The 143,077-nt window shown below is 37.6% G+C and overlaps 11 protein-coding genes, 3 long non-coding RNA genes and 1 other non-coding gene across 19 annotated transcripts; 6 read left to right on the top strand and 9 right to left on the bottom strand.

The window, feature by feature from the left end:
- The first annotated feature begins 50,457 nt into the window (after positions 1-50,457).
- Positions 50,458-51,215, top strand: LOC116416381 (cell wall integrity and stress response component 1-like). The gene is made up of 2 exons (XM_031924624.1): positions 50,458-50,894; positions 50,973-51,215. Exons 1-2 carry the CDS (start codon positions 50,609-50,611, stop codon positions 51,101-51,103), a joined length of 417 nt encoding a protein of 138 aa, XP_031780484.1. The 5' UTR covers positions 50,458-50,608; the 3' UTR covers positions 51,104-51,215.
- Positions 51,216-77,392: 26,177 nt separating this feature from the next.
- Positions 77,393-80,414, top strand: LOC116416377. Its single transcript, XR_004226825.1, has 2 exons — positions 77,393-78,690; positions 79,990-80,414. It is a non-coding gene; the product is annotated as an uncharacterized LOC116416377 (long non-coding RNA).
- A 6,259-nt stretch (positions 80,415-86,673) lies between these two features.
- On the top strand, positions 86,674-101,017 carry LOC116416329 (uncharacterized protein DDB_G0271670-like). The gene is made up of 3 exons (XM_031924208.1): positions 86,674-86,928; positions 99,946-100,954; positions 101,007-101,017. The coding sequence occupies exons 1-3, from the start codon at positions 86,674-86,676 to the stop codon at positions 101,015-101,017; spliced, it is 1,275 nt and encodes a 424-aa protein (XP_031780068.1).
- Positions 96,322-96,394, bottom strand: TRNAK-CUU. The gene has a single exon. It is a non-coding gene; the product is annotated as a tRNA-Lys (tRNA).
- On the top strand, positions 100,848-104,402 carry LOC116416372 (trichohyalin-like). The gene is made up of 2 exons (XM_031924495.2): positions 100,848-102,994; positions 103,313-104,402. Exons 1-2 carry the CDS (start codon positions 101,061-101,063, stop codon positions 103,314-103,316), a joined length of 1,938 nt encoding a protein of 645 aa, XP_031780355.1. The 5' UTR covers positions 100,848-101,060; the 3' UTR covers positions 103,317-104,402.
- Positions 104,403-116,037: 11,635 nt separating this feature from the next.
- LOC103317547 lies at positions 116,038-117,373 on the top strand. Its single transcript, XR_004226780.2, has 3 exons — positions 116,038-116,588; positions 116,675-116,886; positions 116,959-117,373. It is a non-coding gene; the product is annotated as an uncharacterized LOC103317547 (long non-coding RNA).
- Positions 117,178-118,956, bottom strand: LOC100680329. Its single transcript, XM_008215869.2, has 4 exons — positions 118,871-118,956; positions 118,677-118,783; positions 118,419-118,603; positions 117,178-118,153 (listed from the first exon to the last, which is right to left on the bottom strand). The coding sequence occupies exons 1-4, from the start codon at positions 118,891-118,893 to the stop codon at positions 117,977-117,979; spliced, it is 492 nt and encodes a 163-aa protein (XP_008214091.1). The 5' UTR covers positions 118,894-118,956; the 3' UTR covers positions 117,178-117,976.
- A 124-nt stretch (positions 118,957-119,080) lies between these two features.
- Positions 119,081-119,999, bottom strand: LOC103317554. Its single transcript, XM_031924271.1, has 4 exons — positions 119,779-119,999; positions 119,515-119,614; positions 119,325-119,448; positions 119,081-119,242 (listed from the first exon to the last, which is right to left on the bottom strand). The coding sequence occupies exons 1-4, from the start codon at positions 119,897-119,899 to the stop codon at positions 119,177-119,179; spliced, it is 411 nt and encodes a 136-aa protein (XP_031780131.1). The 5' UTR covers positions 119,900-119,999; the 3' UTR covers positions 119,081-119,176.
- A 101-nt stretch (positions 120,000-120,100) lies between these two features.
- On the bottom strand, positions 120,101-124,593 carry LOC100117661 (calcium uptake protein 1 homolog, mitochondrial). 2 transcript variants are annotated; one of them, XM_001601781.6, is made up of 12 exons: positions 124,296-124,593; positions 123,677-123,929; positions 123,436-123,589; positions 123,032-123,191; positions 121,773-121,810; positions 121,585-121,699; positions 121,344-121,504; positions 121,158-121,274; positions 120,962-121,086; positions 120,758-120,885; positions 120,561-120,650; positions 120,101-120,488 (listed from the first exon to the last, which is right to left on the bottom strand). In XM_001601781.6, the coding sequence occupies exons 2-12, from the start codon at positions 123,916-123,918 to the stop codon at positions 120,346-120,348; spliced, it is 1,473 nt and encodes a 490-aa protein (XP_001601831.2). In that variant the 5' UTR covers positions 123,919-123,929; positions 124,296-124,593; the 3' UTR covers positions 120,101-120,345. The 2 variants fall into 2 exon arrangements, with proteins under 2 accessions (XP_001601831.2, XP_003427978.1); XM_003427930.5 differs by lacking the exon at positions 123,032-123,191 and adding an exon at positions 122,208-122,373.
- Positions 124,594-124,924: 331 nt separating this feature from the next.
- On the bottom strand, positions 124,925-126,119 carry LOC100116653 (nuclear nucleic acid-binding protein C1D). The gene is made up of 3 exons (XM_001599945.6): positions 125,827-126,119; positions 125,404-125,624; positions 124,925-125,312 (listed from the first exon to the last, which is right to left on the bottom strand). Exons 2-3 carry the CDS (start codon positions 125,615-125,617, stop codon positions 125,083-125,085), a joined length of 444 nt encoding a protein of 147 aa, XP_001599995.1. The 5' UTR covers positions 125,618-125,624; positions 125,827-126,119; the 3' UTR covers positions 124,925-125,082.
- Positions 126,015-129,529, top strand: Vps45 (vacuolar protein sorting 45 homolog). 2 transcript variants are annotated; one of them, NM_001159886.1, is made up of 8 exons: positions 126,015-126,300; positions 126,616-126,814; positions 126,889-127,038; positions 127,161-127,540; positions 127,628-127,900; positions 127,982-128,146; positions 128,251-128,480; positions 128,557-129,529. In NM_001159886.1, the coding sequence occupies exons 1-8, from the start codon at positions 126,208-126,210 to the stop codon at positions 128,780-128,782; spliced, it is 1,716 nt and encodes a 571-aa protein (NP_001153358.1). In that variant the 5' UTR covers positions 126,015-126,207; the 3' UTR covers positions 128,783-129,529. The 2 variants fall into 2 exon arrangements, with proteins under 2 accessions (NP_001153358.1, XP_031779936.1); XM_031924076.2 differs by having other exon boundaries at positions 126,056-126,300; positions 126,621-126,814.
- Positions 128,780-131,185, bottom strand: LOC100117580 (metaxin-1). Of its 3 annotated transcripts, XR_004226779.2 has the most exons (7): positions 130,954-131,185; positions 130,437-130,687; positions 130,131-130,293; positions 129,669-130,055; positions 129,359-129,419; positions 129,168-129,243; positions 128,780-129,076 (listed from the first exon to the last, which is right to left on the bottom strand). XR_004226779.2 is itself a non-coding variant. In XM_031924265.2 (6 exons), the coding sequence occupies exons 1-6, from the start codon at positions 131,038-131,040 to the stop codon at positions 129,063-129,065; spliced, it is 963 nt and encodes a 320-aa protein (XP_031780125.1). In that variant the 5' UTR covers positions 131,041-131,185; the 3' UTR covers positions 128,780-129,062. The 3 variants fall into 3 exon arrangements, 2 of the variants coding, with proteins under 2 accessions (XP_031780125.1, XP_001601774.2); XM_031924265.2 differs by lacking the exon at positions 129,168-129,243; XM_001601724.6 differs by lacking the exons at positions 129,168-129,243; positions 129,359-129,419.
- Positions 131,186-131,856: 671 nt separating this feature from the next.
- LOC103317553 (nucleolar protein 58-like) lies at positions 131,857-133,644 on the bottom strand. The gene is made up of 5 exons (XM_031924209.1): positions 133,634-133,644; positions 133,440-133,506; positions 133,021-133,068; positions 132,778-132,908; positions 131,857-132,634 (listed from the first exon to the last, which is right to left on the bottom strand). The coding sequence occupies exons 1-5, from the start codon at positions 133,642-133,644 to the stop codon at positions 131,857-131,859; spliced, it is 1,035 nt and encodes a 344-aa protein (XP_031780069.1).
- Positions 133,645-134,369: 725 nt separating this feature from the next.
- LOC116416364 lies at positions 134,370-135,341 on the bottom strand. Its single transcript, XR_004226810.1, has 2 exons — positions 135,284-135,341; positions 134,370-134,892 (listed from the first exon to the last, which is right to left on the bottom strand). It is a non-coding gene; the product is annotated as an uncharacterized LOC116416364 (long non-coding RNA).
- A 5,715-nt stretch (positions 135,342-141,056) lies between these two features.
- On the bottom strand, positions 141,057-142,141 carry LOC100117458. The gene is made up of 2 exons (XM_001601641.5): positions 141,899-142,141; positions 141,057-141,569 (listed from the first exon to the last, which is right to left on the bottom strand). The coding sequence occupies exons 1-2, from the start codon at positions 142,124-142,126 to the stop codon at positions 141,132-141,134; spliced, it is 666 nt and encodes a 221-aa protein (XP_001601691.5). The 5' UTR covers positions 142,127-142,141; the 3' UTR covers positions 141,057-141,131.
- Positions 142,142-143,077: the final 936 nt, after the last annotated feature.

Genomic DNA, 143,077 nt, shown 5'->3' with positions numbered 1-143,077 from the left:
CGTCGCGGCAAAAAGCCGCTGTTTATTTTTATTACAAGCGGAGATAGCGTGCTCACTAATTTACCTTGCTTTTCTCGGGCTTCTTATGGCTGGTGCAATTTTTGTATTCAATGAAAAACTTCTTAAAAATGTCTACCGTAATAATAAGCGCGATACTTTTGTGTCGAGCACGAATAGTTTGCCCTGATTCAGATGTAGACTACCTCGTAAATTCTGTAACATATCCCAAATTTGAAGAATATAGTATACAACAACAATTATTCGACCGAGTCGATACTTGTCTTATTAATATTCTTGTAAAATACCCCGAATTTTTACAATAACTTACAGCAACGATTATTCGGCTGAATCGATACTCTCCCAGTTATTTTATCATCGAATCTCCGACTAGGACGCACGGCATCACCAATGTCGAGACCGACAAAGGGCAATACCCCGCGACTTTATGATTAAGCTCAGTGACGCTCTTAGTTCGCATTCTCGATAAAATTACAAATGCGCTCAGTCCGCATTTATTTACTTTTCGAGCACTCAGTCTGCTAATCAATTATTTCTGTAAACTAAAGATTTTGTTTAGATCAGAATAAATTTAACTTCTGTGTCAAATAGGAATCATTTACTCGAGCATCTCTCCTAATTAACCTGACGCAATCCCAACTTATTTTCGATCGTCGTCATCGGAACTCTGTGTGAGTTTACCACAAGGAATCTACAAACCACCATCCACGACAGTCTACGAATAAAAAAAGTTTTCTAAAAGTAAGTTAATATTATTACATTATTCTCATTCTACTCTCTCACTTTCTTTTGCATCCACCACTATGTGGACTAGAATCATTTTCTAACCGCTAAAAAGTGGAGCCAAGTGTCGGTTGGCTAACAAACTAATTCTCATTCCTAGTGTTGCGAAGTAAAAATAAAACTATAGTATCTGTAATTCGCACTGCCAATCAGGAAAAATCCTGTTTATCACAGTGCTGGATACAGACACTCAAAATCGCGATTCGTGTTTTCGATCCCTTTTCAAATAAAAACAAAACTTGCCTTGACAGTGATTGTTCAGGACTTGCTCCTGTTTAGCAATCTGCTCCAAGGTTAAGAAAAATTTTAGTAAATAAAACCAAATCACTCCCTTTATTTAAGTTACTTTCCTTCTTGAATATAAATTGGCCTAATAAATTTAGCTATCATTCTTTTTCTGTATTAAAAATTTTCCCCGAATAACGGTTACTCGCGACAAGTTCATCCTTACCTATTTGCGGCAACGCAAGGGTAAAAAGGAGCGACATACATTCTAGAGATTTTCTACCGAGAGAATTTCTAGAATTAAAACGAACGGATTTGGTTCGAAAGGACTGAATCTGATGTAACAGAAAACACACAGTATTTTTCAGGGGCATAATTGCCAAACTCCGCGACACTGGACACATAATGGCCATAAATGCATATGACAAAGATGTAAAAATAGAAATACCAGAGCAGCATTTTGACGCGACCAATTGTTATTTACTAAAAGCATTCATTAGTAATAGCTAACTCGTCACAATCCAATAAAAGAATTAGCGATCCTGAAAAAATATCGATTCTATGACTCCTCTTATGAATATCCCAGACGTTTACAATATCCTATGAATAACGTATATTCGGTAGCCGTGCCTTCTGCGGGCAATAAAGCTCTCACGAAATCTCCAACTATTACCATTGATAAATTCGCCGATCTGAAAATCAGTAAAGCCATCGTTCCCAGCTTTAAAAGCACTTCGCGGAAAATTGACCCGGCGAGAGAAAAAACAAGAGGCTGCCGTCGGCCATCAGTTCTCCCTTTCGAGAAAATAATTAGAGACCGAAAACACCTGTTCAACGATTTATGACAGGTGCGCCGCGCGCTTCGCGCTGAAAGTGGATTTGAAAATCCGGCAGCGCGTTTGTGGCTGTAAACGCGATTGCGAGCAGCCAACTGATTTATAGAGCAGAGAGCTTGCGCGGATTTTACCGCTGGAAAATCGAGCGCGCGCCGATGGAACTTTGCTGCAGAGAACTCTGCGGGTATTTTTTTCCAAGATGCTTTTTCCATCGAATACCATTTTCGGATGAAGTTTCGAAGAACGACTAGCACTGATGAAAGTGAGTTTCCATTGCATCGCGAGTGCCCCGCGCACGGTCCATTCGTATCGGTTTTGAAATACGGCACTAAAACTTCGAGTTAACAAGGTATTAAAAAAAAAAGAGAGAGAGGGAAGCTGAGACCAATGAGCAAAAAAGCGTATAAAAAGGTCAGATCCAAATTTTCCTTGCCCCCATCCCACCCCCTCTAGCTCTTAATCCCAGGAAGTTATTAAACTATAAAATCATCCAGCCACTTTACTGCCGGCGTACTCCCGAACTAAAAGTCTGGAACAAAGTCCCCCCCTTCCCTTCCACTTCTCTCGCCGCAGAGAAATCACTCATAAATCCTCGGGAACGAGGCTGAAATAAAGAGCAGGGCAGCACCGCATGTTATAAAAAAAAATAAAGGAAACCCGGCGGACAAATCCGACTCCGTCGACAATATACGCCGCAGCTAAAAAACGTCTGCAGATGAAACGCGCACGTCGTCGCGTCTCGTTACTCAGTATACGCGGAGCTTTCTCGTAAAACTGCGCCGTGGACTCTGCTCTTCAGAGGCAACAAATTGCCACCGATACAAGCTGCAGCGTGAATCCAAGCCTTTCCCCTGTAGCGAAGCCAGCGTCGTTTCGGCCGATATCGATTTCGGGCAGAAATTGCAAGAGCTACGTGCGTGTATAGCTCCAGCAACGTTGGCTGTGTGCATGCACGTATACGTAAAGTAGAGTAGATTCGAGCCAGAGGATGTATATACAGCGAAAGTGCATCGAACTCAGATTTTGGAGAGAACACAGGGAGTGGTTTTTTCTCGGGATGCAGAGAGAGTGATTTCGACAGCGGCGGAGATTTGATAAGCTTTGGGATTATTGAAAAGGGGGATGTTGGTTTTACAGCGAAACCCCTACGGAATGTTGAACAGTTCGAGCTGTGTGTGCTCTATTGTTTTGGGTCGGGAAATCCAAATTTCAAATTGAAACTTCAACAGTATACTGCTTGTGATTATTCTTTTTGGTTCTTATCAAACAAATTGACTTTATGTCTCAACAGATCGCACTACATCAATTGCGATAGACAATCTTTTCTCTCAAAGTGTCACGTGCAATCGGAGTATTTTCATAATGTTGTGACACGATGTCGATCACTTGATTGACAATACGCTAGGACATTAACACAAATAAGGCGGATAAGTTATCCGTCATATTTTTCTTCCACACAAAGAATGAAAGAATTAAACACGTTGCGTGATTAAAAAATATAAACCTGAGATATTCTACGACGCTTGTATTTCATTAATTTTGAATTCGTTATATAGTCTATGCATTATTAAATATCCGTTAAAAACACAAGGGTGTAGCCATAAAGTGTTATACGCTGTGAGAGTTAAAACGAATGAAACTTAGTTATCGATACAAAAATAAAAAAGATAGTCATCACAGACGCTCACCCAAATTCAATCATAATTTCCAGGCGTAAAAAAACTCTCGAAGTATACTAATACACAAGAATAGTCCTTCCCTAACCCACTACTTGCTCCAACAAAGCAACCCATGGCTATCAAGACCTCGGACGAAGTGTCAAGTTCTCCCGAAACACTTGGTGCTTTCAGAATCGAGGGGGTCCCTCTTTTGCACACAGAAGCACGCACGCATACACACACACACAGAGAAATGATAAGAGATGAGCAACGAACACAGAATCGCGCGAGTTAATAGCCCGTACTTCTCCCAACCATAACTCGAAGCGTGCGCTCTAGATATGCCCAGCACCCACGATCTTTATGAAAGCTCAGATTTACACTCGGCGCGGAGGACCATTTCGAATTTCGCGCCACAAATATTTTCGTCTCATTAGCTGTTAATTACCAGCTGTTGTGAATTTCGAACTAATGCCAGGACCGTTATATTTTGAAAATGTCGCGGCCGAATGGTTCGCGGCGAGTATCTGATTGAATTTTAATGAAGCGACAGAGGACGCTGGTGTGTGACTGTAGGAAAGTGTGCTTCGATGTCGAGTTTCTAAATCTCCCGATGTCCTATTATTCGTATTTATTCAACTGGCAAATTGACGAATTTATGTTTGGACGTGATGTTTAATTAGCACGGACGGCTATTTAGTCAACGTGTATACTTTAAAATACAGTCGACTAAATTGAACAAATATTTATGCAACTTCGAACAATTTCATATTACACGATTAATTAATTAAACGCCAGGCCAACGAAACGAAATGTAATTAGTTAATTTCCATTAGAGACTATCTTACATAAATATTTAATTTGATAATCAGTCAATAGGAGGAAGTGCGCGCGCCGTGTTGCCGCGTACATCAAACAAGTCGAGTCTCGAACAACAAGCTTGAAAAATCAAGTTTGCCCGTCCAGAGCAGAGCAATTAATATGCATTAAAGTCGCGGAACAAGCAAGCATCAATTAAGACGTACAACGGGAAATAAGTGGGTTAGAGAACACCGAAGAGAAAACACTGCGGTCGATAACGGCGTAAAGCTCGCCAACTTCCTTCTTCATTTCCGAGCTCATTTTTCAGCGTATGTACCTTTTCCCGTTGACCGGAAACGAGAGGTAATCGCCGGAGAAGAACGACGTTTTCCCGCCTGCGTATAGCTGTACTACGTGTGTGAGTGCATGTGTGTACGGACAAGCTGAAAGTCTTTTAAGCATTTCCTTCGAAGCAAAAGTTTCGTAAAAATCGCGACCGATCGACCAACTAGCTCGAACGTCGGTCAAACTTTCGCTGCGGTCCGATCAGCGGTCAACGATAAATTGCTAATTTGAGAAAACTTTCGCGTGCGGTTGTAGTTTTCATGAGTTCGTATCTGAACATAAATTTTTTTCGATACTTTTTTAATGACTACTTGACGCATTTTTTTTTAGACGGTGACGTCGGTCAATAACGAAGTCTGATTCTCAGATACAGCGCGTCTCATCAACACTATTGGTACACATCTGCGTAAAGTCAATAAGCCCTAAACAGGCAAACAGCGCAGCGTTTGTCGTGAAACCAGATATAGTCAAACAGTACCTGGTAATACACGCTATCAAATATCGCTTATCCCTGGTATCCCTCCTCACTAAACGCATCGATTATCGAGGCCGCATATCTAGTATCTCGTAAAAAAGGCCTCTCCCATATCCAAATTCCGCCGATAAATCGCGTGTCGGCAGGCACCTGCCCTCAGCAGCAGCAGTAGTATTAGTAGAGCAACGACACATCCTCTCGAAAAATGCAAATCGTCCGTTATTCTGCAGACTCGCTCTCGCTTCTTCTTGCTCGTCTCGCGGCGGTGGCAAGAAGCATCGTCTCGGAGATTTTCCGACTTTTGCCGATAAAAAAGAAATCAGGCTCGCGAAGCGAGCTCAGAGAACACCGCGGAAGTGTATAATAAGAAAAAAGACGCGGACAAAACTTTGGCGTACAAGGTAGAGCGTTACTTCGTTACCACGCGGTAGCAGCCTCTGCCGAGCCTTCATTGTGGTCCATAACTTTTTGAAATAGATTTATGCTAATGACTGGTTCTTTAACTAGCCCGCCTTTGCCACTATTCCGAGCTACGTGCTTCTTTTGTTTATTTTCTTTCTTTGCTCTTCAAGTTTTCCCCCCCTTTCTGTGCTTCTCGATCATATCCAGTGGAACTCGGTCGGCTGAGGCTGCATAGTCACGATGCGAGGCTATTTCAGTAAAGTGTACATTAATAACGGCGGTCTTGTATGCAGGCTGATGCTCAACTATGCATGTCAGAGTGAGCTTTTAGTTACTCTAGCCAGAATTCGTGTTTTCGACCAAAAAGCGCCGCATAGAAAACAAATACCGCAGCTCTGATACTCGATGGATGAAAAAAGTCCTATAATTCGACTCAGTAAATTTTATGTTACTGTTTTATTGTTTTTGTCTTGAGTTCAGATTATGAGTTAGGTCTTCAAGCGTCTGTTTCGGAACTCGGATAGGATGAGGAACGATAACGTCGTTGAAGGTCTATATACTCCGGTTGATCTGCATACAGATTCTATGATTAGGCGTGGTTTTACATTTGAAGAGGTTATCTTCTGACATAAAGCTATAGGCTCTCCTGTAATTTCTCTTTTAATAAGCTGTGCAATTTTAATTGCATTATCTAAAGTTGTTTATATCCATTATTTTGCTTCCTCCTAGAGGAAGTTTATTGCACAGCTTTCAAACCCCTATGGTTCGTAAGTTATCAAGGTTTCAATTTTTTTTTGAAAATTTTTTGATTTCTTATATCTCTGAAACAATGTAGTCAAATGCTTCCAAATTTTATTTGGTGATTCACTATAAAAAAGCTATCTGCTGTTAAAATTTTAAACGATTCCATCAAGCGGTTTTCAACTAAAGAGCTAAAATGTAAAAATCGTTTTCTTGAAAATTGCGCGAGCGACCTATCTAATGAATAACCTGCTGTTTTGATGGTTAGGTTGGTTAGGAACACATGTAAACATGCGTGAATTTCTGTGAAAAAAAATTGACGACAGTGTTTGTATTCTATAATAAGAAAACAGAGGGGTCTGCAAACTTTTGGACAATGAACTATCCAAAACAATATTAAATTGTGTATCAAAAACCGCCTCATACATTAGTAAGCAGATATATAGATATATTAAAATAATATTTTATTTATTGGACTTATAAATTTAGTTGGAGGAAGCTACGTGCCAATGAATTGGCAGCGGTTTTTTTAATTCTGCTATAATACTCCATTACTGTTTCTTGGCATCGCGTTCTCCATCAACATCAAATAAAGCAGAAGAGCTGCGATATATCCTTTTAACTAACATCATCCAACGCGCTGCGCACGACTTCCGTTGAAACTTCTCACACGCATCTACAGATTCAGCCGGATCCACGCTCAACAATTTCTTCGCCCGGCAGCTTCTCTCCTCTGGAACAACACCGCCGGAAATTTCCTGCAAATTTAACGCGAGTCCGCGATGCACAACTCGCGCGCATATTTTTGTTTCCACCCTCTCTCTCTCTATCCCTCTCCAGCACTCGTATGCATACGAAAGCAGAGAGACGTTATTTGTCTGTCAAATTTGACGGTAATTCGTTCCGGCAATCGAATGTCGTAATTGCCGGCGCCAGAGTGAGAGAAGAGAGAGAGAGAGAGAGAGAGAGAGAGGGGGAGTGAGAGAGAGAGAGAGAGACAGACAGTCACACCGCAAGCGTACCGGAAACTTTCGGTGCCCGTGCGAAACCGGCATTGTGCAGTCACCTTCCCCTCCCCATTTCTCTCATGCATACATACTCTTGACGCGTATGTATGCACGTATAAACCCTCTCCGCAGTGTGAGAGCAGAAGAAGTAGCCTTTTCTGCTTTACATTCAAGCGACACTCTTGAGACTGTTCGTTGGCCAGGTGGCACAGGGGGACAGACACACAATGCCTGAATTTTAAAGAACGTAGCCGGGATTATTTTCCATATCAGACGTGACGTTTCAAGTCACGTATGTGTGTAGCCACTAGGCTAATATCGAGTTTGCAAGACGAAAGCGCGACATTCGCCTTCTCTCTGTTCGACGCTATCTGTATTTCCGGACCATGTGCCGCTGGGCGCCCAATCGATTTTCCAAATGTGCGCCGTTTAGTCTATCTCTCGTTTTCGTACCTACTCCTTTTCCTCTTATTCCTCCTTACTATCCTTACTTTGCTTTCGCGAATGTGCGGCGTACGGAATCCCAAAGTGACACGACATGCCTTGTATGTGTATATGCCCCCAAAATTTTAAACATTTTATTATATAGCAACATTTATTCGACGGAGTCGATACTCCCTTAACACCAAATTACTATGCTACTACCGAAACTTTGACTAAGCCAACAGTATCACTGGTGCCAAACCCGACAAAGATCGATACGGCTTGATTTTACGATCAGACGATTTTACGAAAGAACATAGATCCTATTAGTACGTTTTATTTTTTGAAACCTGTATAGGATACTTAATCACAAACCCTGGCCCTCCTATAAGCCTCAGCACGCTACAATAGATTATCCGTAGATACTGGAAGGAGCAATTGTGGGGAAACTAAACAATTAATTTGAGACTGATATGCAAGAAGAATCGCGCGTTTCGCGAATGCGAATACAAACGTAAAAGGCAGTTTTAACAAGTGAAGGTGTAATTGTTCCCGGAAATGATTGTGGTGTGCGATTCGACTGCGGGTAATGATCCTTTTCATATATAGAAGAAAATAGGGGGCAATTTTGATCCAGCGAGAATTCTAGGAGTAAGCGAATCAAGGTCTGTAAAAAGCTTAGAATCAAAAAACCAACATCACGGAGCAAACGAGGCGGATCATGAAACATTCTTAAGTTGCCCTAGAATACTTTTTTTTAATCAAAGGCTAACGAAAATTTAAATATTTATAACCAGGAGTTAACGACGTTAACCTTGTAGGGATGGCTGTTTCATTAACATTTCAAAGGTTTTTATTTACGTTATAGCTTGTTAACTGTCGGCTACACCACGCAAATTTTACGAGTAACAGAGTCCTCGGTTATTTTGGTCATACCCACGCTGCTTGCTCCGTAAAGTCTAGCGAATATTCAATCGCAAATTATATTACGACGTCACACGTTTAAACATTAACCAGTTCATATTCAAACTTCGAGATTCTACGACACCCGCAAATCAAAGTTTAATGGTCAAACTACGTTTACGATCAGGCTAAACGCTGAGGTTTCAAGGGCTTGCGAACTTCACCCAACGCGTCGTAAAATATTTTTGAAATTCCACCTCCGCCTATAATTTTAACTTAATTCTCGCCAAGTCTTTATCTCAGTGACCAAATAGTTATATTATCTCTATGGAAATTCACGATCTTGTGCAAAAATTCAATCAGACCTTTTATAAACAAGTCCAAATCCGCGGCATAATCCTGATCCCCATTGAAAGCCATATCTCTCGCGCTTTAGAAACTGGAATCCAACTCCCCGCTGGAAATACTTGCAGCAGTTGCTCAGTGTCGACGGGCCTCTAGCTCTCCGTCTTCTACCCCCCGGATCTATTAGGATAATGTTCGCGAGAACGCGGCTGAAGGAGATACCGTCGATTATTACCTCTCCTCTCTCCCGCCCCCCCCCCTCTCTCTCCATACCCGGACAAGCTGCAAACGCCTGTTCTCGCAAATCAGTAACTAGATTAATGCCTTGTACACATAGTACGCCATTCCGTAACGGTCCTTCTAACGACTTACTCCGACGTTGTACACTCGAGGGGGTCTCTTCGCTAAGCTGACGTGAACAGCTGCGTTCTGTGTTCGACGATGGTCGCTTGTAGAGGTATTTTTTCCGCGTACGCCCGCAGGCGTGGATCAAAAAATTTCACGCGGCTATGAATGAATTATCGAAATGGCCCGGGCGACGCTGCACTCTCAGTCGAGATTCGCTTTACGATGCACTCCGCTGCCACGCGCTTTTTTGTCAGGGATTTGTAGGTGTGGGTGTCGTAAGCTTTTTTATACACCGGCTCGAGCAGGCACTGCTCTTATTTTTAATGCAACAATTTGCATGTTTTAGTTGATGAAAGAACGTTGCAAATGTTGTAACTAGCGATGATGGAACCACGATTTTTTATTTCATAGCTGGTTGTTTCTCAGCGAGATAAGAACATTATTTTAAAATGTCTAATTAAACTCTGACGCGCTCATTTTTATCCCTCGCTTAACTCAAAAGAATTTTTTGTTCAAATACCTTCTAGCAGGTTTTGATGCATCGGCCGGTCTACACATGATTTCAAGCTAGAGACTTTTTTACTACCGTATTCAATTAAAGAACGATAAAATAGTTCATAAGGAAAGTTCGTCTGGTTATTTAGGTAAAACTTTCCTTTGGGATCAAACTTGAGAATTCAAAACAATGAAAGTTCGCGAGGATCTTCCTTGAACAATCAAGAATGACTCCTTGCAAGAAGACGCTTTCCCGAGTCTGAAGTCGACCGAACCTTCTTTATCAACTAACACTTGTTGAACTTTACTAACGCCTCTACGAATACTTTCGAAAGCTAGGAAGCTTACTGGAAGTAAACGCGCTTCAATAAATGACCTTGCAAAAAAGCTAAACCCCTCTAATGCGTATTGTAACTGTTATTTTACACTTGGCTCTCACGAATATTAATTCGCTTGATATAAAAATTATTTCCAATTGATGAGAATGTCATCGTCGTCTTTGTAGCGGCAAACAGTGTGCTTCAAGGAGTAATCGCTTACCGGATTTAGGTCTTACGTCGTACTTTTTAAATAAGCCGGATTTTCAAGCAACGGTGTTTACACTAAGAACGAGCTTAACATGGCGCCAGGTCTCAGAAACTGGACCTATCTAAAGTCCAGCACGCGTAGAAGTGCCAGGACTGCCTCCGGTAAATCAACCCGAGATGATAGTGTGACGGTCTAGCGATTAATTATTAAGCAATTTAACGAAATAATAATAAGCACATAATAATAAGGGAATAAAAGAAAATTTGGCAAGAATTATTAAAATATTCCGCGCGGATAACGTCAAAAATAATTCCAACTTCGAGAACAGTATTTTTAATTTTTTTTTCTTTTTTTTTTCTAATAAAAATTGTAAATCAGAACACGGGATGAGTCTTTTTAATATTGTTATGTCTGATTAAGTCCCGACATAACAATATCAAAAAGTGCAGCCTAATTTGACAGTTAACTGACATCTATCTTCCGACTAAATAATAGTATATTGTGTACCAAGGGCGTAAAGTGGGCTTTTTTAGGCCGAGTGTGGATTTTGCAGTACGAGCCGCAGACGAGTACTGCAAAATCCACGAGGCCAAAAAGCCCACTTAGCCCTTAGTGCACACCATATTTTATGTAACGCGCGGACGTATTTTCGCGTTTTTTCGTACGTGTTAAGAGGGACTGATGTGACTATTTAATATGTGACATTATATAAAAGTCAAATTCATTTTTTTTTTTTTTTTTGTAAATAAATAATTGATTTTAACAGTACCGAATTTATAATGAGAAAATTGGAAAAAAATGAAATAAAGTATTATGTAAAGGGTTTTAATGAAAAAAATAAGAAATTTCGACAATGTTAATTTATATTTAGTTATAAATTATATATTGTTCAAGAACATAACAGTTTGTACATTTTTTATTTAATAATAAATAATGCAAATTTATCAAAATCAACTTTTTTTTTTAAATTACAAAAAAAAATTTTGCGGGCAATAAAGACTTTTTAGCAGGCAATAAAAGCCATTATTGCCCGCAAACAGCGGGCAATAAAGACCATTATTGCCCGCTAAAATAACTTTTTTGCCCGCCGGTCAAAAAAGAGTCACTTTAGTCCCTATTAATAGGTACGAAAAACGCGAAAATCGTTCGCGTGTTACATAAAAGTATTTGCACTTTCATTTAACTACGGCTCCACATAGAATCTGTTCGTGAAAATAGCCTAAATCTACTTATTGCCTCCCCGAATCGCAATTTAACCGATGTTCACCCCCATCTGAAATTGCTTCTTTTGTTAACACATGGAAGTATTCGAGTAGATATCTGACAGGCGGCGAGAAAAAGACCTAAACTTTGAAATGTAAATTCAACGATGCTTCATTTATTTAGTACAATGCGGCCCATCGCTTTTACTTACTCTCCCGCTTGCTGTCACGCATATCACGAGCAATACAGCGCAAATGTCTTAAGCGCGCATCTCACCGCGCGCGGGCTCGCGTTAGCGTAACTGTTGTTGTCGAGTATCGTCCTGATGTGCTAGACGTCTTTGCATTTCTAAAGAGAAGCTACTGTTGCTGTTGCACAAGCCGAGCTATTGTGAGATTGGAGAACCGGATATCCTCAGCAGAGTGCGGATCATCGCGTTTCTAGACGTTTGTAATTTACGCCGAAGCACACCGTTGATTTTGGACAGGAAGGGATAAGGCAATCGGTATTGGATACGACTATTAAATGTATATTTTTTACAGTTTTTTTCATAATAAACTTATTATTGCAATAACTGCATCGTGTGAATTAAAATTTTCGTTAAACATCATTCTAAAGTAACAGAATTTTCATTAAAAATACGAAACTGACAGTAATGACATAATTTCTTTGTCTTCTTTCAATCTTCATTTAAATTATGAATGCACTAAGACTTGCCTTTGCCATAATCAGAGAGCGATCTAAAATCACGATTGACAAAAAATATGAAATAATTTCATTTAAGGAGATTTAGACGAGATACGGTTTAAAAATAATCACCAAACTAAAAAAACTTACTATGTTACAAGCTACATGTAAAAGCACGTTACGCAAATAAAAAGCTTATGAAAAGAGTACTTTAATGACTAATTTTTGTAAAAAAAATGATTTTGCCGTATAATGTTAAGGGTCACAACTTATCATTCGATAATTTCAAACATTAATATTTGAAGGTAAAACGCGGGCTTCAAAGATAGTCATAAAGTTTAATATACTATCAGTTTGATTGGTGCAAGTAAGGTTTGCCAAGTATTCTTCCCAAAAATCATAACGTTCAGCGCATGGAGAAAAGACGCAAATTATCTTCGCAGATGTAGCTGCTGCCACTTGAATTCAAAGCTGCGTTTCCACTTCGGCGCATCCAATTTGCGTCAAAGTTTTCGAAGCAAAAGCGAGCATTCCGTGGAAATAAGAAGAGAAAGAAGCGAATTTTATATTGTAGGATTACGAGTGCTGCACTTTGTCATCAAATAATGAATGAAGATGGAGATTTAACCTACATCTCGAAAACTGCTTAAAACAATACTTTTTCTAACTATGCAAATCTAATATAAATATTACCTTTTATAAAATTTATAACTTCATTATTAAAATCTATTATGAATCTAACTTTATTTTGCATGATCATATTTTTCTCATTAGCCAATAGTATTAAACTAAATTGTAAACAAACACATTTGAAACAATCTTGTATAAATATTCACTTTATCATTGTAAATGGCACGAGATCGCCATCTGTCTCGGGGACGGAGAACCTATCTTGGCCTCTCTCCCGGAAAATTTAGTTAAAGTAGGGGGGTCTCCGGACCCAAGTGTAGGAGGAGCCCTCGAGAAAACTCGGAAGCAATTTAAAATTTTACGCGCTTAGTCCGCTTTTTCAAATACTTTACAAATTTTCAAAATCGCTCAGTCCGCAACACATATAAACGCGCTCAGTCCGCATTTTCATATATTTATACCTACGCGCTTAGTCCGCATTTTTTTCTTTCTCAATTAGTATAAACGCGTTCAGTCCGTAATTGTCTATTTGTGTATTAGTGTTAAGTGACGAAGTTTCTGGATGAATATTCAGAATTATTATATAGAATCAAACAAAGCCAACGGAAAAATCCAGAAACTTCGACGCTTAACGCTTACACGAAGAAACCAAAACCAAAACAATTTCTCCTCCTTCAGCTGAAGCGCGCGTGCATAGCGCACTGCAGTTTAGCCGTTGGCTGTAGTACAGGCCCATAAAGCCCATAATGAGTAAGAGAGAGAGAGAGCGCGGCTAAGCTGAAGTGTGGAGGGAGGAGAAGTAAAGACCCTGTTTGGGAGAAAGCTGTGACGCTTTCTTCAAGCTTACCTCCCCCGATTAATTCATTCCAGTGTGTGCGATCCAAGAGTAAGGACCCATTTTATTCTGAGTCATATATTGAGAGTTTAGTTTAGAGTTTCCTTTGAGTTGAGTAGAGAATATATTGCCAAGTTTAGTCTATTTTGATTCCTAGATTGATGAAAATAAAATTGATTCCACGAAAGGCTTATTTCACCGAGTTTTGATTCTTTTAATATCTGATTTGTCCGAATATTTTGACGAGAAGAAAGCCCAAACAAGTTTTGAGAGGTCATATCAATTTTTGAACATCATTTTGATCCAGATTAATTTTCCAAATCTCCAAGGCCCACCGAAGAAGGTAAGTGTGTTTAAATAAACATTTTAATGCAAATTATTCTGATCATTAACTAAACAGAGAGTCACGCAACTACAGTTAGTAAATCTAAGATTATTAACTATCAAATACACGTTAAGTTATAAACAAATAAACACTGAAATGTTAAAACGTAAGAACTGCCAATATATCAAGAAAATATCCAACACTTCCAAAGATTTAGAAGTTTTACTATTATAATTAAAAAATTAAGTTAATTTCAACTATTTGTTATAGTTATTATTGTACATTTTTTCTAAGTTAAAAAATAAGTTGCGTATAACGGACTGAGCATTTCAAGAGGTTTTTAACCGTGCTTATTAATACTGTTTTAAACAATTTGTCTTTTACAAAGAAGGGAAAGGGCGGATAAAACGGAGCATAGGCAAACGCGATTTTCCTTTAAACCATAAACAATACATAAAAATTCACAATTAGGAACCTTATGATAATTTAAACCATACTTACACAAAGATTGTTCTAAATACATTGTCCTAACAATCAAAAATAAATAAATATTCTATTTACAATACTTATTACTCAAAGTTATATTTGAACTCAACTATTTCCGCTTAATTCAAATACTAGTCAAAACATTCTATCTAATAATATTAAACAAATCTATGCACAATTACATTTGAAACAATCTTGTATAAATATTCACTTTATCATTGTAAATGGCACAAGCGTCGCCATCTGTCTCGGGGACGGGCAACCTATCTTGGCCTCTCTCCCGGAAAATTTAGTTAGAGTAGGGGAGTCTCCAGACCCAAGCGTAGGAGGAGCCCTCGAGGAAACTCTCTTTCCATTGGAAAATCCTCCGAAAATCTCTCGAGGAGGGAAATCGAGGGATGGGCCAAAGGTTATGAGTATCCTCGAGTTGCAATTCAAAAATCACTTCGGTCCCGACTCTCAGTTAGTTCGGAAGCAACAATCGCGCTTAGTCCGCATTTCTTTTTTATTTTACAAAATTCTCAAACGCGTTTAGTCCGCATCTACATTTTTTATTTACGCGCTTAGTCCGCAACATTATTACTTACAAATTTTACTGCGCTTAGTCCGCATTTCTTTTTTTATTTTACAAAATTCTCAAACGCGCTTAGTCCGCATCTACATTTTTTTTATTACGCGCTTAGTCCGCAAGTTTATAACTTACAAATTTTACTGCGCTTAGTCCGCTTCTCAAATTGTTACACGTTTACGCGTTTAGTCCGCTTATTGAATATATTACATTTTTTTCAAACGCGCTCAGTCCGCACCTTGAATTTATATAAGTTTGTACGCGCACCGTTCGCTCATTTATTTTTATAATATATACCTCTGACATTTGAACTACGTGTTTCTTTTATTACTAAAAATCCGACACCTTATTCGTATCAAAGGAAAATTTCATTCCTACTTTTATTCGAGAAAGTTCGACGAGTGCAAAACTCACAGCCCAAACAGCGGGTCAATAACAACAAAAAAAAAGTAAGTAAAGATTATTTCATTTATTTTACTCTGTACTATCTTTTCCTTTGTTAAGTGACGAACTTCCTGGATAAATTATTTAGAAACATTATATAAAAATTACACAAAGCCAGTAAAAAGAAGATCCAGAAACTTCGACGCTTAACTAAGCCTCGAAGGAATGTACCCGAAACCAAAACAAACTTCTCCTCCCTCGGCTGAAGCGCGCGTGCACAGCCGACGCTGCAGTTTAGCCGTTGACCATAGTATTAGGCCCATAAGGCCTAATGAGTAAGACAAAGAGCGCGGCTAGGCTGAAGTAAGAAGAGAGGAGAAGTAAGTACCCCGCGTGGGAGAAAGCTTCGACTCTCTCTCAAGCATCACCTCCCCCGAAACGACACTCCAGGGTGTGCGCTCCTAGAGAAAAGACGCTAATTTTCAGAGTTTAGATTTTGAGTAATTTGCCTTTGAGAAATTCAATAAGTTTTGTTTCATTTGAGTGTCTGATTTAATTTGTGTTTTGATAAGTTGATAATAAACATCACTGCAATCCATGTGTTGAGTTTTGGAAAATAAGTCATTCAGAATACAACCAATTTTGAGCCATCCTCCGTTTTGCTAAAACATCTTGCCAAAAGGGAGATCTAAACCCCACAATCTTTTCCGAGCAGTAATCCCAGTTTTTCTGAGCATCCTTTCGGGTGTCACGTCGTGCGATTTTTCCAATTTTTTCAAAATCTTAAAATTTTATTTTTTTAAATGCGTACGTGACGCATTTTCAAAATAGATTTGAAAATGCGGGCCTGAAGAGAGAAAGCGAGGGACAGATATCCCTATCGTAAATCTCTTGAGCTGCGCGCATCCACGCGAGGCATCAGCGGATGCATTAGAATAGCGATAGTAAAGTTTTTCTGCGCATTAGTCGGCAGGAGAAAATTTTCGGCGCGTCGGACCGAGCGCAATTTTATGACGAGCAGCTGCGTTTGCTCAAGCTATCGGCAGCGTCTAGAGCGACCGTAATTAAGACAGCCTACGAGGCTCGGACCTTTTTTTTTTATTGCAGGGACAGTTTCGGAAAGTACGCACGCTTGCAGCTGTGTACTGATCCCGGAATTTTCCGCTTTTTGTCAAAGTATGAAAACTTATTTTGTTAAAATTCGAAATATTTATTTAGAATTATTTTACATCAGGCTATTGTATAAACTATGCATTTTTTTGAATTGCATACGTTCGCTTTTAGCAACAGATTTGGTGGGATAGTTCTACATAAATATATATATATATATATATATATGCATAGTTTGTTTGCAGCTTGTAGTATAATTATAATTTTTCAAACAACAAACTGATAACGCGATCTATTTATTTATTATTTGGCACTAAACTGTATATTTTTCGATTTATACAGTTCGCTTCTTGTGCATAATTTATGAATGGATCAAATGTCTATTTGTTTATTTCTGTCTTATATTTTATTGTAATAGTCGGTCGGTGTGAAGCTACGATTGTTACAGTAAGGTATATTATTTGGCAGAGTTATAATAGTCGGTCGGTGTGAAGCTACGATTGTTATAATGATGCATTGCAAATTTATTAAACTCTAAGAATAATAAAGTAGTTAAATTAAATATTGAGGCTGCGGACAGATAAAATGTATAATTTTCATTAGTAAATTCAATAATAAATTCATTTATTTATAATTTTTCTTAAGAATAATGCGCATAAAGGCTTTACTTTTAAGTTTAAGTATAGTTATTTGGTATCGGTTTGTAGAGAATTTTACAAGCACTAACATTTTAACATTGATTATTTCACACAGGTTGTAGAGGAGAGGGCGTAGGCGGACCGAAGGGCCTGACCTACGATATGTAGGAGGAGAGATGCGGAAAATCGGCGTAAGTGAGGGAAAGCTGAAATATAACGGCTTCTCTCACTCGCTAATTTTCGGCATCTAGGCGGAACGAGACCCCAACAACATCGAGGAGGGAGGATTTTAGGCCCTTCGTGCTGCCGAACTTCAGTATTCAAGATCACTTCGGTCCCGGCTCTCAGTCAGCACGGTTAGATTCGTGCTAGTACGCGAATAGTTAGATTCACGCGCTTGTACGCGTAGCATTAGATTTGCGCTAAGTCGCGTATATATAAATTTTTGTTTGTATTTGCGCTAAGCCGCATAAATTTTATTAAAATATAACTCAAATCGAATAGAATTTGCGTGTGTTCGGTGTTTTTATTTGTCGAACCCAACATCTTTCAACGAGGTCCAGTCAATAGCAAATAAAAGTAAGTAATTATTAGTTATCTATCCTAACCTTCTCTACCCCTGCCTAAAACTATCGCTTGGGTAAATGAACCGATAACACCGGGTCATTTATCCCTCTCTCACTCATCTAGAACTTAAATCCGAGTAAGTCCGGGTTATTTTCTAGAAGATTTCTTTTCATTTCTATCCTTTTTAAACAAGCATTCAAAGCACCCAGCTATTGCGCGAAAGTGCAGGCTAAAGGTGTGTAATTTATATTAAATAAGCGCTGTAGCATCGTTGGATGTTACACGGGTTAAATTATTTCTCAAAATATAGCTTCTGTCAGCATTAAATACAATACCCATTTCAGGTGCTTTTCAGATGCAAACGAATTGTAATAATTTCACCTCGAAGATTAATCAATTCACCATCTTGATCTACTAGACGTAGTTGTAAATGATCGATCACTTTCACAGATATCGGTAAGTATATTATCTGTCTAGGAACTTCAATGATTTTGTAGCCAGGTGGGACTGCTGGGAAAAATTCATGTATTGTATGAACTTTTTGTTGATTTATGTATGCTCCCGTCGTAATATTACACTCGACTCGTAGAGCGTTCACTTTGAGAATAGCTACTGGTAAATCAGAGTCATGACTTATATAGGGTTTCAAGACTCTTGGAGTAAATCCAAGTAGACGAGCAATCGAGTCACTTGGACGAAAATCGATTTCATGACTGCATTCAATAATACTACGCAATGTATTATTATTTGGCTTGATACTAACTTTTATGCCTCGCGTATCGAGGATGCCTTGCAGAGTTCGTTCAATATCCTCAATCTCATAACTGCCTGTAGGAAGTTCAATTATTTCTTGTCCAACGTAAAACTTATTGAATTTTACATCGACGTTTGGTATGGAATTGAAAGTTAGCAGCTCAACAAGTCCAACACTATACTGTTTATCTGGATCCAGCTCTATGGGTGGAAAATAGTGCGTCTCGAGGTTTGACGAGGTGCCAGAAAGGCTAAGAGTCATCGACTTAACAACCATCTTGAGTAGACTAATTCAAATGACTCGTGTAGATTTCTTTTTATATAGACAGAACTGCTCCTTTCGATTGAGCTGATTGCAGAGAAATTTGAGGCAGAGATGGCCACAGATGAAAGTTGAGAATTCCTGATACCTCTGATAATTGTACTTGACTTGAGATACTTTCCAGTAGTTCATAAGATCTCGAGGTGGTTGTAAATCACCGAAACTATCAAAGTAAATAACTTCGTTACCATTTTTACGATAAGCTACCCAATGCGTGCCAGATCCGCTCGCATCATCCAGATTTATGATTGCTGATTCTTTAGCTCGACAACCATTTGTAGGTAGGGCATTTCGCATAAAAACTCCACGAAAATTTGTTATTTTCATTAATTTTGCATACTTGAGTAAGATCATAGTCGGTGAGTGCACGTTTTGGCAATCTTATTTCATCGAAGTTTTTTTTTTCCACATTGCTTCTTTTTTGTGTTTTGTTTGAGAAAGATACCGAAGCCTTTGTGATGAGGTTTTAACAACAGTCCCTTACCGAGTGTCAGCATTTCCATTTTTTCATTGTGTCTTTTTTGCTCTTCCATTTGCTTCTTAGCAGTATTTGCCTTATTTATTGCTTTGGCGATTCCTGCAGCTCCTCCTGCAAGTGAGCCGACTGCACTAAGACCAGCAAAAAGTGGAATAAGTGCTGGAAGAAAGCCACCTACTTTGCTGGGAACAGGCAATATGCGTGGAACAATAACTTTACTTTTTCCACCGATTTTTTTCACATGCTCACGAGCAGTCTTTAGCGCTGGCTTAATCATAGAGCGAGAGTCATTGCCGGGAATGATAGATTTTTCTGTTGACTTGATCAATCTTTTTAGCGTAATCTTTTTCTTAGGTTTGACAGATCTACCTCTTCCTCCTCCAACACCCATACCGAGCTTCGATTTTAGCTTCATAGTATTTGCTATGGCAAAAGCTGTCGCCCTTTCTTTCAAACCGGCGTCTCTAGATTTTACTCTTTTCCACGCCTTTTCTGCTAAAACCTTATCAGCTGCGTTTCTCTCTTGAATGTTGTCAGGATTCTTCGAGTAGGCAATGTCGTGTTCCTTTCAAGCAGCGTCCAGAGGATTGATTCCTGGATCTCCACGAGCTAGGCGTTTAGCAAGTTTAGTACCTGGACCACAGTACTGATAACCAGGCACATAAAGTTCAATGGGTAACTTGTTGATCAATGTATTCACTAAGCCCGAACCTCTTTTTTTCTGCATGATGCTAGCTCTTAGCGAGCTCATACTAGACTAACTGAGAAAAAGTATAAATGCTCACATTTATAGTAGCTCGAGTCAGTCGTCATATGAAATAGAAGCATGATGGATCTTAAGAAGCAGTCAGCAAAATTGCCAGTGATTAATTTTGATCTTTTGACGCAGCAGAAAAAACAGCAAAATCGTCATGGAAAATTATTACCCAGCAGTATAAGAGCAGTATTTTGCGGTCCATCCAATTGCGGCAAAACGAACGCTCTCTTATCTCTAATCATTCATCCTAATGGTCTGACATTTGAAAATATTTACGTATACTCGAAATCTCTAAATCAACCAAAATATAAATTTTTGGAGCAACTTGTCGAGCCTTTAGAGGGAATCAAGTATTTACCCTTCGGTGAACATGATCTTGTCATATCACCTGATGAAGCTCAACCAAATTCAATTTTTGTCTTTGATGATATTGCTTGTGAAAAGCAGGATAATGTCAAAGTTTTTTACTGCATGGGTAGACACAAAAGTGTAGATTGTTTTTATTTGTGTCAGTCGTATGCACAAGTACCGAAACATTTAGTGCGAGATAATGTCAATTTGTTGGTAATTTTTCGTCATGATGATATGAATTTGAAACATGTGTACAACGATCACGTTAATACAGATATGACATATCAACGTTTCAAAGATATTTGTTCAATGTGCTGGAATGATGGCAATCATAGTTTTCTTGTCATAGACAAAGATCGTCATATTAATGATGGTCGCTATAGAAAAGGTTTTGATCAGTTTGTAATAAATATATAGAATACGGGAGAAATTTATCATTCAGTAGTGAGACTCTAAACTATCAAGATGTCTGATTTTAATTAACAAACTGCAGTCCTACGTGAAGTTGAGAAAGCTCGAAACGCTGTGAAAAGAAAGTATGATTTATTAAAATTACACAAATTAAAAGTAGAGAAGAATTTAAATGATTCGTTCAAGCCAATCGTGAAACCTCTAGAAAAGCTCATCAATGTAAGTGAAAGAAATTCATCTCCAGCAGCAGCAGCATCAGTTAAAAAAGAAAAAAGGAAGAAGAGAAAATTGGAGTGGATTAACAAAAAAGACGAAGACGATGACAATGGTGGTGATGATGATGACGATGTTGGCGACAGTGATAATGGTGACGATAATATGGGTGAATCAGCTTTTGAATCAGCTGTAGACTATTCAGATATTTCAGATCATGAAGAAACCATCACTAAAGCTGATGATTTGGATGATGAAAAAACTGATGATAGTGTTGATAAAAACGTACAATTGTTGCGTAATGGACAAGTACAAACCTTGGATACAGTATATGGGGTGCGAAAAATGCAGAATGGTTCTCTCATGATTGGAAATAGCTCTATAAGTTTTGGAAATAAAATAGTCATAGGTGATAAAGAGTATGAAAAAACTTCAGGTCTAGTTGAGTTATTGTTTAAGAAACATCCCGATAATACTTTAATCACTGATAATGACAAGAAAAATTATGCTAAAATTTTAAAAGATACAAATGCACACAGAAAATACTATAATGCAGAGGAAGATATTCGTGAAAATATGAGTAAGAAATATACTGATTTTGTAAGTAAAATTCTCAAGATTGGTAAAAGCGGACGGGGAATTACGTCATATAAGATTGCTCGTGCAAACACTCATACTGATTACATTTATTGGGATGATCCAAACGAGCTTGTCGATCGTTTAAGACTACTTTTAGCTGAAACATCCGCTGGCAATAACAATCATATTAATGAAATACAATCAATCATTGAGGAGCTTCGTGAAGCTGGAATAATTGTGTAATAATAATTCAGTATGAAAATGAGCATCGATGTGTTTGGACGTCGATTGGTCCACGCAGAAGCAGCTCGTGGACCGCGAGGACTAGGATTCAAGCTGACTAGTAATGGAGATTTTGATTTAGAGAATCGAAAACTGTGTAATGTAGCTAATGCTATAGAGCAATATGATGCTGTAAATCTAGAGTCTGTGAAAAAGTTGATAAAACAAAGAGCTGACAAAATTGTCGAAGATTCCCAGACTACTAAGAGTGTGTTAAATAATAAAGTTACGAAAATTGAGTCTGAATTGGCTATTATTAATAATACGCTATCAGATTTGCAAGATAAATTACGATTTTTGGATTCTAAAGTAAATAAACTTATAAATCAGCATGAAAGCAGGAGTAGTGGAGGAACTTCATACACCTGCCAGGCGTAATTATCCACGTCGTTCTTTTCTCGTTAAAGATATTGACGAAACTTGGCAAGCAGATCTTGTTGAAATGATTCCATATGCTGAGCAAAACAAAGGTTTCAAGTACCTGCTCACTGTCATTGACGTATTTTCAAAGTATGCTTGGACTGTTCCGGTAAAACAAAAAACTGGAAAATGTGTAGCTCAAGCTATGAAATCAATACTAGTGCAAAAAAGAGTACCTAAGAATTTGCAAACAGATCGTGGAAAAGAATTTTACAATAAAGATTTTGATAAACTAATGAAAAGTTATAAAATTCATCTTTATTCTACTTATATTAATCTTAAAGCATCAATTTGTGAGCGTTTCAATCGCACTCTGAAAGGCAAGATGTGGAAGTTATTTAGCCTACGTGGTACCTACAAATGGTTAGACATTTTACAAAATTTAACTTTACAGTATAATAATAGTCGACATCGAACAATAGGAATGAAACCTGCAGAAGTGAATCGAGACAAAGTTAATCATATACTTGATCGAATTAGAAAGCCAAACATTAATCTGTTTAAAGGAGCTAAATTTAAAGTTGGAGATAAAGTACGCGTAAGCAGAAACAAGGAGGTTTTCGATAAAGGCTATACGCCCAATTGGTCAACTGAAGTCTTTACAATAACGCGAGTTTCACCTACAAAGCCCTACACTTATCATCTCAAGGATTATCAAGACAAGCCAATAGCCGGAGGATTCTACAAGGAAGAACTTCTCAAGACGAAATATCCAGATGTCTATTTGATTGAGAAAGTTTTCGTTCAAAATTCGTTCAAAATTACACATTGTGCATACTGAGAAATAGGAAAAAATTGCTCTAAGTCCACACGATGATAAAAGATTCTTATTGCCTCATAGTACTGACACTTTGCCTTGGGGACATTACAGAATTATGGAAGAACAGATGGCGCAAGCTGCAATGCAAGTAGAGGGAGATGCGGTGGAGGGGATTGTAGTGGAGGAGAGGGGCAACAATGGCGAAGGACGAAAAAGAGAGGGAGAAAGTGAGTGGGGGCATGAAGCAACCAATGAGAATGCTTCGCGGGTGGGGATGACACTTTATGCTGATGGAGGGGAACCAATCAGGATTGAATATGATGTTTTAGAGGAGTTTATGCACGAGTGGGATCCATCATTGGATAGGTTAGGAACTGAACAAGAAGAGAGAAGTGATATATTACTAGAGGCTATGGAAGGGGTAGAAATTGTGGTGGGAAACGGGCTATATGAACGGACGCAGCACGATGAACAGCACATTCGAGAAATCGAAGCGAACAACCAACCTTGTGCAAAGAGACCAAGACTCACCTAACTCTAAAATAAGTAAGTTCTATTTCTTAGTTCTCTCTCTCTCTCTCTCTCTCTCTCTCTCTCTCTCTCTCTCTCTCTCTCAATTCTCACCTATGAGACATTTTACACTAACATATATTTTTATTTTTACTTTTCAGAATGGATCTATCTGCACTCAACAAGATTGCCGAGCGCGAGTTCTTGCCTAAGAAGTAAGTCACGGACTTAGAAAAAGATCATGACTACATGGTGACTGCACTCAAGGAGGTGAAGACGAGATTCGTCACGAAGATCGTGGGCGAAATCGATGACAGCTTTCAAATATTTCTGCCGGGGAAGATCTCATCAGCAGTCAAAGATCAAGAACTGTTCAACAATCTCTCTAACACAGCAAATAAACTCAGTTTATTTGTAACATATCAGGGTGGAACTTCATTTAAGTTCAGTACTTGCTAAAAATAAATAAAATAAAATACAGATTGATTATTTTTTCAAACTATTTATTGGTTCGAAACTTGTACATAATATACATGAATAAATGCAGTATTAAACTTAATTTACAATTGTTTTCTTATTTATATATCCTAGATAATTCATACAACCTCATTTTTATCTATCCAACTATTGTGCTCGTCACTAAATCCTAACCATTTAACATATATGCGTTTACCACTTTGCTTTAAAACTTTTTCTACTAGATAAATTTCAGGATACAAAGTTTTGTGAATTTCCGTTTCATAAAAGCCGCCAGAGACGGGTTTATCATGATAATCTTTGAGGTGGTAAGTTACTGGATCTGTTTTTACAACTCGCGTTATTGTGAAAATTTCCGTAGACCAGTTAGGCGTGTAACCTTTATCAAAAACATTTTTTATCCTACTTATTCGTACTTTATCTCCTACTTTGAATTTCGGTTTTTTCACTGGTGACTTTTCAGTAGGAAAACGTCTCTTGACTTCTCGCTCATTTGCCTGTGTAACATTTTCAGGCTCGATTCCTGTCGTCCGATGTTTTCTCGAATTGTATGCTTTGAGCAAGTTAGGTAAAATATCCATCCATTTATAGCTTCCTTGTTTGATGAATTCTAACCACATTGCATTTTTTAACGTTCTATTGAATCGTTCGCATATGCTTGCATGAAGATTACTATGTGAAGAGTATAAGTGTATATTGTGCTTCTTCATAAGTTTTTGAAAAATTGAATTGTAAAATTCTTTTCCTTGGTCAGTTTGTAGATTCTTCGGTACTCGACCTTCTTTCAGTATTGACTTCATAGCTGCAGTAACATCCTGACCACTCTTCGACTTGACTGGCACGGCCCACGCGTACTTTGAAAATACGTCTATGACAGTGAGTAAGTAGCGGAAATCTTTGTTCTCGCTAGCGTAAGGAATCATTTCCACAAGATCACCTTGCCAAGTCTCATCTATTCCGCGTATATCATATTTTCTTCGCTTGTACCTGCGGCGTGCAGCTTTATGCAGCTCTTCAGCTACTTTTTGCTTTTCCATCTTCTTTGATTATAAAATTATTCAATTGACCAATAATATATTCAACGCTTGCGAAATTACGTTGAGAAATATCATTAAGATCACAAATCTCAGAAACAGCCGAAAGGCAATGGACTGCTTGATAAAGTGATCAATAACTTACCTGTTGAAATGCATCTTCCTGGATATCAATACTGCGGTCCCGGAACCAAATTTAAAAAGCGAATGAAAAGAGGAGATCCTGGTATTAATCCGCTTGATCAGGCATGTAAAAAACATGACATAGCTTACTCTGATAAAAACGGGGATCGTAAAGCTGCTGACAAGAAACTTGCTGAGGAAGCTATGCAACGTGTCAGAGCCAAGGATGCGAGTCTTGGTGAAAAAGCGTTTGCTTTTGCTGTTAGCAATGCTATGAAATTAAAAGGAAAAACTGGAATGGGACTGAAATTTAATAAGTTAGTGACTGTAGCTAAAAAATCAATGACAGCAAGTAAACATTCTCGCAAGGTTATTCAATCAGCGTTGAAGGGTGCACGTCAGGCTGTTAAAAGTGTAGGTGGAAAGAAAAAAGTTATCATTCCACGTGTTCTGCCGCTTCCAGCAAAAATTGGTGGAGTTCTTCCTTTTCTCATTCCATTGTTCGCAGGACTAAGTGCCACCGGTGCTCTAGCAGGAGGTGCTGCTGGAATAGCTAAAGCAGTAAATGATGCCAAGGCGGCACAGAAAAATCTTGAAGAAAGTAAGAGGCATAATAAGACCATGGAAGCTATTGCTTTAGGGAAAGGTCTCTATCTCAAACCATATAAAACTGGAATGGGATTATTCATGAAACCTCATGTTGGGAGTGGTCAAGTTATTAGAAAAAAAAAAACTTCGATTTAACTTTGCCAAATCGTCCATTGACTGACTATGATCTCATGAAATACGCTCGTATGCTGCAAATCCCATATTTCCGTGGTGTTTTTATGAGGAATAATCTGCCCTCTGATGGTCCGTGGTGTAATGAATCCGCTATTGTCAACTTGGATGATTTTCAGAATAGAGGCACTCACTGGGTATGTTTTCAAAAACGAGGCAACGCAGTCATTTATTTTGATAGTTTCGGTGATCTGAAACCTCCCATAGATCTCATGATATATTTTAACGTGAAAGAAGTGAAATATAACTATACAAGATATCAGTCTTTCGACTCATTCATTTGTGGGCATCTTTGTCTACAATTCTTGGCTGGATCACTATAAAACAGGAGCTCACCAGACAAACAAATCATTCTCTTCCAATCAGTTATGGAAGACAGTTTCACGCTGAGTCTAACGGGAAAATCTTCTGTTCTAGAAGCACAATATTTCCCTTCAATCGAACTACCAGAGCATAAAAATTTTGTTTTGGGCTTAGTTGAACTTTTAACATTCAACTCTATTCCAAACGTTGACTCATCAAACAATAAAGTTCATTTGAATGGTGAATTTATTACTATTCCAACTGGCAGTTACGAGATTGATGCTCTTGATCAATTTTTACAAGCAGCTTTGAAAGCTAAAGGAATTAATTTTTCCTTGAAAGCTAACAACAATACTCTCAGAAGTGAAATTACTTGCAGTCATCCCTTAGATTTCAGACCACACGATTCAATAGGTCGTCTCCTTGGCTTCACTCCTCGTATTCTCAAAGTTAAAGATCTTCACAGCTCTGATTTACCTGTGAAAATATTGAAAATCAACGCATTGCGAGTAGAGTGCAACATCACTGCAGGTGCTTACATCAATGACAAAAGAGTTCACACAATCCATGAGTTCTTTCCCCGCGTGCCTCCAGGATATAAAATCATAGAAGTTCCGTCTCATGTCATATATCTACCGCTCAGCGTCAAGTGCATAGATCATCTACAAATTCGAATCGTCGATCAGGATGGAAATTTGGTGAATTTACGAGGAGAGGAAATCACTATTAGACTCCACATCAAATCTGTATAATGGGTATCGTTTTCAATTCTGGATCATATATAAGTCAGCCATCATGTCAACCAGTCATCAGTCGACCGAAGAAACTCAAACCCTTAACACGCAAGAGCATTCAGTTTCTGAAAAGCCTAGGACTAAAAGTTCGTGGAAAAAATTCACGTGTGTAATTCTTTGCTGCTTCCAGAAAAATGGACGAAATTCTAAGCATTCAATCAGGTGTCGTATTCGATGAGTCTATTGTTCATTACGAGGTACACGCCCATCAACCATACTCATCATTAAGCTTTGATAATAGTGATGAAATTCGTATTTCTATACAACATCAAGATCTATGTCTCCTGCCATCACGTAGTTCTATCCATGTATGTGGAAAATTGAAACTCAAAACTGGTTCAACAGCTCCAGCTAAAACTACATTCGTGAACAATGGCATTTGTCATCTGTTTGATGAAATTCGTTATGAAATTAATGCTGTGGAGATAGATAAAAGTAAAAATGTTGGTTTGAGCAGTCTTATGAAAGGATGGACTTCATTTAATTCGAATCAGAATAATATGCTAGAAAATGCAGGCTGGCTTGGCAATGAAGAAAACGTCAAATCGTTTGTCGATGAAAAGGGAAACTTTGACGTTGCGATTCCGCTGAGTATGATCATGGGCTTTGCAGAAGACTATAAAAAAATTATAGTTAACATGAAGCATGAGCTCATTCTTACAAGATCGAGAAGTGACTTGAATGCAATAATCCAGGAAGGTACTACGACATCTGGTGTAACTGCTTATGAAGATTGTGAAGTAAAAATATCGAAGATAGAATGGTTAATGCCATATGTCATTGCATCTGATAAACAAAAAATTCAGCTATTGAATTTCATTGGTAAAGATAATCCCATCTCTATGTGTTTTCGTTCTTGGGAGATATTTGAATATCCTCTTCTCCCAAGCACGAATAAACACGTCTGGACAGTGAAAACATCAAATCAACTGGAGAAACCTCGTTTTGTAATTCTCGGACTACAAACAAAGAGAAAAGCTGTAAGAACTGCAAATGCGAGTAGATTTGATCATTGCGAGATAAGTAATGTGAAACTTTTCTTAAATTCACAATATTATCCATACAACAATATGAATCTCGACATATATAACAATCAGTATGCGATTCTCTATGATATGTTTGCTAATTTTCAAAAATCATACTATGGAAGAGATCACAGCCGATGCTGACAAAATCTATGTTCATCAAGAATGAACCGCTAATAGTTATTGACTGTTCACGACAAAACGAATCTCTCAAGAACGCTCCTGTTGATGTACGTCTGGAGTTTGAGGCTAAAAAAGATTTTCCTGCTAACACTTCAGCCTACTGTCTGATCTTACACGATCGCATCGTTCAGTACAATCCTATTAGTGGAGATGTCAAGAAGCTTGTCTAAGCTGCATCGGAAAAAATGGAGTATGCAGTAGACATGACTGGTTTCAAGCAAACCGAAGAAGATTATATTCTAAAGGAATTAGCAATTATACCTCTCAAGGAAAATAGTGCAGATCCTATTGTTCTAATATTTAAAAATCCCTTCCCCTGGAAAAAACTCTCAGACAAAATGCAAAGGGAAAACAACTGGCTTAAACATAATCATCATGGCATGAACTGGAAAACCGATGGACATGACTACTCTCAAATTGGAAACTTGCTTCGTGACGCTTTACACGATGCATCAAAAATTTTTGTCATCGGTGCATTAAAACAGAAATGGCTTCAACGATTCAAATTTCCCGTCTACAACATTCAACAATATGGCTATCCATCAAAACCATCTTTCAAGTGCGTCACAGTATGCACCAACCATAATCCAATCTACAAGACTGCCTGCGCACTTCACACTGTCAAACTTATAAAATTATTCTATCAGTCATGCAAACATTTGTAAGAAAAAAATAAAAAAATAAATAAATAAAAAAAATAGTAGAGAACACTATAGGCATACTGGCTCATTTACGGTTTCTGGCTCACTTTGAGAAAGGGGGTGAGCCAGAATTCGTACGCATTCTGACTCACATTGAGAGAGGAGGGGGTGAGCCAGAATCCGCATGAGCCAGTATGCCTATAGCCTATCTACTAATAATAAAAAAAATACTGACCTATAGTTATTAATTAACAATAAAATTTAGTACAAAAGAAATGTCATCGCACTATTTCAACACATTACTATGTACAGTCAATAAATCCTAATTATTTAGTTAAATAAGATTTAATGTTAGAATTAGTTTATTTACACATATGCATATGAACATATAGAAGAAACTAACCAAAGCCTACCCTACGGAAGTTATACCGGATTATCAATTATTAAACATACATTAAATTATAAATAAATAATATCAATTGTTAAATGCAGAAAAATCAAAACACTGAAAATTCATCCAAACGCTACAAAATTCTAGTAATTAATATGATTATTATTATATGTAAAATTAATCGCAACTATTTGTTATAATTTTTATTGTAAGCTATTTCTAAGTTAGAAGATAAGTTGCGTATAACGGACTGAGCATTGCAATAGATTTTTACCCGTGTTCATTAACGATTATTCAACAATTCATTTTGTACAAAGAAGGGGAGGTGCGGGTAAAACGGCGAATAGTTGAACGTGATTTTCCTGTAAAAATTATCTACAACACATAAACATTTATAATAGGGAATATTATGACTAATACTTATACAAGATTGTTTAAACAGTATTTTCTAAAGAGTAATTATTAAACAAATAATCAAATTACAAAATTTATAATTATTTATTTAAAAATCTATACTTGAAAATAAAAATTTTAGCGAATCAAGATAATAGTCAAATATCTTTACTAACAATAATAAAAATAATCCATGAATACTATATTTTAAACAATCTTTTATAAATATTCATTTTTGCATCTGTAAATGGCACAAGCGTCGCCATCTGTCTCGGGGACAGAGAATCTATTTTGGTCTCTCCCCCGGAAAATTTGGTTAGAGTAGGGGGTCTCCAGACCCAAGCGTAGGAGGAGCCCTCGAGGAAACTCTCTTTCCATTGGAAAATCCTCCGAAAATCTCTCGAGGAGGGAAATCGAGGGATAGGCCAAAGGTTATGAGTATCCTCGAGTTGCAATTCAAAAATCACTTCGGTCCCGGCTCTCAGTTAGTTCGGAAGCAACAATCGCGCTTAGTCCGCATTTCTTTTTTATTTTACAAAATTCTCAAACGCGCTTAGTCCGCATCTACATTTTTTATTTACGCGCTTAGTCCGCAACTTTATAACTTATAAATTTTACTGCGCTTAGTCCGCATTTCTTTTTTTATTTTACAACATTCTCAAACGCGCTTAGTCCGCATCTACATTTTTTGTATTACGCGCTTAGTCCGCAACTTTATAACTTACAAATTTTACTGCGCTTAGTCCGCTTCTCAAATTGGTACAAGTTTACGCGTTTAGTCCGCTTATTGAATATGTTACATTTTTTTCAAACGCGCTCAGTCCGCACTTTGAATTTATATAAGTTTGTACGCGCACCGTTCGCTCATTTATTTTTATAATATATACCTCTGACATTTGAACTACGTGTTTCTTTTATTACTAAAAATCCGACACCTTATTCGTATCAAAGGAAAATTTCATTCCTACTTTTACTCGAGAAAGTTCGACGAGTGCAAAACTCACAGCCCAAGCAGCGGGTCAACAACAACAAAAAAAAAAGTAAGTAAAGATTATTTCATTTATTTTACTCTGTACTATCTTTTCCTTTAACCATCACTGTGTAGTTTGGAGTCATTTCTTTTCCGCTATGAAGTAGAGTCAAGTGCCGGTTGACTATAAAGTTCTTATATCTAGTGTCGCTAAATCTAAAAGGTTTTGAATAAGGTATTTGTAATTCAAACTGCCGATCAGGATATCCATCCTGTTAATCACAGTATTTGAATACACAATACTAAAATCGCGAATTTTTCTCCTTTTTCATAAAATTATACTAACTTTGCAAGTGGCTGTTCAGGATTTGTGCCTGTTTAGCAGTTGCTCCAAAGTTAGTCAAATTTCTAAAACAAAATCATCCATTAAGATCCCTTGTTTAGATTTGTTTGCATAATTTTTATAAAAATAAATTTAGCACTCTATCCGCTCCAATAACTACTCCCGAATCACACCACACGCGACAGCTCATTCCTACCTATTTGCGGAAACGCAAGGGTAAAAAGGAGCGACACCCTTCTTGGAAGTTTTCTACCGAGAATATTTCCAAGATTAAAACGAACGGATTTGGTTCGAAAGGACTAAAACCGACGTGACACATAGGTGAATGCGATTTTTCTTTGAAAACTATCTACGACACATAAACATTCGTAATTAGGAATATTATAACCAATATTTATACAAGATTGTTTTAGCAGCATTTCCTTAAAAAGCAAATATTAAATAAATATTCTATATTTAATATTTATAATTTCCTCTACTAGAGTCTGCACTTGAATTTAATTATTTCGGTTAATCAAGATAATAGTCGAAACATCTTTGCTAATAATACTAAACTGATCTATGAACAACTATATTTTAAACAATCTTTATTAAATATTCTTTTTTTTTATTTGTAAATGGCACAAGCGTCGCCATTTGTCGCAGGGACGGAGAGTCTATCTTGGCCTCTCCCCCGGAAAATGTAGTTAGAGTAGGGGGCCTCCGGACCCAAGCGTAGGAGGAGCCTTCAAGGAAACTCTCTTCCCATTGGAAAATCCTCCTAAAATCTCTCGAGGAGGGAAATCGGTCCCGGCTCTCAGTCAGCTCGGAAGCAACATATACGCGCCTAGTCCGCATTACTAAAAATTTTACAAATTCTCTAACGCGCTCAGTCCACATCTACACATTTATAACTACGCGCTTAGTCCGCATTACAAAATATTTTACAAATTCTCAAACGCGCTCAGTCCGCAATCTACTACTCGTGTATTTAGAAACAAAAATTGTTTTTCATTTATATAAAAATTTTATAAACTCTACAAAACGTCTCAAATTAATTATTCATTTCTATACCTCTCGAACCTATCGGTCCCAACGACATACAAAATTCGAGATACTTCTACAACTCTGTGTGAGATTACTACAAAGTTTTACTTCAGCAGTCCGCGGTCAAAGGATACAAAAAAGTAAGTAACTATTTATACCTACCTCTATCTATACTAAACAAAAATCTCTTTTCTTGTATTCACCACTGTGTGAATTAAAAGCATTTCTTTTCCGCTACAAAGTAGAGTCAAGTGCAAAAGTGAAAAAGTTCCTTTTGTTATTTATGCAGATTTTGATTGTTTGTTAAAGTCTACTTAAAATGAAAATGCTTTTCAGCTTCATGAAGCATATAGCATAGGCTATTATATGAAGTGCAGCTTTGATGACAGTTTATCTGTTTATAAATCATACAGACAAGAAAATGAAGATGAAGAGACACCGGTAAAATGGTTTGTCTGAGAACTGAAAGGAATTAGTGAAAAGATTGATCTAATCTACAAAAATCCAAAACCGGAAGGAATTTGCAATCATACCTTTTAAGGAAAATAGTGCAGATCCTGTTGTTCTAACATTCAAAAATCCCTTCTCATGGAAAAAAACTCTCAGACAAAATGCAAAGGGAAAACAAATGGCTCAAACATAATTATCACGGCATGAGGTGGAAAACGGATGGACATGACTACTCTCAAATCGGAAACTTGCTTCGTGACGCTTTACATGACGCATCAAAAATTTGTGTCATGGTGCATTAAAACAGAAATGGCTTCAACGATTCAAATTTCCTGTTCACAACATTGAACAGTATGTCTATCCGTCAAAACCATATTTTAAGTGCGTCACAGTATGCACAAATCATAATCCAAGCTATAAGACGACCTGTGCATTGCACAACGTCAAACTCATAAAATTGTTCTATCAGCATAAACTGTAAAGTAAAATAAAAAAATTTTAAAAAGTAGAGAATATTATAGGCATTCCAAAACATAATAGAGAGAGGAAAAATTATCCCACTCTCTCATCGGGTGCTAAAATACTCTGAGAGGAGAGAGGGTATTTTAGTATCTTGGAGCGAGAGGGGATCCCTCCTCTTCCATCGGGTACCAAAACACTCTGAGAGGAGACGGGGTGTTTTAGTATGCCTATGTTTTGGTATGCCTATAGCCTATCTACTACTTGCTTTGCAAGTGACTACTTAGGAGTTGCGCCTGTTTAGTAGTTGCTCCAAAGTCAAGTCAAAAGTAAACTAAACTCAAGCCCCATATTCATTACAACTTAATATTTAGATTTGGCTTATTGTAAAATAAAAGTTTCTTTCTTTTGGTTACTAAACATTTTCTCGGCGAACACTTTTCTTTACGCGCGACAAGCTCAACCTTACCTATTTGCGGCAACGCAAGGGTAGAAAGGAGCGACACACTTTTACGATTTTCTCAGTAGAGAAAGCGTAAACTAAAACTGAGGAATTGGTTGCACTAATTCCGACGTAGCAACAGACTGCATGGATAACAAAGATAAACGTAATCGGGTTCTCTCACAAAATCTTCAGAATATTATCAAAGCGTCTTCTACATCTTGCCCGAAAGACGAAAAGTCCCTCGAGAAGTTCCAGCTTCAGAGCGTGTCGAGAATTCCTCGAGGGCCAGATCAGCTCGGCTTTTTTATCAGCGCGACGCTCGAGAGTGAAAAAATTCCGCCGGCGAGCAAGTTAGCTGCTGCAGGCAAAGATTTTAATCGTCCTTGTGAAACGGTCAAGAGCCACACATTATCTCGCTCAAAAATTCGCCAACGTCGCCGGTGCGCGATCAAAGCGCATTAACTCTCGCGCCTTCCTCTCCTGGATATCGAGGAGAGCTGCGCTCGTTCGCCCTTTTTTCAGCCCTTACGCTTCCCTGGCCAGCGCTCGCTTTTCTGCCTCTTTTTGTCGCTATCTTTCGAAGGATTTTCCCTTCGGCTTTTTTTCGCATTTACTATTTCGTCCGCCCTCTTTAACCGTCTCTTCGCAAATTTTTTCGGCTCTTTTTGCGTCGTTGCGAATATAGCTCTCGTTTTTCAGCCATAATCCTCCAATTTCGCCCACTCTGTTCTTCTTTCTTTTGTCCGAGGTCCGCTGTTTCATTCCTCTTTCCTTTCGGACCTTCACCATCGATCGTCGCGATTTTCTAAAATGTCCTCTTTTAAATTATCAATATTCGAATTAATAGGTTCTCTTCGAAGTAAAACCGTTGCTCTTGGCAAAAAGAGAATTCGCTTCACGGTCAAGATAAGAACAAGCGATGAGCTTCTGTGTAAGGGTCCTATAAGCAAGACGCTCGTTATGCATAATGCCAGGCTAGTTAAGTAGTTTTAATACGAGAATCCGGCCGAGTGTTACCGCGCGAGCCCGCGATAAGATTACGTACACTACTGCAGTATTATTTAAATAGTTAATACGAATTTCTCGCTGAACCCTAGCTGCTCCCCTGATAATTTTCCTCCCGACTATCAAACTCGCTTGTTACGGCTAAATTATCATTCAACTGCGCATCCCGCTGAAATATTCAAAAACTAGCCCGGCTCCTGGGCAAAAAAGCCGGGATTGCGCAAAAAGCCAAACGCCCGTATAATTCCTCGCATGGCGCGGCGAAATAAAAACAGGAAGGTATAACTCTTGCCGGCCCGAAATCACAAAAGAATTCACCGCGAAATCTCACGGTCCCCCGCCCGGCCCTAAATACGTCGGTGCCTCCCTATATTTCGTTACAAGCCTCGCTCCCACTGCCGGTCCTCCAGTGTGCCTGGCCGACTGCCAGGTAAGCTTTTATTGGAACGAGAGCCCCGCGAACGAGTAACTTCTTCGCGTTCGCTCTGCCCAAGGAGCAGAAGATCGGGGAAAGCACTACTCGGGCTCGATAAAACGCCGCGTGTCCGAGCGATTGCAACTCGCTCGTGCGGATGGTTAACCGGCCGCAACGCGGCCTGCTTTTTTTCTCTCCCTTTCTCTCTCGCTCGCGCTGATGTCTGCGCGATGGAAATTCGACGCACGTATGCATCCGGCCGCAGCTTTTGTCTGTCCGGTTCCAATTACGCGCTGCGACAGTCGATTAACCTTGCTCAAGGCGAGTGCACACACTCGCACGCATGGCTTGGCTCGGCAAAACATTGATTTTCAGCTGCACACAGAGAGCCGGCGGACGCGTCGCAAAACAAGGGCTTGGATTAGCGCGCGCGAGCGCGGATCTCGATCCATTTGCATGTTGCTGCTATACCACTGCAGAGCGTATACGTATGCGTATGTATGCAGTTTGTATCGGGACGATGGGGGTGTATCTGCGCGTGCAGCGTTGGCTCGTAAGATACGCAATGAATCGCGGATGCGGACGGACGAGGATGCGTGCACGCAATGACGTTCTCATAGAGGGATGCGCGGCGATATAGGCGTATTTAGCAGTGATTTATCATCGATTCGATGAGATTTAGAGACGACGCTGTACGACAAAGGTGTGCAGCGTGCCGGACATCGATCGTTAATATTTGATGCTCCATTTGTTGTAAATTTTAAATGTTAAAATTACACACGTACTCGATAAAACTGTGTCGCTTGTAAACGTTTCAGACGTCTTCAATAGATGTTATTTAAATTGAACCGCATTATAAACAAGGTCTTGACCGAATGTTTCTCCGTATTCCCGAAAAGCTTTAAAATTCCACCGCAAGCTCGACCATCATAGAGGTAAGTCCGCGTGCGAGCGAAGCATAAACCAAAAGCGTTTGCAAATATTTTCCCAGCACGTAAGAGCGATTTCAATTATCCTAAATTAACCGCAGAGCTGTGCACGGTCAGTCGTACACAGCAGCAGCTTCCTCAAGCCTGCAGCAAAACAAAGCCGAAGCTCGTCCCCTTTCCCAGCTCCGAAGCAATCGAATGTGAGTCCGTGCCGTGCGAGAACCTTCCATTAAACGATAAACCCACACACGCCCAGCTCGACGGCGAATAAACGCATCCACGCACGCACACGCTCGCGCGCAAGAAATGAGCGAGCGAGAGAATCGAAATCAATTCGAAGCTCGCGCTTGCGGTCCTCCTCGATTTTACGACGGTAAACCGTGCGCTCCGCGCGATTTCCTATACAATGGAAATCGCTTTGCGAAAATCTCCGGGATTCCTCTCTCTCTCTCTCTCGCTCTCCCTCGTGCACAGCTCTGCTTTAAACGCCCGCGATACAGCATCATCTCTTCTGGCTGGGACCGACTTCCCCTCCGGCCAGTTTCAGACGTTAAATATTCATGATACGATACCGCATATCTGGACCATTGTTCTCCGTGCTGCTACTGGGGCGCGCGCACGTGGAAATACCGTTGTAGCGCAGCTACTCTCCGCCTCTGCAGCGCGTGTACGTACACATTTCCGATGTATATAAATATATATACTCTTTTCTCGCTCCTTCTTGCTCTCGCTTTCTGCAGCTGCAGTGACGGTGAATTTCTTTGCTCGTGCATTTCTCCAGCTGTATCCGCTGCTGCGCAGCACTGGATGAAAAGAGCCAGCTCCTTGGGTCGAACGGTATCTTTCGCGAGTGTAGCGTGCTCCAGCGCGGTATATCTTTATCGGCGGTTCGCTGAGGTCGCGAATGATATTGACAGTTGGTTTGGAGATTTACGAAGGGATTGAAGCCTGGATTTCAAGTGGCTGAGATTCGAGGTTCAAGCGATTTTCGGATTGGGGTAATTATGGGTGTGGACGTAGGCTGCTCATCTGTGAAACTGGCGATTGCGATTTCGTTAGTGTGGACTTGGATCGTTTCTGCTTTGGAATTAGTGTCAGCACACGTGTATTGTACGATTAGTTACTATAAGAAGATTCTTGTGGTTAAAATAAGAAAGGGTAAAAAGTTGCTTGCTTCAAAACATTGAGTTATCACGGATGTTTTATGGCTTGGACTATTAAATTTTTAAGAAAATTTTGCATGGTTAGAATGAAACTCAATTTATATAGGAACCAAATATGGTACAGTAATATTTTATCATCTACAAGCAATCATCATTAATGTTATTTTATCGCTTTTGTATTCGCCGGTGCAACATAACTTACCTTATATGAAGATGATAATTCGTAATCATTTTGCGGCCAGCCAAAAAGAAGATGGCAACAGCTAAAATAATTACGATCAAAACATACGTAGAAAGTTCTGAATCGATACTTATATCGAAGAGGATTGTTTTACCCTGTATCAACTTGGTTATAATTTATGGAAAACTGCATTCGAAGAACCAGGAAACACATCGCGCCCCTCTGTACGAGAAAGATACTCCATATTTCAGAAGCCCCAAGTACCTCTGTCTCATGAACATCCTTTCCAGGATTCTAGTAACAGTTTTTTTTATGCACGCAAGAGCTCCATATTCCAGAAGATGGTGTCACTGCTTTCGACTCCTAGAAAGGCGTCCCCTAACACCGAGTGAGCAGCGCGAGTGAACTCATGGAACGTTGGAGAATGTGTTATATAAACAGTTTATTCGCAAAGTTGAACAGCAAAAACCCTCATACCTTACCATCACTTCTTGAGTAACGGTATTTTTGTCAACATTTTGTTTTTCTTTATAATTTTCCTCGATCGCTTTTGAAATCAAAAGAAAATTATTTTACACATATAGATACAGACTCTTTTTTATCTACCAACTTTTTTTTATCTACCAACAATATTTTGTATTGCTATTGAAACCTTACTTTCTGGTCAGGCGTTAAACAATCACTTAAAAATTATGTAAATGATATATTTTTTTGTAATTTATTTGTTTATTCTACTACTTAATAACTTTCACCAATAAAGTGATAAAATATCATTAACAACGTTTGCTTTAATGAAAGTTCTATTTGTGACCATTTAAAATATGCATCAAAAATAAATTTTAACGGAGTAGCGTCTCATCATACCTAAGCATGCAAACATCTTCCTCAAAATTACATAGACCGTAGAAGCCGTCAAGAGTTTTAGTTCAACAGTTAAAAATAATTTGAATTTGTTTGTTCAAGCATGGTCAAACCTTTGAAAAAAAATAGCTTCTTATAGTAATTTCGTACAGTACATGAGCCGGCACGAATTTCAAAACAAGAACAATCCAGAACTTTAGATTAAAACGAGCAAAAAGCGGCAGCTCGCTAAACACTGTCCATCAGGCCAAAACAAAGAATAAACTAATTACTTAATCGAATCTAAAACTCCTTATACCCTCCCCGTTCATCCCTCACTGTTTTCCTCGTCGTTCTTTTCAAGCTCTCGCATCGTCGTCGACAAGCCAACTACGTACACACTCGTACCTCTCTCTCTCTCTCTCTCTCTCTCTCTCCGCACGTCGCTCCGAGAATAACATTACGCTTATCAGAGCTTGTATGATTGATTACACGGGCCGTTTATCTTTATATAAGCTCGTCTAAGCGCGTCGCCCCTACTCCCTCACTCTCTCTCGCGCTCTCTCTCTCTCTCTCTCTCTCTCTCTCTCTCTCTCTCTCTCTCTCTCTCTCTCTCTCTCTCGCTTCGTGATCTGGGCGCCCATTTTCGAGCGCGCGAAGCCGAACTAGGTTGAACCACTCGCTCCAGGCCTTTCGTGTATAGTATGCACGCTCTATACAGCTATATATCCGTCGCTTACATATACGCGCGAGGAATAGCCGAGAGTCAGAGAGAGCGTCAAACGGGGAAAACGGGCCATAGAGAAGCGCACGTGAATTCACGGAGTATCTTTGGACGAGCTTCGAGGATGGGATGGTTCCAGAGGTAATTCGAGAAGAACGTCGCGTCGTTGTTTTGAAATAGAGACTGAAGAGGAGCGTGTACTGAGTATTCAGTGAGGCTTCGGTATTGTTAGCAGAACACGAAGCTCGAATGACTCGAGCTTTTTCACGGCTGTGCAAAGCAGCTTTTTGCTAATTATTCTTTAGATCTTGAGGAATTATCGCTGAAAAAATAAAGATTCTTGAGATGACATGAAAAACGTTGGAAAATACGAGTTGTGCGAGGAATTTCTCGACTTGTAAGTCGGATTTGAGGATGAATATTTAGTTTTACGAAAATTGATACAATACTGTTGGGTTACGAGCAATCAAAAGTAATATAGGTGCGGAATAACTTCAATCCTATCAATTTACATCGTGAACACTTTATAGCTGTTTCGCGCAACTTCAACAAATTTTCAATTTCACCCCAAAGTCAACGTCTTAACTCTCCGCTTAATACTCCCATAAAAGCAAGCAAAAAACACGGCATTCCCAGCCTAATCCCATAAATCAAGCGCAACCCGGCATCACCTCGCGCGCCGCCATAAATAACGATAACAACATCATCGAGAAACTTTCCTCCCCCTTCGCAAAAATTTGCATATACATAATGTTTTTTAATAGCGCTCGTATAAAGGTGCGCTCGTACAGCACACGCGAAAATGACTCCTCATCGTGCTTCTCTCTCTCTCTCTCTCTCTCTCTCTCTCTCTCTCTCTCTCTCTCTCTCTCTCTCTCTCTCTCTCTGAGAGGATTACTGGTTGGGCTGAACAGAATAAGCTAAAACTTAATGTTGCTAAAACTAAAGCAATTGTCCTGGGCTCTCCCTACTACATAAACGCATTACCCTCAACAGCTAACACTTTCATTAACATAGGGGGTGCCCAGGTCAGCTTTGAATCTTCCGTGCGTAATCTGGGATTGGTGCTCGACTCTAAGCTTACGTGGAGGGAGCATATTACACAAGTGTGTAAGCGTGCTCACACACTAATGTACAGGCTTTACTTCTTCAGGAAAAGCACCAATCTCAGGTTGCGCAAGCACTTAGTGCAGGCCCTCCTGTTTCCTCTTATAGACTACTGTTCCCTCGTATACTGTGACCTGACGCAGGAACTCGACCTAAAACTTCAGAGGCTCGTGAATACAGGAATTCGGTACATCTATGGTGTAAGAAGAGATGAGCACATTTCCCCATACAGGCGGGAGTTGCAGTAGCTAACCACTGCCGGACGCAGGAAGTATTTCACTGTTTGTTTCCTAAGAAAAATGTTTAACACAGCCGTACCATCATACGTACTGGCATACTTTGACTTCCGCGTGACACTTCGGCCTGTTAGGGGGGAGGTGATACCTCTGGATATTCCGACATTCGCGACGGAGACGCTGAGGAACTCGTTTCATATCAGCGCCTCATACCTATGGAACAACCTGCCACCTCACATTCGTAACACTGCATCTGTCTCAGGTTTCAAGAGACTAGCTAAAGAGCACTTTCTTGAGCTTGAAAACACAAACACTTGAATTCGCTTGTACACATTCACTCAAACGCACACGCCTGTACACACTCACGCAAACGCACACTTTTGCTGTACTACTATTGCTGCTGTATACAATTTATCGTACAACATATTGTACGTCAAATAAATCTAATCTAATCTAATCTAATCTAATCTCTCTCTCTCTCTGTATTCTTTTTATAATATACTATAATTGTATATGTACAACACAATGTACAACAATAAAAAAACAATTAAATCTAAAATCTAAATCTCTCTCTCTCTCTCTAACTCTCGCGGCTGTGCGGAGGAAACGTGGTTATTGTCTTTATGCCGTTAACAAGAGTTGAAGAGAGAGAGAGAGGGAGAGAGAGAGAGAGAGAGAGAGAGAGAGAGAGAGAGAAAGAGAGAGAGAGAGAGTTTGCTCTGTGCGATCTAGTAGGATCTTATCGCGAGAGGAGCGCTAAGTACATATGCTTGAATCAAACGTAATGCGAGCGATAGCATCTTAATGGGCCGAGTCTGCCCCGTCGTAAAAAGCACCCGCGTCGACAAGGCCATCAATGCCTGACCGTAGCGCGACTTTTTCACTTAAGGCGACTTCCGAGCTCTACTGTCGGGGAAGTTTGTGTATGTGTGTACGGCCGGCTTCGTTGATTCTTTTTTAAGAACACGCGACGACGGTCTCGAGATGCGAGTTTCTTTAGCTTTGCACTGGCGGGAAAATTAGGTGTTTGGTTAGGCGAGTTGCTTACAAATGAGGTGACTTTTCGCTTTTTTTATTGCTGGCGCGCCTGAATGTTTTAGTGCTGCGCTTGTATTTTTAAGTGGCCTATGTTTGATTAGCATCTTTACGGTAGAGCGAGTTGCTTGTGTGCACAATCTTGAAGATTTTAAGATAGTTAATTAAAACAGAAAATTAATTTCTCGTTCACGTCCCTGCAGCTTCGATTATCAGAATCGTGATGCAGTAAGAAAAGTCGTTTGAAATGGCCGTTGCCTGAGTCTAAGGACAACGTTTATAGTCAAAGAAAATAATTCAAACTTACAATCAACAAATTGTATGAAAATACAAACGTACGAAGCATTGACGGGATTCCCGCTAAAAAATGAACTTTTAAAATCACTGGACCGGCCGAAAAAATAAAGCTCTGCTCTCGCACAACTTCCCATAACTCTCCTCTCCCCGTACTGTCTCCGACTGGGAGTCGAAAGTATGTGTATGGGTGAGCTCGCTATACATCGCCTATAGTACGTTATACGTGTGCAGAGAGTTGCCGGCGCCGGCCGGTCTCCTAAGTCTCACGACGCTATTAAGTCACTTAAGCTGTCTATCTTTCATCTGTCGCACGCTGCAGCGACAGCCGTCCAGAGATTTCCGCTGAAAACAAAGCTTTCCTCTCCTCAGTTCGTTAATTGGATCTTGGTAATTGAAAAGGAGCTTAATACTCTATTAAGCTATACGCAGTGGACTTAGATAGACAAGCCTGTATGAGATTTAATTCGTCTCTGACGATCGTATGACAGAGCGTTATTGGAAAAAAGAAGCTTCTGAGTCATTGTTAGTTTTACGGGGTATCGATGAAATTTTTCCGGTCAAACGGGCGTCGATTTTTTTTTCTCCACATCATTGACTTACAGACTGCAACAACTCCGCAGCCTCTTTATATTTTTCCACTTCGACCATACCTTGCGTGCGAGCGTTTTTTCTCGCCGTTCGTCAGCACACTTTCGGGCTATACACGCTAACCCGCTGAAAGCGCCGCGAGTTTCGGATAGGTAATTCCGCGGGAGTTTTTCTCTTCAGGGGCAGAGCGAGAAAGCGCAAAATTATGCTTTAACACACTTGCGCGAGTTAGCCACGGCTTTATCCAGAGACTCCGACAGCGAGCGAGAAAGAGAGAGAGAGAGAGAGAAGGGTATAGCAAGGGATTAAGTGAAATACGATCTCAATTAATGTTTCGCTCGTAAAGTTGCGCAGTTTCAGAAACTGCTGCCGGTGCTTCTTTTAATGCCTTAAATTGTTTTGAATTCGCCGCGCTGCGGGGAGTGTAGTCTGGCTTATTATACGAACAAGTTCTGGTATTTGTGCGCGATGTGCTTTACTGCCTGCCGACGAGTGGATATACATAGAACTTTAATGCCGGGGATATGATTGCGTATTAAATTTGTTCGAACGAGATTTCCCGCGATGCCGCCGCATGAAGTGGCTATAATATAACTCTAGATTATTCTCTCCGTATTTCCAGCCATTAATCGAACGCGATATATCGCTAATGGCAATGAGTAATTGTGTCTGGAATTTATAATTTTTCAAGTGGACTGATGACCCCAGCGCGCAGCTCATTTGATTATCGCATACTTTGATTTGTTCAAATACCATGAATAATTTCGAGCGAGCAGTGAACAAAGAAAAAAAAATTATCACCGTCGCAGCGTGAAACAGCGCCTTTTACCCCGCACAGCTACCATATATCCATATATCTCCGAAATTAGTTGGCCGGATTTAGCGGCGGCAACCTCACAGTGGCAACACTCGCTAGTTCAACAGCAAAGCTGTAGTATTCTCTCTCTCTCTCTCTCTCTCACTTCTACACCCGCTAAACGGAAGTCTCCTTAGTCGCGGATTCCTCGAATCTCTCGCTCCGGTGTATCCGATAATTAAGGTGCTGAGCGCTAACCGACGATATCTGGATTTACGATAGTCCGACGAAAAGCCATTACAGCGGCCGCAGCTAAAATCGCGCCTCCTCCTCTCTATCCCTATTCTTGTTGAGAAACTCGCGCTCAGGCCATTAATCATGGAGCGAATTATCTTTGATACGCTCGATATCGGATTTGTAGCTCAGTCATTCTCTGGTGGTGGATGTGCATCAGCCGTGCGATGCGCCGTCGAACGATGAAAGAATGGGAGAAACGGAGGATTGCTCGCGGTGTTTGGTGCACTTTGCCGGATGTGCCGAATAAAAAGAGCGTGAGTGATTGGCTTCTTGCAGGTATACGTACAGGCGAAGACATTTGCGGGAAAGCTTGATGGCTACGGTTGATCGTGTGTGTAAAACTGAAATTTTGCAACTGATTTATTGAGGCAGCAGATTTTTCTTTGGAATACATGTGAGTATCACGTTCGGTGATCGCGATAGTAATGGTTAACTTATGTTTATTAAGTTTGCAGTCTCGTGAGATGTAATTACAAATCACAGGACTACATCCGTCCAAGATGTAGTCGATCGAATAAGATATTTTATCAATTTATCATGCGTATCGCGGAGTGGTAAGTTTATGTTTTTAAAATTGTTGGTACTGTTTAGTGTACATCCTATTACTATAAAAATTAAACAAAATTTTTCGTAATATTCTTAGCTTAATGGGTTAGTATTTTTCATAATAATTTAAATGTTTACTAATTTCAATATTGGCGTACAGTTAACTAGGGTTAGGATTTGATTATAATAATTAATGCTATAAATATTGTTAAATGTCACATTTGTTCGTCTTCTGTCGTTGTTTTTGCTTTCTCCTCAACTTTGGTTAAATGTTCGAATGTTACCTATTTATTGATTTGACAGAGGTCAATGCTAGACATGTAGTTATCTCGCCGTATTGGTCGTGATGGTGAAGCGATCAAATACACAGTTATGTAATCTGGTTCAGGATTTGTCTTGGTTTTTGCTTTGTTTCCTTTCTTAGATGGCAGGGCTATGGGCCGTTCATATGAGTCGGCGTTGTCATAGCTCTGCATGATTAATAGATTTACTTTTAAGTGACGAAGTTTCTGGATGAATATTCAGAATTATTATATAGAAGCAAACAAAGCCAACAGAAAAATCCAGAAACTTCGACGCTTAACGAATACACGAAAAAACCCAAAACCAAAACAATTTCTCTTCCTTCGGCTGAAGCGCGCGTGCATAGCCAACACTACAGTTTAACCGTTGACTGTAGTACAGGCCCATAAGGCCTAATGAGTAAGAGGGAGAGAGAGAGAGAGAGAGAAAGAGAGAGAGAAAGAGAGAGAGAGAGAGAGCGGCTAAGCTGAAGTGCGGAGGGAGGAGAAGTAAAGACGCTTTCTTCAAGCTTGCCTCCCCCGACTTTTTCATTTCAGTATGCACGCTCCTCAAAGAAGGACGCATTTGTTCATTTTGAGTACCGCATCGAGTTCAATTTAGAGTTTGATACAGAGTTTTAGTCAAAGTTTCGATTAGAGTTTTGTAGTCAAAGTTGTACGTGGAGTATTGTGTATTAGAAGTTTTTCAACCTACTAAATAAAGTCATAGAAAAGGAATTCAGCCCATTGAGTTTTAATTGATTTGACGTCTTATCTAATTGTTTTGAAGGAAGGAAGCCCAACTGATTTTTAGAGAGAGTCATTCTAATTTTGCAAATATTTTGGTGTCGTTTCGGATCAAGTCAACAATTACCTTCGTCTACAAGAATCAAGTAAGTTGTCTCAATTATATTTTCCGAATGTAATCAATTCTATAAAATCAAACAGTTCTGCTGCGATAGTCGGTTGTACTGATCTCCCCCATATAGAAAAGTAAGCCAGCACCCGTGTTTCTTTTTTGCAACATCATTTCGAGCGATTGCGTTTTTTATACATAATAGCCAATAGTACTAAACGTAAATTTAAACAAATACATTTTTAAACGATTCCTTATGAATATTTAAATTTTCTTCGACAACTGTACCAACGTGGCCATCTACCTCAGGGACGTTGAATTACATCATTATCTCCCCCGGAAATTTGGCTAGAGTAGGAGGGCCTTGGGCCCATGTGTAGGAGAAGTCCTGGAAAATTTCTCTTCTATGGAGAAATCGCTCAAAAACCTTCGAAAGCAGCGAACATACCTTTCAGTTTCTCGTAATAGAGAACAGAGAGGCAAAACGAAGAGACTAGTCTCAAAAGGATAAAATTCCAATGTAACGATTCTCTCGGTAGTGAATTTGTAAATTAAAACGAAGGAATTAGTCTCAAAAAGACCAAATCTCGACATGACAATAGCCAGCATAGCGACTAGAATACATGCAAGCAGAGGATTTTATCCTAATTTTCTCATTGGTCCACGGAGTTGGATCAAAGTATGAGAAAGCTCCAAATAAGAAAATGCTGATCAAGACATCATCACTCCTCTAAAATTCGAACAATCTGCAGATCACCATCTGTCGCCATCTGTCTCGGGGACAGGGAACCTATCTCGGCCTCCCCCCCGGAAAATCTAGTTAGAGTAGGGGGTCTCCGGACCCCAGCGTATAGAGGGATATCGAGGGATGGGCTAAAGGTTACGAGTATCCTCGAGTCGCAACTCGAAATCACTTCGGTCCCGGCTCTCAGTCAGCTCGGAAGTTTCTTTTATATGAGCTTAATCAGCAACTCTAAAAACTTTATATACTTAATTAAATTTATAATTATTTATTTAAAAATCTATACTTGAAAATAAAAATTTTAGCGAATCAAGATAATAGTCAAATATCTTTACTAACAATAATAAAAATAATCCATGAATACTATATTTTAAACAATCTTTTATAAATATTCATTTTTGCATCTGTAAATGGCACAAGCGTCGCCATCTGTCTCGGGGACAGAGAATCTATTTTGGTCTCTCCCCCGGAAAATTTGGTTAGAGTAGGGGGTCTCCAGACCCAAGCGTAGGAGGAGCCCTCGAGGAAACTCTCTTTCCATTGGAAAATCCTCCGAAAATCTCTCGAGGAGGGAAATCGAGGGATGGGCTAAAGGTTACGAGTATCCTCGAGTCGCAACTCGAAATCACTTCGGTCCCGGCTCTCAGTCAGCTCGGAAGTTTCTTTTATATGAGCTTAGTCAGCAACTCTAAAAACTTTATATACTTATACGCGCTCAGTCCGCACTTTCGAATTAAAAATAACTGCGAAAATCCATTACGGTCTCCGCGATAAAGTATCACTTCATCACAACAGCAAGCCCAATATACGAGCGGTCCATCAGCCTGTTGTCAACTTATTACCGCATTGACTGCACAACGAGGTTATTTCCGGATTATCATTAAGAGTTAAATAAATTTAAAAAAAATCTAAATTCTCGACGTGCTATTTCACACTTGTAAGAGATAATCAAATCATCTATCAAGAATTTTATACTGAAACCTATAGGTCTAGGACTATAGTCCGCAAATTGGCATATCAAGCGCTGATGTAACGATAAGAGTACAACGCCTCGTCTAAGATATTCGTGATAAAGAAATCAGCTTCTCCTTATACATAAAATTAAGCACCGTTTTACTCAAATCGATGCACCCTACATATAAAACCCAACAGCGATTCACCAAAATCGACCCTCGCAATATAAACCTCTTCATACACACAGCTATAAGACTGGGACATTATTGAATCTAAAAGCTCGAGATAACCCTTGCCTCGATTGCCGCAGCGAAACTAGCGCTCCAATAACCCAATTAGAAATATATTCGGCCATTGTTTCGCAAGCCTTACGTAACGTTGCACGCGAGCGCAGTGTCCTCTGCGGCCATTGTGAGAGCGGCGGCAAGAGGGGATTTCCGTGCGCGATTCGACGCCGCACTATCGCGTCCATCCCCGGCTGCGGATAACAGAGGCAGTGCAGCAAAAAAAGAAGAGAAGGAGATGGAAGCGGTGGAGGACGGAATTGGCGTGCAGGACGAATTAAAAGCCCGATCGTCGTGCGCGATGTCGAAGGCAGGCGCATGTAGGACGCGCGAGTGTACACCAAACTGGGCAGTCTCAGTTCAATTAGGAAGGCTCTCGCCGTTTGTGAAATATACGTTCGGGGAAGCGACGGCGCTTTTATCGGGGAGATTGCGGCAAGCTCGGCCTTTTGTTATCCGGCCAAGCTTGTAACGGTACGCTTCTCTGGCGATGCACTGATAATGATGCGAATGCTGGATTGTTGAGACTCGATATGAGAAATAATAATGGTCAATGAAGAATTTACTTTGACGATTTTTAATTGAGCGATGTCGCAAAACGAATGTAAAACGAAAGTCGTAAAACGGTAATCAACAGTAAAGATGAAAGCTTTAAATTACGGCAATATTTGTAATGTAAAATTATTGTACATTGCACATAAACACCTATTGCCTATTGCGAATCAACAGTTGAGTTTTATACTACAAAACTATGAAAAAAATTCGGTATCGCCAAGCTCGATTTGGATAAAAAATAAATTATTGTTCCTTTTCAAGAGACAACAATTACAGTATTCGGTTCGAACGAGATTTCTTTGTCAAAGTATACAAAAAAGTTTATTAAATATGTTCCAAATAATTACTGATTAAACTAAAGTTAACTAAAAATCTATGATTCTTCTGATTACACCAAAAGTTAATTAAAAATCTTCGTAAATTACGAAAGTGGACATTCGAAAGTAGAAGACATCCTGAGTAAATATAAAATATAAATTTTAATTTTAAAAAACAGACTGTGTGGATATAACATTCGCTAACCCGACCAACCACCGCCAGCACCGTGAGCGACGAGTTGTTAATTTGCGAGTGGCCGAGAATGCTGATTTAATTGAACAAATTACTGTGGATTAAAAATAGCGTGAAATAATGTAATTAAATTATTTTACGTAGTGCTAAGTAAATAAAGAATATATTATGTTTAATTACATCAATGAGTCATTTTAATTGTTATCAATGATTGATCCTTATCTAATTGAGGACTTTACGTCTATACAAGCGGCCAATAAAATAATATCTTTAGAAAATCAGATTGAACATTTAAAAGAAGTTATTCTTAATCAGAATAAAAATCTCGCCGTATTCAATACTTATATCATCGAACAGGAAAATAAGATAAAAATTCTACATAAAGTAATTCAAGCATTAAATAATTCATTTATCGCAATCACCAGAAAACGATAAACGTGTGACTAGAGTTCAAGGATTAACGCGCAGTATCGCGAAATCAGTAGCTAACGGTTTTAAACAAATTAACAAGGACCAATCGGTTGATCAAGTAGAAATTAATAAATTAGAATCTGCTTTTGCAAAATTATTCCTTAATTAAACCGTTAATCTGTCGTGAAAATAAATGAATCAAATTTTATACTATTAAATGACTCTGATTGATCTCGCGGAAAATAAGCTTTGCGAAAGTCATTTAATATCGGCTTGCAAATTAGCTTTAGCTAAAGCAGATAAGACGGTCTACCTAACCCGTATTATATCTCCGTATTCATCAGCTATTAATCGAGTAAATTATAATAAAGAAGTTCTTGAGTATATTTACAGCTCAGATCACGATATAACCCCTAGTACATTTTCAGTACTTCCGAATATATTAAGAATTAAATTGTTAGTTAAACTCCAAGCATTTACGCAAGAAATTAATACTTGCATATTTTTAGGAAAAAATATTAATAGCGAAATTTTTATAGACCATAAGAAAATTAGCTTCATCAAGAATTGGTTAAATTCTAAGGAAAATACGACGGAGTATAGATTAATTCCGATAAGAATTACTAATACGTCTAGAGTAGTGAGTAGATAGGCTATAGGCATACCAAAACATAGGCATACTAAAACACCCCCTCTCCTCTCAGAGTGTTTTGGTACCCGATGGAAGAGTGGGAATGGTTCTCCCTCTTTTCCGCATACTAAAACACTCCCTCTCCTTTCAAAGTGTTTTGGTACCCGATGGAAGAGTGGGAATGGTTCTCCCTCTTTTCCGCATACTAAAACACTCCCTCTCCTTTCAAAGTGTTTTGGTACCCGATGGACGAGTGGGAATGGTTCTCCCTCTTTTCCCATACCAGAAAACTCCCTTTCCTCTCAAGAGTGGGATGGATCTCCCTCTCTCCCGCACACGAAAACACTTCCACTCTAAGTGATTTGCTAACCGATGAAAAAGTGTACTCCCTCTCTCAAATGTGTTTTTGGAATGCCTATAGCGTTCTCTAATTTTCTGTTTCACGGATTAGAAATCAATCCTTATTGACGCGTGTAAGGCATCCTCGAACCGATGCCAATTTCGGGATTAGCTTTTGAGGAAAATGTGGGTGTGTACCGGGTGCGCACACCGACATCCTTTGCTCAGGTGGTTGACAATGCAGCATGGTATACTGATCGATGCCCTTTAGTTTTAGAATAAGCGTTACACCTTTCATACGAATGCTGCGTATTGCTTTGGAGAAAAAATGTGGGCGTGTGCAGGTTGATGCGCACGCCAAGGACCCCGCTCAGGTGGTAAACAATGAAGCATTGTATAGTGATCAGTTACACCTTTCATGCGAAGGCTTCATATTCCTTTTGAGAAAAATGCAGGCGTGTGCAGGTCGAATAAGAAATTAATCCTTATTGCTGTGTAAGGCATCCTCAGACCGTTGCCAATTTTTGGAATGAGCGATATGTTTCTCTTGAAAACGTGGGTGTGTGCAGGTTGGTGAAGTGATGAACCCTCAAAGCTGTTTTCCACGTTAGAGATAATTTTCGCCCACACTTGAAACTGACGATTCTTGAAGAGATAATCTTACGCTCAATCTCTCTCTCTCCCTCCAAGAAAGCGTAGGTGTGCACTCGAGTGATTGAGGGATGGTCAAATTTTGTTGAGAGGGAGGAGATTTTGAAAATTCCGGTGGGAAGTGTCTAAGGGAGGTTCTATGAGAAGAAAGTGGAAATTTTTCGGCAATTCGAAGGACTTTTGGCAATTGAAGTGGAAAGGGAAGCTTCGCTGTCCACCGTATTTAAGGACCCGGTGCATGCTTCATCAGTCAATTCACTCCTCGTTTCCAAGTTCATTCGGCAAAATAGTGAAAAGTGTTCTCCCGCCTTCGAGTATAACCCCTCAAGATACACCGGAGTCAGGATTTTTCTTGCAAGCTGACAAGAAAATGTCACCGAAGAAGCTAAATTCATCAATGCAGCCTTCTCGAAGCCGACGGAGTCTGCAGGTCGCCCAGGAGCGTATACGTTGGCTGGTCGCCAACGTACCAACTCTCCTAACAATGCTCGACTACGTCTCCTGGGCAATGGACGTGGTCGAAACACGTAAGTGAATTTTTTTTTTATTGTACTATTCAAAAGTTTTTTTCTTTAAATTAATTTATTAAAATTTTTTTAATGTTGCAGTGCCACAACCACCAAATGCTGCTTTGCAGCAATTAGCACCGCGACGATCCCCGGTGGCTGACCTGCCACAACGATCCCCGGTGGCTGACCAGCCTCGACGATCCTCGACGGCTGAGCAGCCGCAGAGATCTTCGACGGCTGAGCATCCTCGACGATCCTCGGCGGCTGACCCGGCGCAGCGATCCCCAATGGCTGAGCAGCCTCGGCGATCTTTGACGGCTGAGCAGCCTCGGCAATCTCAAACAGCTGAGCAGCCTCGACAATCTTCGGTGACCCGAAGAAGACGGTCTCGGTCGAGCTCAAGTTCTAGCTCGAGTTCGAGCTCGAGTTCGAGCTCTAGTTCGAGCTCTAGTTCGAGCTCCAGCTCTAGCGGAACATCATCTAGTAGCGCATCATGTACATCTGTTAAAAGTATACGCGATCTCAAGCCGATTCCTAAGATCGCGTCCTCGAATATGAAGAGAAAAGTAAATGGTAAAAAATATTAAATTTATTCTTAAAATTATATAACTTTATTTTAAAAAATGCTAATCTGTTTTTTTATTGTTAAAGATCAAAAAGGCAACGAGCAGAAGAAGAAAAAGGCAGGAGAGAGAGAGACGTCACCAAAACCAGGAACATCTACAATGACTTCAGGTAAAAAATGCTTTAACTATAAATTAGTTTTATTTTGTATACAATAAATTTATTTTTTGTTTGCTTTAATTTTTCAGAGGTTACGAGACCAGTACCGAGACGTGGTATTTTGCTATTGAAAAGGACTGATAGTAAACAGCAGCAGCAACACCAGCAACAGCAGCAGCAACAACAGCAGTAACAACAGCAGCAACAACAGCAGCAGCAACAACAGCAGCAACAACAGCAGCATCCACAGCAGCAGCAACAACAGCAGCAACAACAGAAACAGCAGCAGCCACAGCAGCAGCCACAGCAACAGCAGCAGCAGCAGCAACAGCAGCAGCAACAGCCGTCACAGCAACAACAGCAACCTCAGCAGCAACAACAACGCAATTTACCGCGGATTATAGATGATGAGATAATAATAGGTCACATCAATGTAAACAAAATTTACAAAAATTATAAAAAAAAATAAATTTAAAGAACTGTGGACACCTCATCGTTTATTAAAACTTTGAGGTTTCCCAAATTTATTTAGAAAAGTTAAAAATTGTAAAATATTTCAGAAAATTTAGATATGATTTTTAAATTGATATACTCTGCTCTTTGTCTTCCTTTTAGTGTAAATAAATAAATAAATTGACTATATGTTAAGATAAATTTCAATCCCTTTTCAACATTTTTTTTTTGTTTTAAAAGATAAAAAAGAATCGTAAGAATTATAATTTTTTTTAAATTATTTTATTTAATCATTTTTTTTTTCATTATACATTTTAATCAACTTCGTCTTGACTAAATTTTTCAGACAAATAATTTAATAACCATGCTCTTATTTGGTGGGGAATGGGCTATATGAACCGACGCACCACGGTGAAGAGCACATTCGAGCAGTCGAGCTTGAAAATTACCTACCTTTGGAGAAGAAACCAAGACTCACTTAACATTTTCAAGTAAGTTCATAGCTGATTCTCACTATTTTTTTTTTTTTTTTGTTCTTAAAGAAAATCTTTTCTCTAACACACAAATTCTTATTTTTTTCACGTTTCAGAATGGATCTATCTGCACTTAACAAAATTGCTGAGCGCGAGTTCTTGCCTAAGAAGAAAGTCACGGACTTAGAAAAAGATCATGAGTACATGGTGACTGCACTCAAGGAGGTGAAGACTAGATTCGGCACGAAGATCGTGGCCGAGATTGATGTCAGCTTTCAAATATTTCTGCCAGAAAAGATCTCATCAGCAATCTTGAAAGATCAAGAACTTTTCAATAATCTTTCAAACACAGCAAATAAACTTAGTTTATTTATAACATATCAGGGTGGAACTTCTTTTAAGTTCACCACATGCTAAAATAATGAAATACAAAGACTGATAATTATTAAACACTATTTATTTGTTAAAACTACAATTCACATGAATAAAAATACATTATTAAATATAATAACAATTGCTTTCTTATTTTTTAGATCCTTGAATAATTTATACAATCTCATTTTTATCTATCCAACTATTGTGATCGCTACTGAATCCTAACCATTTAACATATACGCGTTTACCACTTTTCTTTAAAACTTTTGCTACTAAATAAATTTCCGGATACATAGTTTTATGAATTTCCGTTTCATAAAAGCCACCAGAGACGGGTTTATCATAATAATCTTTGAGGTGGTAAGTTACTGGATCTGTTTTTACAACTCGCGTTATTGTGAAAATTTCCGTAGACCAATTTGGTGTGTAACCTTTTTCAAAAACATTTTTTAACCTACTTATTCGTACTTTATCTCCTACTTTGAATTTCGGTTCTTTCACTGACGACTTTTCAGTAGGAAAACGTCTCTTGACCTCTCTCTCATTTGCCTGTGTAACATTTTCAGGCTCGATTCCTGTTGTCCGATGTTTTCTCGAATTGTATGCTTTGAGCAAGTTAGGTAGAATATCCAACCATTTATAGCTTCCTTGTTTGCTGAATTCTGTCCACATTGCATTTTTTAACGTTCTATTGAATCGTTCGCATATACTTGCATGAAGATTTCTATGTGAAGAGTATAAGTGTATATTGTGCTTCTTCATAAGTTTTTGAAAAATTGAATTGTAAAATTCTTTTCCTTGGTCAGTTTGTAGATTCTTCGGTACTCGTCCTTCTTTCAGTATTGACTTCATAGCTGCAGTAACATCCTGGCCACTCTTCGACTTGACTGGCACGGCCCACGCGTACTTTGAAAATATGTCTATGACAGTGAGTAAGTAGCGGAAATCTTTGTTCTCGCTAGCGTAAGGAATCATTTCCACAAGATCACCTTGCCAAGTCTCATCTATTCCGCGTATATCATATTTTCTTCGCTTGTACCTGCGGCGTGCAGCTTTATGTAGCTCTTCAGCTACTTTTTGCTTTTCCATCTTCTTTGATTATAAAATTATTCAATTGACCAATAATATATTCAACGCTTGCGAAATTACGTTGAGAAATATCATTAAGATATTTTAATTTTTTGTCCACATCAGATTTAAGGCTTTCAACTTGCTCCCTATATTGGTCTATAAGTTCATCAATTCCAGTAATTTTAGAAGATATATAATTTACTTCCGTCTGCAGGATAACTTGCAGTGAATGCAAAGTGATTGCATCTTTTGGATTGCGTGGCTCTCCGAGATTACAGAGTCGCTTCTCCTCTAAGTCAAAATCGCCGTCTGATGTAAAATTAAAACCATTTCCTGGAGGCCCGCGACTCACTTGCTGCGAGCTCCCAAGTTTTCTTCCGAACACATCGAGACTCATGGTAGTACTGATGCAAAGAAGAAAGATGCGTATCAATATATATGCCCAGCTTCACGCAATTCTTCAATAATTGAATGAATTTCGTTGGTGTGATTGTTATTTCCAGCAGATCGTTCGGCAATCAATAATCGAAGTCGTTCGACAAGCTCATTTGGATCGTCCCAGTAGACAAGATCTATGGAAGAATTTTTCTTAGCTATTTTATATTTAGGTACAAGTCCTCCTCCGCTGCTGTTGTTCTTTTTACATGGAGTGCTGCGGAACATTGGAGCTAAAATATTCTTATATTTATTACTTCTCGACATTCTTATAGATTCATCTTTGCTGAATTTTTTCCGATGAGCATTTGATGCTTCCAGAATCTTGCGATAATTTTCACGATCTGCTGAACTCAGAAGAAGATCATCCGGATATTTTTTAAATAGGCATTCCATTAGTCCATTCGTTTTAGGATAACTTTCATTTCTGACTTTGACATATTTATCATCAAACTCTATTTCTGAATCACCAATCATATACACTACATCAACCTTTCGCACTCCGTATATATTGTCAATTGTTCTACGGCTTTTATCTAACAATGATAAAAAATCTTCAGCTGATTCATTTTTTCCACTCGTAGATTTAAATGTAGAATTGGTTATTGTGTTAAAAGCATCATCATCATCATCATCATCATCATCATAATCATAAACAGTATAATCCAATAAACTTGATTTATTATTATTATTATTTTGATCGTTGAGCAAACTTGATCGATCGATTCTTGTTCGTTTTTCATTTTCTTACTGCTGTTTTTAACAAAAATGTGATTGGATGGATGCAGCAGTGGATTTTCACTTTTCATCTCAACAAGTTTTTCAAGTGGTGTGACGACTGGTTTTAGAGTATCGCCGATGACTTTTTCAAAATCATCTTTCTCCTGTTTTAATAAAGTGTATTTTTTTTTAATAGCCTCACGAGCTCGCAAGAGCTCACTAAGAACATTCTTCTCTTTCTTGAAGTCTGACATGCTGACGTGGCGATGTCTACAACTGAACTGCAAGTTTGAGACTCATAATTCCTTTTTTATTGCAAAACAGTCAAATCCTTTTCTGTATCTACCCTCATTCATCGGTCTATCTTTGTCAATGACGATGAATCCATATCTATCATTCTTCCAACATTCAGAACAAAGATTCCGAAATTCATTGAAAGTTAAATCAGTATTCACATGATCTTCATAGATATGTTTAAGATTTACATCATCTTGTCGATAAATTACTAACAAATTGACATTATCCCTAATGAGATGTTTTCCTATATGAGCATAAGATTGACATAGATAGAAACTATCTACACTCTTATGTCTTCCCGTACAGAAGAATGCTCTGACGTTATCCTGCTTCTCACATGCCACATCATCAAAAATCATAACTGAATTTGGTAGGGCTTCATCTGGAGATACTACAGATTCATGCTCACTAAACGGAAGATATGATACTCCTTCAATCGGATCCAAGACATTTTTGAGAAATTGATACTTTGGCTGATTCAAGGATTTAGATTATACATATAAATTCTCAAATCTAAGACCATTGGGGTGTGTAATTAGAGCCAATAAACTATTTGTTTTTCCACAGTTTGATGGACCACAGAATACTGCTCGTATACTATCTGGTAGTAATTCCCCATGACGCTTCTTTCTCTTCTCTTTTCCAAAATCAAAATTCGTGACAGGGAGTTTGACGTTTTGCTCGGTAAAATCCATGTTCACGCAACAAAGTCACATTCAACATTGAGCTCTTGAAATATAAACGCTCGTTTTATACCATAAACGTCAGTTGTGAATCAACACTCGAAGAGAGATGATCATACACAAATCTCAGAAACAGCCGAAAGGCTATGGATTGCTTGATAAAGTTATCAATAACTTACCTGTTGAAATGCATCTTCCTGGATATCAATACTGCGGTCCCGGAACCAAATTAAAAAAGCGAATGAAAAGAGGAGATCCTGGTATTAATCCGCTTGATCAGGCATGTAAAAAACATGACATAGCTTACTCCGATAAAAACGGAGATCGTAAAGCTGCTGACAAGAAGCTTGCTGAGGAAGCTATGCAGCGTGTCAGAGCCAAGGATGCGAGTCTTGGTGAAAAAGCGTTTGCTTTTGCTGTTAACAGTGCTATGAAATTAAAAGGAAAAACTGGAATGGGACTGAAATTTAATAAGTTAGTGACTGTAGCTAAAAAATCAATGACAGCAAGTAAACATTCTCGCAAGGTTATTCAATCAGCGTTGAAGGGTGCACGTCAAGCTGTTAAAAGTGTAGGAGGAAAGAAAAAAGTTATCATTCCACGTGTTCTGCCGCTTCCAGCAAAAATTGGTGGAGTTCTTCCTTTTCTCATTCCATTGTTCGCAGGACTAAGTGCCACCGGTGCTCTAGCAGGAGGTGCTGCTGGAATAGCTAAAGCTGTAAATGATGCTAAAGCCGCGCAGAAAAATCATGAAGAAAGTAAGAGGCATAATAAGACCATGGAAGCTGTTGCTTTAGGCAAAGGACTCCATCTTAAGCCCTATAAAACTGGGATGGGATTATTTATGACACCTCATATTGGTTGTGGCAGCAATCAAGTGAATAGAAAAAAAAAACTTCGATTTAACTTTGCCGAATCGTCCACTGACTGACTACGATCTAAAAAAATATGCTCATATGATGAAAAGCTCAGATTTCCGAGGTGTTTTCATGAGAAATAATTTGCCTCCCAATGGTCCATGGTATAATGAATCTGCAGTGGTTAACTTAGATGACTATCAAAATAGAGGTACTCACTGGGTTTGTTATCGCAAGCAAGGTTCTGAAGTGCTTTATTTTGATAGTTTTGGTGATCTCAAACCTCCCAAGGATCTCATGATGTATTTTAACGTGAAAGAAGTGAAATACAATTACAAAAGATATCAAAATTTTGACTCATTCATATGTGGCCATCTTTGTCTCTACTTCTTAGCTGGAAGACTATAAAAAGAGGTGCTCGCAGCCGAATGAATTCATTATCATCCAATCAGTCATGGAAGATAGTTTCACTCTGAGTCTAACGGGAAAATCTTCTGTTCTAGAAGCACAATATTTCCCTTCAATCGAACTACCAGAGCATAAAAATTTTGTTTTGGGCTTAGTTGAACTTTTAACATTCAACTCTATTCCAAACGTTGACTCATCAAACAATAAAGTTCATTTGAATGGTGAATTTATTACTATTCCAACTGGCAGTTACGAGATTGATGCTCTTGATCAATTTTAACAAGCAGCTTTGAAAGCTAAAGGAATTAATTTTTCCTTGAAAGCTAACAACAATACTCTCAGAAGTGAAATTACTTGCAGTCATCCCTTAGATTTCAGACCACACGATTCAATAGGTCGTCTCCTTGGCTTCACTCCTCGTATTCTCAAAGTTAAAGATCTTCACAGCTCTGATTTACCTGTGAAAATATTGAAAATCAACGCACTGCGAGTAGAGTGCAACATCACTGCAGGTGCTTACATCAATGACAAAAGAGTTCACACAATCCATGAGTTCTTTCCCCGCGTGCCTCCAGGATATAAAATCATAGAAGTTTCGTCTCATGTCATATATCTACCGCTCAGCGTCAAGTGCATAGATCATCTACAAATTCGAATCGTCAATCAGGATGGAAATTTGGTGAATTTTCGAGGAGAGGAGATCACTATTAGACTCCACATTAAATCTGTATAATGGGCATCGTTTACAATTCTGGATCATATATAAGTCAGTCATCATGGCAACCAGTCATCAGTCGACCGAAGAAACTCAAACCGTTAACACGCAAGAGCATTCAGTTTCTGAAAAGTCTAGGACTAAAAGTTCGTGGAAAAAATTCACGTGTATAATTTTTTGCTGCTTCCAGAAAAATGGACGAAATTCTAAGCATTCAATCAGGTGTCGTATTCGAGAGCTCATTACGAAGTACACGCACATCAGCCATACTCATCATTAAGCTTTGACAACAGCGATGAAATTCGTATTTCTATCCAACATCAAAATCTATGTCTCCTGCCATCACGTAGTTATATCCATGTATGTGGAAAATTGAAACTCAAAACTGGTTCATCAGCTCCAGCTAAAACTACATTCGTGAACAATGGCATTTGTCATCTGTTTGATAAAATTCGTTATGAAATTAATGCTGTGGAGATAGATAAAAGTAAAAATGTTGGTTTGAGCAGTCTTATGAAAGGATGGACTTCATTTAATTCGAATCAGAATAATATGCTAGAAAATGCAGGCTGGCTTGGCAATGAAGAAAACGTCAAATCGTTTGTCGATGAAAAGGGAAACTTTGACGTTGCGATTCCGCTGAGTATGATCATGGGCTTTGCAGAAGACTATAAAAAAATTATAGTTAACATGAAGCATGAGCTCATTCTTACAAGATCGAGAAGTGACTTGAATGCAATAATCCAGGAAGGTACTACGACATCTGGTGTAACTGCTTATGAAGATTGTGAAGTAAAAATATCGAAGATAGAATGGTTAATGCCATATGTCATTGCATCTGATAAACAAAAAATTCAGCTATTGAATTTCATTGGTAAAGATAATCCCATCTCTATGTGTTTTCGTTCTTGGGAGATATTTGAATATCCTCTTCTCCCAAGCACGAATAAACACGTCTGGACAGTGAAAACATCAAATCAACTGGAGAAACCTCGTTTTGTAATTCTCGGACTACAAACAAAGAGAAAAGCTGTAAGAACTGCAAATGCGAGTAGATTTGATCATTGCGAGATAAGTAATGTGAAACTTTTCTTAAATTCACAATATTATCCATACAACAATATGAATCTCGACATATATAACAATCAGTATGCGATTCTCTATGATATGTATGCTAATTTTCAAAAATCATACTATGGAAGAGATCCACAGCCGATGCTGACAAAATCTATGTTCATCGAGAATGAACCGCTAATAGTTATTGACTGTTCACGACAAAACGAAACTCTCAAGAACGCTCCTGTTGATGTACGTTTAGAGTTTGAGGCTAAAAAGGATTTTCCCGCACACACTTGAGCCTACTGCATGATCTTACACGATCGTATCGTTCAGTACAATCCCATCAGTGGGGATATCAAGAAACTCGTCTAGGTTGCACAAAAAAAAAATGGAGTTGCAGTAGACATGACTGGTTTCAAGCAAACCGGAGAAGATTATATTCTAAAGGAAATTGCAATCATTCCTCTCAACGATAATAGTGAGCCTATTGTTCTAATATTTAAAAATCCCTTCCCCTGGAAAAAACTCTCTGACAAAATACAAAGGGAAAACAACTGGCTTAAACATAATCATCATGGCATGAACTGGAAAACCGATGGACATGACTACTCTCAAATTGGAAACTTGCTTCGTGACGCTTTGCATGATGCATCAAAAATTTTTGTCATGGGTACAATAAAACAGAAATGGCTTCAACGATTCAAATTTCCAGTTCACAACATTGAACAATATGACTATCCGTCAAAACCATCTTTTAAGTGCGTCACAGTATGCACATATCATAATCCAAGCTATAAGACGACCTGTGCATTGCACAACGTCAAACTTATGAAATTGTTCTATCTGCATAAACTGTAAAGTAAAAAAAAATTAAAGAAAAAATGAAAAAAAGTAGAGAAAGTTATAGGCATTCCAAAACATAATGGAGAGAGGAAAAATTATCCCACTCTCTCATCGGGTACTAAAACACTCTGAGAGGAGAGGGGGTGTTTTAGTATCTTGAAGAGAGAGAGGGGATCCCTCCTCTTCCATCGGGTACCAAAACACTCTGAGAGGAGAGGGGGTGTTTTAGTATGCCTATGTTTTGGTATGCCTATAGCCTATCTACTGTAGTGATAGATTATCGTTATTTGAACCCGTTAAGTCAACATATTTTATAAAATTAATTTCATTTTTCTAATTCATGTCTAATAGGCCTACTACTAGAAAATTAGCTCGTGATTTAAAAATTGACCAGTTGTCGGCCGAAGAACTAGCCAAATATAACCCTTTCGCGTCTCGAGACAGTGTAACGTCGCCCGGTTTTCGCCTCCGTTTTTTTTCTTTTTTCTAAAAAAAAAAATTTTATACTTTCCAATCCTCATGCGAAGCAGCGCATGTTTACACCAGATGTGTATACGAACGCTTACCTATCCCGAGACGCAAATGGCTTTACGATAGCTTCGGTCAGTAAAACGATCCCTGCGTTTTTTTTTCACCGCGTTTGGGGACAATCTCTCATAGACCCTTCTAGGAAGATCTAGCAATAAAACTCAAGTGGTCTCCGCGTCACCCGGTTCGTTTTAAGATAGGAGTATACTTCTTCGGAAAATCCCGGCATGTTGTTTACTTCTCTAAAAACTATGCACGCTGTGAGGCGGATGCAAGTTATAAAAAACAAATAGCACCCTACTTGTCCCCAGTTTTACGACTCAAAGCGCTGAGAAATTTTTGGAAAGGACGGAAAACGGACGATCTTATCAGCCTGCAGCCGCGCGGGTGCACTTAAAATCGGAACCTCTCCCTTTTTGTACCCTCAAGCAAACACCCAAGCTCCTCCACCCCGCTGTTATAAACCCAAATATAGAAAGTTTCTTTTCTGCATATTCCTCCTTTTTCTAACAAATAGTTGCTTAATTATTAAGAATTATTATTAAAAATTAACATTCTAAGCTAATCAATATTCTACTTTAAAACATTAAGCCACCTTTAATCTAATTAAGACCAATTTATGAATTCTAATTATTTAGTTAACCTAGACATAATGTTAAAAATGAGTTAATTATAACAAGTATTGCATAAAGCATACTGAAACTTAGCTAAACCTTATCATATAAAACCCATATAACAACAATAAGGTAGTAATTGACAAATTCATTGTTAGTTTATAAACAAACGATATGAAAATTTTAAAGACCTCAACACATCAGAAGTTATATCAAAAGATCTAAAGGTTTAGCAGTTTATTATTATTAATATTATATTAAATCAATTTTTATTTTATCAGTAGCAACTATTTGTTATAATACTTATTGTAAATTATTTATAAGTTAGAAATTAGACTGCGTAAACGGACTGAGCACCTCAATAAATATTACTTGTGATCATTAATGATTAATTAAATCATTCGTCTTTCACTAAGAAGGGGAAGGGCGGATAAAACGGCGCATAGGCAAATGCGATTTTCTCCGTAAAAACTATTCACACCACATAAAAACATTCATAATTAGCAATATTATAGCCAATATTTGTATAAGATTGTTTAACAACGTATTCTTAAACATAAACATTAAATAAATGTTCATTTACAACATTTATACTTATTTTATTTAAAATCTACACTTGTAAATGTAAACAATTTTTGCTAACAAGATAATAGATAAACAAATCTTTATTAATAATAATAACTCAATCTATGAAACCATATTTTAAACAATCTTTTATAAATATCCAATTTCAATTGTAAATGGCACAAGCGTCGCCATCTGTCTCGGGGACGGAGAATCTATCTTGACTTCTCCCCCGGAAAATTTAGTTAGAGTAGAGGGTCTTCAGACCCAAGCGTAGGAGGAGCCCTCGAGGAAGCTCTCTCTCTCTCTATTGGAAAATCATCCAAAAATCTCTCGAAGAGGGAAATAGAGGGATGGGTCAAATGTTACGAGTATCCTCGAGTTGACACTCAAAATCACTCCGGTCCCGGCTCTCAGTGAGTTCGGAAGCATTTTACAATTACGCGTTCAGTCCGCTCCTCTAAAATACTACGCGCTTAGTCCGCACTCTACAATTTTTTTAAAACATTTTTACGCGCTCAGTCCGCACTTTTATAATTTTGTACGTGCTCAGTCCGTAATTTTATAATTATACGCGCTCAGTCCGTAATTTAATTTTGAACAATTGTATATTACTTTACGCGCTCAGTCCGCACATTTTTATATTTCTACAACATTATACGCGCTCAGTCCGCATCGAAACATATTATTTTTACTGCGCTTAGTCCGCAAGTTTTATAAATTACATTTTCGCACTTTGTCTGCCTACATTATAAAGAGAATTAAAGAGAACTGCCAATCAGGATATCTGCCCTGTTAATTGCAGTTTTGAATACAGAATATTAAAATTGCGAATTTTCTCTCTTATTTTATTAAAAAAACATACTAGCTTTGCAAGTGATTGTTCAGGATCTGTGCCTGTTTAGCAGTCACTCCGAAGTTAGTCAAACCTTTTTAAAATAAAAACTTATACAATTGAACCCCTTTGGTTAGATTTTATTTAACTTTTGATAATAAATTAAAATAGCTTTCTTTTCTTTTAATAAACACTCCCGAATAACACCACTCGCGACTAGCTCATCCTTACCTATTTGCGGCAATGCAAGGGTAGAAAGGAGCGACGTACTTCTTAGAAGTTTTCTAAAATTTCCAAGATTAAAACGAACGGATTTGGTTCGAAAGGACTAAATCCGACGTAACAAATTTGGAGGCCCCGGAGGGATGTTCACGAAGCGGTACTGAAAAAAAACTGTTTCAGTGGCATCCACGTCGCGTAGTGAAAACGGGATAGTCAACTGTAATTAGTACCTTAAGTACTACTACAGTGATTTTCGCGTCACTGTAACGTCGCCGTCTTTTTTTTTATTATTTATTCTAACAGGGCCAGCTGCAAACTATAAAATTCTAGATATCACCCTACTTGTCCCCAGTTTTACGACTCAAAGCGTTGGGAAAATTCGGTCGGGGCGGAAATCTGGCGATGTTATCTGTTTACAGTCGCGCACGTGCACTGAAAATCTGTACTTTTCCCTCTTGTCCTCTCATGTAAATCTTGAAACCACTCTACCTCCTGCTGTTATATAACCGAAAATAGATTTTTCCACTGCATATCCTTCTTATTTTATAAACAAATAGTTGCCTAATTATTAAGAAATATTATAAATATTTTATTATTAAGCTAACCAATATTTTTTCTTAGATTTTAATTGCATTTATAAATACTTTAAGACTGCGCACTTGTATGGCAAATCGAGTAAAAACAAAATTTACGATAACTATTAATTAACAATAAAAAAATAGATTTCCCATAAAAAACAAATATATATATATCTATTTCATATAGAATCGTCAACAAATATCATAACGTCAAGTGCGATAAATAAATTATAATTACTTAGTTAAATAAAAAAATAATGTTAAGTATTAGTTTACTCATATATACAAATAGTTAGACCGGAAAAATTAATTAAATCTAAATTGCAAAAAGCCACAAAAACAATAATAAAAGATTACTAATTGTCAAATATACAATTAGTTATAGATAAATAATACAAAGGTTTAATGTAGGAAAACCAACACACCGAAATTCATCCGAACGCTACAACAATTTAGTAGTTATTATGATTATTATTATTATATATTAACTTAAACGCAACTATTTGTTATAATTTTTATTGTAAGCTATTTCTAAGTTAGAAGATAAGTTGCGTATAACGGACTGAGCATTGCAATAGATTTTTATCCTTATTCATTTACGATTATTTAACGATTCTTTTTGTACAAAGAAGGGGAAGTGCGGGTAAAACGGCGCATAGTTGAACGTGATTTTCCTGTAAAAATTATCTACAACACATAAATATTTATAATAAGGGAATATTATGACTAATATTCATAAAAGATTGTTTAAACAGTATTTTCTAAAGAGTAATTATTAAACAAATAATCAAATTACAAAATGTATTTATTTAAAATCTATACTTGAAAATAAAAATTTTAACGAATCAAGATAACAGTCAAATATTTTTACTAACAATAATAAAAATAATCCATGAATACTATATTTTAAACAATCTTTTATAAATATTCATTTTTGCATCTGTAAATGGTACAAGCGTCGCTATCTGTCTCGGGGACAGAGAAACCATATTGGTCTCTCCCCCGGAAAATTTAGTTAGAGTAGGGGGTCTCCAGACCCAAGCGTAGGAGGAGTCCTCGAGGAAACTCTCTTTCCATTGGAAAATCCTCCGAAAATCTCTCGAGGAGGGAAATCGAGGGATGGGCCTAAGGTTATGAGTATCCTCGAGTTGCAACTTAAAATCACTCCGGTCCCGGCTCCCGCCCGGTAAACAAACTATTCGCGCTCAGTCCGCATTTTGATTCAATTACGACTTCGGTCCCGGCTCTCAGTTAGTTCGGAAGCATTACTGCGCTCAGTCCGCATCTATACATTGTTATTTATGCGCTTAGTCCGCATCTACAGATTCTTACATTACGCGCTTAGTCCGCATCTACACATTCTTACATTACGCGCTTAGTCCGCATCTTCACAATTTTTATTTTACGCGCTTAGTCCGCAATTTTATACTTACAAATATTACTGCGCTCAGTCCGCATCTTGAATTTATCTAAGTTGTACGCGCATCGTTCGCTCAGTTATTTTTATAATATATACTTCTAACATTTAAACTACGTGTCTCTTTTATTATTAAAAATCCGACACCTTATTCGTATCAAAGAAAACTTTCATTCCTACTTTTCCTCGAGAAAGTTCTACGAGTGCAAGATTCACAGCCCAAGCAGCGGGTCAACAACAACATAAAAAAGTAAGTAAAGATTATTGCATTTATTTCACTCTGTAATATCTTTTCCTTGTAACCATCACTGTGTGGTTTGGAGTCATTTCTTTTTCCGCTACGAAGTAGAGTCAAGTGCCGGTTGACTATAAAGTTTTTATATATAGTGTCGCTAAATCTCAAATGTTTTGAATAAGGTATTTGTATTTCACTGCCGATCAGGATATCCATCCTGTTAATCACAGTATTTTGAATATACAATACTAAAATCGCGATTTTATCTCCTTTTTTATAAAATTATACTAACTTTGTAAGTGACTGTTCAGGATTTGTGCCTGTTTAGCAGTCGCTCCAAAGTTAGTCAAATTTCTAAAACAAAATCATCCATTAAGATCCCTTGTTTAGTTTTGTTTGCATAATTTTTATAAAATTAAATTTAGCACACTATCCGCTCCAATAACTACTCCCGAATCACACCACACGCGACAGCTCATCCCTACCTATTTGCGGAAACGCAAGGGTAAAAAGGAGCAACACCCTTCTTGGAAGTTTTCTACCGAGAATATTTTCCAAGATTAAAACGAACGGATTTGGTTCGAAAGGACTGAATCCGATGTGACAAATTTGGAGGCCCCGGGGGGATGTTCATGAAGCAGTATTGAAAAATATTGTTTCAGTGGCATCCACGTCGCGTAGGAAAATCGGGATAGCTGTAACTAGTGTTTTACGCATTACCGCAGTGACATTCGCGCCGCGTTCGAAAAAGGAATATTCAAAAATATAGATTGCACAGGGTTACGTTTCTAATAAACTCATTCGATATTATACATTTTTATTATACGCGACAACTACACTAATACTTAAAAATACGAACAACATTAGCTGCATCTGAATAATTAATCAAAGGAAATTCTTTCAACAAATTAAAACCACACACTTATACTTCCCTAAAATTTTCCTTACTTCAAGTAGGCTAGATAAATCGTTTGATGTCGTTTTGTACGGAACTGCGATTTTATTTTAGCTCTGCGAGAAATTTTCCTTTCTTCGATTCTGAGTAGGCTGAATTGTTGCTTGATGCCGTTCGCGGAACGAGCAATTTAATTCTGGCTCTGCGAGGAATCAAAAATCCTTCTAACTGGCGTTTTGCCTTGTGTCGAATGTAGTTGGAAATCCTAATAATTACAAAACCAATATCTAAACTTTATACCTTAACCACAATACCCTCGATTCTGAGTAGGCTGAATTGTTGCTTGATGCCGTTCGCGGAACGAGCAATTTAATTCTGGCTCTGCGAGGAATCAAAAATCCTTCTAACTGGCGTTTTGCCTTGTGCCGAATGTAGTTGGAAATCCTCATAATTACAAAACCAATATCTAAACTTTATACCTTAACCACAATACCCTCGATTCTGATTAGGCTGAATTGTTGCTTGATGCCGTTCGCGGAACGAGCAATTTAATTCTGGCTCTGCGAGGAACCGAAAATCCTTCTAATTAGCGTTTTGCTTCGTGCCGAATGTAGTTGAAATCCTAATAATTATATTACTTCCGCCAGTGAACATCGAGGAGATATCTCTGCCGTCGTCTCTACAGGGGAATACTCCTACTGTACCAAAAACTAAATATCCGCCAAAAATAGAATCAAAAAAATTGTGCAGAAGATGTCAAAAAAAAAATTTTAAACAGAAGTGCAGCGAATGTTTTAGATTAAATAATAAATTCAAGATAAAAACCTTATCATTAGTCGATGAGACAATTGACCAAGTGAATAAGGATAAGAATATAAAAAAAACTCCGTTAAAAGAATAACGAGTGACAACAACGGCAAGAGGAAGATTGTTAGAAAAAATAGTAATAAAAATAAAAAAAGGAAAGAAGCCAAGAAAGTTCGCGAGGAGGAGAGAATCGCCAATATCGAAAACCAGGACAGCAATATTCCGGAGGTCAAGCCAACAGAAAACCGTCCCGAGAGTGTTGAACCGTATCCTCCCAGACGTTTGGAGCCGGGTAACCCACGCCAAATAAACGTGGTAGAGCGCGTTGTGCCTGGACCGTACCCGAATCCTCATACGGGCCCTGAACCCTACTTCCTTAGTAGAGGGGGATTTGACAATTCCAAAGTGTTCCATACCAAGGTACGACTTAGTTGGAATCAAGTTTCAGTGACGGGACCTAATCAACAACCAGCATTAGCCGCCCAACCACCACCGCAAGTCCCGGTTGTCCAACCTGAGGTAATTGACGTTGAAGCCGATGACCGACAACCTGTGGATGAACCTCCTGCGCCGCACATAGGAAACAACGGCGAGACATCCAACAATCGCCAGAACCGTGAGCGACGAGCAGTCAATTTTCAAGTGGCCGAAAATCCCGACTTAATCGATTCAATCACGTTAGATTGAAAATAACAAAATTATGCCGTAAACATAATATTAATAAAAAAAAAAAAATAAAAGAACAAAAAAGAAACATAAACTTAGTGTTATTTATTAAAATCTAATATTAAGTAAATACGTAATAGTCTCCGCATGCTAAGTAGAAATAAAAAATCCCTTTTTAATTATACCAATAAGTCATTTTTATAATCATCAATGATTCCGTATATCATTGATGATTTTTCATCTATACAAGCGGCTAATAAAATAATATTATTAGAATCCCAAATTAATCAACTAAACGAAATTATCCTTAATCAAAATAAAAAATTTTCCTTAATTAATACTTATATTATTGAGCAAGAAAAAAAATAGAAGTTCTACATAACGTAATTCAGTCATTAAATGAATCATTTATTTCAATCACCGAAAAAACAGATAGACGCGTGACAAAAGTTCAAGGATTAACGCGCAGTATTGCAAAATCAGTAGCTAACGGGTTTAAGCAACTAAACGAAAGCCAGTCAATCGATTCATCCGAGATTTATAAATTAGAATTAGCTTTCGAAAAATTGTCTTTAAAGTAAAATTGTCGACATTTTGCGATTCAATTTATTAAATAAAATCAACAATTGCAATAAATGACTCTTATTGATCTCGCAGAAAATAAACTTTGCGAAATTCGTGTAATATCGGCCTGCAAATTAGCTTTAGCTAAAGCAAATAAGAATGTCTCTCTAACTAGTATAATATCTCTTTATTCACTAGATATTAAGCGAGTTAATTATAATAAAGAAGTCTTAGAATATTTTCACAGTTCTGATCAAAATATAACTCCCAGTACATTTTCAGTACTTCCGGATATTTTAAAATCTAAACTGATAAATAAACTCCAAGCCTTTAGGCAAGAAATTAATACTTGCATATTCTTAGAAAGAAAAATTAATAGCGAAATTTTTATAGACTGTAGGAAAATTAGATTTATTAAACATTGGTTACATTCTAGAACAGAAAATACATTAATTCCGATAAGGATTAAAAGTACATCCAGAGTAGTAATAGATTATCGTTGTCTGAATTCGTTAAGTTAAAACATTTTAATAAAATAATTTAATTTGTCAAAAATTCATGTCTAATAGACCCACTACTAGGAAACTAGCCCGTGAGTTAAAAATTGACCAATTGACAGCCGAAGAATTAGCTGAATACGACCCTTTCGCGTCCCGAGATCGCATCGCGCGCGATCACGAAAATACTGTCCCTCCTATTAATAGAGAGACTGTAGAAAATTCTAGCATCGAGGAGGAAATAATTTCGGCAATAGAACCTGAAATAATAACGCCGAATAATAATAACGCTGCCAATATGACGGGAGGCACAATTAACGCCACTCCTGGCACTGCGGCCCTGCAGTTTAACCAGGTAGTTTCAATCAAAGATGCGTTGCGAGTCATCCCTGATTTTGATGGCGATAATATACCTTTTTCGCAATTTGCCACCGGATGCAAAGAGGCAAAGGAAATGATTGAGGCCACCGCTGAGCCCAATCTGACTAAATTAATTCGGTGCCGTTTACAAGGAGAAGCGCGTCAATCTATAACTGATATTTCGTTCAATACGGTAGAGGAATTATTAAGTTTTCTTAAAAATATTTACGCTCCCGTGAAAACAGTTGTTCAGTTATTGGGTGACATGGGTAATGAATATCAACGTGATGGAGAGAGTGTAATAACTTTCGCAAATAGAATCAAAGACATAGGCAATCGCGTAATCGAATCACATCGGTTAGAGAACGCCGGAACGGTTGTAGAGGCTTTTCGCACTTCGACAGAAAATACTCTCGCCGATTGTTTTAAACGCGGATTAAAAGCCGAAATCGAGCAACGTTTAAACGTTATAGCCAACGAAAACGTAAATGACATCGTAAAAAGAGCAATATCAATAGAAAGAAAGTTAGCTAACCAGCAAGCTTTACGTGGACGTGGTGACGCGAATTTGGGGACTAAAAAGAAAGTATTTACCTGCAAAATCTGCAAAAGTCTGGATGATACGAGTTGTAATTGCGAGACAGAGCAAGAAAAAGAATGCCAATTCTGTAATACAAAAGGGCACACTCTGGATAATTGCGTAGCCCATGCAAAGAGCATACTGACAATGAAACTTACTTGTCAGTTATGTAAGACGGAAGGTCACACGGCCAGTAATTGTAAAGCCATTGAGACATGCCAATTGTGCAGTAAAATCGGTCATTCTGCCAAGGAATGTACTGCTTCTAACAATATTTATGCAAATAGACCTAAAACTATTTGTCAAATTTGTCAGAGAGTAGGTCATCCAGCCAGCTCTTGTTATTCTTTAAAAAACCGAATAGCTCAACTCACTCGTACACCAACGACAGGAGCAACTAATACTTTCTGTCAAATTTGCAGATTACCTGGACACAAGGCTAATACGTGCAACCAGAATCGGCAAAGCCAAATAGAAGCTCGATTTAATTTAGTCTGCCAAACATGTAATGCTCGTGGCCACACTGCTGCTACGTGCAAGCAACGAAATTTACATTTAGAATGTACATACTGTAAAATCAAAGGTCATACAATTGAGACTTGCCGTAAGCGAAATTTTAACAATCAGTCGGGAAACTTGCCTGGGTCTCATCCACAGAACGCAGGGACAGAGACCCAAACCAGACAGTCGCGTTCCAACGAAATGAGCGAGATAAACAAGCTGTTAGACGAGTTAGTTCAATTGAACTAAGTCAACCTAATAGTTTAATTCCGTTTGTATCGTTTTTAATACCTGCAACAGATACTATAATTAAAATTATGTTAGATACAGGCTCTGAAGTCAACCTGGTAAAAATCGGGTTTATTAGGGATAGATCGTTAATTCAAAAAAACGAAATAATAAATCTACGAGGTATAGGACCTAGCTCCACAAAGTCGTTAGGTACGTATAAATGGTTACTGCTAGGAGTAGAAGTGACTTTTATCGTCGTGCCGAATGAATTTCAAATACCTACTGATGGTCTTTTAGGAGTTGCGCTTCTCAGAGACTATCACGCGAAAATAGATTTCAATTCACGAATTTTTACCTTAAACAATAAAGTCATGACCTTCTATAAACGAAACGATCCGCAAATAAAATCTGAAGTCGGTCGAATTATTAATATAAAATCTGATAGACAAGAATCACTTTTGCCATTTATTGATATAGTTAATCCACCTACGTATCGACGGGGTAGATTAATGTTAAATTCTGGTTCCGAAGCTAATATTATGAAGTCATTCTTAATACCGGAAAATTGCGAAATTAACCGTTCTGAATTCGCGTATTTAAAAGGAATTGGTGACGAACTTACAGAAACGTTAGGAACTGCGGAAATAACTATTTTCGGGGAGAAAACTATTTTTCATATTGTACCCGACGACTTTGGTATTCCATGTGAAGGAGTTTTAGGAGCCGCTTATTTCATTTTAGCCCATTGTACAATCGATTTTAAAAAGAATGAATTTCGAGTCAGATCTAAACTTGCCACTATTCGTTATGATCATACCGTATCTGATTTTGATTCCTCCAATGCTACGGAAATGGAAAAATTACTACAATCACCTACACCACGCGCCAGAAAATACGGTGTGTCCGATATAGATTTTTCCCACAAAACTGAAAATCAAACTTCCTTGACAGATACTTTCCAAAGGAAATACATTAATTGCGAAGAGAATATTTCGAAGTTAGGGTTAAGCGAGGATTCTAGCACAATAGCTAATCCCTCAACTGAATCTTTATATCGTATGTTATCGGATTTAGAAAGTTATAGCGATTTCGAAGAGATGACCGATTTAGAGGATTATTATTCAAGTAACAGCATAGCTATATTAAGAGAAGATCCTAATTTGCCTATGTATAAAAAACGATGCCCAAAGCGACAAATCTTTTTCATTAATCAACAAGAAATATTCACTGACCTTCACTTGGATGCTCCGTCTAAGGAAGAATCAGATGAATGCTATGATTTATTTAATAACAAGGAAGTTGAGTTATACGATCCATTTGACTTGCCTACGGCTCGCGTTTTCGACATTCATGTAAATACCGGGTCAATTTTAGATAAACTTAGGTTAGATCATTTACAGGGTGTTGAAAAGACAAATGTTCTTAAAATTATTAATAAATATAAAAACAGTTTTCTCTTAGAAGGCCAACATTTAGGTTCGGCAACTAATATCAAGCATAAGATAATTACTACTACTGATGTACCTATAAATGTTAGACAGTATAAGTTCCCATTTTCACTGAAAGATGAGATTACTCTTCAAGTGCAAAAACTTCTTGATGACGGTATAATACGACCGTCCACATCGGATTTTAATTCGCCGATTTGGATCGTCCCTAAAAATGCAGACGCCAACGGTGTAGTTACCTATAGATTAGTATCTGATTTTAGGAAGCTGAATGAAATTACAATTAGTGATGCTTACCCATTACCGGCGATTTCTCAAATAATTGACGCAATTGGCGGTTATAAGTACTATACTGTCGTAGATTTAGCTTCCGGTTTTCACCAAATTCTAATGGACCCAGCCGATGCGCATAAAACTGCCTTCTCAACTCCTTTTGGACACTACGAATTTGTTCGAATGACGTTCGGTTTACGTAACGCACCCGCGACGTTCCAACGTTTTATGGACGATACGTTAAGAGGCCTACAAGGTAAGGTTCTGTATTCGTTTATTGATGATATAATTATTTTTGCCAATACGCTTGAAGAACATGAGGAAACAATGAACTTACTCATGGTAAGGTTAGAACAACGTAACCTCAAACTAAACCTAAAGAAATGCGAATTTCTTAAAGAGGAAGTTTGCTACCTCGGGCATATTATTAGCAAGGATGGTTTAAAACCTGATTCTAGGAAATTAGAAGCAGTAGCTAATATCCCACGTCCTAAAAATGTGAAAAATATCAGACAGATGCTAGGTTTATTTGGTTATTATCGTAGATTTATTCAAAATTTTGCAAAAATAGCCAAGCCATTAACGCGGTTGTTACAAAAAGATATAGAATTTATCTGGACTGACGATTGCGAAAAAGCATTTATTACCCTAAGAGATGCTCTATGCAATCCACCCGTTTTAAGTTATCTGGACTTTTCAAAACCTTTCATTATCACCTGCGATGCTTCAGGAATAGCTGTCGGAGGAGTACTCTCTCAAGGAGAGGTCGGTAAAGACAGACCTATCGCTTATACTTCTCGCGTACTACGAGGACCCGAATTGTCTTACGAAGTATACGAGAAGGAAGCTTTAGCCATGATACATTGTGTTAAACAATTTAAGGATTATATTTATGGAAAGAAAATAACAATAATCACTTATCATCAACCATTAGTATGGTTTAGGACCGCTGATTTAAACACTCGTGTTTTGAAATGGCGTTTCAAACTATCGGAATACGATTATGAGATATTATATAAGCCAGGCAGATTAAATTCTAACGCCGATGCTCTCTCCCGTAATCCAATAGAACCCGTCGATGTTCATGTAATTACGAGAAGACAAAAACGTTTAGAAAATGAACTTGCTCAGCCAACTGACAGATTAATCGTTAAAACACCGATAAAGACACAAACCCAAATTTATTATAAAACTAAACCTAAGTTAAAACCTCAGCCTAAAAGGAAAAGAGGTCGTCCTAGGAAAATTACTAATACTAAGGAAACTAACAATACTAATATAAAAACATTAGCAGATAAGATTAGCCAGATTATTGCAGAATCGGAGAAAAACGCGAAGACCATTAAACCTAAAAGTACGAATGAAACTCCGGCTTTGAACCTTGAATGGGCACCGAGTAATAGGAGCCATTCGAATGTTCAGGAGAACGGAAGCGTACCCACGGTCGATATGCCTATTGCTAATTCTGTAACTACTTTAGATAAAAGCGAATTAACTATTAAAACTAACAATAAGAGTAAAATCGTAGAAGTTAAGGATTTAGTAAATTTTCGGAAGGAAACGATTATTTGTTTTGTAACTTCGGAAGGTAAACCTTGTGATGAAGGAGCTAAACTTTTAATCGACTCCAATAAAATTGAAAGATCAACCAAATTAGAGATTAATTCTATACATTGTAAAAAACGAAATACTAACAACCATTACTTTATATCCTTATGTATTAGAGGACCTGAATCAGAATCCTTATCTAAAATTAGAGAAAATATTACTAAAACCTTATTTCAAGTTAAAAATTTTGTTATAGATAATAATTTACCTATCATTAATATAGCTCGTAGTGAATTTATAGAAAACCTTGATTGGAATGAAGTATTATCTAAGATCAAATCTGTTTTCTTTGATACCGATACTAAAATCATCATTTGCAAAGGAACCATACAATATGTACCTATTGACAAACGTGACGAAATCTTTGGAGAATTACACAATTCGCCCATAGGTGGACATCGCGGAGTATCAAAAACATTTAATCGAATCCGTCAGAATTATTATTGGGAGAATCTAAAAGATGATATTCAAAGACGGATACAACAGTGTTTGGAATGTCAACTAAAAAAGTTAGTAAGATTGAAAACTAAGCAACCAATGGTCATCACTGATACTCCAGGCACTGTATTCGATAAAATTGCTATGGACATAGTAGGTCCTTTGCCAAAAACCAAAAACGGATTTGAGTATATATTGACAATGCAAGATCAGCTGTCCAAATATTGTTTAGCTGTTCCGTTAGTCAATACCTTGTCCTCTACAATAGCCGATGCTTTTGTAAAGCGTTTTATATGCATTTTCGGAGCACCACGAGTTGTACTAACTGATCAAGGACAAAATTTCCTTAGTAAATTAATGGGACGTATAGCTAAAAGATTTAAGATTAAACGCATTCGTACGACTGCCTTTCATCCACAATCCAACGGCTCTTTAGAACGTTCACATCATACGCTAAGCGAATTTTTAAAAATGTACACTGACAAGGACAATGAATGGGACGATTGGTTAGAAATAGCTATGCTAAATTACAATACCTGTGTACAGGAAAGTACTAAGCATACTCCCTTTGAAGTTGTCTTTGGAAAGCTTGCACGTCTACCATCGAACGATCCTTTACGAGAAGGCGATTTATTGCCTACGTACAATGGATATATTGTAGATTTAGTCACGCGTTTAACAGGAATCCGCAGATTAGTTTACGATAACCTTGTGCAATCTAAAAATCGTTCGAAAAAATACTACGATCGTCACCTTAACCCTCGCAATTTCAAATTAGGCGATTATGTCTATTTATTACGAGGGCATAAACCAAAAAAGTTCGAAAAACCGTATTTTGGACCTTATAAAATTATTGAAGTAATAGACGCCAATAACGTTCGAATCGCAGTAACGAAAAAGAAAAACAAAATAGTAAATACGAATCGGTTGAGAACTTCTTATATTTGTAATACCCCGAATAAAAAAATAAAAAAAAAACCCTTGATATAGAAACGGTATTTAGTTAATCTAATCTATCATATGCACTATGACTAAAGTACTTTTTGATTACAGAAAATAAAAAAAAAAACGAACCAAAATAAGAACTATGACTATCCAAGGAATATTACTCCTCCTAATAACAGGATCCGCCCAAGGGCTAATAGGGTATGGCTGCGGCTCACGACAGATGAGCGTAACTACCTTATCTCTTCGAGATGTGGCCGAATGTGACATCCCCAAAATCTACATCAACACCACGAAGCATTATATTCAGCTTCTACAATTAAACGACTTCCACGAGACAACGGTAATGCAGTGCAAGATCGAAATTCGTCGTACTGTATTGTATTGCGGCATGCATTCCCACACTTCTGCGGTATCACACGGGGTGAATGAGTATGTTTTTGAAATATCCGGTGAAGGATGTAACGATTTACATAGACATGGTTCATTCTCTTTGGGTGCTGGACATGTTATTCACGGAATAAAAGTGAACAGTACCAGTGTACATCCTATCACCCTGGCCGGAACGCTCACACCTGATGGTTCATGCCAGGGAACTCAATACTCTGACCCGTTTGGTACCTGGGATAATGTGGTTGTGCAAGGCACAATTAGAATTACCCTGCGAACACATAGAGCACGCATATCTTTGAGCGACAATAAAATTCACTTAGATTCCGGAATTAGCTGTGTGTTCACAGATCGTAAATGTTTAGACCTTACTAGCGGCCATAGTTTCTGGGAAACGTTACCCAGCGATAATTGTAACTTTAAGAGATATACAGTTTTGTACGAAGGATATGCAGAATACGCGTCTGACTACCCACACCACGAGAAAAAGCTATACTCAGTAACTTCAAATCAAATCACTTTTGCACTATCCGTCACTGGAAAAAGCAAATTTGTGGATACGTTATCTCCTCAACCGAGCACCCTAAACTATTCATTTTTAATACAGTCGCTGGCAGATCTTTTGCCGAAAAATCGGAAAAGGACGTTGCTAATCTCGACATTTTCACGTATGTAAATTCTAAATTCGTATATGTTGAAAAACACATACGAAAACAAATCGGTCAATTGTATTATGATGTTCTAACACAGAAGTGTGAATTGGAGCATCAGACTTTAAAGAATTCCCTTTCCATTGCTACCCAAGCTCCCGATGAATTTGCCTATGACTTAATGAAAGGATCTGGCTACATGGCTGTTGCCGCGGGAGAAGTAGTACACATAATTAAATGCATTCCTGTCGGGGTACGACTCCATCAAGACGAAAGCTGTTATGTCGAACTTCCAGTAGAGCATAATAATCAAACCTACTACATGACACCCAGAACACACATCCTAAAATCTACTGGTACTAAAATTCAGTGCAACGAAATATTACCCGTCTACTACTATATTGATGAGGCTTGGTATAAACTAACACCTAAGCCAACTAGGGTCCATACGCCAGAGATTTTAAACGACCCACCTGGGAATATACCAGTCCAGCCGATCTTGCCACCAGTGGCATATATACCGAACAAGATCTGGAACAGTTACGCGAGCGTATCATGTTCCCTGTGGAAACTGTGTCACTAATCAACGACATAGCCAGGGAAATCCGTGGACATCCTGTCGCGGATAATGAAGGCGCAATCGTAAAACTTTTGAATGAAGGAGCGGTCGAGAGAATCATCACCTCTACATGGGATCGTCTTTGGGGGAAATTTATGGCTTTTGGTACCTTTAGTGCTGGAGTCATCGCCATCCTCATGATCATCCACACCGTCAAACTACTGATCGATGTAGCCATACAAGGTTATGCACTTCATTCAGTATACGGATGGTCCATCCACCTTCTTGGAGCCATTTGGAGTTCAGTCACCCACTTATTATTATATTTGGGAAGAAAAGAATCAACCACACCTCTCAGTGACACTATTGAGGTACCGGAAGTAACTATACCTCCACAACCATCTGCACGTCAAGAGACCACATATACCGCTCTTGCTACTACTTCTAAGCCAAAAGCAGCCACCAGTCAAACCTTTTTCACTCTAACCTCATAATTCCTATCTTGCATTCCTTGTAAGTCTGATCTCAATAATCGCAGTCTGGACTGAACATTCGTGATATAGGACTGCGGTTGACAATAGTTTTCTTACGTTCGCTTCTTATCATTTCATTCTATAAGCTACCGTTTTTCGGTGGGGGTGTAACGTCGCCGTCTTTTTTTTTTTTTTTTTTTTTATTAGAAACAAAATTTCTTTCTCAGAAAATAATATGAAATGCTTGACAGACGAAACGATAAGATGTGTATACATTAGATTGTATATGCACGCGCATCCCGTTTGCCTATGAAAAAAAAGTAATCTCTCCGCGATATACCTACAAGTTTCTGGGTTTTCGGCTTTTCCGTTCCCAGAGACCTTTTTCTTAGTAAACATGATAATAAACCAAGTAGAATCTCGAGTGTCGCTGGTTTCCTTCGGAGACGCGCATCTCGAATTGTCATTGAGTATATTTTTTTCTTAAAACTATAGTCTAACAGGGCCAGCTGCAAACTATAAAATTCTAGATATCACCCTACTTTCCCCAGTTTTACGACTCAAAGCGTTGGGAAAATTCGGGCGGGGCGGAAATCTGGCGATGTTATCTGTTTACAGTCGCGCACGTGCACTGAAAATCTGTACTTTTCCCTCTTGTCCTCTCATGTAAATCTTGAAACCACTCTACCTCCTGCTGTTATATAACAGAAAATAGATTTTTCCACTGCATATCCTTCTTATTTTATAAACAAATAGTTGCCTAATTATTAAGAAATATTATAAATATTTTATTATTAAGCTAACCAATATTTTTTTCTTAGATTTTAATTGCATTTATAAATACTTTAAGACTGCGCACTTGTATGGCAAATCGAGTAAAAACAAAATTTACAATAACTATTAATTAACAATAAAAAAATAGATTTCCCATAAAAAAATAAAAATATATATATCTATTTCATATAGAATCGTCAACAAATATCAAAACGTCAAGTGCTAAATAAATTATAATTACTTAGTTAAATAAAAAATAATGTTAAGTATTAGTTTACTCATATATACAAATAGTTAGACCGGAAAAATTAATTAAATCTAAACTGCAAAAAGCCACAAAACAATAATAAAAGATTACTAATTGTCAAATATACAATTAGTTATAGATAAATAATACAAAGGTTTAATGTAGGAAAACCAACACACCGAAATTCATCCGAACGCTACAACAATTTAGTAGTTATTATGATTATTATTATTATTATATATTAACTTAAACGCAACTATTTGTTATAATTTTTATTGTAAGCTATTTCTAAGTTAGAAGATAAGTTGCGTATAACGGACTGAGCATTGCAATAGATTTTTATCCTTATTCATTTACGATTATTTAACGATTCTTTTTGTACAAAGAAGGTCAAGTGCGGGTAAAACGGCGCATAGTTGAACGTGATTTTCCTATAAAAATTATCTACAACACATAAATATTTATAATAGGGAATATTATGACTAATATTCATAAAAGATTGTTTAAACAGTATTTTCTAAAGAGTAATTATTAAACAAATAATCAAATTACAAAATCTATTTATTTAAAAATCTATACTTGAAAATAAAAATTTTAACGAATCAAGATAATAGTCAAATATCTTTACTAACAATAATAAAAATAATCCATGAATACTATATTTTAAACAATCTTTTATAAATATTCATTTTTGCATCTGTAAATGGTACAAGCGTCGCTATCTGTCTCGGGGACAGAGAAACCATCTTGGTCTCTCCCCCGGAAAATTTAGTTAGAGTAGGGGGTCTCCAGACCCAAGCGTAGGAGGAGTCCTTGAGGAAACTCTCTTTCCATTGGAAAATCCTCCGAAAATCTCTCGAGGAGGGAAATCGAGGGATGGGCCTAAGGTTACGAGTATCCTCGAGTTGCAACTCAAAATCACTTCGGTCCCGGCTCTCAGTTAGTTCGGAAGCAACAAACGCGCTTAGTCCGCATCTATACATTGTTATTTACGCGCTTAGTCCGCATCTTCACATTCTTACATTACGCGCTTAGTCCGCATCTACACATTCTTACATTACGCGCTTAGTCCGCATCTTCACAATTTTTATTTTACGCGCTTAGTCCGCAATTTTATAACTTACAAATATTACTGCGCTCAGTCCGCATCTTGAATTTATATAAGTTGTACGCGCACCGTTCGCTCAGTTATTTTTATAATATATACTTCTAACATTTAAACTACGTGTCTCTTTTATTATTAAAAATCCGACACCTTATTCGTATCAAAGAAAACTTTCATTCCTACTTTTCCTCGAGAAAGTTCGACGAGTGCAAGATTCACAGCCCAAGCAGCGGGTCAACAACAACATAAAAAAGTAAGTAAAGATTATTGCATTTATTTCACTCTGTACTATCTTTTCCTTGTAACCATCACTGTGTGGTTTGGAGCCATTTCTTTTCCGCTACGAAGTAGAGTCAAGTGCCGGTTGACTATAAAGTTCTTATATATAGTGTCGCTAAATCTCAAAGGTTTTGAATAAGGTATTTGTATTTCAAACTGCCGATCAGGATATCCATCCTGTTAATCACAGTATTTTGAATATACAATACTAAAATCGCAAATTTATCTCCTTTTTTATAAAATTATACTAACTTTGCAAGTGACTGTTCAGGATTTGTGCCTGTTTAGCAGTCGCTCCAAAGTTAGTCAAATTTCTAAAACAAAATCATCCATTAAGATCCCTTGTTTAGTTTTGTTTGCATAATTTTTATAAAATTAAATTTAGCACTCTATCCGTTCCAATAACTACTCCCGAATCACACCACACGCGACAGCTCATCCCTACCTATTTGCGGAAACGCAAGGGTAAAAAGGAGCAACACCCTTCTTGGAAGTTTTCTACCGAGAATATTTCCAAGATTAAAACGAACGGATTTGGTTCGAAAGGACTCTCTTGAGAATATTCACAATAAGGATAGGAAAAATTATATTTCTATAAGTTTAATAAAGTTTAAAAAATTCTTATGAAACAATACGTATGCAATTTATAAACAATTACATTATATTCGGGTATTTAAAAGTACATTTTAATTTAAAAAAAAACAGAAAAAATATATATATATTTTTGAATAATTTGGTTAAATTTTAATTTTTCTAAATAATTTTTCTCGCTGCAAATAAACCGTGTTTATATATATTATTTTCCTTTCCTTGATTCCAAGTAGGCTGAATTGTCACTTGACGCCTTTACGGAACGAGTGATTTAATTCTGGCTCTGCGAAGAATCGAATATCCTTTTCAACTGGCGTTTTGCTTCGTGCCGAATGTAGTTGAAATCCCACTAGCCTTACACTTTTCCTTGATTCCAAGTAGGCTGAATTGTCGCTTGACGCCTTTACGAAACGAGTGATCTAATTCTGGCTCTGCGAAGAATCGAATATCCTTTTCAACTGGCGTTTTGCTTCGTGCCGAATGTAGTTGAAATCCTATTAACATTATTCATATTTTCCCCTTCGTATATCGATTACTGAAGCCTATTTTAATTCAAGAGGTTGAGTAGCGAGAATGATTATTTAATTTTGTTTTTTTCTCTCGGTTAAAAATAAGAAATTTTTTTTTTATATATATATTAAAGAGTAAAAAAATAAACATTCTTTTCTTGTTAATAACTCAGTGGAGGGAAGGAAAGTAAGGAAACTTCCAAAAAAACCAGCGGACGGTCAAGAGGAAAAGAAACCTCGAGGGTCAAGTTACTTTTAACATAAACAATCCTCTATCACCTCCGCCGGTGAACATCGAGGAGATACCTTTGCCGCCGGTCCCACAGAGTGACAATCCTCCTTTGACGAAACCCAAATCTCCGCCAAAAGTGGAACCAAGAAAACTGTGTAAAAGGTGCCATAAAAAACGAAAAGAAAAGTCCAGTGAATGTTTTAGATTAAATAACAAATTTAAGAAGAAAACCTTATTATTAGTCGATGAGATCATTGACCAGATGAATAAGGATAAAGATATTAAGAAAATTCCGTTAAAAGAATAGTGAGTTTCGTTTTTTTTTAAGGAAAATTTTAACCTCTCCCTATTACATCCATATTTTTTGTAAACAAAAATTAAGATGGAAAATTGCAAATTGTTTGTAGATGAGTAACAACGACGGCAAGAGGAAAAACGTCGGAAAAACCATAACAAGAACAACAAGAGAAAATTGGCAAAAATCTTCGTGAGGAGGAAAACACCGGAATCGAAGAACAAGTTAACGTTATCGAAGAACCTCCCGTGCCTATAGAGGAACCGTTAGAAGCTCCTCCTCAAAGCACCCTACGGGACGACGCTCAGCAGGAGCAGAACATACCTGCTTCAGCAGAATTATTAGAAGGGTCTCCGCCGCGCGAAGTAGCCGATGCTCACGAAGCATTAGAAGTACCTGCTGCTCCGGAAGCCGAACCGGCATATAACCAACCCGAGGCTGTCGAACCGCATCCTCCGATACCTATAGATGCAAGAAATTCAAGACCGATAATCGTTGCGCAACGCGTGGTGCCTGGAACATTCCCAAACCCATACCCGGGCCCAGAACCCTACTTTCTTAGTAAACGGGGATTTGGAGGACCCTTCGTGTTCCATTCTAGGCCACGACTTACGTGGAACCAAGTCTCGGTGACAGCACGTATAACACGACGAGTAGAGGTTTCACTTATTAGCGTTCAGCCACCACAAGTTCCGGTTGCCCAACCGGAAGTTATAGTGATTGAAGCCGATAATCAACAACCTGCTGCCGTCGGGGCGGAAAACAACGAACCACCAACTGCGGCCGAAACCAACGAAGAACCACCAGCCCCTCCACGGAGACGTATCCGGCAAATCAACCCTGCATGGAGTAATGATGCTACAGGCCCAATAGAGGAGGTCATTATAGATTGACCCTATTCAATTAAACGATAAAGAAATAATACCTTTTATAAAAAATACCCATCTGTGATATACTTAAATAAATTGAAACATTATTTTTCTACCTCAAAAACGGCATTTTACTGATTATTCTCTAAACCTAATAGAAAACAAAAACATAAAAAAAAGGAAAAAAAAAACCTAGACAACGCCGATCTAATCGGTAAATTAAAATTTAGTTGCTCCTATCGATGGAGTATTGTTATATTCTTATAATGATCCCTATCTACGTGAGGATTTTTCGTCAATACAAGCAGCCATTAAAATAATATCTTTAGAAAACCAAATTGAACAATTAAAAGAAGTTATTCTTAATCAAAATAAAAATTTCATAGTATTTAATTCTTATATTATAGAACAAGAGAAAAAAATAGAGGCACTACATAAAGTAATTCAGTCGCTAAACGAATTTTTTATTACAATTACCGAAAGCACAGATAAACGCGTGACTAAAGTTCAAGGGTTAACGCGCAATATTGCGAAGTCGGTAGCTAACGGATTTAAACAATTAAACGAAAGCCAGTCGGTCGATTCATCCGAAATTCATAAATTAGAATTAGCGTTCGAAAAATTGTCCTTGAAATAAATTTTGTTTTGATTTTGGTTTTTAAATAAATAAATAAATATATAAATATATATATATATATATATATATATATCATTATTTGTATCAAATGAATTTGTGCGACCTCGCGGAAAATAAAATCGGCGAAAACCACTTAATATCGGCTTGCAAATTAGCTTTAGCTAAAGCAGATAAAACAGTTTACTTAACTTACATAAAAAATTCACGTCTATCGGTGATCAACCGTTCGATATTTAATAACGAGGTTTTATCATATATTCACACATCAGATAACGATATATTTCCTAGTACCTTTATTTCGATTTCTAATATATTAAGAAATAGTTTAATCCATAAATTGCAAACATATACGCAGGATATTAATACTTGCATATTTTTTAGAAAAAATAGTAATAATGGAATTTATGTAGATAATAAGAAAAGTACATTCATTAAAAATTGGCTAAGTCAAAGAAATAGTACGAGTACTTATAATTATAATCCTATTAAAATTAAAAGTATACCTAGAGTAGTAGCAGATTATCGTTATTTGAACTAGTGAATAAAAATAAATTGAAAAATTCATGTCTAATAGACCCACTACTAGGAAACTACCCCGTGAGTTAAAAATTAACCAGTTGACAGCCGAAGAATTAGATGCATACGACCCTTTCCCGTGTCCCGAGATCGCATCGCGCGCGATAACGACAATACTAGCCCTTCTATTAATAGCGATACGGTAGACAATTCCAACAACGAGGAAGCAATAATTCTGGCAATAGAACCAGAAGTAATACTCCCGATTAATAATAACATTATCAATATGACGGGAGGCACGAATAACGCCACTCCTGGCACTGCATCCCTGCAGTTTAACCAGGTAGTCTCAATCAAAGACGCGTTACGAGTCATCCCTGATTTTGATGGCGATAATATACCTTTTTCGCAATTTGCAACCGGGTGCAAAGAGGCAAAGGAAATGATTGAGGCCACTGCTGAGCCCGATCTAACAAAACTAATGCGATGCCGTTTACAAGGAGAAGCGCACCAATCAATAACCGACATTTCCTTTGAAACAGTAGAGGAATTATTAAACTTCCTTAAGAATATTTACGCTCCCGCGAAGACGGTAGTTCAATTATTGGGTGATATGGGAAATGAGTATCAGCGTGATGGAGAGAGCGTGATCACCTTCGCAAATAGAATCAAAGACATCGGTAATCGCGTAATTGAAGCACATCGTTTAGAGAATGCCGGGACAATCGTAGAAGCTTTTCGCACATCTACGGAAAATACTCTTGTTGATTGTTTTAAACGCGGATTAAAAGCCGAAATAGAGCCACATTTAGCCAAGGTACCTAATGAAAAGGTTAATGATATTGTAAAACGAGCCATATCTGTAGAAAGAAAATTAGCAAGTCAGCAAGCCTTACGCGGGCGCGGTGATGTAAATATGGGAACAAAAAAGAAAGTATTTGCCTGCAAGATTTGCAAAAGCCCAGACGAAACACGCTGTATTTGCGAGACCGTGCAAGAGAAAGAGTGCCAATTTTGTAATAACAAAGGCCATACTCTTGATAACTGCGTAGCTCATGCCAAAAGTATATTGACAATGAAACTTACTTGTCAATTATGCAAAACCGAAGGTCACACCGCTAGCAATTGCAAAACTATTGAGACATGCCAGTTGTGCAGTAAAATAGGTCATTCGGCTAAAGAATGTAATACCTCTAACAATAATTATGCAAATAGACCAAAAACTATTTGTCAAATTTGTCAAAGAGTAGGTCATCCAGCCAGCTCGTGTTATTCTTTGAAAAATCGAATAGCTCAACTTACTCGGACTCAAAATACAGGGTCAACTAATACTTTCTGTCAGATCTGCAGACTACCTGGACACAATGCTAATATGTGCAACCAGAATCAACAAAGCCAATTAGACGCTCGCTTTAAATTGATTTGCCAAACTTGTAATGGTCGTGATCACACTGCTGCTACGTGCAAGCAAAGAAACCTACATTTAGAATGTACATACTGTAAAATCAAAGGTCATACCATTGAGACTTGTCGTAAGCGAAATTTTAGCAATCAGTCGGGAAACTTGCCCGGGTCTCACCCACAGAACGCAGGGACGAAGACCCAAACCAGGCAGTCGCGTTCCAACAAAATGAGCGAGATAAACAAGCTGTTAGAAGAGTTAGTTCCATTGAACTAAGTCAACATAATAGTTTAATTCCGTTCGTATCATTTTTAATACCTTCAATCGATACTACCATTAAATTTATGTTGGACACAGGTTCGGAAGTCAATCTAATAAAAATTGGAGTTAACAGGGATAAGTCATTAATTCAAAAAAATGAAATAATAAGCCTACGAGGTATAGGCCCTAGTTCTACAAAATCACTAGGTACATATAAATGGTTATTGTTAGGAGTAGAGGTTACTTTCATTGTTGTGCCTAATGAATTTCAAATACCTACTGAGGGTCTTTTAGGAGTCGCGCTTTTCAGAGATTATTGTGCTAAAATAAATTTCAATTCACGAATTCTTACGTTAAATAATCAAGTCATGATATTTTATAAAAAAAAATTATTCACAATTAAAATCTGGTGTCGGTCGAATTATTAATATAAAATTGAATAGACAAGAATCACTTTTGCCGTTTATTGATATAGTTAATCCACCTACTTACCGACGAGGCAGATTAATGTTAGATTTTGGGTTCGAGGCTAATATTATGAAGTCATTTTTAATACCGGAAAACTGCGAAATTAATCGATCAAACTTCGCGTTTTTAAAGGGAATCGGAGACGAACTTACAGAAACGTTAGGAACGGCTGAAATAACTATTTTCGGGGAGAAAACTACCTTTCATATTGTACCTGATGACTTTGGTATTCCTTGTGATGGAGTTCTAGGAGCTGTTTATTTCTTTTTAGCCCATTTTACAATCGATTTTGAAAAAAATGAATTGGATCGAGTTGGATCAAAAATTGCCACCATTCAATATGATTACACCTTATCGGATTTTCCCTCCTCAGATGTCACCGAAATGGCTAAATTTCTGCAATTACCTACACCTCGCGCTGGAAAATATGGCGTTTCGGATAGAGATTTCTCTTACAAAATGTTACGTCATAGCCTAATTTTAAAAAACAAAAAATATTAAATAAAATAAAGTGTGCGCAGCTGTGCGCATTTCCAAAAAAATGTGTTGTGTTTACCGTAGATAAGCGAGCGTCCGGACAGCGCAGTTAGACAGTCCGAGGCCATTAAGAGCGAGCGTGGGCATAGCGATTGGGATCGGTGCGGCGGGCAGCGGCCCTACCATAAAATTTGTGCGCAGCTGGGAAAAACCCAGAAATGTCTGGAGAAATTTTGTTTACTATGCTTATGTTACGCCGTAGAACACGAAGCCGTGGATAACATTTTTATTTTTGAAGTAGAATATTTATATTAAATAATGTAGAAGATTTAAATTCATGTAAAGTATGGACAGCTGAAAATACTAAGCTACAGCTGTGCATATTTTATTTAGTTCAAGAGTAAGAGCACGTGTTCGCGGAGTAAAACTTAAAATAATACTCGTACAAATTTTATGATTAGTTTTTAGTTTAATAGTTACATAGATTTATTATGTTAGATAAAAAGTTGGCGACCACGGCGTAAAATGATTATTTATCCGTCCCGATTTTACGATTTGATTTCAATTAAAAAATGAATGTTATACAAAATTAGTTAAAAATAGCAGGCAGAATATTATAATGATACTATTATTACAAAATATAAATTTTACAAACATATTATAAATAACGCGTAGAAAAATTGAAAACGGCACAGAGAGGGCCATCTAACGAAAAATCGGCAAGGCTAAGAGTAGTGTGGGAAGGACAAAGGGTGCGGAAGAGGACCGGAAGAGGCGGGAACCAAGCGGAAGGACGCGATGCTATAGGTCGATGACCGATATAGAGGGCACTGACGTAGACCCAAAGGGATGGGCCTGTTGGAAAAATCGGGTAGGAAAGGGAAAAGGACGCGAGGGTGAAACGAGGAAAAGCGTGCGGAGGAAAGCTCAGTGACTGCAAGGAGTCCAGTCGAGGTGGCTGCTCCTGTATTTGATATTAAGTTGTTCTACCTTTTAAGCCGTGGTGGGTAAAGCGTGATTTTTTTTTTTTTTTGTAAAATAACTTTAAGTTTTCAAATAAATTTAGTATTTCAAATTAAATAAAGTGAAGTTTAAAAATTTAATTTTTCGAGTATATTTAAATAATTATAAATTCTACAAACTACACAAGAAGGAAGAAGTTTACTATCCAGTAAACTTTGATTTCACTTCAACAGCAAAAAAGTAAGTAAAATATTAATAAATGAAATTATAATTTACAAGGGTGGAAAATTGTATGTGAGTAGGTTTTTGAACGCTGCCGCTCATATACAAAATTTAGGGTGAACTTGTGTGATTGACTGGAGGGTTAACTGGACTTCGCATGTCGGAGGCCTTTTGACCTACAGTTCAATCAAACTTGTTCGTTTGTGAGGGTTGGAATATAAAGTTTAGTTGAAATACGCGTTAATCAGGATAAAATCAGGGAACGTCTCCATCCCGAGTTCAGCGGAAGTTGACTCAAAACGGAGGAATATTTTATAGTGCGCCGAGCATCGGACGTAACAAAAACCGAAAATCAAACTTCTACAACCGATACTTTCCAAAGGAAGTATATCAATTGTGAGGAGAATATTTCAGAATTAGGTTTAAGCGCTGATTCTAGTACAATAGCTAATCCCTCAACTGAATCATTATATCGTATGTTATCCGATTTAGAAAATTATAACGATTTCGAAGAGATGACTGATTTGGAAGATTATTATTCTAGTAACAGTATAGCCATATTAAGAGAAGATCCGGATTTGCCAATGTATAAAGAGCGATGCCCGAAGCGAAAAATCTGTTTTGTTACTCAACAAGAAATATTTTCCGACCTTCACTTGGATGTTCCATCTAAGGAAGAATCAGATGAATACTATGCCTTATTTAATAATAAGGAAGTTGAGTTATATGATCCATTTGACCTGCCTACGATTCGTGTTTTTGACATTCAGGTAAATACCGGGTCAATATTAGATAAACTTAGGTTAGATCACTTACACGGTGTTGAAAAAACGCATGTTCCTAAAATTATTAATAAATATAAGGATAGATTTCTTTTAAAAGGTTCGGCTACTAATATTAAACATAAAATAATCACAACTACTGACGTACCTATAAATGTTAGACAATATAAATTTCCATTTTCACTGAAAGATGAGATTACTCGTCAAGTGCAAAAACTTCTTGAGGATGGAATAATACGACCGTCCGTATCGGATTTTAACTCGCCAATTTGGATTGTCCCTAAAAAGGCGGACGCCAACAGTGTAGTCACCTATAGATTAGTATCTGATTTTAGGAAGTTAAATGAAATTACAATCAGTGATGCCTACCCATTACCAGCCATTTCACAAATAATTGATGCTATTGACGGCTATAAGTATTATACTGTCGTTGATTTAGCTTCCGGCTTTCACCAAATTTTAATGTACCCAGCCGATGCGCATAAAACTGCCTTCTCAACTCCTTTTGGGCATTACGAATTTGTTCGAATGACGTTCCGTTTACGCAACGCGCCCGCGACGTTCCAACGCTTTATGGACGATACGTTAAGAGACCTACAAGGAAAGGTTCTGTATTCATTTATTGATGACATAATTATCTTTGCTAATACGTTAATGAGCGTTTTAATAGATTTTTACCCGTGTTTTTTTTAAGGATTATTTAACGATTGACCTTTTACAAAGAAGGGGAAGGGCGGGTAAAACGACGCATAGGTGAATGCGATTTTTCTTTGAAAACTATCTACGACACATAAGCATTCGTAATTAGGAATATTATAACCAATATTTATACAAGATTGTTTTAGCAGCATTTCTTTAAAAAGCACATATTAAATAAATGTTCTATCTTTAATATTTATAATTTCCTCTACTAGAGTCTGCACTTGAATTTAATTATTTCGGTTAATCAAGATAATAGTCGAAACATGTTTACTAATAATACTAAACTGATATATGAACAACTATATTTTAAACAATTTTTATTAAATATTCATTTTTTTATTTGTAAATGGCACAAGCGTCGCCATCTGTCTCGGGGACAGAGAACCTAACATGGCCTCTCCCCCGGAAAATTTAGTTAGAGTAGGGGTTCTCCAGAGCCAAACGTAGGAGGAGTCCTCGAGGAAACTCTCTTTCCATTGGAAAATCCTCCGAAAATCACTCGAAGAGGGAAATCGAGGGATGCGCCAAAGTTTATGAGTATCCTCGAGTCACAATTCAAAATCAAATATTTTACAAAATTCTCAAACGCGCTTAGTCCGCATCTACATATTTTTAATTACGCGCTTAGTCCGCATTTCTCTTTTTTTTAACTTATATTTCAAACACGCTCAGTCCGCAATATACTATTCGTGTATTTAGAAACAAAAATTCTTTTTTTCATTTATATAAACATTTTATAAACTCTACAAAACGTCTCAAATTAATTATTCATTTCTATACCTCTCGAACCTCTCGGTCCAAACGACATACAAAATTCGATATACTTCTACAACTCTGTGTGAGATTACTACAAGGTTTTACTTCAGCAGTCCACGGTCCAAGCATACAAAAAAAAGTAAGTAACTAATTATACCTACCTCTATCTATACTAAAAAACTTTCTTTTCTTGCATTCACCACTGTGTGAATTAGAATGATTTTCTAACCGCTAGAAAGTAGGAGCCAAGTGTCGATTGGCTAATAAATCAGTTTTATTACTAGTGCTGCGAACTTTAACAAAAATTCTATAGTAGTTACACTCTGAGAGGAGAGAGGGTATTTTAGTATCTTGGAGAGAGAGAGAGAGGGGATCCCTCCTCTTTCATCGGGTACCAAAACACTCGAGAGAAGAGGGGGGTGTTTTAGTATGCCTATGTTTTGGTATGCCTATATAGCCTATCATCAACACTTTGGCACACTTTGGCACAGAATGGCACACTTTGGCACACTTTGACACACTTTAGCATACTTTGCCACACTTTGGCACACCCAATTATTTCCACTAGGGTACTCTCAAATTGGAAACTTGCTTCGTGACGCTTTACATGACGCATCAAAAATTTTTGTCCTGGGTGCATTAAAACAAATTTCCTGTTCATAACATTCATCAATATGGCTATCCAGCAAAACCATCTTTCAAGTATTATTCTATCAGTCATGCAAACATTTGTAATAAAAAAAAAATTTTTTTAAATAGTAGAGAACGCTATAGGCATTCTAGCTCATTTACGGTTTCTGGCTCACTTTGAGAGAGGAGGAGGTGAGCCAGAGATCGTACGCATTCTGGCTCACATTGAGAGAGGAGGGGGTGAGCCAGAATCCGCATAAGCCAATATGCCTATAGCCTATCTACTAGCAAAAAATAAAATTTGGACTTATAGTAATACTAAAGACTCTGTGTTTTTATTACACGTTGCCTTCCACATATTCCAATAAGTTGACTCTGGAAAGTGCGTGTACCTGGGTCGCCGTCTCTACCTGCGCGAAGATCGTATGGAAAATGTGAGGGATAGTACCTGCGCAATCTGTCCGCGCAGTCGGGGGACTATCATATCTCAGTCGAAAGGAAAAAACAGCTGACGCTAGAAGCTGCATACATCTCCGTAAGATAGTTTGTATACGTATCCGAGAGTGATTCACACGCAGACTGTAGTATGCATAATGTCTCCAATACAATGTGTAAAGGCAAGGGAAAACACCTGTGCGAGGGTCACCGTCTCTACCTGCGTGAGGGAGGAGGAGCATGAACTCACCACAAAATTTTTTTCGGGATACGGAGAAGGGGAGATTGGGACTTATACATACTACGGTTACTGGCTCACTTTGAGAGGTGGACGAATTCTCGGTTGCTAGGGGAGGGAAGGGAGGGATCGATAATCCCTCCATCTAAAATACACACCTCGGATTCTGGATTACTTTGAGAAGGAAGGGGGTGTTCCAGTATACCTATAGCCTATCTACTGATGAGTTTACAGAATTTGAAATCGCGTGAGAACGGAAACAAGAAAACTCAGCTGCAACCTTAAGATAATTTTCCTACACGATGTTATGTATTTACAAAATTTACAATAATTCTCTTTGCGTGAACAAAGTTGAATCACTGAACAGAATCCATTGAAAATCAATGCATATCAATCTATTCAAATCACTACAATTTCTTTTACGAGCTAGTAACCATATTCAAGCTGTTATGTAGATACTCGCGGTAAATTCGAATTTTCCGATCGAATATCACACACACGCAGAGCGGATCCCCCCAATACGCTTGGCTCTGAATTATTCGTCTGCTCTCTCACGGCGCTAAGAGAAACAGAGAGATCTCGGGCATATAGATCCCGTCTGCGGTGTTAAGCGAGCCTCGGTGGCCCAAAATTAAATCCGATGGAATTCCGAAGGCCGCTCTGCGGTTGCGTTAACGATAACGAACGTATATCTGATTGGATTGGTGATTCGCCCGACGTGCCTGACGATTTGAGGCTTCTTGTCGCGCGTCGGAAAATCCGACTCGAATAGTCGAATCGTTTCCGCTGCGATTATTAGTCATTCTACGGCTTTTGCGTATTTTTACTATTAGAATAAGCTACTACTACCGTTCTTAAAACGTGATTTACGCGGGTATACTAATATTTTTATTTCATTTGTCTATCATAAAAAGTAACATTTTGACGTGATATTTTAAAATAGATATAACAAAAGGTACTTATCTTCGTAGGAGATGCGAGGCAACTAATTTTTTGGTCCAATAAATCCTTGCAATGTCAAACGGAACCATCAGCTGAAGCCATCGGAAAAACCAATGTATCAGTGTTCTTTTCCATCTTCGCCTGATGTATACTCAAACCAAACTGTTCACTCGCACTATACTATACGTACAACTGTTATACACCGATGAGAAGCTTCTGCAACCACCTCCGACCCGAGACTGAGGCCAGACTGAGCTGCTAAACGAAAGCAGGGCCTGCCGAGTCCCACTCCCTCACTCCCTCTACAGAGACGCATCCCTACTACTCCACGTGGTCGCAGCGGCGCGCCGCGGCGGTTTTTCGCTTCCTCTTGTATTTTTATGAATCAGTTCTGCTTTGATTTAAATGTAAATTGTTATTGTATAGTATTCTTGATTAAAGCATTGGAATTGTTATGAGACTCCATTTTGCAACTGTTTAATCAAACCGTTTATTAAAATACACACAATCACACACTTGAAATTCGGTACGTCGAAATTAAAATGTAGCATTCACTGTATATCTATAAATAAATATTTGTAATTTTCTTGTGCATATAATAATATCTTTATAAAAATAATGATTATCGATGATTTTTTTAGAACACTATACGTGAGACAGTAAACAATATAGAAATTATTCATCGAGTATATTTGCATTGAGAATGAGACAGTGCAAAAGCGTCTTTTTAGTTATAGATTATTGTAATAAATAAGATCGTTAATACTCATAATTATTTATTTGTTATAAATAATCTCGTTCCGCATCTACACTGTTTGTAAAATATGCGTGTTAAGCGAGGCGTCAAATCTAACCACATGATATTTTATCGCAATGAAATATTTGCATACACAAACTAAATATCAAACTGAGAAACCAATTTAAACAAAATGTTTATATATATATATTTTATCGCAATGAAATATTTGCATACACAAACTAAATATCAAACTGAGAAACCAATTTAAACAAAATGTTATTTTAGGATGAAATAATCAACGTGCGAAGAACTGATCTAATGCCTGAAAGGCCGTTTTCCGTTTGACGCTGCGGACAAGATTTTGTTAAGCCCAAACACGTGGTTCGTCGGCGACAGCAAGCACATACCTATTTGGTCCTTTTAGACCTTCCACTTCTAGCTTCGCATACTAGTCAATATGCTAGTTATGCGAGTTTCGAAGACTTTCTAAAATATACTTCAGAATATATTTTTAAATATTATTGCTCATACTCATACAGCCAACAGTATCCGAGTTTGCAATGTTTCACGTTCATTAAAACGATTAACATCGCTCAAAATAATTCCATCAACAATTTAACATCCATCGCTCCGCCGTAAATTCAGCTGCGATAAAACGTAAGCGCAGTGCAGATAATCCCTGAAAAAGTCGGCAATCGTTCGTAAGTGATAAATCTAAAATGTAAAACAAGCATTTTTCAGGCGACAGGCCGATACCTCAACGAGTCAACGCAACGCAGCGACAGCAGCGCAACAGTAGCAGCGCAGCAACGAGACGAAAAAGCAAACCACCGCATGTCGACGTGGACAAATGAAGAATCTCCGTTTTCTCGCATTTCGCGAAGCGCGAGCAACGAAGCCGATGTACCAGAGAGAGAGGGAGAGAGAATGCGACGTCGACGAGTGACGGACGTCCGTTCATTTTCCGCGTCAGCTTCTCGCCGCACGAAGACGTCGACGACATCACGCAATTATCGGTCCAATTAAAAAGCTGCACCTATGGTTGCAGCGCCGACTGTATACGTGTATATGTACAGTATACACGACAGAAAAACCATTTCCACGACTGCACAGAAGCACGAAACGACCTGCGGACTGCGTTACGGTTTCTTCTTCATTGATCAAAGTTCTTGCGCGTTTATTTTTGCTGAGGCTTTTTCGTTTTGCTGTTTCTCGTCGACTTTTCGGCGTCGAATTCGGCGCGGCTCTTTTCTTAATTGGAAAATAAAATTGCGCGCAACCAAGTTGCCTATTTCGGTCAATCGAAACCTGTCGTCGCTGTGAAGTTTAATGAATTTTAAACAGGAGATATTGATAATAATTTCACGAGATAAATTCTCTCCAAAAGTATTCCTTGCGTGCATACGGCAATACTCCCCGAGGACGCGCTAAGAATAACTCCAGAGCAGCAATTATACGCTCATCAGCGCGATCGCGACGACGATGACAGTGTGTCGTCCGGAGCAATACTTAGCCAGGCGTTAAGTCGTTGGCCTGAGAGCAAACATTCGCGGGTGTGCATAGGCATAGAACCCGATGCGCGTATAGACGTACTATATAGCTGAGCATTTACCGAGTGCAGGGAAACTCGTGTGTGCCGTCGTCGTGATACGCGAATCATAGCTGAGAGCGATATGAATGTGGATTTAGAGAGAGATAAGTAGACGTATGAGTGAATTTAGTGGCGAGACTCAGACGCAAAATGCGTTTTGTTTTTGTCTTATTTTCTTTGAGGAATTATAAACGATTTTTAAATTTAATTTTTGAGTGTGTTCTTCAGTGTGTTTTCCCACAAGAATCGACTACAAGATTCTCAATCAAACAACATCAAAAATTAAGAGACGCTGAAGAATCGCCCCGACAAAATAAGATCCTCGGGTAGTGCAGCCAAAGCTTTTAATTCCAGCCGGACGCGTAAATCTTCTCCTCGGACTGTATATACACCACAAGTGCTTTTTAATTGTGAAGAAAACGTACGACGAGCCTCCGTCGAGACGCTTCTTGGCACCGGCATCAGCTGAGATACCACGGCTATACATATACACGTGCGCTGAGATATACCATATATATATATATATATATATATATATATATATATATATATATATATATATATATATATATATATATATATCGCCGGCGGTGGCCAGTTAATTCGAGTGTCTGTTTAAAATATCGAGGCGCGCGCCGCCTCGCAAATCTCGGCCCTCTCCACAGAATATAGCAGCGCAGTGCCGCAGCGTAACGACCCGACGGCACTCGAATTTCCTCCCTCCCCCGCCCGAGTGGAAGCCTGCCAGAGCACAAAAGGCCGAGCGCGATTACGGGCTTCGCGCGCGCCCGCGTTACACTTTGCGATATTTCCGATCCGACTTTCGCCCCTATATACTGCTCTGTAATTGTACGTGTAGCCGAAAGAGAGAGAGAGAGAGAGAGAGAGAGAGAGAGAGAGAGAGAGAGAGAGAGAGAGAGAGAATTTCATATACATACACGCGCAGAGCTATACAGGGGGAGAGAAAGAGGAAGCATAAAGTTTAAGGGTCGATAAAGCGCGCAAATTTTCGGCGCACGCTTTATGCCCGATTATGGCTATAATCGTAAAGCGCGAGCTATACCATCGAGCGAGGGCTATAACGCATTAGTATACATCAATTTCGTGGGACGCCTATAATTTATATTCCTCTGCTCTAAGGTATTAAATTAAAAATGATGATCTTTATAAATTAATTCCAAGCCTGACGAGAAGATCTAAAGCAACGGCACAGTCCTTGTCTCGCGAGCGACAACATTAGCCAGATGCATAAATATATCCCTTCGCGCAGCTCGCGCGTCGTAATACAAAGCCCCTCTCGTATACATACTTGTCGCGCTCGACGCCAAGTTCCGCCGCGCGGCAAACGATCATATTCCCATCTCTCGCCCACCGCGCCCTACTCGAGAATTCCGCAGTCTCGTTTGATTGCCCCACTCCATGAGAGAAAAGAGCGAGAGATATAGTGGCCGAAGAAAGATTGTCCCAGTTCCATCGATCTCTGGACGAGCTCCAGATAGGCCGATTTTTACGAAATCTAGCTGGCAAGCCGATATCGCAGCCGCTTTTTATACTGCGGGGATTTGGCTCTTCGTTATATCCTAACGCTGATGCTTTTTGAGCGAAAATCTTCGTCTCTGAGTCCTAACCTTTTTTAGTTCGACGTGTGTTCAAGGATTTATTGGAGGATTGTGTCGTTGAGTGCGGTATTGCATTTTCAATGCGGAACTATTTTATTCGTTGCGGATACTCTATTCCGGATATTGGAAACGATATTGGTGAGATAAATTTAGATCGGTCGACGATCGACGTATTATAATAGGTGATCTAATGTGCGCGATAAATTCTGAGTTATTTCATGTGTATCGAATTTCTAACGCCAAAATGTCAATATTGCCTATAGACCGAAAACTCTCTAATTATGCAACGCGTGAGTTTCAGTCCTGACACATATCTTTCGTCTTCGCTATCACTAATACTGCAGTTATCTTCACAATTTCATCATTACAATTTTACACCGAACTCCAACCGCTTCCAACAAAAATCGAACTTTCGCAAAATCATCAAAAAAATAATCCTTGATTCGCACTGCAATACGAGATTCGTCAACATAACGCGGCCCACTCGGCAAAAGAGCGTATCGATAACTTTGCCGTGCGACGGGGTAACCGTCTGTGTAGAAAAGTCCTCTCTCTCTTTTCCCCATGTTGCTCTCTATCCGAACTGCCCATGAGTTGATACTCATAATTATTGGTATGCATTTTAGATAGAAAAGAGCCGAGAAACAGCCGAGTAGCCGTAAGCCCGCACGAGAGAGAGAGAGAGAGAGAGATACCAGCCGCGCGACTACACACACACGCTGGAGCTCACGCACGCTCACACCTAAGCCGCTCGAGTCAGAAGATAAGCCCGCCGCCGGGAGGGGGAAAACCTCGCGCCAGGCCGCGGCAGCAGATACTGTACTGCTACTTGTATGTGTGAGGCGTTGAGTGTGTGTAAAAAGAATATTCACCTATGTAACCTAAAGAATTATTTATTTGTAATGTATGACATGAGAGGTGGTATGATACAGTGTGAAAACCCAACGATCGCACGAGAAAACATATGTAAATCGCCAAATGTAACGGCACTAGACCGATAACTATGTATTGCGCTTGTGTGAGTACTCTAGGGAGGTGTACCGTCGCGCCTCGGCCAGAGAATTCGCCCACTTGATTTTTCGCCGCAGCCCAGAGAACATCCCTACGGTTGGCCTATTGACTTGGATTGCGGACTCAGCCCAAAAAGCAGTACTCCGGGATTTTCATAGTAATTCGAAAGGTCGTGATTTAAGTTTAGTTTTTCCGTTGTGAGTACGAGAGAGAAGGTCGAGAGAAAGTGTGGTTCAGTCTGCAAGCCGAAAGGTAGTACTTTGTGCTAAATTACCACAATCTTTGTAATATTTTGTCTATCTAAGAAATAAAGTCGGAAGTCGTGAGAGTCGGAGAGTCTGCCCGTGGTAGTTAGCTGATCAGCCGAGATTAATATTATCGGAAGTGAGAGAGTGTTATGAGAAAAACAAGCTTAGCGAGTAGTGCGTAATTATTGTCTTTGAGTTACGTTCACGAATAATATTGACAGTCGAGATTACCGCCGGAGTTATTTCATTAAAAGTCGTAAAGTGTTATCAAAACGAGGGATTTGTACTTATTTTTCCTTATTTTTCCCACGACCGAATCTCCTCAGAGTACAAGAGTGCTCTAGTAGCCGCGGCAAAGCAGTTGAGAAGGTAAAGTAGTCCGACCTGGCGCCCCTTTTTCCTTCGTATAAATACGGTCGGACGTGAGTCAGTATTAATTAATTAACGTAAAATCTACCTCGTTACAGTGGCGCCCAACGTGGGGCCCGAACCCACGACCCTGAGATTAAGAGTCTCATGCTCTACCGACTGAGCTAGCCGGGCGGGAGGGGGAATGCGACGGGGTAACCGTCTGTGTAGAAAAGTCCTCTCTCTCTTTTCCCCATGTTGCTCTCTATCCGAACTGCCCATGAGTTGATACTCATAATTATTGGTATGCATTTTAGATAGAAAAGAGCCGAGAAACAGCCGAGTAGCCGTAAGCCCGCACGAGAGAGAGAGAGAGAGAGAGATACCAGCCGCGCGACTACACACACACGCTGGAGCTCACGCACGCTCACACCTAAGCCGCTCGAGTCAGAAGATAAGCCCGCCGCCGGGAGGGGGAAAACCTCGCGCCAGGCCGCGGCAGCAGATACTGTACTGCTACTTGTATGTGTGAGGCGTTGAGTGTGTGTAAAAAGAATATTCACCTATGTAACCTAAAGAATTATTTATTTGTAATGTATGACATGAGAGGTGGTATGATACAGTGTGAAAACCCAACGATCGCACGAGAAAACATATGTAAATCGCCAAATGTAACGGCACTAGACCGATAACTATGTATTGCGCTTGTGTGAGTACTCTAGGGAGGTGTACCGTCGCGCCTCGGCCAGAGAATTCGCCCACTTGATTTTTCGCCGCAGCCCAGAGAACATCCCTACGGTTGGCCTATTGACTTGGATTGCGGACTCAGCCCAAAAAGCAGTACTCCGGGATTTTCATAGTAATTCGAAAGGTCGTGATTTAAGTTTAGTTTTTCCGTTGTGAGTACGAGAGAGAAGGTCGAGAGAAAGTGTGGTTCAGTCTGCAAGCCGAAAGGTAGTACTTTGTGCTAAATTACCACAATCTTTGTAATATTTTGTCTATCTAAGAAATAAAGTCGGAAGTCGTGAGAGTCGGAGAGTCTGCCCGTGGTAGTTAGCTGATCAGCCGAGATTAATATTATCGGAAGTGAGAGAGTGTTATGAGAAAAACAAGCTTAGCGAGTAGTGCGTAATTATTGTCTTTGAGTTACGTTCACGAATAATATTGACAGTCGAGATTACCGCCGGAGTTATTTCATTAAAAGTCGTAAAGTGTTATCAAAACGAGGGATTTGTACTTATTTTTCCTTATTTTTCCCACGACCGAATCTCCTCAGAGTACAAGAGTGCTCTAGTAGCCGCGGCAAAGCAGTTGAGAAGGTAAAGTAGTCCGACCTGGCGCCCCTTTTTCCTTCGTATAAATACGCTCGGACGTGAGTCAGTATTAATTAATTAACGTAAAATCTACGTCGTTACAGTGGCTGCCCAATGTGTGGGGCACGGTCGTGGAAAATAATTTACGAGTGATAGTGTTCAGTGCGCGACATTTTGAAACGTGGCACCAATTTCGTTCAAAGTTAATCGTGAGCCGTGTCTAACTAAAATCAAGTGTATAAATAATTCCAATGAAGCAGAAAGTTGTATGATACTGCCGGAAAAATTTAAATTTTATTCGTGTAACCGCCAGAGAAAAATTTACTCGCCACGTGCTGACAGCCGCCGTGATCGCAAAAACTGGGGTTCTCAAATGTAAAATCATGGTTTACCTCAGTGCTCTTTTTCGATTATAGCCTAACAAAAGACGAGTTTGTGCATTGCTCTAACAGTCGGTTGAGTGTGCAAATTTTTCCCAACACGCAGTAGTGGAAATTCTGCCGAAAACCACTCGCCACGTGTCGATAGTCGCTGGGAGTGTAAAAACTGGGGTTCTCACAAGTGAAATCATGGTTTACAGAATTACGCCCTTTTAAACTTTACAGTGGCAATATACGGGTTTATTAATATTTTTACGGCCAATTGTGAGTGCAGAATATTTTCAGATTTAATACGAAGCCGAATTAAATTTTTTTTTCCTTCTTGCAAAATTCAAGTTGTAGTAGTTGAGAGAAAATTAACGTTTGACGGACCCGTTTTAAAATTTTTTTTTTCTTTTGCCTCGTTTAGAATTATAAAGGGATTCGAAACGAAGAAAATAAATTTTTTTTTGTCGTGAAAATTTACAGCCGTAATTTTCCGAAGAATAATTGGAGTTATAGAATTTTTAAAATACCGAGCAGTAGTTGAAGACGTCGAGAGTTGAAAAATAATTTTGTTTTTTTTCCCCTTTGTTGATTTGTTTGTTGAGAGAGTAGAAGCCGATAAGAATAGTGAAGAAAATTTTCTTTTGCCTATAGTCGCTTGATAATTGCTTAAAACAATCATTTTAGCCGAACAAAATTTTTTTTTGAGAATTCAATGTCGGGAATAATTTTGTGATAGCCTGTTTGACTTGATTGGAAAGTTTTAAACTAAGATTCAATTCTAGCCATACTGCCGACTATCCTTAACCCCGAACGAGTTAATAAACAAATTTTGTGGCCCGATTGCGAGTCGAATCAAGCACTAGCAATGAAAGAAAATTAATTTACCCACTTTACTATTTAATTGCAATTGATGCAATTCATACCGATTGCACATAAATAATTATAAGTATTAATTGAAATGTATTTTTATGCTCATAATAATTTTGAATTATAATTTATACACATGCACGTTTTGAAGCCGAAAAAGTTGCGTACCAGCCAGACGATTAATTCGACAACTATTGTTTGCCTTTTCTGCCGAAAAATCCAAGTTAAGAAATTGGTCGAAGCTTGAAACGTTTTGAAATTAATAGTTGGAAACAATACTGCGAATCCTATCTACGAAATCGGTAAGTTGTCTCAATTAAAGCATTGTGATCGAGTTGTACGTCGGATCGTGACGACGAAAATAATTATTTTCCATACTGTTCATTTTACAAAAGTTTGAGTCATATAACGAAATTGTAGACACGTGATACAGAGTTTGTGTCGTACGTCAAAGCTGAGACCGGAACTTTTAAAATTTCTTAAAGTGTTGAGAATAATTGCTAACTGCGTCGTGGTTTGAAACTTGATTCAAATTCGTTTTCGAAGAATTCATTTACGGTGTAAATAATTATTTTGTTGTTGTTGAGAATTGATCAGAGATTTTAGGGCGCATGATTCGGATCTTTAAACAATTATTGCTTTTAGAATCGACGTATGAAATTTAAACCGGACTAAGCATTTATTTTGGAAATTGTCGGTAGCAGAAAATCCGTCGAAATAAGCAAGCGAGCATTGTTGAGGTCGAGATTCTAGATAGTGAACGAATTCGAATTTGTGCCCGAAAATTTCCTTATTTTTTTTTGTTTACCTTTGTACACGCTTGTAGCGAACTAGTCGGCTGAAAAATTTGATTCCAAGAATTTACTGTCAGACTTGTCGAATTTCTGCCTGAACCTTTTCGTTATTTTTGTTTACGTTCACGCTAAGTAAAGTACCCGCTGTTTGTATCGAACTAGTTAACGAATATTCGATTCCAAGAATTTACTGCCAGATCTTCCGAAATTACTGCCTAATTTACAATCAAAATTTTCCGCCTTGAGTCATGTTTACTGCCGAGACCAGCAACGATTTGTCAGTCACAGCCAATGTTTAATATTGTCAGACTTGAGAGAAGAAATTACAGCTGAGCAAAAATCCAAGCTGCTGTTTCGACGTTAAAATGAGTTCTCATTCAGAAATTATGTCAAAATTACGGAAGAGTCCAGAGGTGAGGAATCTCAGTCGAGAAATCCGAAAACTACATACAACCGAGTTGAAAGCCAGATTACGATCGCTGGGCGCTAACACGAATGGCCCTAAGGATTTACGCCAGGACAGATTGCTACGTGCAGTACTATGGTGCACCGGCTACCAAAAGTCAGTGCCATGGTACGATTGGGACAACGCCAAAGAGGAACCAACTCAATCGTCGGAAAATTTCACGAGTAGGCGCAATTCCAAGAGAAAACATGAACAAACGTATGGAGAAGAAACCGAGAAAATTCGAGTAACGAAGATGAAATCGCGTAGTGATTATGTTGATAGAGGTCAAGACCACGAAAACCAAGACAGTTCCAGCAAAGCCAAGCCTCAGCATCAGAAAGAGAAGGTGTCGAAGAAGAAGATTCGAAGGCTACGTGGTCGAGTTAGAAGTCGAAACCGAGATCGAAGCCAGAGTTCTAGCAGTAGTTCAAGTCGAAGCAGCAGCAGTTCAACTCGAAGCAGCCGCAGTCCGAGTAGTAGCAGCAGCTCGAGCAGCAGCAGTTCGACGAGCAGCAATAGTTCAGGTCGAAGTAGCAGTAGTTCAAGTCGAAGCAGCCGTAGTCTGAGCAGTAGCAGCAGCTCGAGCAGCAGCAGTTCGACGAGCAGCAGTAGTTCAAGTCGAAGCAGCCGCAGTCCGAGTAGTAGCAGCAGCTCGAGCAGCAGCAGTTCGACGAGCAGCAATAGTTCAGGTCGAAGTAGCAGTAGTTCGAGTCGAAGCAGTTGGAGTTCAATTAGTAGTCGTTCTAACAGCCGTGCAAGCCTAAATTCAAGTAGTAACAGCCGGAGCAGCAGCATTAGCAGTTTCGACAGCCGCTATCTAGAGCCAGAGTCGGATAGTGCTAAGAAGATTGCCGAGCCAGTAATTTACAGCTCGCCATTTGAGGATTGCCAAGTCTGTGGTTTCAAGGACGTAGTCTTTCAGAGCTGCCCAAACTGTGCAGAACTGAGAGTACTGTTGGGAAATGGCAACGCGGGAGCAACTCAGAGGTCGATGCTACCCGCACTGTCTCACAACAGACCTCTGTTGAAGTGCAGAAAACTGGGCATGCGAGGTCTGCGTTGCAGAGAGGTATGCCAGTTTTGGGAGGGGGAGGGAGTGGTCCAAGCCCACTAGTGTCGCCAGAGAAGAAGCTGAGAAGGAAACATCAAGAGATAGGGAAAGGAGATGTAGAAGAAGAGGAGAAATTTTTGGTGGACGAAGAGAAATTTAGTGTAAAGAAGAGAACTTTCGTAGAAAGGAGAAATTGTGTAGAAGAGAAGAAGAAGTGTCGTGTAGAAGAGAAGAAGAAAGGGTTTGTAGAAGAAGATAAGGAGGTTTTAGTTGAGAAGAAAGAAGAGAAGTGTCTGCCGGACGCTAACGTATCCCGTTGGCCGAACCGCAGAATTGCGGTTGAGAAGAAAGAAGAGAAGTTGCTGCCGGACGCTAACGCAACCCGTTGGCCGAACAGCAGAGGTGTAGCTGAGAAGGAAGACGATAAGTTGTTGCTGAACGCTAACGTAACCCGTTGGCTGAATAGCAAAGTTTTAGTTGAGAAGGAAGATGAGAAGTTGTTGCTGAACGCTAACGCAACCCGTTGGCCGAACAGCAGAGTTGTAGAAGAGAAAGAGTTGCTTGAAGAAGAGAAAGAGAAAGTTTTTGTAGAAGAGAAAGAGAAGTTGTTTGAAGAAGACGAAGAGAAGAGTAGTAGAGGTAGTGCAGAGAAGTCGAATCTTGAACTGATTCTAACTTCGAGTTTATCATCGCCCATGGTTACAGATCACTGTGAAGATACGAAAGCACAGCCAGTCATGTTGAGTCCAGCAGCTAACAGCCGTGGCAGGATTAGGGAAACCCTAGCTCAATACGAGAGGAAGAACGAGTCGGTCGAGGAATCGACATTCTTACCACTTACAAAATTGCAGACTAGAACCCAACCTCAACCGGCGTTACAGCCTGATCAAGTTAACAGACAAGATGCCAGTAGTACTTCAGGGTTTCAACCAGATGATAAAATCAAGAAGTGTTCGGAGTCAGCATTCCTGAATGAAGAGAAAATGCGTTGTAGAAGAAGAATGTTGGAGAGTGATGAAGAGAAGAAGACGTATGCGAATGCTGACGCAACCCGTCGGCTCAGCAACATCGTAGTCATGAAGCCAAGGACAACTGCTAGTGCTGTTACAGCCTGGCCGTCCAGTAGTGACGACGAGGAGGAGAAGAAGAATAGTAGATGTAGAGCAGTGAAGTTATGCAGTAGTGTGATTCCATCCTCAAGTAACGATTGTCTATCATCACATAAGGCTACCGATCGCCGTGAAGATACGAACGTACAACCAGTCCAGTTAAAATCAGCAGCTAACAGCAGTGGTCGAATAATGGACTCAATAGCTCAAGACGAGGTGAAGAACGAGTCGGGAGAGAACCCGAGGGATTCATCGCTCTCAATATTGCAGCCCAGAGCCAATTTTCAGCCGTTGTTACAGCCTGACCGAATCAACAGACAAGATGCCAGTAGTACTTCGGGATTTCAGCCAGATGGTGCAATCAAGAAGAGTTTGGAAGCCTCATTCGCAGATGAAGGAGAAGTGTTGGAGCAGAAAGATGTTGAAGAGAAGATCAAGAAAGAAAACATGGACGAGCAGACGAAGGAGGAGGTCGTGGGTTCGATGGTTGGAGTGGAGAGAGAAGATACTTGTGAACCTCTCAAGGACGAACTTACTGCCTGGGCCCTAACCGTAAATGAGCCAGAAACGCCAGAAGTGCAGCACTCGTGTCTTGAGCCAGCTCATGAAGAAGAGAGAGATTCGAAAGCCAAAAAGGAGAGAAGAGTTTTCGTTTGGACAGAAGTCAGTTGCCGAACGGTTTTCGATCGAGGAAAAAGTCTCATGGAAGTATACGTAGCAACCACGATCACTATGGCCACCAATAAAGGCGTTTGGCCAGAGGACGTAAGGAGAGGTACATATCGAGCCCTCTTCGATCGCGGCCGGAATCACAGCCAAACTTACAGCCAGTTACAGCCAGTAAAGTAAGTTTCCTCATCTAGACCGGGTTTCTCAACCCAAACTTTGTTGACTTTTTTTTATTCATTGTATAAGCTAATCAAGCCATTCTTACAGCCCTGCAGTCTCGAGATGGTAGTGTGAGGAGGAGAGAGAGAGAGGGACATATATTTTCCTTCCTTTGTAGTGTAAAACTGAAACATTCAGAGTATGTTTAGTTTTGGGAGGGGGAATGCGACGGGGTAACCGTCTGTGTAGAAAAGTCCTCTCTCTCTTTTCCCCATGTTGCTCTCTATCCGAACTGCCCATGAGTTGATACTCATAATTATTGGTATGCATTTTAGATAGAAAAGAGCCGAGAAACAGCCGAGTAGCCGTAAGCCCGCACGAGAGAGAGAGAGAGAGAGAGATACCAGCCGCGCGACTACACACACACGCTGGAGCTCACGCACGCTCACACCTAAGCCGCTCGAGTCAGAAGATAAGCCCGCCGCCGGGAGGGGGAAAACCTCGCGCCAGGCCGCGGCAGCAGATACTGTACTGCTACTTGTATGTGTGAGGCGTTGAGTGTGTGTAAAAAGAATATTCACCTATGTAACCTAAAGAATTATTTATTTGTAATGTATGACATGAGAGGTGGTATGATACAGTGTGAAAACCCAACGATCGCACGAGAAAACATATGTAAATCGCCAAATGTAACGGCACTAGACCGATAACTATGTATTGCGCTTGTGTGAGTACTCTAGGGAGGTGTACCGTCGCGCCTCGGCCAGAGAATTCGCCCACTTGATTTTTCGCCGCAGCCCAGAGAACATCCCTACGGTTGGCCTATTGACTTGGATTGCGGACTCAGCCCAAAAAGCAGTACTCCGGGATTTTCATAGTAATTCGAAAGGTCGTGATTTAAGTTTAGTTTTTCCGTTGTGAGTACGAGAGAGAAGGTCGAGAGAAAGTGTGGTTCAGTCTGCAAGCCGAAAGGTAGTACTTTGTGCTAAATTACCACAATCTTTGTAATATTTTGTCTATCTAAGAAATAAAGTCGGAAGTCGTGAGAGTCGGAGAGTCTGCCCGTGGTAGTTAGCTGATCAGCCGAGATTAATATTATCGGAAGTGAGAGAGTGTTATGAGAAAAACAAGCTTAGCGAGTAGTGCGTAATTATTGTCTTTGAGTTACGTTCACGAATAATATTGACAGTCGAGATTACCGCCGGAGTTATTTCATTAAAAGTCGTAAAGTGTTATCAAAACGAGGGATTTGTACTTATTTTTCCTTATTTTTCCCACGACCGAATCTCCTCAGAGTACAAGAGTGCTCTAGTAGCCGCGGCAAAGCAGTTGAGAAGGTAAAGTAGTCCGACCTGGCGCCCCTTTTTCCTTCGTATAAATACGGTCGGACGTGAGTCAGTATTAATTAATTAACGTAAAATCTACCTCGTTACAGCCGATATATTTATGCGCCATTTCGTTTCACCGCGACGCTTTCCGGGTCGCGCTTCGTATACAGAGCCGCAACAAACCCTATAGCGCACTGCACATCCAAGCGCATTGTAATGATGTTTGCCGCGTGTAAACAACTGGCCGAACGCGTACACACGCGCGTAAACTTCGTCATTATGTATATGCGGCCTGCTGCACGGACGAGTTTTACGGCGTCAAGTTGCGGCTGAGAGAGAGATAGAAACGGAGAAAGCGCGCAATGCAGCCGCCGCCGCTCACACTGCATAATATAATCACCTATACATACGCGGGGTGTTTACGTGCGCGTTTTGAAAATCGAGCGTCGAAGTATTAATAACGGCCTCGATTCCCTATATACGTGTCCGCATGTGTGCATAAAGTCGTTAATTCCAAGCGTTATTTGTTGCCAAGCTCGTCGCTATATTCAGGCGTACGACACGTTCGTGTAATAATGTATGCAGTAACGGACTGAAATAGGGAGGCTATGTATGGTTTTGACTCGGCTCATTTTTTATTAAGATTCGTATTACTAGCTGCGCGCGGGGAAATATTATTTCTGGATGATAGAGTCGTAAATCTTTTAGTGCTCTATGCAGATTTTAGAAATTCGAGATCGCGCTCGTGCGGCGTGCGGCGAAATTCTATTCTGTGAAATTGTGAAATTGTAAAATTGTGTTACAGGTTTGCGCGCTATGGTAAAATTCTGCGAGTTTATTTTCGTTATGAAAATGCTTATTCTTTGGTTTACATACAAGTATATTATATAGGTTTCTTTGTCCAATACAACGAAATTTTATTATTAAGATTATAACAATTGCTCGTATGCACCTATATGCACACGTAAAACGAAATAATTCTCTTTTGCAGATAGTTTTGAACATCAAGATTGTCGAGGGCTTCAGAATATGAACCAAGAAAGAAGGTAATGAAATTTGAATTTTATTTATAATTCTAAAATTACCATTCATTTTTAACTTTTAATGAATAAAGCCCCTTTCCTTTATCTAGATGTATAATTGGCCGCTCTAGCAAAATAATAGCGCCGAGTATTATAGGTTAACGAAAAGCTCGCAGCTGAAAAAGTGGATCGCCGCGCCGCGATGAAAAAAAAAAATCAGCAACGCCAGGCATCGTCGTCGCGGGCGGCTATAATAAATTACCATCATACCAAAAGCCCGGTGGCGGGGTGTATATGAAAACTGCCTCGAGCAAAGTGTGTCGAGGCAGCCTCGCTGCAACCTCATCAAACATCCAGGAGCGTTAAATCCGCGCGCAAGTGCCATAAACACGAATTTCTTAGACGCAATTTTCGCCCCGCGAGAGAGAGAGAGAGAGAGAGAGAGAGAGAGAGAGAGAGAGAGAGAGAGAAGAGCCTTTGAGCAGGAGGCGGTGGCCGCCAGATTTATACACATAGAGCCGCTCTCTCCGCGCAAACTTTTTCATTTGGAGCCCGGCCAGAGAAGTTCGGGATCGTCGATAGTATCTATACATGCGCTTTAAAGCTCCGCGTATATAGCCGAGTTACGTTACGAGAACGACCATCTCCTGGTGTCTCGCGCACGCGCATCCGTAATTGCTATGTGCGCTCGCGCGTGGGTGTCGCTGTCTCTGGGGATGGGTTATTTCGACGATGACGATGTGTATATACAGCCGAGGGGATTGTGTGCGCGAGGTCGCAGGATGATCTTACCGCAGCGAGTAGTGTATAGGCTTATAAGACGGGGCTATACTCTGTGGGCTTATGAATTCTAATGTGCGCCGACGTCGTGTTTTGTGGAGATAGGGAAAAAGAGTGGGCTGTCGTCTGTTCGCTGCCAGGGAATTATAACTCGTTATAGCGGCTGAGATGAGTACTTGAAAGTTTAAAGCCAGAGTCGAGCGGCTGACGAAATAATTCAAGAGGAAAAAAATTGAAAATTGTCGCAGCAATATTTTGTAAGAAAAACGACCTTTCAATAAAACAAATGAATCATCATAACGTACGAAACTTCGAAGCGCGTCCTCGCGTTTCCACAAGCAAATTCATTGCCTTTGGTATCGGTAGCTCCTCGCAAACTTGCCCTATTTCGATCAAAGCTCAACTCTGCACATTCTTGACGCTGACGTTCACCTTTCCTTCGACCACTAACAAACACAATCAAACGCTACCGAGTAAACACTGCAACTGGCATAATATACCTTGGTCAATCAAAGCGACGATCGCCGTAGCTATACATGTATATAACATACCGATGTCCGCAATCTTGGGGCGCGATATGGTTCTACTACTACGAACATCAAAGGGTAATTAATTATGATGTCGCGAACGCTAACGACGAGCCATTGAGCGATGCGTCGATTAGGTGATGTTGCAATTTCTTCGAATTATTTGCGCCGCTCCGTGTAATTTATGGCTTCGACGCGGCGAAAAACTGGAATGTGTTCGCGCAGCGCGAGGGCTCGCTGCTGCGGAATTCAGGTGCTCGCGCGCGCGAGCTGTTGCTAATGCGTAATTTCCCCTGTTTCGCGCGCGAACACAGCTATTATTCATGCTTTATATAATGGAGAGTAAAAACGAGGAAATCTGATAGTCACGCAGTGATCGAGGACCGATGATTTTCGTTGTCACTGCGCACGATGAAATTTTATTGCTTTTTTTATTCGTTGGCTGTGTATGCGCTTGTTTTGAATAAATATCCACGTTTTGTTTACTATACCGTTTTAAATAATGAAACTGCTCGTGATGCCGATTAAACGAACGAAAATAACGTAAATAACTAAAGGGACGCACTGAAATTTGAAACTATTACGCTTTTACATATTTTGTCGCATATTTGGTCTGCATGTACGTTACGGTGATAATTAATGAGATACAAGCGCTTCATAATGGAGGAATATTTTATATTTTACTTGTTCGTGCAACGATTTGCATTTAATTTTATTTTAAACGCTTGTAAAATAACAACGTGTAGAGCATCTACAATTTGTAAAATAAATTTTAAAATATAAAAAAAAACGTGTTTTTCAGTCACGTATTCTGAGCTTTCCGAGCAAAAAATAGAAAATTTACAAATTATCCAGACAAACTAAAGGTATAGCCGCGCATACTTAAGACTGGCGCTCTAAAGGTGAACTTACTACTAGAGGACATAAACGCAGGTATATTTTTTTCAGCAAATCCATATTACGGCCGGTCGTGGCGGTCGTATCTCAACGCCATCGAGAAGAACTCCTAAAAGAGAAAGTGCCCCCACCTTCGGGTATCTCGATTACAATCGCATTGTTAACACTAGGTATACGAGCTTGTCCTTCGAAACGCAGCTCGTCCAACTGACCGCTGTTTTTGGCTACGCGCAGCCTCTGCTCGGCAGGCACTGACCGCAAGAGTCTATGCAACCAGTCCGCTTTTTTTCAAGCACATTTCTACCAGATGCGAGACATCTCTGTCCGTCACTGTAGGTAACCCGTGGTCTTCGCCGAACTCGAGAAAAAAAGAAAGCCCATCGAACTTGGAGGAGCGACTGTCGCATACAATATAATATTGTGCCACTAGGGGGGAAAATTGGCTTTTTCTAGCGAGGGTGATGTTTTGAGCACGAGACGGACACGAGTGCTCAAAACATCACCCGAGTCTGAAAAAGCCAATTTTCCCCCCTAGTGGCACAATATTATATTGTATGCGACAGTCGCTCCTCCAAGTTCGATGGGCTTTCTTTTTAAGATAAGTGCACGAATAGGACACTTATCATGCATATGAAAGAAATGAGCAATTCGAGGACTTTTCAAAGTAAAACAAATTTGTATTGAAAATTTTAAACATTTTAAACATTTCGAATATTTCAAAAATTTTGAAACTTTTTGAAGACATTTTTCTCCCAAGGGAGTAATTTTTTCCAGAAAAATTTCGATTTTGTGGCCTTTTTCGTGCACGTATCATGAAAAGTAATATACACATCCGAGATGCGTCCTTTTAAGAAGCCCATGTAGGAATTGGTGCTATGAACAAAAAATCGAACGTTGCAGAGGTGAGGGTAATAAAGCCATTAGAAGGCTCCGGAGCGGTTGCCCTCCGGCGCCATGTGCTTATACCTGGGCCGGAAAGGCCCAAGTAGCACAGTCGGAACATGCGTCTTCGAGGGATGCACAAAATCTGTCTGGAGAAACGTGTCACCAAACCTACAGACACGATATCCGACTTATTATTCTGTACGTGCACGTCCGTCCTCCTCACATTCGTCTGTGAAATCGGCAACCATAGCACGAATTGTACACATTGTATTTATTTTTTTATATGTGCTACGTTGAATCTGATGAGCGTTCTCGTAATGCCGATTATTCCAATCAAAATTTTGATCCATACAACCCGTTAAATATTTATCGTACCTCGTCAAAACCGCGTAAGCTATTGCAAGAATTAAAATTGGCAAAAAATCGGCCGGCGCACACGCACGAAAACATGATATCTTACAAACGCACCTGCACATATTTCATCGAGAATACTTTCCAATGCTAACATTTTTCACGAATAATCAAGAGCGCGCCTATACGCAGGTGAACGCACCAACGCGTGTTTACCAAGAAATTTGTGCGAATCGCGCTATCGGAATTAAATGCCGATTATCGGGAGCGCAGCCACGCAGGTATGCATATGTATATATAGTACATACACAATCAGCATCAGGAGTGGTCAATATAACTCGGCGAACCAATAAGAGCTCTCTGTCTCGTCTCTCCGTATATACACACGAATACTGTCATCCTGCACTCGCGCGCGCACGGGGCCAAGCAGCTGTGTTTACACGAGAGCGAAACAACGCGCTCCGGCTATTTTAATAAGGGCAATAATTCAATTATTTTGCGCCGCGTCGCTCGGTCGAACGCGCGCGACGCGGCGGCTTGCGCGGATCCATTCTAATTAATAGGACGGTAAAATCGATTATTTGACCGCCGACGCGTTAAATGCCATCGAGCTGCCGTTAATAAAGCATTATCGTAAATAAAAGGACGTTATATAGCGGTGCCGCCTCGTCGCAGTTCGATTATCGCTCTCTCGAGAGCTATATGTAGCTATTCAGAGGACGCAAGGAGATGCAGCAAGTCTTTTCGGTGAAATAAAAGGGGTGTATACTTATAAGTGCGCGCTGCTGTAGAGCGGAAGAAGAGTGTCGATTCTTGTGAGACGGCGAAAGAAATTCGATCTTGATTGGATGATTACGGGGCTTATATTTGCGCTGCAGCTGGGGTTTTAGCATTATGATAATTTGTATAAATCTGCGCATAATTGCTGAGCTCGATCAATTAAGTTATTTATTTTGGAAGAAAATTATGTATTTTATAATCATAATATTATTAATTTGATTTTCGTTGATCATATTTGTAAATTAATGTTATAGTTCTCTGTGAATTATTCATATATTGAGAATAAACTGACGATGTAATGTACACAGAGCGTAAATAAAATCAAGTTTTAAATTAATAAAGCATATAATTAATTGAAGTTATAAAGTTGCTTCTTAATGATTCGAAATTAATCGGGTTTATATCTTTTGGATATAGATATCATCGTCTCCCTAGCCTCTCACTCTCTTTTCCTCTCTCTTATTCTTAAATTATTTTTTCTTCGCATTCGCGATAAGCAATAGCTTTTCTCATCAAATGCATACTGCTCGCATCGAGATCTTTGAATTTGAGTGTAAAAAGTTGAAGTTCATTTCATTTAAAGGCATTTATTTTAAAAGTTTATATTGAGATGACAATCACACCATCTACAATAATCAGAAAATAACACATATAATCCAATTTGTATTTAAAAAAAAATAGACGCAAGAGCCTGCATTACTCAATATCTAAATCATGTATAAAAATGAATTCCCAAGCTCATCTGTGATATCATAAAATCTTTGAAAAGCTGATACATTAGCTTCCGTACCTTTTAACTCGGACATAAAAAACAGTGCAAAAAAGCGCTCGATTCTTATTCCGATTGAGGCATTCAAAGGTGTGCGAGAAAATAGCAAACGCGCGTTCGCAGAGCTTTACAAAAGCCAAGCACTTTTGCAGAGCTTATACCAGCAGAGCTGTTTAACAGCAAACAGCGGGGCGCGCGAAGCGATCGCACGGAATACGCTAGAAATTGCATTTACATTCGATTACTACAGGAAACGCGTCAGCCCACACAAACGCGCGAAACTATATACTTCCATATATACATATGTGTGCATGTGCAATACCTATACTGTGTCGATACTGCACGCGAACAATATCATTCTCTCTCTCTCTCTCTCTCTCTCTCTCTCTCTCTCTCTCTCTCTCTCTCTCTCTCTCTCTCTCAGGGGTTGCGATCTAGTCGGACCCTGTTGTTCATAGAATATACGCCGGTTCTTCGCGCGCATTGTTTCATTAAATAGCGATGTACCGCGTTAATAATTACGCGTACGCGCGAGAGCTGACGGGCTTTGTTGTTGCAATATAATCCCTTTTAAAATTACAATGCGTGCGATGCGTCTGATTGCTTTAATTATGCAAGGCAGCTCACTGATGCTTGGGTATAGTCAATTGTTCGAAGCACGTATACGGCTTATTTATGTATAAAACGCGTTGTGTGCTCGAGTGCTCGTCAGTTTTTCGACTGATGCTTTGCGCGTCTCGAGGTAATATTTTAATGAGTTGTCGCCGGTATGGCAGTGTATCGACAACTTTTCGCGAACCGCTTCACCTGTATAATTAATGTAATACTGCATAACTAATCACTTAATGAATATTGATAAAATTCGTTAAATTTATATTAATACATTAATTTAATTATTAAATCGAACTCTTAAATTAATAGACTCAGAAATCGCGAATACCCGCGTAAAAAGCTATATTAAAAATTATTGCTCGCATTAATCGTATATCACCTATCCGAATAGAACAAAGAGAACGGACGTCCCAAGCGAATTTTCACAACAACAAAAAAAACATTATTAATCGCATGACCCACAAGTAACAACTCTTAATGAAACCTTCAAAGCCATTCAGCCCCCTCGCAGTTTAGAAACCAAGCGAGCTTTCGCTTTCTCTTCGTGGCGTCGAATCCGCACGGCTTTCCTGCCGCGGCCGCACACATGCCCATTGTTAGAAAGGTCGAGAGACGTTGCAGCGCAGTAGCAGGTGAGCCAAAGCCCGCACTCGGAGCGAGCGCAGATTCTCAACTTTGATGAGTTGGTAACTAGTTTCGGAATCGCGTGCGCCTGTCTATGATCTTAATTGAGCATCAAGCCCTGATGCCCTTCTCCCGATCTTCATCATCACCATCGCCATCATCATCATCATCATCATCATCATCATCATCATCATCATCATCATCGTGCGGCCAGATGCGTGTGCGGCAAGCCGAATCTTACCCACGCGTACGTATACTAACGGCGTTTTAGTAAAGGATTTACACGCTCTCCAAGTGGTTATAGGCGGACTGCGAGAGGATTTAGTCGGATTTGAAACGCCGAATGATTTTTGAGAAGTGTTAGATGCAGGTTAGTCGTTAATGTAAATTATTTCTAGCTATAAGTAGAGACACATCAACAGCTTTCGGAAGTTTTTCCTCGTCCGTACATACTTACGAGTAAATAATGAATCACCTTTCACGTTATCCGGATTTTGATTGAATTTTCGATTCTCCAGAGTCGAAAACTACTATCAAACATTCAAATTTCGATCCGTTCGTTGATATCTGCCGCCCCATTTTTCTCAAAGCTACGTGACCGAAATCTACGAGCTCGATCATGCATCAGCTCGCGAAAAAAGCCGCACGGCAATCATTCGCTCATCTCTCTGATCTGCCATTTTTCTTTTATCTTCCTCCAGAGCAAAGTCCATCTACACGCGTATCCGGAGCTAAAATCTTAACCGCAGAAAGGGGCACGCATTCATACGTTGCGTCGTAAAACTCGGCTTAATTTCGAGCGTAAAACTTTTCCTCCATACAGACACTCTCTTGCGCTGCGCAGCAGGTCTGGCGAATCGTTTGAATTTGAACCGACGACTCTGCAGTGTGTAAGTGGTATTGGTCTCTGCATGAAACACTTTCATGACGAACGCTCTCGAGTCGCGTCGTTATCTCTCGTACATAAATTGGCGCGGGATCTACGGCGGCTCGCTTATACTTTTTCTTTATGTATGCACTCGAGACTGTGCATTTATTTTCTAGAATATAAATGGCTGGTATATGCCTATAGCAACTGGCAGCGCGCTGTGAGCTTTATTTTGTTTGATTGAGTGTGCAATAATTAATGGAGGCTGTATTTGACTGTTTATGTTTTATATACAGGGAGTTTCGCTTGAATTTGTACTTTTTCAGCTAGGGCGAGAAAATATTTTTTTTTATTTTCGTCACTTCTTGTTTTTACTTTGGTAATTTTTAAACTTGATTATTTGAGGTTGGTGGAAAAAAGTGAGAATATACAACGTTGCTCGCTTATTTTTTATTTTCGTTTTCGTTCTTACAGAATTTCATAGCTTTTCTTAGTTTACTTTTTTTCAAGCAAAAATTTGTTGTTGATTCAATAACTTTATATAAATTTCTTGATTTTTCTCTTTGTTTTAATTTTTATCGGGTAAACATCTCAAAAGTTCCTATTCAGCGAAACGATCGACGAACACTCTGATGCATAAGCGGACCTTAAAAGCTCCAGCATTAACAAACACGCTTTCAAAGTAAACTGCACGAACATAAGCTTAATGATATATCGCTCTGTGCTAAGAGTAAATTTATGCGACGTGTATTATTTAAAAATATTCTAGGAAAAATTGTACTGCATAGTATAGCGATATCGCAATAATGAAAAACCTTCGTGCACAAAGACATCACAAGCAAGATGCAGTCATAAATAATATTGTAAAAACCTCTTTGTAGGTGAAAAAGTTAGTACCCATTACCTAGGATGCCGAACTCCAGGTGTCAAGCGATCTACTTAAAAATTTTAATCTCCGGACTCTACTTTACGGTTCAATTAAGGATTGAATCACCAAATTACTCATCACGCTGCTGAGAGAGAGAGAGAGAGAGAGAGTTAAAGACAGATGGATGAGACCTAACAGTATCCTGAATTCTGAAAGCAAATAAAGTATAGAGGGAAACAGACGCAACTGTCCTCTTTTACCGCTATTGCGCTACGATACATCAGTCGATTCCGCATGTGCGCATACCATTAGTAGCGCTTTTTCTCCATCATGAAAAATAAAATCAGATAAGTGTGGCAAAATACCAAAATAAATCACGCTTTATTATCATATAAATTCGATATCAAAAAGGTGGAGCCAAAAACGAGACACTCCGAATTTCCCCGAAATTTCCAATTCAAGCTCTTATTTGCAGAGCGCGCAAAAGAGCGCGTCTACGGATCAAACTCGCCTCCTCCAGCCATTTTCACTTTGTCAAGCTCTGCCGAGAGCAAATACGCAGCCAATTTTTCAATACACGCGATCCCGTGCGTCAGCCGCAGTATACATGCTATACACGTATACGCACGCATTCAAACACATTTTAACGCGACGAACAGAGAGGATATAGAGAGACACGTGCCATGCAAAGCTCGTGTTGCACTACACAGAGCGCATAGGTGTGTGCACAGGCCGTATACATATGTATACGTATATGTATAGTGCATCAGTGGCACGATGAGCGGAGAAGAGGCTGCAGCAGCAGCAGCCAGGCCACAACAATCTACTCCCAAAGCGCAGCCGACAGGGCTTTTAGCGTAGAGCGCAGTGGCGACAGCCCGGCTCTATATACATAATGTACACTTAATGCGAAGTCGATGAGACAGTACAGCGGGGAGAGGAGGCCGAGTGACTGTCGCTCTCTCAGCCGCGTCGTCGTCGTTCCCAATATGATCTGGTTTGCCGCCGAGGACGAAGTTTACGTCCTGCACCTGATGAAGCAGTCGGTTAATGCCGGCAAAGTGACAAGTTTGACGGCGTGGATCTTCGCGCCCGCGTTGTCTTTGGGAATAACACAGCGTTTTTTCTATTGTTAAAACTCTTGTGCGCCTGCCCTCTGCGTCAGCTCGTTCGCTGCAGAGGGTATGTAATTGCCTTTCGTTCGCCGGCACGGTTGAGTGCTTATATAGTTGCGAACAAACATGTTCTATTGCCGTAGTAGTGTGAGAAATTATTTAGCTCCTATGTACACCTGATGTTTGCTCGTGTCAAGCCTGTTGCCTAACGCGTGTATACCTATATTATAAGCGAGAAATAATTCTGTCTCGATAGTTTGGATAAAAAGTGAAAAAGACGCTCGCTCTCGCGATGCGCGAGCAATGAAACGTTTCAATAAAACCGCGGCGTCGAAAAAATGCCCCAATAACTCGCTTTCAGAATCGCCCCCCGCACCGCCGCGCGCAAAAAGAGAAAGTATGTATAAGACACTTATCAAAAAGCGTCATGCATTTCACACTCGGCTGCGAGCACTTCTACACTGCTAGAGCATCCGTCGAACGACAAAAAGCAGTCGCATTCGTAATAACAATGACGGAAAAAGCGGGCCCATAAATTTCATCCTCGGCGGCCGATGCGATTTATGTCGCCGCTGAGAGAGAGAGAGAGTCTGCGCGCTTCTGTGCCTTCTGCAATTCAAAAAGCCCGCTACGCGCGGTGACAAAGCGCGCATAGAGCCGCCGCTGCACGTGTATGCAGGAATGCGCAATTTCGCCGTTCGTTGCTTTGTTTTATACGAGGAAGAGAGAGAGAGAGAGAGAGAGAGAGAGAGACGCGGCGTGTCGATAGGGTGAAATATGAATAAACGGTTATTGTCGGTGGCCGTGTACCGACGTATTAGCGCTTTTCGCGCCAATAATTTTCCCCCCGATCGAGTGTACGTGTGCGGCAATGTGTCTCTCTGCTGCTGTTGCGCGGCAGCTTTTCTTTCGGATGCCGTTTTTTTTTCTTTCATTCGGACAAATTGAATAGGGCTGCGAACGACGCAGTTCGCGAATTATTGCCGGATTGACGACAGTGTGCGGCTGCCTATCGATCAGACACCCGCTGCGAGGAGTTATAAACGCGTCGGGCCGAGCGTATGTCGTGTGTGTCTATGCGACGAGGGCCGGGATTGTAACTTTAATGCGCGACGTAACGCGGCCGAAGCTGTCGAGGATCGAAATAGCCAGGGGAGCTTGCGATGCGTTGCGAAGATGATGGACCGCCGATGATGGATATGGATGCGGATATTGCACGTTTAATCAGTAGGAATCCTTTTTTTTCGTTCTAACATTTGTATTTTTTTTTTTTTTTTTATGGCTGCAAGTATAATTTATTTAGAAAAAAAGATAATGATTATACTTGAAAGCTCGTGGTTAAAGCTTTTTTGTAATAGATACCTAATTGTACACATATAGAGATTTCATGTTTCACCAGTCCGATAAAAATGAAATTCAATAAAATCATACAGTCGAAATTTCTATTTACATCCCACCAAATTCTTTTCTCTCTTAAATTAAAGTAGTGAAAGTTTCACTATTTTGCATAGTGAACATACTTTTCACTGGGAAAGTAGTGGAAAATGATAGGTTATATTTATTTCACTATAACAAAGTAGTGAACTCTTCACTAGTGTGATAGTAAATTTCACTACTTTGATAAAATACTATGCTCTGCGCTATTTACGTAGTGAGAAAATAACTATTTAGATAGTGAATCGAACTCCTGCGGGTTCGCGAAAGATGTCGTGCAGCGCGCCGGCGCCATTGCGGGCAGTTGTCCCGCGTCGCCGGTCCTGTCACGTTCGGGTCCGTGCATCATCGAGTCATTGTGCCGTGAACTGGAGGTAAACGTAATTACTCCTGTGCTGTTTGTGCTCGGGTTGTGCATTTATTGTGCCAGATTAAGGTGGACGCGTCTAAACTTTGCTGTGCTATTCGAGGAGCTATTAGACAGCAATTTTCAACATCGTGCTGCCGGAAAACAACCAAAAGCTTGTCGAACGCGACACCTGTCATTTTTGGCCTGCACACGTGCCACCCGCGTACTTAGCTCAAACAGACCAATACCAATGGTTTTCAATTTTTTAGATCGACAACGATTTCAACCGTTTATATCCAGATTTAGGAGATAAGTTTCAGTCCTTCTATGTTCCAAAAATCTTAACTTATGCCCAGAAGAATAACGCTGCTCTGATTCGTCGATATGCTGATATTAAAAATGGTGAGTAAAATTTTGTATTATTCAAGTGAATACGAATTTATAATTATATTTTAATTTTTTAATATTCAATATTCTAATTTTTTCAGTCGAATTAAAAGCTATGCTAATCTTGATCGATTTATTACCTGTATTGAATGCTCTTAAATATAAAAGTTCAAAATCTCAAAATAAATCAAAAAACTCAATGTCACAGAAGGCCTCAAAAGTCGTAACGTCGCAGGAAGTTGCAAACGGCTCAAAATCTCAAAAGAAATCTAACAACTCAAAACCATACAGTTTTGTTGTCGAAATAGCATCGGTGAGTAATGCAATTTTTTTAATAACCATCAAGCTATTCTTTTATTCGGTTTTCATTGTTTAATTTTTTTAGGAATTGACTGATTTAGCAAAGTTTGTCAGTGATAAAAGGCGCAGTTCTTCTACAAACGTCCAACCTTATATAATTTGCGTGCAAACTCTGGAAAACCATGCTTTTTTTATTCTCAAGGAGACGGATGGCTTGTCAACCGCTCGGATAAAACTAAATTTATACCGACATTCGATTTACTATTCAAATTGTACTATGTTTTGAATTTAGAATATCCTGTAATTTGACAAAATTTTTTTTATTTCATTCAGCGTTTTGTGTATAAAATTACATCTGACACGCCTGCAGTCAGTTCAGTAACTACACTCCATGTAAATTTATCGTCAATCAAAGATGAACAGTTGATTGACTGCGAATCACTAACTGATGCTTCTGACGATGAATCTTTATAATAAACTAGCTTAACGTTCATTTAAAATTCTTTTGTAATTATTTCAGCATGAGTAACCTTCAAAATCGAATTTTGAAATACGATAATTTTTAACTGCTACAAGTAGTGAGTATTCACTGTTTCTTGTAGTGAAAATTCATCAATTGATTGAAGCTACACTATTGAAAAACAGCTAATATTCACTGTTTAAAACCTTGAATATTCACTACTTGGAACAGTGAATACTCACTACTTCGTACAGTGAATTTAGTTTCTTTATTTCGTGTAGTGAATATTCACTATTTTGTAGTTGCGTAGTTATCACTTTAAGGGAATAGTGAATAGTCACTACAATGTAGTGGATTTTCACTACATTAATTTAAGAGAGTTTATGACAATATTTTCCAAGAGTTTTAGGATGGCAGAATTTAAAATAGAACAAAAATTTTGCAAAGGCGCGAACGTATACATAGGAGAGGAAACGTGTGGCTTTTGGATTAACTTTTAGTAAAAAGTGGCAAGTCAGCGGCAAGTGCAAAACTAAAGACATATCGAACTGTGGTAGGCGCGAGCAAGATAGGTATTTAAGAGAGAACGATAGAGAGAAGGAACGAGACAGCCGAGTTGACTCACTTAACTAGGAAAATTTAATTACGCCAAAAATTGCTCGAACTTTTCCGTGTACGTGGGCTTCCTCGAACGCAGGTAACCCGTGTAATCTTTGCGACCTGTCTTCAGCAGCATCTCGTCCACGCAATTCGCAAAAGCCTCGACCTCCTCGCCGCATCTTAGACTGTTATTTTTGTTCTTTTTCAAGCACGATAGAACCTGCGGCGATGTTCAATTCACGTATATATATATACAAATATATATATATATATATATATATATATATATATATATATATTTGAAATTTTGTTTAAACTGCAATTTTCAAACTCCGCATAAAAATCGAAAAAACGATATAAATATATATATGAAAATTGCAGTTTAAACAAAATTTCAAATCAACACAAACTGTGCTATCGATTTGATTGACAGTCGGAATCGAAATCGCTTCGATATTTTATACAGGCAGAGCGTAGTTTCATACCCTTTTTTTGTAATCCGGACACGCAGCTGGAGTGCCGCCATCCGCGAATTTACGGAGTTTTCGCAAAATTCCCTCGGCCTCGCTGAAAGTTAACCCGTTCTGCTTCGTGTGGGCCTGGTCGATGCACTCCAGCTTTTTCGACCATTCCTTCTCGTAATTCGTTATCCGGTCCTCGTTTACTTTTCCTGTGGATCGTAAACGTGCAAGCGTTATAATGTTAATTTTTTTTTAATTTATCCGTACGCAAAATAATCTTACCGGTTTTTATGCGCTCTTGCATCCCTTTTCCAATATCCATTCCTCGAATTTGCGTAGAATTAGATGTTTCGGGACAGTCATTGCCGCAATCAATTTCACTACTCATACTGAAAATTTCTTGGTAACTTATATACTGGTAATTTAGACAAGTTTTGGAAAATGGAAAATTTTGATTTGATAGTAAATATTATTACTTTAACCTGCAAAACCAATTCATGATGAAAACCGAACTATAAACAAATGACTACAAACTTTGTAAAACGAATCGAACCTTTTTTTTTAAATAAGTAGATTGTTGTAAAATAAATCTTTGGTTTTTTTCTACTTTTATAAAGCACTATATAAAATTTTAAAATGCATATATTTTATTAGTGAATTAATGTGCTGATGTATAAAGTCGCAAGTAAAAAAATTAATGAACTTTATTTTTAAAATGTATAAAAATTAAAAATCTATATGATTGGCATAATAAATCAAATTGATATAGGTGTGAAAGTTAATTATCCTGCGTGTCCCAAGTCCCAGTAATGTTCTCCATAGTCTCCATTCTTGTTTCCCCATCGCATCTAATGTACAATAATAATGCATATGTAATATAATTGGTTATCATGAAAGAAACAACTACTTTGATCAATATAAGCTATATACCTTTCCTTGATGATGGTTTTTGTTAAAATCTCGTTGCTCAAAGCGTTGCTCCCACTCGTTAGGATTTTCACATACATGACCGAATTGAATAGTCATAGGATCGGGTTGTTCAGAAAATATATCTCTAAAAAATTTATTTCATTAAGAAGATTAAGCAGCTACTTGCTGGCGCACAAATGAAAAAACTTACTGGAAAAATTGACTCTTTTGAATTATTTCCATCAAATCTTTTCTCGAGAATTCGGGAACTTCCTCGCTTTCTACTACTTTCATATCTTCGAACATCTTATCTATAGACAAAAGCAAAAGTTCAACAATTTGGCTTACGAATTAATTTACCTCTACAGTAAAATTTTCAAAAACAATTAAACTTTTGAATGTACTTGAATTTGAATGCTAAATTGCTAATGGATTTAAAATTGTATTCTACATATATATATATTTTTGAGAATACCTGGATCTTCATGGCTACTCGCACGAATGATGGCCCCAGTAGATAAATTAACTAAACTAACGACGATAATTAAGAAACATAAAAGGCATTTATGATCGACGTTACTGCATACATTCGACATGTTGCTACTTCCAACGAAGGTATCGTACTAAACTATACGAAGTCAATTGCTGCGTCTTGACCCAGACCAATGTTTTTGTCAATGTAACGCTTCATCGCGCACTCTTATGTGAAAGTGATTTATAAGAGACAAAAACTATCTGTCTGTGACCTCCTTTCATCGAAATGAATCTTTTGCATTAAACAATGAATCAGGCGAGTGTAATTTTATGAAATAAGATTTATTTTATTTGCAACGAGCATAAAGTCTTTAAAAGTTCGCTAATCTTATAAAAATTAGTTTACTTATGAGGTATTTAAATAACTTAAGTACTTGCGGTATATTACAGAGTGAAAATAAAATAAAATTATCATAACGCTGTTGTATACAAGTAGTCGATGAGTTTTGTGCACAATTTTAAATAGGAAGACGGAAAAAATAACTTAAAGTCGATTATCTAACATAATTTAAGCGGCGTAACTATTTCTAGCACACTTTAGGATAGACTGTAAAAGCTTAACAAATCCAGTATCTTTGGGTTTCTCCAAGCCACGAAGAGCCCGATTTTTCATCACAGCTACAAACTCCCGGTTGCTCAACTGTCCATCCACTGTAAACATAAATCTATTTTTAGTTATCGAGTTCCGCATTTGCACACTTTTCGGAAATAAAAATTACTCACTGTTCTCATCGAAAATGGTGTACACGACTTTAATTATATGGTCGGATAAATCTACATGAGATACAGTTTTTGCAACGTGCTTCAACGTAGCTGAAACAGAATACAATAATTGTATCATCAAATAGATCTCCTTCAAATCAAGTCTTCAATAAGCGAGTTTGATCCGTAAAAATTCTTATTCAAGTTTTCAGGCCTACCTGGATCAATTGATGCTCCAGCAATGTGATAAAAAGTTAATGCAGTATCTACGTCATTTATATTACTCAAAAAATGAAAGAATTTCAAATAGTCCTCTTTTTGGATACCTTGTGAACTATCTTTGAAACTAAACAAAAAAAGCAGTTATTTAATGAAAATAAGTATTTTATACTTTACAGAACATTTAGTACCATTAGACTTACTGTTTTTTTACTCTTTTGATGATACGAGATTTTTTCTTTTCCGAAAATCCTGCATAAGCCAACAGCAATTCGGTGAAAGCAACTTCAGTGATGTATCCATCTTCATTTGGTTCTTTTCGTTCAAACTGTAAATAATAATTTATTAATAATTGTATACAGCTAAGTATAAGCACATGAAATATTCATATAACTTTACCTCCAAGCTTAATATTTCTCGTTGTAATTGCTGTTGAAAGTCTAAAAATTTTTCAATTTTTAGCTTCTGTTTTAAATCTGGTCCAAAGAAATACGTCATCAGTGCTGAATTCACTCCCTGGAAAATGTTTTGGAGCCAAAAATTTATATAATTGGTATCTTTTATATTGGTGATTTATTATATTACCTTAAATGTATTTCCAGTATTAGCATGATCTCTATGACGATTTCCTATGCTGCTTTGCTGTCTAATCAAATTAGATACTTTGTTGAATTCTTCAAAATCCACGTCTCCGTCGCCATTTACGTCAAACATTCGGAAAGCAATTTCAAAATGACGACGAGATGCTAAAATAATATTAACGAAAGTTAGAAATAACTTATATATTCGATAAATAAATGGTAATCCAAGTATTTTATCAACATACTTGACAAAACTGTTAGTAAAAATATGTAGTCAGAAAATGTTATAAGTCCATAACTCCCGAGCTTATAGAAGATACTGTTCTCGTTTAATTCTAACTCCAATTTATTTTGTACAGTCTGCAAAAACAGAATTTTTAATGTGTTTAGAATTTTTAATGGACCATATAACTGCTTCCATATATTTATTTACCTTTGGGTCATATCGTTTAAATTTGTCCAATCCCAAACCTATAAAATATGTTAATGATATTATGCGTAAATATGATTAAAGAAATTATGTAATGAACAAAGTGTAACGATAAATCTTACACATAAAGTATCATAAATAATATCTAATTTCAGAAACTCAAACTGTCAGTTAATTCATGCATGTAATTGTATTCATTCTAAAGCAGTAATTAGCATCAGAAGATATAAAGTTCATTCAGTAAGTTAGAAGCAAATCAAAGTCAGCATGCTCTTTCATGCAAAACCATTTATAGATAGATCTGAAAAAATAATCTTGTTTACACTGTAAACTATAAGTGCATTATACCAAATAATCTTTCATAAATTAAAATACTATCTGAAAAAATAACTACCAAAAATCACCACCAAAATTACTAATTAATGCTTCAAAAATTACCCTCCGGCTGTAAGACACCAGGTGTCAAAGATCTTAAAAAATCATCTGGTGTCATTAAAATCTCATGTGAGCCGTTGACTGGATTTATAACTTCAAGCGTTGCAAAATATCGAAACACTTTGTCTGGTGTTGAAAATTGCCTTATGCGGTTCTCATATTCAACTATCTGTGTATCAATATTTACTTAGATTACCACAATTTCCATTAAAATAAATCAAAATAAAAGTTTTTCAATGAATATTCCTCAAAAATAAATTTGTGACCAAGCTAAATTATGTCTAATCACAAGATATCAATGTTTTTCCCTTAGGTAAAGTTTGAAATTTTGCAACAAGCTTGTACATCAATGGGATAGTCTTTATACAAATCATATTTACTACTAAAAAAATTAACTTAAATCAATCAAAAAAATATAACGCAAAAGCAAAACTGAAAAAAGAAACTAAAATGCCAAACAACGGAAAACTATCCTGAAATTGTTTATCCCTAATTAAGAAAAATAAAACAAAGAAAATATTTAATTATATATGTTAGGTTTGTTGGTAATATGCCTGCACAAAGATATAAATATTTATTAAAAATATTCATATCAGGCATTGAATTTCAGTGTAGTGTCCCTTCCAATTGTTAGTTTAAAGTAGAGGAAAGGTAATGTTAGAATACAAAAAAAAAACTTGGCAGTATAGTAATCTGTAGAACATAGTTAAACAGATTGAAGACAACCCATGATCACCATTGTTATCGATAGTAACGCAAAGAATCCAGTTATTCACGGTGCAGTTTTTCATTAAGCACATAAAAGTATAGTGGTAAACAAACTTTACCATCCGGCTGTTTCATGCCTGGGGTTATAGCCCTTAAAAAATCATCAGGTGTCATATACGTCTCAGTAACATCCGAACTAATGACTTTTACTGTAGCAAAATAACGAAAAATTTTATCTGGAGTTGAGTATGCACGCATCCGATTTTCATACTCTATTATCTGCAAGAACGCTCCAAGAGCTTTATTAAAGCTAAGAAGTATACCAAAACTTGTCTCTTAAGATTTTATTCAAATAATAATAATTGAAAATAATATAACAAATCAACAACTCGTTAAAAATTAAAATAATAACTTTTTTGTGTAAGTCTTATTCTTTAAATAATAAGAAGTAAATTGTAATTAATATATTAAAATCATCAAGCCTCAACAAATAGTATTAACTATATAGTATGCATGCTGTAACCTTTCTATCTCGGAATCCAACTTTCTCTTTCTTGCTTTTCTTTTTTTTATGTTCATCATGTTCTAACTCTTCTACACTTTGGTTATCATCGTCCTCTTCATTTTGTTGGATTTTGGCTGCAGCTCCAACACTTGGGAATAGACACCCTTTGATGCTAGAAAAATGATCATTGAAATTCTTTAAGACAATACTCATAATTTTTAAAATAAGTATGTCGATATTTAATAGTAATAAAACATACTAAGTCCAATCGACATGAACCAATATCACAGCAGTTAAAGCTGTTAAAGTCCATATAGTTGTTAATGGTGGTAGATATTCCCTCTTGTGTCCAAAACCTTTATAATATCGATATTGTTGTGCTCGATATACAGAGATTTCATTTTCGTTGTAATTTTTCTTTATACCAATTATGCCAATTGTTCTGAAGTTTTTGTAACCTTGTCTATACAGTAATGTAGATGCATATCTGCTCAAAGACATTTTGTCAAAGCCTAGAAAAAAAAAACAGTTGGCCCACAGTTATTATTATTATATTTTATATATATCTGATTCAACAACAACTGAAAACTACATCCTACAAATTTACAAGTTAAGAATTAATTTGTTGTCTTAACTCATGAAATGTTGAGTACACTCCATTCCTATAATAAGCATCTTTCAAAAGTAAGACCCTAATAATATATAAATATATCAAAACAGTTTCATAAATTCATGCAAATATTTCACTGATTGAAAGAACGATAACTCATATATATATATCATACGATTCATACGTATAACCTAAAAATAGTCCAGCCAAAAAACTTTTCGATGTATGTATCAATTCGTAGTTTTATATAAATTAAATATCAACTCACATCAAATGCACTTTGGTCAATGAAATTGTTCACATGAAATAACGTCACTTAGGCAATTTCCTTCAGACATCGATCGAACGAAAACAAATGTTGCGTCGTTCTTCGTTATATTGGAAAGGAGCTGAGCGTCTGCTGAGCTGAGCTCTGTGGTCAAACCGTTTGCCAATGCCAAGCCAAGTGCCAACTGCCAAGTGCCAACTCCCAGGTTTTCTGCGAGATGGGCATCAGACGATAGAATACACAAATATCCCGACTCTAGCGCCACATTCCTTTATGAGCGCGTTTAAAATCACATTTATATATATATATATATATATATATATATATATATATATATATATATATATATCACATGCCAGGAGATAAGTTAGCGACTATCGTTTAAAAATAAATTAATATTTTTAGAAATTCTACTTGGTCTTAAGCACATCAATTTTGTGCAAAGAACGAATGATTCCGCACGGACGGAGAAAACAAGAAATTATTTGAAATGAAACAAGAAAATTCAAAAAGTGAATTTTATAGCAATTGATGGCTTAAAACATTTCAGTATAACAAATTGAGATTGAATTTTTATATACATTTTCTGTGACTACACATTATGTTTAAATAAACGAATTACACAGTGATCGCTATAAAACAATATTTTTATTTATAAAAATTGAGTCAATTTATGTACTATTACTATATGCTATATTAAAGTCGATGTCAGACTTGTCAAATTTTTACAAGTAGAAAATCATTAAAAAATAGAATAAAAAAATATTTAGCAGTGGTCTCGGTGGTTTCAAGATTCTCCTTCCCAATTTTCTTCTGTTTGATCATTCGTGTTTTCATTTGAATTCTCTTCTGCTCTTTGCACTGGAACCCACAATCCACTTCTTACAAATCGCTGAGCAGCATCTCTGTTTATCCTTGGCATTATTGTGTTTCTATCATGAATTTGTTTTGCTCTAATCATAGATTGCTTCAGTCGTTCATTTTCAGATTTAATTTGATGCTTGGTAGGATCGATGCCTATAAAAAAATTGGTATTTTGCAATAATAATAATAATAACAATAATAACGAATCACTGTTTGAATTATTTTAAAAATAATAATAATGTACCTTCTGCTCTCATATACATCCAAAATAAGCTATTTAAACTGAATGACATAAGAAGATTGAACTTAATTTTTTCTTCATTGCAAAGTTTATCATATAATCCTGGTTCTTCTGCAAACTTTAAAACCTCTTGTATTTGATCAATGCTTTTGGTGAATTGCGTAAGACGATTAACAATGTCTTGATCATTGGACAATTCTTTAAAATCTACATCCATTGTGAATCTGAAAAATTAATTTATTATTAAGCATTCAAATAGAAAATTATTTATATTGATATAAGATTTTGTACAGTACTAAGTAATTCAACAAACACCATGTTCTTATGCATAAACAGAAAATTTCTTTTCTCTTTAAATGATTTCTAACTACATAAATACAAATATTTTAATTTAATTAATTAAATTAGTAATGCAAAATGACTTACTTCAAAACTTGTTAAGAACAACGTCAACAACCAATAAGTATTTCTGTATTCAATCCCGTATGCAAACTTAACGCATACAATGTGACAACTAACGTAACCTACAAATGAAGTTTATCCTGCTGTCCTGTGATGCCTGCGATGCGCATGTGCATCTACCCCCACTCCCATATTATTATATATAGCTACACGAAAATGTCCATCCCATATAATATATATCACAGATTCACTCAGTTTTTGACATCAAAACAGATCACTTTTGTACTGACACATATTAATGATAGTCATCATGCTTAGTGCTGGTGTATAGGGAGCATATGACTTTTGATAAATTTATTGTAAATACAGTTATTTAAGATAGTTTTTTTATATTTATTAGACAAGATGAATGTAATAACTGCAGTGAAGTATTATGTTGCAAAAATGACAGAGGAGAGTGGTCCAGGAATGAAAGTTCTTTTAATGGATAAACAAACGGTATGTGCTAATGATTAATTTATGCTTATATCCCTTTAGTATTATTTACAAAGTTATAATTTTGTTTCTGAAATGATTATCACAACAAAATTTTATTTCAATGTGTATGCCAATGACTAATAATGTGTTTTTTTTTATAATAAATAACCTAAATTTAGACATTTTTTTCTTGATGTGCTCATTTTTCTGCAAGACAATGCAGCTATTGCACAGAAATAATTAGATATCTATTTTTGTCAGTAATATTTAACATTTCTCAAACCTATAAAATTATGACTATCTAATCCTTTTCAATCTCAATCATTAATTCGACAGACCAGCATTATCAGTTTAGTTTATAGTCAATCAGAGATATTAATGAAAGAAGTCTACCTTTTTGATCGTCTCGATGCTGCTGTTCGCAATGAAGGATTAAAACATTTAAAGTGTATTGTATTCATAAGGCCAACAGAAGAGAACGTTAGACTTTTGTGTAACGAACTGAGATATCCAAAATACGGAGTCTATTATATTTGTATGTAATCATAACTCAAGTTATTTAATTTTGTAATCAACTGAATCGATTCATTGATAGTTTATTTGTTTTAGATTTTAGTAACATTATTCCTAAAACAGATATTAAACTTCTCGCTGAAAATGATGAGCAAGAAGTTGTTCGTGAAGTACATGAATTCTATGCTGATTATCTGGCTATAAGTCCACATTTGTTTTCACTTGGTATCAGTACCTGTTCACGAGGTAACACATTTATTATTACCTGTATCTTAAATATATTATAAAATTCTCTTTATCATATTTGTTTAGTTTTTGAGTACATAAAATAATATCATATACTCAGATTTCTTAAAACCTTTTTGTAGGACTCAATTGGGAACCAGCACATTTACAAAGGACTGTGCAAGGCATAACAGCTGTGCTGTTATCTTTAAAAAAGTGCCCTCTTATACGTTTTCAGAGTAGTTCTGATATGTGCAAACATTTAGCTGAAAAAATTCGTTATGTTTTGACTCAAGAGTCAAATTCATTTGAATTTAGGCAAGAATCAAATCCAATTTTACTAATTCTTGACAGAAGAGATGACCCAGTTACACCATTACTTAATCAATGGACTTATCAAGCAATGGTACACGAATTATTAACAATTAATAATAACAGAGTAGATTTATCCAATGTTAAAGGTATATCAAAGGAGTTAAAAGAGGTTGTCCTTAGTGCCCAACACGATGAATTTTATGCTCAAGTAAGATCTTTTTGATTAATTTATTTTAATAGAATCAAGATGATTGTTAATATTTTGTAAAAATTCAAATATTTCATTTATTTTTAGAATTTATATCTAAATTTTGGAGAAATTGGTCAAGTAATAAAAGACTTAATGGAAGAATTCCAAAAGAAAGCAAAAAAGCACCAGAAAGTGGAAAGTATTGCTGATATGAAAAATTTTGTGGAAACATATCCTTTATTTAAAAAAATGTCTGGTACAGTTGCTAAACATGTAACGGTTGTTGGTGAACTGTCTAATCTTGTTGGAACTTACAATTTGTTAGAAGTATCTGAGCTTGAGCAAGAGCTAAGTTGTCAAAGTGAACATTCCACTCAAGTAATTTCTCTGTATACAATTTTGCTGAATCTAATAAGATTTTTACAATTAATTTAACGATAAAAAATGTATTCTTTCTAGCTTCAAAAAATCAAAAAACTAATCAATGATAGTCGAGTACGTGATATAGACGCTACTCGTTTAGTGATGTTATATGCCCTGCATTATGCAAAGCATACTAATAATGATATTGCTGGTTTATGTTCGATGTTAAAGAAAAGAGATGTTCCAGAAAAATATACAAAGGTAATACAGATTGTTCCAGTAACCATTGTATTAGGAATTGAATCCTCATATTCCTAAAATAACTTGACCATATAAAAATTAATATCCATTACTTTATTTTTTAGTTGGTATATAGTATATTAGATTACAGTGGTATTTCTACAAAACAAATAAATTTGTTCGATCGAGAAGCTGTTGCAAAAATAACTAAAAAATTGTTCAAAGGATTGAATGGTGTTGACAATATTTATACACAGCATACTCCTTTATTAGCAGAAACTATTGAAGATCTCATCAAAGGCAAACTGAACGTTCAAACATTTCCTTATCTTGGCAATACAGTATTAACAAAAAAGTGAGATCGTTGATAGAAATATTCAAATTTTTACAAAAAATGTACAACCCTGATTAAAAACATATTTTATTTTCAGACCTCAAGATATTATCATATTTATGATTGGTGGAACAACTTATGAGGAAAGCTTAGCAGTTAATAACTTGAATAAACAGAATCCTGGAACGAGAATCATTTTAGGTGGTACAACAATTCACAACTTTGAAAGTTTTTGCGATGAAATACAGTCTGCAATGGTAGGCGCTATTGCAAGGTATAGGCCAAGAAGTGTAAGAGAGCGAAATGAACGTGATCATGACTGAAATAAGAAATAATTTATTGCTTTTTGTGTATACATACTAATTAATTATTTTAACATTGTGCAATCATTCCAATTGCATATGTACATAAAAACTGCTCTTTTAGCACATAGAAGTCACTATAATAAATGTTTAAACAAAGTTATCTATGGTTTTTGGTAAACGATTTTTTTTTATTTTACATTTGATTAAAACAAAACTTGTGCTTAAAAAAAAGTGCTAATCTTCATCGTCTTCTTCCTCATCTTCATAAACATAGTTCATAGAATCTGCTAAATCATAATCACTGTCTTGAACCTGAAACAAACAATTAAGTCAAAATTAAAATAACTCACTTGGGTGGTATATTAATCACGATTTAATTGCAATTTAGAATGCACTTTCTTACAAACAAATTTGGCTATATCTACTAAGTATTAATTGGTATATTTTCATTTTCCCAATTTATCATTGTTTTGATATTTCTATAAAAGGAAAATATTAGACAAACTTTAGGAACTCAAAGCAGTTTACATATTTTAGTATGCATAGTAATTTAATCAACGATCAGGTCTTTTGGCAAATCTATTTGATACTTACGTTTTAAATCTTCTTTCTCAAGCCTAAGAAATTTTCTGCTGGTTATTAAATACATTATTACCTACAATTGTAAACTACTGTTTGAATTTAATTAATCTGCAATGTACATGTAAATCGGGAAGAACTTCATTTTTATAAAATAAAATTCCAATAAATGCGATAGAAAAATAATAAATGAAAAAATTATTTTGAAACCCCTTAAGTGCTCAGAATTGGTATTATTTAAAACTAATGATCCAAACATATTTTAACTTTACCCATTATTATGATTGATATTTTTTAACAGAAATAAATACATTTTTGACATTACCTGTACAATTCCTGTCGATAATGCATAACCTAGCATGGCAACTGCTGCAAAGATTCCAGCTAGAATTTGATTTCTTCTTTTGTTTGGAAATTCACTATCAGAATTTGCCTTTTTTTTCTCTTCTTGTTCTTTTGTCTTGGATTTTTCGTACTCTTGATAGTCATATTCAAAATATTTTTGTAAAATACGAGTAACAAACTTTACTAAATTTTCACAAGCCTTTAAATGGTTTTGCAAAGAGCAACTTGGCAGTGGTACTTTGAGGAGTGGTGCAAGATAAGAGAACACTAATGCGTCAAAAGTCGTAGGTACTGAACCAAAAAAGTAATCCGATTCTCCAAGTCTTGTTGATAAAGTAGTCAAGCATTTTTGTGCTTTTGAGTATATCTGCAGAATAATTTAGTTAATCAAATTATCTGATGTTAGAAGATGTGAAAGTGAAAAGTGCTTAAATGAACTCACAGAAGATTCTGCAGCTTTGTCTTCTTTTGTTGGATGCAACGCTTCCAGCATGTCCTTGGCTTGCTTTTCATATTTGCCAGGATAATAGAAATTAAAAGGAAAAGGTAATGCTTTACAATACCAAGGCCTTATAACTTGATTTAGATTAGGTTGATCCACCCACCTTTGAACAAAAATATAGACCTATAAATAACTAATATTCTATAGTATGCGAAAGTAAGATTTTTCAAAAACAAATAATTGAAATAAAATAAATCATTTGCTGAGCTCTGTAAATAGATAAATCCTATAAGTTGATATACACACCAAAGATATTGAAGTGCAGGACGTATACACTCATCAAGCATTGTATTGAAAGCAGCAACGTCTGCATTCTGAGATCGCGTAATGCCATTATCTGGAGTGTATTTATGCTCACGGAAAACTTCTAATATTTTATCTACTGTACAAAATGAATTATTTTTATATCTAAGAACTGGTAACTGTCCATTGGGTGATCCAAATGGATTATTTGTGGCTTTGATGCTCAATGGAATATTACTGAACTTGGCATAAGTCTGAAAAATAAAACAAACAGTACATTTAATTATGTTACTATACCTTAGACAATATAAAGTGGGGCGTTTAGCAGTACATTAAATAGGAATTTTTTTATTTTGTTAAAATAAACTTACAATAATATTTTGCTAACTCGTTAGAGTTAATTGCATTATATCGCATTTGAAAAGAGCGCAAACTAGTGTCTTTGAAATAATTTAATAAAAAAATCCTCTAATCAATAATAAAGAACCTAACCTTCAAGAACTGTGCTCAAGTTACTTACCAAAATTTTTAAACAATCAACATCCACTGAAGGCAGACCCCAGTCCCCCTTCCACACGTCTACTTGGAAAGTGTCATTTAAATTCATTTTTGCTAAATCGCTTAGTGTCTGTTGAAAAATACAAGATTCTTGGATTTCCGATCATCGGCGCACTATCATCGTGGACATCACATTCACACCGCAGCGAACAGCAGTCAGCAACCGCGCGCGTAAATACTATCTACTATACTATACCTATACATACAACAGCAGCGCGCGCACGCGAAATTGATATACATACACACACTATCAACAGTAATATACTATACGTTACAATCGAAAAATGTAATTTTTACTTTTATTCCTCCAAAATATTTGTTCTAGCAAAGTTTTTTTACATTTGTGAGTGGGAGGTGTAGTACGTTGTATAATGTATCAACCTTTAATCTTTGTATTTAATCCCTTACACGGAAAAACCCTGTAGGTAAGATATTTTCTCGCTATGGACTGTTTAAATATTCTTAAAGATTTGTAATTTATATTAAAAATTAATTATATAATTAATAAATACAGTATCCGCATATGCGGATAATATATAGATTTTATAATTTTTTATTTTTTCCATGTGTAAAATATATAAAATTATATTTCTGCTGCAATTTTAATTAAATTATGTTTTCCATATAAGTATTGCAGAATAGAACTTTTGTATATATCGAATTTTAGTTAATTTTAACACTAATTGCCATGGATAGCATTGTTCCATTTTTTCTTTCCGGCTTAAGTTCTTCGCCCTTTTGTTTTATATCGTTCCACTTATTCTTGATGGATTCAACAAAGTCCTGACCCTTGCCTTTTAGCTGTTCCCATTTTTCCTTTCCACCCTCAACAAAGTCATTCCATTTCTGTTTCAATTTGTCCCATTTATCCACCGGTCTCCTCTTTTTTTTCTTCAGAAGTTTCGGGAACTACAAACTCCTCTTTCTTCTCTTCAGAGGCTTCAGGGACTACTACTTCCTCTTTTTTCTCTTCAGAAGCTTCGGGCACTACGACTTCCTCTTTCTTCTCTTCAGAAGCTTCGGGAACTACAACTTCCTCTTTTTTCTCTTCAGAGGCTTCGGGAACTACGATCTCTCCCTTCTTTTCTTCAGAAGCTTCAGGGACTACTATTTCCTCTTTCTTCTCTTCAGAGGCTTCAGGGACTACTACTTCCTCTTTCTTCTCTTCAGAGGCTTCAGGGACTACTACTTCCTCTTTCTTCTCTTCAGAAGCTTCGGGAACTACAAACTCCTCTTTCTTCTCTGCACAAGCTTCGGGCACTACGACTTCCTCTTTCTTCTCTTCAGAAACTTCGGGAACTACGACTTCCTCTTTCTTCTCTTCAGAGGCTTCAGGGACTACTACTTCCTCTTTCTTCTCTTCAGAAGCTTCGGGAACTACAAACTCCTCTTTCTTCTCTTCAGAGGCTTCTGGGACTACTACTTCCTCTTTCTTCTCTTCAGAAGCTTCGGGCACTACGACTTCCTCTTTCTTCTCTTCAGAGGCTTCAGGGACTACTACTTCCTCTTTCTTCTCTGCAGAAGCTTCGGGCACTACGACTTCCTCTTTCTTCTCTTCAGAAACTTCGGGAACTACGACTTCCTCTTTCTTCTCTTCAGAAGCTTCGGGTACTACGATCTCTCCCTTCTTTTCTTTCAAGAAGCTTCAGGGACTACTATTTCCTCTTTCTTCTCTTCAGAAACTTCGGGTTCAGTTGGAAGCGCAGGCACCTATATATACATTCAATTTTGTTTTTAAAAATTATTGTACTCTATAATTAAGAAAATAAGTATTTTTTATAATTACCTCAGGCTGTTGCTCAGGTTCAATCTCTTCCTTCTTTTCTTCAGACACAGCAGGTTCAAATGATGTTCAAACTCTTGTTCATGTTCTACATTTTGACTTTCTGTTTCCTTGATTTCGACACTTTCTTGTACCTAAAAATTACCATAAAAATCTATGAAATATTGCATGTCAATTAATTACCAGAATATATTATAGACATACATTTGGATTAGGGTGTATGTACGGTAAAAAATATATTCTTACATGAGTTTCTGGAGATTCATTTTCAACTTCGATTGGCACTGGGCTGGACTGTAAGAGAAAAAAAGATATCTTAGTATTTATCACAATTCTTAACAAATAAACAAAGCGCAATGTTGTCAATTTTATGCTATCTAATGCATAAACTCACCAAGACAACGCGGCGCCCAAAAGGACAAGGATTAACGAGTTAGAAAACATGACTTGTAACGAATGGTTGGAGCAAGCAATAGACCAACCAAATGCGTGAAACAGAGTGCTACTTACAGGAATATTTATACACGAAACGTTTTTCAGCAGAAATAAGACAATTGCACATCTGTATCAATAATTACCTGGCATTATTGCGTATACCCTCGCATAACGCCGTTTTGATTTCTTTTAAAATTTTAATATTCAGTTTCTTCGTTGTGCGTGAGTACTTGGACCAGCTGTGTGGCGTCAGCCGATGTTTTTATCTTTATGAATCCTTCTTTATCTGCTTTACCGCTATTTAAATGTTATACAATCATAGTACTTTTCAATAATAAATATCCTGTATATATTATCAGTATGAATAACATAATTCTCTATCAAATATATTTCATCGACATCAACTCAATGATTTAAAACTTACATAAGAACCATTCCCAAATACGAATTTCAAAATGTAATTATAGAACCTACAAAATAGTTTAGATTTTCCTGCCGTATTAGACTTTAAAAAGCCTCAAAAATAGTATTGTTACCATATAAGAAACATACGTAGGTATGCGAATACGTCAAGATAACAACTTTACTGTAGATAACTGTATTACTGATATGTGAAAAATGTCAATACAAATCGATATGCACAGCACTTACGCATTCACAAAATTTCAACACAATGAAGTGAACATTTCACTCTCAAAATTATTCTTATTGATGTATGACAATGTAGTTGCATTAACAAGATTTAACAATGAACAATATTAGCAACTGCCAAGTAATAAAATTCGTTTTTACATTAAAACCAAAAATTCGAATTACTGACAAACATATTTACAATATTTTCCTTATATTAAAGACTTGAATGAGCTGTCGCGACCGCTCATATAACTTTAGAAATCTTTTTAAAAAAGAAGAATTTTAATTTTCTTTAAATGTTTAAAGCTTTGCAATATTTAATAATGTTACATTCAGTCAATAATCATCATAATGGGTATATGTAACAATAACTCTGTTAGTAGGGTTCCTTGTGTTTTTAAAAAGAGATTTTATTCACATACTCTTTTTTTCATATTATACATTCAAATTAGAAAAAAAAAATAAATACAGATTATTATGCGTTTAGCAGGTGTTGATATTAATTTATTACATTTTGCTATTTTTCGTTTGACATTATACGATATCATACAAGATTTCAAGATTATATTTTATCAATCATCACATTTTACCGGCGATCTTGGCTACGGAACCGTATTTCTCCTTGGCTTCCTCAGCGGCCTTCTTGAGCTCAGCAAGCAATTCCTTGACGTCGGTGTAAGCTTCGATACCAGTTTTCTTAAGTTCAGCCCAGGTTTCCTTGACGGTCTTGTAGATTTCTTTGAATTCGGCAACAGCTTCTTTACCCTGAGTCTTAACTTCGTCGTAAGTTTTGTTAGCCTCATCGATGAACTTCAGACCTTTTTCTCTGATGCTCTCCCACTTCTTCTTAAGGGCTTCGTAGGCCTCCTTGCTCTGTCCTTTAAGATGGCTCCACTTGCCCTTTTCCTTCTGGATTATCTTGTTCCACTTGTTCTTCAGCTTGTTCCATTTGCCTTCCAAGCCTTTTGGTGCTTCAGTGGTCAAGGCAGTAGTTTCATCCTCATCGTCGTCATCGTCGTCATCGAAAAAATCATCGTGTTCAGTGGTGTGCTATGAAATTGATAAAAATGTATACTTATTAAAGTATGTAAATAATTTTAAAACAGTTTCCAATGATTTTTAAATAATAGTAAGAAATTTAAATATCTGAACAAGAAGATAAGAATTTAAGATCTGAACAAAACTCTGCATAGGCACAATACTGTATACAAGCTGAATATGGTTTCATGTCCATATTGAAATATTCTAATTGCTTAGAATAATGCTGTAAAACTGATTTTATCTTTGACACATCTCGTATTCTATAGTGAAAAAGTATTCACATTATATCTGTATAAGTGCTAGTAATTTTACGACAATCGTTGAATATACTTGTATTGTTTAGTATGAACAATATAATAAATATCATTCAAGTCACTTTATGAACTGGGTATACTTTTACCTCAGAGTCTTCCTCGCCCTCAACAACGGCATTCTCAACTTTGGGAACTTCAGGAACCTGCAAAGTGAAAATTTCAAATTTTACAAAATTTTCTTGTGTTCCTCCGTTACCTTTGACTCATAGGAAACAAAAAAGTTATCTAGCAAACGTAACTTTAAAAAATAGAATTGAATAAATGTATTGTGTCTTACCGAAACGGCCTGGTTGTTTTCAACTGGAACTGGGTTGGCCTAGAATATTATTTATTCAAGTTAAAAAATAGTTAAAGCTTGTAATTAATGAGTTAATTATTAAGTAACCAACTAAATTAATCAACTTACCAAAACCAAGGCCGTGCCCAGGAGGACAAGGAATAGACTCTTTGCAATCATGATTGTGACTTGTGAATAATATTCGGTTCTTGGATTCCCTATATATATGCGAAATCAGCAAAGCTCAATTTACATCTGAATCAATAAATATCAGGCTTGTTAGACGTCACCCTATTCCGAATTCATTAAAATTCTTCTACTATTATGTCTTCGTGTATATTATATATTTGCTTACCTTAACATTTTATCTTTTCTTTTATTATCTTTCAAATATCGGCAAGCCTAATATACATACGTTTTTTTTTCATTAATTTTTCATTGCGGATTAGAATACATGTTTGACTTATTTGATTCCGGTCTACGAGATCTCAAATGTTTACTTCGTTATCTTTCCACTTCCATTAAGTATCATCTGTATTTATATTAATTAGCATACTGAAAAAATAACATTGTATGTTTTTCTCAATATGTTGTAGTGTCTCAGAATCGTTTTTCATGAATAAAATATATTTAGTTTTCATCAAGATTTTTAGTTCGTACCAAAGCTTCTTCCACATATAATAATTCACCAGCGCGATACTATAAATAAGACTAACATATGGTAGAAATGTTACTATATTCATAATATTAAAAGAATTTTAGTCAAATACAGTAATTTTTCGTTAAATTATAACTTTAAAATATTTATACTCGTATGATTATGTATTTAATTAAACACGCGATACAAACTCCGACCACCTTAAAACGGATTTCTAACTTAATTATGATGAAGTCAAAAATTTTACTGTCACAAATTAACTTCCTCTTAGAGGAATCAAAATCATGAAAAATTATTGTGTAGAATATGTTTAATGTTTTCTGATATTTACGCAACAAACATATATTTTTTTTTTTGTTTTTATAGATAAAACTTGTTCAAAATCAATTAATTGTCGCTTTTTTGTTAGTTTACTTTGTCAGATTATTACTTAAAATTGAAATAAACAACAACAAATAGTGTTAAATAAATTTATTGTAATTTTATTTAATTGTTATGACTTGTATTATGAATGCTATATAAATATTGTTTTGAATAAGCGGATTTTTTAGGAACTATTGTGTTGTATATTTATTTGTATGAAAATTGCAGTTAAATTTTCTCCTATTTAACCAATTTGCTTGACTTCCGACCAGGTTTCCTTTACAGTTTTGACGGCATCCTTCAGCTCATCGATGATGTCAGAAATTTCATCATAAACATCGACGCCCTTGCTCTTCAGTACGTCCCACTTATTCTTGAAAGTCTTGTAGATCTCTTTGAACTCAACTACTGCTTTCTTGCCGTGTACTTTAATTTCGTCGTAAGTTTCCTTAGCTTCTTCAATGAAGGCTAGACCTTTTTGTTTAAGATTGTTTAACTTTCCTTTAATATCATCCCACTTGCTCTTTGCCTTCTCAATCAATTCGTTCCACTTTTGATTCAATTTTCCCCATTTACCCTCAGAAGCAACTAATGCTGAAGTGTTGCCGATTTCTTCTTCATCGTTTTCAAACAGATCGAATTCGAAGCTCTAGAATATAAAAAAAGTAGATTTGATTTTTATACATTATACTAAATCATTATGCAATGCTAAAATATTAGTTATATAATAGTGTTCTTATATGTCAAAAATAATTGAATGATTAATTTATTTACCAAATAAAATAATGGGTTGAAATTGTACTTACGTCTAAATCTTCACTGAGGCGGGCGATACCATATTCAACCACGTTTCCAGACACAGAAATGTCCTAAGAATGTCAATACTTTTTTATACCTTGCTATATAATACTAAAAACAAAAAACTATCAAATATTAACAATGTAGAATTACATGCAATCCGAAATATGTTGTTTAACGCCAAGTAATATTATAGTTATTTGAGTGTCCGGTAATTATATTTAACTTAACATATCACTTGAACTTTTCATACTTAAAATAGAATATGAAACGAAATACGTAATATCTATAAAAAAAATTATTTTTTACATATATTATGAGAAAGTTAACTTACAGAAAGATCATCCTCGCTCTTTCTCTGCGGTAATGGGCTGGCCTATAACAACATTTACATTCGTTAATCATATATTTTATAATAAAATTATTAGTATCACAGATGTTGTACCACTATACATACTGATACCAAAGCAGTGCCCAAAAGAACGAGAAATAGAGTCTTCGAAACCATGGTTGAAAATGAAATTGTATCTCGAATGTCAATCCATAAATTACGAAGTATATATGTATCAAGAGTTCTTTAAATTAAGCACTTAATTGAATGAATGGATTAATAAATATTAGTATTTCCTGACATAATAATTTTTTAATGTATTTTGAGTGTTTGTTCATGAGTTGTTAAACATCAGATAAAATTCAAAAGCATTATTTTTCTTGTTCTTATGGAAGAATTCACTGAATTTAGCACATATCATATTATACAGTTGGTGGTATTTGATTCTGGTGGAACGTTTTTGAAATGATGCAACTCTATTGGTTAGTTTCTTTAAATTCAGCGCTCTTATTGGCGTATTTTAAAAAAATGTTCCACCAGAATCCAATACCACTGAGTATACGTACATCTGGTATGCATCGTATCGTATGATTGCATAAATGTATATAAGTTGGAAGCGATTTAGTTTACGATCGTTCAATTGTATGTATATTGCTGATTACCATAATTCAATTTCCTTCAAAACACCCCTGGTAGAAAATTAACGGTTGAAATTCGTTCAAAAGTTAAGTTTAATTGGCCAGTTTTATCAAATTTTAATGTAAAAAAATTAATTAAAATATTGATAATATTTCAGTGATGCGTATCTATAATACCACATCATCATTATTATTAAGTTAAAAATTGTTTTTCCCTTTTTTTGGCATTAAAACGTATATATTTCTTATTACGAATATTTGGATTTTTTACGATTGTAACATATTTTTCTACAATTTTTGGATTGTAACAGTCATTTGACAAATTTCAAGCAAAAGTTTCGTTTTATCATGAGTTAATGCGTCATATCCATGCATTAATAACGGTTAATTATAATTTTATAATCAGAAAAAGAAGACAATTTGCATGGTGTTCTTTCGCATCCTATGATTCCTGTTTCTGTCGAAAAAATATTAGATACATCAGTTGTGCAAATAATGGAGATTACACAACATTACTGTTGAATCAGGGAATGAATAGATGCGAGTGAGTATAGACAAAAAGGTTTTTATTTGAGGATATATACAGACATAGGTGCGTCCTAGGCAGCGGCTAGTCGCGTTCTCAGAGCGCTCGCACGGACGGTCGGAGCAAGGGACCCGGATAGCGGCGGGTGGGGGCTATACGATGGCCGAGCCCCATCTCTACTAACAGCTGAGAGAAACCCGCGAGCTTACATGTGCTGTATATAATAAGAGCCAGAAAAGACGTACTACAACAATTACATCTTAATGGAGATCAACTCGTCATGGCAAAAATTAATGTTAGTCATATAAATCATTGATAATTTATATACCGGTAGAAGTTATTGATATTAGGTCACATTTCTCATATGCATACTAAGCTAATGAGGTAAAATATTAATAGATTTTAAAATATAGTTATACTGCACAACACTTATAGCAATAAATAGTTCATTTATCTCACATCAAACTCATTTTTTTTACATTTAATGTACTACATACATTTGATACACCTATGATCAAATTATTAAGCTTATTATTTTGAAATTTTCAGTATTTTAACGTGGCTTTATTAGAATATAATTTATATATACAGTTTACGAACAGCACATGTGAGTAAAATATGAAGCTAGTAAAATCTATTTCTATAAAAATAATTGAAAAAAAAAAATAAACGGTTCGTAAAAATCGAAAAAATCACTTGAGATCTTTTGTAAGCATATTTTTTTTGTTTTCGGTTTTATCTGCCATCTTGAAGATACTGCATAAATCGATTTTGTATGTAATAAAATAATATATGTGAAAATTATTATGTAAATAAACATTACTGACCTACAAGTTTATGTTTAAAAATCTGAAAGATTTATATATTAGATTTAAATCAATAAATAGATGCATATTAATTACAATAACGTTTAATATTATTAGATTAACTGCATAATCCCAACACGATTTCAGAAAAAGTGTGCATATGAATGTATAGCACAAAGAATTTTAGTATTTGGAAGAAGCAAATGAAGTTTCAGAATGCGCATAACTACCAAGATTATAAATTCTTTTGACAATTCTTTTCTGATAACATATATCCTATCAGAATTGGAAAAGATTGATGTGCTTCAGAATTATAATTAATTATTTTAAAAGACTGAAAAACTATATAAAATCTATTTATACTTTTCACCACATCACACACGTAGAGTATCATATTATATGATAGCCCCTTATAGTGAACGCTAAGATGCAAATCCAACGGTGTGACCAAAATTAGCATATGCATGCATCACCAGGTACTATGTGGACTAGCCTTCTCTTTTACTCCCTAAAGGCGCATAACCAACCATTAATTTTTTTATTCACATTTTGTATAGGTATATATTATAAATGCATACAATTTAACCCCCATTAGTAAACACTCTTTATGAAAATCTTAAAATGTTAATATCACTTTATCAAGATTTGCAAAAAAATAGTCAAATTAATCATGCCAGTATACTGTATACTGTATAATGCATTTGCATTCATGATGAAGAATTTGTTTGTCAATGTGCCATTCTGCTCGTATAATACAACCAAAAAGAAAAAGAATATAATATCTTTATCAAAAAAATGGGTACTTAAAATTCAAAATTTTTCCGATAGCCAAATTTTAATGAATTTAAACAAAGATAATGCAACAGCTGTTTACATGTCACAAATCGAATAAAATAGTAATCTCATTAATTACAGATGTAAACTAATGTACTGTAAAAACTAAATTACGCAATTTAACATGACTTGCGATCGCACCTCAGAAAGATGATGTTCTTAAACTTAACATTTCTTATTTTAGTATTTAATATTGTAGAATGTATTATGACACCGAATGTATTATGACAACTCTACACAAAAATAACCCTACACCCTACACAAAATAACTCTATACACATATTTGCTACACAAAAAAACTCTACACAGATATTTACTACACACAAAAACTCTACACGCATTTTTGATTATTTAACTACACCGTAAAACTCTACACAATCGTATAACATGTTGTTGCAACAATGGATAACAATAGCTTATACGATTGTGTAGAGTTTTACGGCGTAGTCAAATAATCAAAAATGCGTGTAGAGTTTTTGTGTGCAGTAAATATCTGTGTAGAGTTTTTTTCTGTAGCAAATATGTGTGTAGAGTTATTTTGTGTAGGGTGTAGGGTTATTTTTGTGTAGAGTTGGTACCGTGTCAGAATTATCAGCTTTATATTTTTAAATAAATAATTTAAATATCGTAAGTTGCAATAGCTATTTATTTCTAATGATGAAATTGAAGAGAATTTATATAAAACTAACAATAAATTAGATTTTTATTCATCTTTTTCGTGAAGCTTTTCCTTGGCGGCTTCGATGGCTTCCTTAGCCTTCTGCTTCCACTCCTTAAGCTTAGCTTGCCACTTGGCCTTCTCTTCCTTGATAGATTCCTTGGCCTTCTCCTTCAGTTCCTCGAACTTTTCCTTGCCCTCTTCAAGAGCTTCCTGCCCCTTGTTTTTCCACTCTTCAAGACGAGCCTCCCAGATCTTCTTTTTCTCTTCAATGGCAACCTTGGCCTTCTCCTTGATTTCCTGGTACTTTTCCTTGAGCTCAGCCCACTTCTCCTTGCTGATTTCGACAGCCTTCTCACCCTTCTGTTTAAGTTCGTTCAAGGCTTCTTCGAAGCTCTTCTTGCCTTGTTCGTAGTACTCCTTGAGGGTCTCCTCGACATGGTGGAACCAGTCCTGAACCTTGGCCTTCCAGCTCTTCTCAGTCTGTAAACAGCCAATATATTTTTAAAGAATTTAAACTTTTTTAGTTCTAGACATGGTTTTAAAAGTATCTATAAAATAATCGAAAACAATATATATATCCTTCTGACAAAAATTTGCAGCTAAAGCTGTTGTTTTTATTATGATCCCTCTGATGATATAATAAAAATATGAAAAACTATTAGTATCGGTTTTCTACGCTATCATCTCAATGGTAGCACCTACACGGCGGTATTTAACACTATTAATATCTATAACTTAAGTCCTAGCTTCGGCTGTAGATTTAACTACATATTTATATAGTAGAATCAATATGTGAAAAAATTATTTACCTGCTCCTCAACAGACTCTTGGCTAATGGGGTTAGCCAACACAAGGGTGATGCCCAAAAGGACGAAGATAAGTGCCTTGGTGAACATAGTGAAGTCTGATTTGAGAAGTTCAAACTCTACTCGATTCACGCTTTCACCGATATTTATACCGGTAAGTTTTCGTGGATAAACAAAACTTATCAGTGACTTTTGTAAATGATGCATATTAATCAGCTGCATTATAATCATGTTTGCTTTTCTTTAGACCTTAATTGTCATTCAAGGAATCATTTTATTATCTGGCTAATGAATGTAATTTTGAGCCAGTTAATTTGTTAAGTCGCCAAATTGATCTACATTTTTGAAATTCACTTTTTTTAAATACTTATTTTGGCTTTTCAACCTAAATCAGGTTTTATAGTAAATCAAGGATTTCTAGCAATAACTGTTATTTAGTTTTTAGTATAATGAGCAAGTGCTTATAATTCGATAGAATGTAATAATAGTATATTATATACACAAAGGGTGTAAAAAGGGCTTTTACAGAATACAGTCCAAATGTGAAGTTTACACTACGCATCGAGGTGAGTTACGTAACGCCATTTTCGAACCGAAGACGAGTACTGCAATCACGCAAGACCTAAAGGCCCACTTAGCCCTTGGGACACACTATATTTTACGTAACGAGCGGATTTTTGCGTTTTTTTCGTACTCATTAAGTGGATCTGACGTGGTTTTTTTACACGACAACTTATATTCGCTCGTTCGAATATGTATTACAGAAAGATGTTATTCTATCATTGATTTATAATGTTTGATAACATATACAATGAAATTTCCATTTTTGCTTCCTCCTAAGAGGAAGCTTTGTAATAGTAAAATTTTCAGTTGTGCTGAAACTTCGTAGAAACGCATTTGGAAGTGTTTGGAGTACGAATCATGCGTTTTTATAAAATGTCCGTGTGGATGACTGTGTGTGTGTATGTACGTATACCGTCATAATTCTGGAACCACGCGATCGATCGTAATAATATTTGGCATGCATGTATGTTTTCTGATTCTGAATTGGAGGACATTTTTTTCTATGATTCTGACCATTTTATGGCCATATTATAGACATTTTTTTATTTTTAAACAAATATTTTTGCTTTTTTTATAATATGATCTATACAATATATTCGACAATAGTGTATGTAAAAG

The sequence above is a fragment of the Nasonia vitripennis genome, chromosome 2 (genome assembly GCF_009193385.2).
Source record: "Nasonia vitripennis strain AsymCx chromosome 2, Nvit_psr_1.1, whole genome shotgun sequence".
NCBI classification, from domain to species: domain Eukaryota; kingdom Metazoa; phylum Arthropoda; class Insecta; order Hymenoptera; family Pteromalidae; genus Nasonia; species Nasonia vitripennis.
The sequence above is the reverse complement of the archived record's forward strand: the minus strand, read 5'-3'. Positions and strand labels throughout refer to the sequence as shown.

What these genes read in the sequence shown, in the direction of transcription:
- LOC103317553 (XM_031924209.1), bottom strand. An exon ending in ACGCCACACAGCTGGTCCAA is followed by an intron (nt 133,069 to 133,439) that starts GTACTCACGCAC and finishes TTTCTCTTACAG; the next exon opens with TCCAGCCCAGTGCCAATCGA. An exon ending in AACCTGAGCAACAGCCTGAG is followed by an intron (nt 132,635 to 132,777) that starts GTAATTATAAAA and finishes TAGTCCCTGAAG; the next exon opens with CTTCTTGAAAGAAAAGAAGG.
- LOC116416329 (XM_031924208.1), top strand. Translation starts at nt 86,674, where the DNA reads ATGACTGATTTGGAAGATTATTATTCTAGTAACAGTATAGCCATATTA. An exon ending in TTCGTGTTTTTGACATTCAG is followed by an intron (nt 86,929 to 99,945) that starts GTAAATACCGGG and finishes AAATTACGGAAG; the next exon opens with AGTCCAGAGGTGAGGAATCT.
- LOC116416381 (XM_031924624.1), top strand. Translation starts at nt 50,609, where the DNA reads ATGGCTGAGCAGCCTCGGCGATCTTTGACGGCTGAGCAGCCTCGGCAA. An exon ending in TATGAAGAGAAAAGTAAATG is followed by an intron (nt 50,895 to 50,972) that starts GTAAAAAATATT and finishes TTATTGTTAAAG; the next exon opens with ATCAAAAAGGCAACGAGCAG.
- Vps45 (NM_001159886.1), top strand. Translation starts at nt 126,208, where the DNA reads ATGAATGTAATAACTGCAGTGAAGTATTATGTTGCAAAAATGACAGAG. An exon ending in TATCAGTACCTGTTCACGAG is followed by an intron (nt 127,039 to 127,160) that starts GTAACACATTTA and finishes ACCTTTTTGTAG; the next exon opens with GACTCAATTGGGAACCAGCA. An exon ending in ACGATGAATTTTATGCTCAA is followed by an intron (nt 127,541 to 127,627) that starts GTAAGATCTTTT and finishes ATTTATTTTTAG; the next exon opens with AATTTATATCTAAATTTTGG.
- LOC103317554 (XM_031924271.1), bottom strand. Translation starts at nt 119,899, where the DNA reads ATGTCGAATGTATGCAGTAACGTCGATCATAAATGCCTTTTATGTTTC. An exon ending in GAGTAGCCATGAAGATCCAG is followed by an intron (nt 119,615 to 119,778) that starts GTATTCTCAAAA and finishes TTTTGTCTATAG; the next exon opens with ATAAGATGTTCGAAGATATG. An exon ending in AAAACCATCATCAAGGAAAG is followed by an intron (nt 119,243 to 119,324) that starts GTATATAGCTTA and finishes ATTGTACATTAG; the next exon opens with ATGCGATGGGGAAACAAGAA.
- LOC100117661 (XM_003427930.5), bottom strand. Translation starts at nt 123,918, where the DNA reads ATGTCTTTGAGCAGATATGCATCTACATTACTGTATAGACAAGGTTAC. An exon ending in ATACTGGAAATACATTTAAG is followed by an intron (nt 121,275 to 121,343) that starts GTAATATAATAA and finishes AACATTTTCCAG; the next exon opens with GGAGTGAATTCAGCACTGAT. An exon ending in TGGAGCATCAATTGATCCAG is followed by an intron (nt 120,651 to 120,757) that starts GTAGGCCTGAAA and finishes ATTCTGTTTCAG; the next exon opens with CTACGTTGAAGCACGTTGCA.
- LOC100680329 (XM_008215869.2), bottom strand. Translation starts at nt 118,893, where the DNA reads ATGAATTGGTTTTGCAGGTTAAA. An exon ending in GCAAGAGCGCATAAAAACCG is followed by an intron (nt 118,604 to 118,676) that starts GTAAGATTATTT and finishes TACGATCCACAG; the next exon opens with GAAAAGTAAACGAGGACCGG. An exon ending in GTCCGGATTACAAAAAAAGG is followed by an intron (nt 118,154 to 118,418) that starts GTATGAAACTAC and finishes ACATCGCCGCAG; the next exon opens with GTTCTATCGTGCTTGAAAAA.
- LOC100117458 (XM_001601641.5), bottom strand. Translation starts at nt 142,126, where the DNA reads ATGATTATAATGCAGCTGATTAATATGCATCATTTACAAAAGTCACTG. An exon ending in AAGAGTCTGTTGAGGAGCAG is followed by an intron (nt 141,570 to 141,898) that starts GTAAATAATTTT and finishes GGCTGTTTACAG; the next exon opens with ACTGAGAAGAGCTGGAAGGC.
- LOC116416372 (XM_031924495.2), top strand. Translation starts at nt 101,061, where the DNA reads ATGCCAGTTTTGGGAGGGGGAGGGAGTGGTCCAAGCCCACTAGTGTCG.
- LOC100116653 (XM_001599945.6), bottom strand. Translation starts at nt 125,617, where the DNA reads ATGGATGTAGATTTTAAAGAATTGTCCAATGATCAAGACATTGTTAAT. An exon ending in GATGTATATGAGAGCAGAAG is followed by an intron (nt 125,313 to 125,403) that starts GTACATTATTAT and finishes ATTTTTTTATAG; the next exon opens with GCATCGATCCTACCAAGCAT.
- LOC100117580 (XM_001601724.6), bottom strand. Translation starts at nt 131,040, where the DNA reads ATGAATTTAAATGACACTTTCCAAGTAGACGTGTGGAAGGGGGACTGG. An exon ending in TTGATTGTTTAAAAATTTTG is followed by an intron (nt 130,688 to 130,953) that starts GTAAGTAACTTG and finishes TTTATTTTTCAG; the next exon opens with ACTTATGCCAAGTTCAGTAA. An exon ending in CCTGCACTTCAATATCTTTG is followed by an intron (nt 130,294 to 130,436) that starts GTGTGTATATCA and finishes TTTTGTTCAAAG; the next exon opens with GTGGGTGGATCAACCTAATC.